Source organism: Ammospiza nelsoni, chromosome 5, assembly GCF_027579445.1.
Source record: "Ammospiza nelsoni isolate bAmmNel1 chromosome 5, bAmmNel1.pri, whole genome shotgun sequence".
NCBI classification, from domain to species: domain Eukaryota; kingdom Metazoa; phylum Chordata; class Aves; order Passeriformes; family Passerellidae; genus Ammospiza; species Ammospiza nelsoni.
The window spans coordinates 3756884-3901062 of record NC_080637.1 but is presented as its reverse complement, the minus strand read 5'-3'; the positions used below and the strand labels follow the sequence as shown (position 1 = coordinate 3901062).

General features: G+C 45.6%; 2 protein-coding genes across 6 annotated transcripts; both read right to left on the bottom strand.

Annotated features, from left to right (window-relative positions):
- Positions 1–61830: 61830 nt before the first annotated feature.
- Positions 61831–109376, bottom strand: PFKFB3 (6-phosphofructo-2-kinase/fructose-2,6-biphosphatase 3). Of its 5 annotated transcripts, none has more exons than XM_059471800.1 (16): positions 83740–84272; positions 79315–79440; positions 78923–79019; positions 78607–78673; positions 78399–78473; positions 78033–78089; positions 76243–76367; positions 74387–74594; positions 73139–73285; positions 72926–73030; positions 71803–71932; positions 71128–71190; positions 70905–70969; positions 69280–69450; positions 68236–68258; positions 61831–64688 (listed from the first exon to the last, which is right to left on the bottom strand). In XM_059471800.1, the coding sequence occupies exons 1-16, from the start codon at positions 83816–83818 to the stop codon at positions 64682–64684; spliced, it is 1545 nt and encodes a 514-aa protein (XP_059327783.1). In that variant the 5' UTR covers positions 83819–84272; the 3' UTR covers positions 61831–64681. The 5 variants fall into 5 exon arrangements, with proteins under 5 accessions (XP_059327783.1, XP_059327784.1, XP_059327782.1 ...); XM_059471803.1 differs by lacking the exon at positions 61831–64688 and adding an exon at positions 66450–66504 and having other exon boundaries at positions 83740–84172; XM_059471801.1 differs by lacking the exons at positions 68236–68258; positions 83740–84272 and adding an exon at positions 109231–109376.
- A 14718-nt stretch (positions 109377–124094) lies between these two features.
- On the bottom strand, positions 124095–135036 carry RBM17 (RNA binding motif protein 17). The gene is made up of 12 exons (XM_059472058.1): positions 134976–135036; positions 133682–133822; positions 132456–132572; positions 131443–131609; positions 129526–129623; positions 128964–129020; positions 127135–127276; positions 126046–126197; positions 125349–125422; positions 124914–125012; positions 124521–124593; positions 124095–124375 (listed from the first exon to the last, which is right to left on the bottom strand). The coding sequence occupies exons 2-12, from the start codon at positions 133802–133804 to the stop codon at positions 124272–124274; spliced, it is 1206 nt and encodes a 401-aa protein (XP_059328041.1). The 5' UTR covers positions 133805–133822; positions 134976–135036; the 3' UTR covers positions 124095–124271.
- Positions 135037–144179: the final 9143 nt, after the last annotated feature.

Here is a 144179-nt window from a genome sequence, read left to right as displayed (position 1 = left end):
GTACTGCATTGTTTATTTTATCCATTTATTTTCTTCCCTAATAACTGTTATTCCTGCTGCATATTTTTTGCCGGAGAGCCCCTTAATTTAAAATTTATAAAATTCAGAGGGAGGGGGTTTACAGTTTCCATTTTAGGAAGGCTCCTGCCTTCCTTAGCAGACACCTGTCTTTCCAAACATCTCAGCAGGGAAAAGTGAATATCAACTCAAAGAGCATCAGCTCAGGGATCCAGTACACACCTAGAGCTGCAAGGATGTACACACAGCTCAGGTTCTACCTGTTGGAGTGGAGACAGACAGCAACAGGGATTGTCCAGGAGGAGACAGCTGTCAACATGGATTGTTCAGGAATTCAGGTCCTTACAGCTTCTCATTCATTCTGTTTATCACCAGAGGCTGAGCAGGAATACATTGTCCAGACCACATCAGTGGTCAGACAAATGAGATAAGATATCTTTCTCCAAAGGCCAAGCACTTCTGTGCTTCCTGTCAGCAGGTACCACACACCTGGGATCACTGCCAGCAGCAAAATGTTGCACCTCAAGAGTCTCCTCCATCCCTAAAGGAAGGCACAGAAGGCTGGCCTTGCAATGATATGGACATTTTCTGTTCAGGACCATGCCAAGGACTGTCAAACTCATTCATCAGCTGCCTCTGTACAAAGGGCAGCAGCATTCACTGGCCAGAAGCTTGGCAGGGCTTCAGAGCACTGACCTAGAAGTTAAAGGCTCTTTGTTTATCACTAATCCCTGGAGCTATACAGTCCCAAAGCCATTCCCTTTCTGTGCAACACAAGACCAGCTTTCAGAGCCCCCAGCCTGAGCCCAGTGAAGCCAATAGAAAGGCTGCCATTGTCTCTGGTGACCAGTGCACTGTCCCTGGATTCTGCAAAACGAGACTGGCTCCTGCTTTTGTTGAAATCAATGCAAGTATTACCAGTGGCCACAGCTGAATCCAGACGGGGCTGTGGCACGTGTCCCTCAGGAGCCTGAAATCCATGGGTGCCTTTTTCTGAATATTTCAGAGAATGCAGGATAAAGGCTTAGATTTTCAGCAGGTTTTTAATATTTTAGGTGCCTTTTATTCCCAGAAGGACTTCTTACATCATGTACTCCTTCGTCCTACTCCCACATAACCCTTTTTGAAAGCTTTACATCTCCTAGAAGCTCTTCTGCAGTGATGTGAAATCACAGTCTGGGTATAGCAACGCCTTTTCTAGTGCAAAAACTGAGCTGGGAAATGGCAGATCCAGAAAATAAACATCAGCTAATTGTTTGAAACCATCCAAGAATCTGTTTTCATCTTAAAAGCAAAACCCCTGGGTTATATCCTTGAGCAAGTCTCCTCCTGGACTACTGGGATCTCCTCTGCTCCCACTGTCTTTGTGTCATTAACAAAATCACTGCTATGAATTGGTCCTTGATAAAGGTCAGAATGATTCTCAGATTTGGGGAAAAATTAATAAAAATTAAAAAATAAAGCCATGAAATCCTGTGCCAGGCATTCAAGAGAAGGATGAGTTGGCCTCTGGAATTATCCTCTTCTCCATATTGCCCACAAGGAGAACCACTCCCGTATTTTACACTAAGTCCTTGCACTTTCACTGACAGAACCCAGAGGAAAACTGACCGACAGAAAGCAAACCCATCCCACTGACCATGGCAAGCACAAGGTTAAGCCACAGTGTTTCAGGCACAAATTTTCAGAGCTTTCTTCAATTTTGAATAATTATTGCAGATAAAATGCCTTTTCTGGGTCTACGCACCAAAAAACTCTGCATATTATTATTTTCAATATTAAAAGAATTGTTTTCGTTGGAATTTTGAATGTTGAGAAATGAAAATTTGCCTCCTATTGATTTAGGTTATTTTTATTAGAAAAAAAAAAGGCTGAGTGGGACATTTTTGTGCTGAGTTCACTTTGTTTAATGCACTCATAGAAGGGCCCAAGACAGATGCTGGTGAAGGACTGGCATTTCCCTTTATGGCAGTAGATGGAGCTACATCCTCAATAATGTTCTTTTCCACCCAGGAGAGCCCAGAAAAGGAGTTGTGCTCATCACTTCTCCCAAAACTTCCTCCAGAAGGGGACTGGGTGGACAGAGGAGATGAATAAGCAAGGGTGGAAAGAATGAAGACATTTCCAGGAGTGGGATCATTACCCACTTCTCCAAGGGCTTTATTTACCAAACATTTACAGTGGGAGCTGTGAACTCCCTTCACTCCATCCACTGTAACCTGTGCTAGAAGAAAATCCCCTGAGTTACATCCTTGACCAAGACTTCTCCTGGACAGCTGGAAACTCCTTTGCTCCCAGTGTCTGTGTCATTAATAACATCCCGGATATTTATTAGTTTTTGATAAAATTGGAATGATTCTCAAATTGGGGAGAGAGGGGGGATAATAATAATAATAATAATAATAATAATAATAATAATAATAATAATAATAATAATAATAATAATAATAATAATAATAAAGAAAAATAAACAAAAAAACAATGCCAAAGAACTTGTTTGCTGCACATCCAAGTGTTTGCATTTCTCCACAGCGTGGCTGTAGTCAGCCTTCAGGCTCTTCTCCCAGAGTTCTTTTACTCCCTCCTGTTGAATGGAAGAGTTGGGGTTCTTCATTAAATTCCAGGAATTCATCATTTAAGTGCCTTAAATGACTTCATTAGCCTGTGTCTTCAATGTCCAGAGCTGGAAGACCCTCCATCTCCTGCCAGGAGCTCTTGGCTTCTTCTCCTTTCCCATGAACAGTTTAAGCCCTGCAGATCTTTTTAATTTATATGGATTAAAACCTCCTCTGGCATAGGTTCATGCTTCATCTTCAGGACTCCATAAATTCCTTCAACATTCTCCTCCAGACCTGCTCCTCCCAAGTTTTCATGTATTCTCTCCAAAGGAAGAATAGAGACTCCTTTCTCTCCCCCACACTGACAGAAGCCATAATTTTGAATATTATTTCCTTGAAGTGGTCAAAAAGTGAATCATTGTGTAAGCACAACACCTTGTTTTTTATGAGCAGGCAAATCACAGAAAGACATTTTAATAATACCATGTTTATCATCACAAAAACTTCAGCAACGTTTCCACAGGACTGAGCAGCTTTAGCCCAGAGCCTTCAGGTTATTGTGAAAGGCATCCACGAAACTGTAAAATCATCTCAAGCTGGGTGGGGCAGGAGGGAAAGTTTATTTATTATTTCTAAATCCATTTTATTCTAACCAGGGCTAAACAAGCTGTTCCTGGATGGCAGAGCCTGCCTGGATTTGTTGTTTGGAAGCTCGTGGTTGGATTTTCAATGCCTGTGAGCTTCCAGTGGGGTTTTCCCTCTACCTCAGGTTTTAATTTGAATTCTTTGGTGCCTTGTAAGGAATGATTTCATGGCATAGAGCTTCCTTCAGTGGAGGAATTGATATATTCTCTGTCTTCCTTCGGGCTACCTATTTTCATTAAACTCCTTGGAATCAGTACCTTGCAGCCTTTTTCTCTCTGCCAGGTTCAGTTTAAACAATCTGTAGCATCCTAGAGCTAGTGTGATGAAAGGATTCACCTCAGCATCCTCACAGCTGGAAACTGGAGATGCAGCTGGAAAAATGGGGGATTTTGACATGCTTCGAAAACAAGGCAGTTCCCATGAATGTGTCAGTGTCACCAGCCTCACAAATTCCAGGGGAAAAAAATTAGATTTCCTGGGATAAGAGCTGCAACTGTTGCCTGAGTGTCTGCTTCAGCTTGCATAGCTGAGATGTTTCTGATTTGTGGACAGGGAGACGCTGGCAGAGCAAATTGCCATTTTCTGGTGTGTTCCTCCCTCTCTTCCCTTGCCCCTGCCAAGAAAGCAGGAGTGGAGTGACCACTCCCTGGTAATCAACCCACACTTCTGCATTAAAAAGGCAGCTTCTGCAGCTTTTAATCTGACCTGAAACATGTTGGGACCGGGCAGAGGGAGCTGAGCAGTGGGAGAAGCTGGCAGACGTGTGCTTTGCCCTTGTTGTCTCCAAGCATGGAGACAATTTTGAAGGAGCTGCAAGTCTGAAAAACACCCAGTCATTTCCAGCTGGGAGGCTTTCCAATGCTCTCCAGCAATGTTTTGGGTGCTGGTGGAGAGAGGAGCCAGGTAAGAGAAGGAAAGCCCTGGAGTTTTTCAATCGTTCCACCCACTGCAGAGCCAGGCAAGCGCCAGGAACACATTTCATAGCATCTGTGATGTTTTCCCCTCTGCAAGAAAGAGCTCTGAGCTGCGTCTCACACACTCAGATAAGATCACAGGGTGCAGGGGCAGAGGGGAGGCACTGACTGGAACTATTGTAACTCTCTCCAAAACTCCTCAGTCTCAGGTAGGATCCACGTGAGAGCAACACGTGCCATGGGAATCCAGGCAGGAGGGGCACTGGGGCTGGATCTTGTTTATTGTTCTTGCCTGAGCCCAGCCTGGAAGGCAAGGGGGAGCTCAGGAGGACATTATGTACCCTGCTCCCTTCCTGTGTCCACCCAAAGGCAATTTATTCTCAAGCTGAGCCATGGCCCCAAAGCAAAATAAATTCCAGTGTTTGGCTCCGAACACAGAGTACACTGCAGCTAGGGAAACCTTCAGTGTAAAATGCTTCCCATATGGGAAATGTTGATGGAAAACATTGGAGAAAGGCTTGTCCATCCATTATTGGCACTTCTGGCTGTTGCAGAGGGTTTCTTCTGCCCTTAGGAGGGATTTCAATAGGGTTCATGCTCTTATCTCACCTTCAACTCCCCCTTTTGGGTTTCCCCAACTTTTGTGCCCACAAAACTCCCTCTGTCCTGGAAGGATTCTGGATAGTTTAAGAAGGTGATGAGAAGGACTGGGAAGGATGCCTGGCTGTAGGGATGGGCTGTGTGCCCCATAGTCCTGGTTCCCCAGCTGCCCAGGCCAGGGCCTCATGCTCTTGGTGTCACACCGAGCCTCATGTCCCAACAGGAAACAAAGGTGTGTTGGCAGTGACCAGGGCTTCAAGCAAACCATGAATGGTCCTGAACAGCATCCTATGCCTACAGGACCTGGGTCTTACTCATATTGGGTCAGGTCAGTGGTTTAATATCTTCTGGAAATAATCATAAACCACAGGAATTCATAAAGCTAATTGAAAATGGAGCACTGGCAGAGAAGACTGCCCCACTCAAACTCACTTTGTCTCTTAAAAGTATTCCCTGTGGATGTTCAAAATCCCTTTTTTTTCTCTTTCCTCTTCTTTTTTTTTGGAAGAAGGGGTAACAGGAGATATCTCTCCCTAATTATCTAAGCAGCAGAATTAAGATGAATCTCTTGCTGTCATAATCAGAAGGGAGGAACAAGCATCTGTCTGTCCTGTACATTTGTCAAAGTAATGCAACAGAGGTTGTTTGCTCCTGTCACCTCCTTACTGTGATGAGCTCCTCAAACCAATGTCTCTCAGATGTCTTCTGCAAAAAATCCACGAGGGTTAGACTCCCTCCAGAGCCAGGGAACACTTCTAGCACACAATTTATCTGCTACACATCTGTGTTTGGAAAACTGAATCGAACATCACAGTCGATAATCTGGGCAGTGACATAACTCACTCTGTGTCAGGCACCTGCATGTGACTGGCTGGATCCCTGCCCAGGTTCTGTTGGTTATCTAAATCTCCTTTGGGCTCCTAAATCACAAGGAGATGCCTCTGAGTGCATGCACTGGATGCCTGTGTCAGTAAGGATCTGATTGTGTTGGCTTTGTTTGTGAGGTGGAAAGAGCAGCATGGAACACCCTTATGGTCTCTGATCCCCACTGAAAGGGAGGAAAAAAAAAGTAGATGGAAATTTCTCCTGCCTTGCCATTTGCAGGTCCCTCAGTGTTCCGTGGTCACTACAGGTGGGTTCATCAGCACTGCAAAAATAGAAGCTGTTTTAGACCAGATTAGATTACCTTTATGGTAGGTTGTGTCACACTATTCCAACATGACTGTGCAAGTAGCCATCTCCTTCCTGGAAATGGCAGCACAGAGCACAATACCTTGATATTCTCTTGATTGGAAATGGGTGGAGGTGAAGTCTGGAGAGGTGAAACTACACAGAATCACTGAATGTCCTAAGTTGGAAGGGACCCACAAGGATCATTGGGTCCAACTCCTGGCCCTGCACAGGACAGCCCCAACAATGACACCCTGTGCCTGAGAACAGAGCTACATTTTTCCCAAGGGATGTCCAGTTAGTTGGAAATGGTCATTTGGTTTCTAAACAGGCAATGAGAACCAGGCAGGTGCTCCAGGTATCCCAGATTGTGAATAACCACAGAAACTGCTGTCAGATCTGCTGCCACATCCCACCATAACTTGTATCTGAAGCAAAAGAACCCACACTTCATCCCTAGCTGCACACCCTGCCCTGAGCTGATCTCCTTCACCCAAAAAATATTTGTGGGCTGCTGGGTTTCGATACATTCAAATGGCACAGTTACAGGGCACCAGCCCTTGGGCACCAGCTATTGAAAAGCAGCCCTCCTGTTTATCTGATCCAGCTCTTACCAACCCCTCCTTCTCCACAGGATGGAATTTGCTGGCACCGCTGCCAGCCGATTCCATCTTTTCAATAATTGCCATGACTGTGCAGCATCCCAGGGTGTTGGCAGATGCTCTTCAGAGTAGGAGGGCATTGCTCTGCATGCCTTTGCTTTCATTAAAAAAATTCCCCAGAATTATTATATTAGCCCCTATTCCCAAAACATGTCTAGACAGAGTTATTTAGGGTGGGCTGTATTACAGAGTCCTGCCTCAAAGAAATAACCAATTGTTCATTTGTTTATTGAGAGTATCACAGTCAGAGATCCCTGTCTCCCTACATGCAGTCAACTAGAAAGAAAACACTTGAAGTACAGATATTCATCACCTAAAGCCTGAAAAAGATGAAATAAATAAAGAGAGAAAAGAGACCAGTGCATAAGAGTGCAAAATTATTTAGACTTTAAAGACCTTGGGTCTAGCACAGAGAAATTCAAGGGCAAAACTGATGGTTTTACCTGTTTTTTCTCAACCCAAAACTTTAGGAATTGGTTTTCAGGGCAGGTCTTTAGCAAGAGGGAGTGGAGAAAAGTATGAGGATTGTTTAGGTATTGTGAATCTTTTGAACTCTCAAATTTAGAACAAAGTGTAGTCGGATTTGAAACTGGGGGTATCACAAAACATTCCTCCATGCAATTTAAGACATTGTTTGTACAAGTAGATGCCCTGATTGATTTCTTTGACTTTGTAACTGAATGCAAGACTGTGTTATGCAAGCTTTAATTATTCTTATTTGGAAACAATTTTCTCTTTTACTTTCAGGGTTCTTTGGGGAATAGGAGGCAGCTCAAAACAGCAGAGTTTGCCAAAGCTAAGAAAATCTTCCACAAAGTTTCACTCTGTTCTGAGTCTGTGTTGTAGCAATTCTGATAAACTTTAATATTGGCAGAAGAATGTGTCTTCTCCTGATCTTCTTTTGGGTACCAAATATTATCCAATATATCCAAATATACTGTTTCAAAGTAAAACTCTCTGGAGTTTAGAACACATGAACACTTCAGGGTCTGACAGTTTCAAGAGAACAACACCAAGTTTACTGAGATTGGAGAATCAAACTTATTAACCTCAGGGTTTACACATTTTACAAGAAAAACAAAAGAGTAAAAAATGTCAGGCTGGCTGGAAATTCAACCAGAGTTGAATCCTAGTTTAAGCCACTGCACCAAGGACTTGCCTACACTGGAGTTCTAGTTGAAATGCCATTCTGCTGCAGCCATATTGATTTTGGTATATGAAGCAGTTCTGTATATGGTCAGTAACATTTATTCTAATTATCATGAAGATATGCTCCTGAGAAAGTAGAATCATGAGTATTTAGTCTTTCCACTTTGAACTGTGCCATTCAAATGGAACTGTGCCATCCTACAGCTGTGGGACAGGTTAACCTTCAAGATCAATAGATAGAGGGGTGGTATTTTTAATTTGAAAGTCTCACTCCAGATCCCACTTCAGACCCAAATGAGTATCATTACAGGCAATGTGGGAGTTTTTGTTCAGGATGAAAGTAAACTCATCTGAGCTTTCAGGTTGTTTCCATATTGGGGTTTTGGTTTGGTTTTTTTCTATACTTAAATTCATAGAATCACAGAGTTGCCTCAGTTGAAAGGGATCTTAAAAGGATTTCTATTCCATAGTCAGAAGTCTGTGCACAGCCTTGCAATCAGTCCCACCCCTGTTGTACTCTGCTCCTGATGGTATGGGGGCAATTTTCTGAGAAAAGCTATGGTAAATGGAGCACTGGGAATGTCCTGAAGGTTAATTAGGTTGACTTGTACCAACCTCCATCTTGTCTACCATGTCACTCTTGCACATCTGGGCAGTGGACCTGAAGGATCTGTCCCTACACCACTGCTGGGGGAGTGACACCTCCCAGTATATACTGGGACAGATATAACCTGCTATGGAATCCGATGTGTAATGCTGTCTCAATGTCTTGACAAGGTTTTACACTTGACTTCTTCCTTTCTTTCCCAGTTTCACAGCAAACAGCAAAAAAATCAACCCCTCCTTATCCAAATTTTGCATTTTTCCTACCACTACCTGCTGCATATGATTGGGCACACCCAGCCAAGGCAAGACAGGGAGCAACCTGGTCTAGAGGAAGGTGCTCCTGTCTATGGCAGGAGGTTGGAACTAGGTGATCTTTAGGATCCTTTTCAACCCAAAGCATTCTGTGATTCCATGATACTTTGATCCTAAGATTCTATGACCAGGGTCAGCTGCTCTGAAGCTCATTTCATCCAAGATGCTTCTTGCAGCCCCATCCCACACATCCACTCTGTGCTTTGCAAAGGACACTACATTCATCCCCTTCATGCCCCTACCCACCCACAGCTGCAGCACCAGGAAATTTTGGACCAGACCAAGGAGGGAGAGTCATCTCTATGCTGTCCTGTACCTGGCAGCCTCTCCCAAGGTTTTTCTGAGATCATGAGCCTTTCCATCCCAGGCATTGTTGTCTCATGCCTTGAGGATCTGGAGCAAAAGTCTTATGAGGAGCAGCTGGGAGCACTGGGGTTGTTTAGTCTGGAGAAAAGGAGGCTCAGGAGGGATCTTATCACTCTCTACAACTCCCAGAAAGGAGGTTGTGGAAGGTGGGGGTCAGGCTTTTTTCACAAGTAACAAATGATAGGTCAGGAGGAAACAGCTTCAAGTTGTGCCAGGCTGGGTTTATACTGGATATTAGGGAAAACTTTACCACATGGGTTTTCAAGCACTGGAACAGGTTTTCCAGGGAAGTGGAAATCCCTAGAGGGATTTAAAAGATGTGTAGATGTGGCTCTCAGGGATGTGCTTTAGTGTTGGGTTAACGTCACATTCACATTCTCTGAAAAATCCCTTCGCCCAGGATTTTTCTCCTGGGAAGCTGGGAAGCCTCAGAGAAAAAGGAAAACAATAATTATCTCATTTGCTTCTCCTCTGTTTTGCTCATGTGGAATGTGTTTGAAGATTGTTTACCCACAGGTGATTGTTTCATTGGATTTCTGGTGTGAGTTGTTTGGCCAATCAGTGCCAAGCTGTGTTGGGACTCTGGAGAGAGTCACAAGCTTTCATTATTATCTTTTTAGCCTTCTGTAAGTATCCTTTCTGTATTCTTTAGTACAGTTTAGTATAGTATTCTTTAATATAATATAGTATCATAAAAGAATAAATTAGCCTTCTGAGAGCATGGAGTCAGATTCATCATTCCTCCCTGCCATGGGGATCCCAGCAAACACAATAAGTTAATGGTTGGACTCAATGATGTAAGAGGTCTCCTCCAATCTTATTCTGCAATTCTATGAGTACATCCCCCCACAGAGCTGTCACCTTGGGAACAGCCCTAGCCCTCTACCCTTACCCCTCTGCCTCCCCTGTGAAATGACATCACTGCAGCCAATTTACAGCTAATCAATAGGATTTACCAGAGGCAGATACAGCCCTGACAGAAGCCGCTGATGCAGCTCTATCCCGCCAGCAGTGAACGCCTCCACGCCAGCAGAGCATGCTCTGCCTTTGTTGGCATTTTCTGCTTTGTCTCCCCCCAGCATTTGCATCTCCTCATTAAATAAGTATGGGCAACTGTATAAATATATATATAGCATTGCATTAAAGCCCTGGGATCTGTCTGACAGCCCAGCATGATGCAGCAGCATTAGCAATGTTTGCTGTACCGTTTCAAATTACCTCATTTGGAAGGGAATTGCAGCCAGCCTAACCCAGACAGTTGCAGGCACATGGGTTTTAGTAGAAATACATCCACTGAATTTCGTTTGGCTGTCCTTTTCTTTGTAAAGGCCATAAGTGCTCTTAGTGAAGTTAATCTGTGCCTGCACAACTGTGGATTACATTCTGATGTGTTCCATCAGATAAAGTGAGCTGTCAAGCTGTGATGGCAAACTGTTGGAAGCTGACAGATGATTGATGCTTGGGAAACTGCAATTTGGCGTCCTCACACACCAGGACTAGGTCTTCAGCTTCTTCTCCCCAAAATGTCTTTCTCCTCCAGGATGAGCAGATCTTCAAGGACGGGTTAGTGTTCCATTGGGGGAGGAAGAACTGGGATGAAGTAAAAGTGATAGGAGCAACTGCTTGCTTTGGAGGGTGGCCTTCCCCTGCTCACCTTTCCTTTGAGGAGGATGATCTAATCAGTTCCACAAAGTTTTGCGCATTACTTCCATATCACCTTTTTCTAAGCAAACACTGCAACTCCAGGCTCATTTACACACAGATCACTCTCGTGCAGGGCAGTGTCATGCGCAGCCCAGGCTGGAAATACTTTTCCACTGACATCAAGAGTTGAATTCGGTCCAGAGGTGACTTTACAATCTCAGGAGTCATCCCTCCTCTCCACCTAACATGGCCTCCATTGTTCACTGAACAGCATGCCCCGCGTCAGCTATTGCTCAGCAAAAAACAGAGAAGGGATGATTCAGATTTCTTGGCTTACCTATGAGCTGATTCTTAGAGCATCAGTGAGGGTGACAATTAACCCTACTCTCCCAGCTGCCAGTGTTTAAATAAGTTTCTTAGTCCTCCAAGCAGGAAGCAGGATGATAAATTAGATTATCTCATCATTATCTGGAGGAAGGAGGCCAGCTGGGTCAGTGCAATGCTGTTTAGCATGACAGCCGGTGTATAAATAGGAACAGGACTTACAGAAGGTGACCAAGGTTAAAAGAATAACTAGTGTATAAATATACTGGGATCATGCTTAAATCCTGCCTGTATTTCCTGTGCAGGGGCTGAGCACAATGAGCATTCACCTTGTTAGGAGCATCAGGGGATTTCTGAAGGCACCACGGGCAGACAGGAGAGGGCTGGGCACTGCCAGCTGGGCAGGGTGGGTCTGTGCCCCCCATCAGCTCCCCAGGCAATGATGGAAATTGGAAATCAGCTTTCCCCTCCCCGTGACCTGGGACAGACGCAGCACAGGACTGTCATGAGCACCAGTCAGTTAATAAGATGCCAATGTCCCCAGGCAGGCAGAAATGTGCACACATGGACAACCCAAGGATGCGCTGTCTGTGGAGGCTGGAGTGCTGGCATGGATCTGGAGGGTTTGCTCTGGCTTCATGCTTCAGTGAAAGCCAAAGTGTCTTCTGGAGTTCACAGCACCATTCACACAGCACAGGAACCTGCTTGAATGACTGACACAGCTGAGGAGATCAAGATGGGTGGAAGGGGAGGCTCAGGCTGCTCCCTGCCAAGGAGGAGACCTTGCTCCTCTACACACAGTTGGCAAAGGCAGGGAATAAGGGTCAAAACTCTCCCTGGTGGCTTCAGGAGGCTTTCAGGCAGGTGAACAGGGAGACAAAGAGCTCAGCCTAGCCCACAGTCTGCACAGGCACTGTGCCTTGAGAAGCCAAGGATCATGTTTTCTCTTCCAAAATCCATGGGCACTTGGTGCTTGTTGCCACAGAGGTCTTGAGTTTGTGCATCTCCTAGAAGCCTCTCTGCTTTAGCAGTGACCTGCAGCAGATGAGAACAGCCTTAGCTTTTGATGGTGATTTTCCATTCTTTAATTCCCTCCCCGCCAAAAAAAATTATATAACCCCATCCATTTTTAGAAATGTAGATCCAGGGCTCAGCAGATCTGGCTAATATTGATTCTTTCAGCCTTTGTGAATTCAGAAAGGCTCCACAGGGTAGGACAGGGCAGGGGAGTGATAACAGAGCACTTAGGGGGTATGGCAGCATTTTCTGTGTTGCAGCCATGAGCTCTGGTGGAACAGAGGATGTGTTATCCTGCTTGCACAGCATCTTCTGACCTGCTTTTGACCCAAGAAGTATTTGCATTCATAAATACTGGATCTGTACCCCTGGGAGGTGAGGGAATAAGAGGAAAGGAAAAGAGTAGGTTTATCAAACCAGCAATCTGGGATCGCTTCAGGGCCCGAAACGAAAACCTTCTTCCTCTCTCTTCCAACTGTAAACTACACTGCATCCAAGAGGGCTTGTTTATTAGCCCTTAGATTGGACAGTTTTCACCATGACAGTTCCCCAGTCAGACACCTTTGGTTGAGAGCACAGAAAAACAGATTCAGGAGATCATCCTGCTCCCCGCCATGCCTCCAGGAAGGTGTTGACTGAGCAACTCAGTTCTGGAAGACTTTACTCAGTGCTGCTGTTGTTTTGGGCTGAGAAGGGCTTGAGAAGGTTCTGTATAAGAAACTACTCACTTCTCTGCCATGTGACAACACAGAGAGACAGGGGAATAGTTTGAGGACAGCTCAAGGTGGGTGGTGAAAAAGGACATTGGAAGAATGGCAATGAAAGCCAGCATCTAACTGGAAAGATGAGAGTAGCACAGATATCCAGATCTGGAATATGAAACACAGTTCTTGTTCTCCAAAACAGACAAACAAAACTGGGAGAGATACAGAGAGAAGCAATAGGAGGGCTGAGATACAGATCTGACTTTGCATTTCAATAAATAAAGCATTTCATCTAGAAATGGTGTGTTCTGAGTGGAATAAAATGCTTAGAAGATCATGAGTGGCCTGAAAGACAAAAACTCAGAGGGAACACCAATCCCACCTCCAGATCCTGAGCCTTGGCTGTGCCCTTCTGACTGACAGAGCTGTCAGTCCCCAATCCATGTGTCCTGACAAGTGGTTTTTCTTCACAAGGGATTGCACTTGCTAAGTCAGGCAGGCATAGCTGAAAGATAATGGTTTTCTCCTGTTGAAAATTATTTTATGCCTGCAAGAGCAGCCAAGGCACGCTATGAAAAAGCAACTAGAGAGCCCTAAGGATGCATCTAAATGACTATTCACATATGTCTATTCACAAATTTAAAATCTATAGGAACTTGCTCTTGCTATAGAGGTTCTGTGGCTTTTGTTTAGGGTTTATTTAAGATAAGGCATCTCAGTGGTAAGCAGATATCTAAGTTCAATTCCCTACATTCTTTAGTGGTTATTTCCTCTGGGATCTTCATTACATCTCTCTGCGCACTCCAATTTTCCCAGAAATAACTCTAACTACCTGCCTGAAGAGTTGGGGGAGACACAATAAAGGCTGTAAAGAGCTGAGATAATGTTGTAACAGGAGCTGTAAAATTACCTACAGAAAATAGAGATCCCTTTTTATCACCACTGGAGCTGATATGTGATGCAGCTTGTGGAAAAGGCACATGGCTGCTGGAGTGTCTTGGGCTCACTGGGGGAATCCAGTTACATTGAGCACTAAAATCACATTGTGTTGTTTCTCAGCCTCTACTAGAGCAGCCAAATGTTTACACACAACTTCCACTTTCACTTCAGACACTGTCTGAAAGCTCATCCTGTGCCTGGGGAAGCAGGTCACACCTGAACACACAGTCCTTTGTTTTGTTGCTAGTAGTAATTTTAAGGGACTTTTGGGGGTTTATAAGAAAGAGGGAAAGAATCTTCTTATACAGGCAGTGATAAGATAGAGGGGAACATTTTTAAACTAAAATAGAAGAGATTTAGGTTAGAAATTATGAAGAAATTGTTCCCTGTGAGGGTGGTGAGGCCCTGGCACAGGGTATCCAGAGAAGCTGTGGCTGCCCCATCCCTGGAAATGTCCAAGGCCAGGCTGGATGGGGTTTGGAGCAATCTGGCTGTGGCAGGAGGGTTGGAACTGGATGGTCTTTAAGGTCTCTTACAGCCTCAACTATTCAATTATTTTGTTACTTTTTTCATTTAGGTCACCACATTACAAAGTGAATTTTGCTTACACAAAAGCAAGTCACACGCATGAGGACAAGGGATAACCTGATTTATCATCACTAAAATATTTTCTTCCCCTCTTTGAAGCTGTATATGAGACGATGGGCTCCATTCAAGAACACATTCCTCAATGCCAGATCGTGTGCTGGGAACATGGAAAGGAGTAAGAAACATAATCGTCTTTCACTTACAGGCGTTTCATTTTATCAGAATTCGATTTTTTGCCTCCCAAGGAATTTTGTGCACCAGTAATTTACCACTAGGCAATGTGCCATTAGCCTGGCTGTGAAAGGGCACAGTCCCAAGCCAGATAGAACCTCAAAAACATCAACAGCACAGTCACAGTGCTCCCCTCGGAGCTGCGTGTCACCTGAGGAAGAGGAGAGCACGGTGCAGCCTTGGGGACAGCCACTAGATGGGGGCACAAACACACAGGTCCTCAGGGCCCCAGCTGAACCCCAGAGCACGAGCACCAGGAGGTGACACCTCACCGACCTTCCCTACCCCTTGGCACCGAGCAGGATTCTCCACATTCGGCTATTGTCCTGGTTTAGGGCAAATCTGGGAGAAAACATCCAAAGGGGGCCCCCCCAGAAAGCAAACCCACACGGCCCCTCCCCTCAACCAGTTTGGGAAGGATTCTCAGAGAGAAGTGGAAAGAACCTGTTTATTTAACAGGCACAGCACCCCCAGCACACAAAATGAGCAATACTGGGTGACAACATTCTTTCACTGCTCTGAAAAGGATGACAAATTCAGAAAGTCTCTCTGGGGGTGGTCTCTCTGTTATCAGTCCCTCCTGTGCTGGGGATGGCTGCTGCCCAGAGTAGGCCCCAGTAGGCCACAAGATGCAAACTCTCAGTGTTCCCAGGCCCCAGTCCAGAGCAGGCTCGAGTAGGTCTAAAAAAGGGAAAGGAGAAACAGTCCAGAGAAAAATTCAGACTGCTTAGCTAAACTAACTAATAAGCAGAAGCAAAGAGCAAGAGCAAAGCAAAAAGCCCAGCAAAAAGCAAAAGCAGCACCATGTACTGCCCTGTCTCTGTGTCCCGCCAGCCGTGGGAGAGCGGCTGATAACAAAAACAAAACAAAACTTTCACTCTTCAGAGTCAGTCTTGAAGGCACAGAACACAATATCCAGCATTAACAGAACACTGGAATGGGGATACAAGAATCATAACGTCACCCTAGGACAGCTATCCACCAAATTCACCCCAGTGAGCCATGCATGCATCCACCCACAGCTGGGGTGATAGGAGCTGACTGTGTTGTGGCTTTGGGGAGCTCAGGCTGGGCCATGGACAGCAGCTTGATGCCCCATGTGGCTCCCACTCGAGATCTTTCTGGAGCCACAGAACTCTGGTCTTGCAATCTGCTCCAAAAGATTTCTTCGTTTGGTACTTCCAGACAGCCAATTCTCTCTCACACCACAAAAAGGTGCCTGCCCATTTCTCTGGAGACCTCAGCTCTTCCAGACCATCACTGGAAACAGCCTGTGGGTGCTGTCTGCTGCCTGCCTTTTGACAGGGTGTCCCTCAAATTGGCTCTGACTGAGCACAGCTCTGCTTTCACAGAGCCTGGAGCATGTGAAACCTCCTCCCAACCCCGACACATCCGACATGTTCTCTTGGTGAAGGAGCAACTGCAAGAGGCTGCCAAACACATCAGCCCTGGAGCCTGAGCAAATCTGTCATGAACTGCAGTTTATACACTCACAAATATATTCCCTCCTCCAAAAGTGGAGGGAGGGGGAGTTTTTACCCTTCTGGGAATGCTAAGCCCTGTTTGTGTGACCAGCTTTGCAGAAACATAAAGAGGCCTAAACAGTTGCCACTAATGATGTGTCATCAATTAAGCAGTTTTATGAGGGAAAAAGATTTGGCTAATGCACAATCCTCATGACATTTCCATGGAAAGGCTCCTTGAGCAGGCACCACTTCATACCCATCCTTCAGATGATGAACAAGCCAGTGAAACTGGGAGCTTTCTTGACTCAATGACGAGGCAAAGCAGTGGAGAGCAGCTTCCCTCCTTGTGTTCTCAAGGATGCTCATAGCAGGTTTTTCAGGAGCCCTTGGATGGGAGCCTACACAGCCAGCCTGTCTCTTGAAATGACTTTTCTCACCGCCAAAATAGAAAGGTCCCCACCATTTCTTGCATCCCTGCTGACTGACACTGGTCCAGCAAGTTTTCCCAGTGCTCTGAGGCAGAGAATCCCTGCCATTCACTTTGAAAACCTGTGGGAATTTAGTAGTATATGGCAAGATCATATATCACACAGAGGTTACAATAAATCACATCCCTTTTCATCCTCCAGCACCTCATGGCCACCACAGTTTAGAAGCACTTGATCTGAGATCTGGGAGTTGCAAATAATTCTGTCCAGACACTTCCCAACCAGCCTGACCCTTGATAGCCTCTGCCAGCCGAGGAAACAGAGAGTTTTTCAGATGATTATTGTTTTCTCCGTGTAACTGAGGCTCCTTGTTCAATGCAAGAAGAAAATAGCTCATTGTCAAGCCTGTCTTTGCCACCGACATGTGACCAAAATATCAGTTTCTCCTTTTTGCTAAGGCCCAGTTGCTCCTTTGCTGGTAAGAAGGGAAATCCCTGGAAACAGAGAGCAAAGTCAAAGACACGCAGGCTGTGCCCTGTGAGTCAGCATGGCAAAGTTCTCCTCACTCCCCCTCTGCCAGCCCAAAGCTGCTGGGAAGACGTTGTTGTTGTTGTTGCTGCTGTTCTTGGGTGGATTTGGGTTTTTTTAATCTCAGCATTTTCTGGAGCAGGGCACCTGACCCTGACTTCTTCAGTTCTGCTTGTGGTGTCTTCACGTGCAAGCACTGGGCAGTTCTGGGTCTACTTAGCATTTGAATTCCAAGAGAAAGCTGGTTCAACCCTACATGGCAAAGCACCAAGGAGTCTCAGTTCTGCAAGGTTACATTTTACTTCGGGGTGAACTTAGCAGCAACTTCTCCTCCAAGACCTTCTCTTGCCTTGAAACACCCTTTTCTCTTTCTCCTGTTTTGTTTTTTTTTTTTTTTTTTCCTTCTCTTTTGTATTGAGACAAAATCTTTACTGTGGCAATGACAGCTGAGGATGGCAGCTTCTATTGAAATTTTGGCTACGCTCCCTTTCTGGAGGGATTCAAAGGTCTTAGCTCTGCATGCTTGGAAAGCCTTCCACCAATAGCTGGGCACTCCATGAGGGCTGGCTGGGCTTTGTGCCCTGAGATGGACAAAGATTTTCCCCTTGATCCAAGACTTCCAGGAGAGTGGAATGGGCTTGTTTGGCCAAGGTCACCAGCCTCTTTATTTTCTTGTTTACAGGCTGGCAGAAGGAAAATGCTGATTCAGCAGGCATGGGAGAAAATGTCAATGGGGGAACATGCACAAGGGGTATCCCAGCTGCACTTCTGCCAGTTATTTCTCCATTTTTTCAGCCTGATTTCCTTGATTCCTGCACCCAACAGATATATTTGACAAAGTCAGGTTTTCAAAACCAATGACACTCCACTTTGTCCATTTTAAAGACTCCTATCCCAAACCCCAAAGGGAGTTGGTAACTGTGCCTGGAGTCAAACTCAAATAGAGCCAGTATTTCTCAGAAATTTGCGCAAAGTTGCAATACAACCAAACAGAGACAAAAATTGGTGACAGCAGCTTCTGTGAAAGTTTTCATGCTCTGAGGCTCTTTGGGAGTGAGTTTCTCTTGATCCTCCTAGGTAGGGCACAGACAGTAGTGGTTAAAAAGAGAGGCTGTATCCACACATCCTCCTGCAAGTCCTGAGCTGATTTTCATAAACCCATTTAGTGCTGCAGCTCTGGGTGTCCTAGTGACCCACTCCTGGCCCTGCCTCTTGCAGACTGCCCGTCTTGGCTTGTTGCTTGTATTCATTTCCAAAAACAACTCAGTGTGAGCTGTCACATGCTCAGGGCAATTGTCCATCTGAAAGACTTCATTAAGCATTTCTGGTAAAATGTGTGTGTCACTAAATGGCTTTAAGATGAGACTTTCAAATGAGTCTATGTCTTTCATCAGGTCTTTGCTCTTAAAGTAGGCATAAATTTTTTTTTCTCATATAAGCAAACTCAGATATTTAGGCTGGAAGTGACATTCAAGGAGTTCAGTCAGGCCAGGGGAATTTGGATAACCTCCTCTCTTCAGGTTTTGAAGAATTAGGTCCTTGCTAGAAGCAGCACAGGCAAAGCATCAGCTGTAGGAAATCTTCAGGGTGAACTTGAGAAAACTTTTTACCTCTCTATGCTTCTGTTTTACCCTCTGTAAAATGAAGATGTGGTTCTTCACCCCTTGCTTTGTAAAGATCTTTGAGCTCAGAGGCTGAAAATTCTGCATAAAACCTTGACAACATTATTATTTACCTACTCAAGGGAACTTGGTTCTGCAACGACATAATTTTGGTTTTAAGTCATTCCCTAGCTCTTCAGGAAAACAGTCTGTGAACAGGCACAGAATTAGTCACACAGGAAAACAAGCTGTTGGGCAAGTTTTGCTTTTTTTATCTCCACCTGTTACCCAAGTTTCAGGTGTTTCTCTTAGGGAAACATTGTCAACCACTATTGCTGCTGTTAGAGAATCATGGAATCCTTTGGGTTGGAAAATAACTCAGTGCATGAGACTGAGAGCTGCTTTTGCTTTTGTTTCAAAACATAATGAATTAGAGTTTCCAATTGTTTCAGGCCAAAGAGGAAAAGGGAAAACACTCCAGAAAATACTCAGAAATAACTGACATCCTTTTGGGTATTACTCAAGGCAGCAAAGGTGCCTTGTGTGTGCATGAAATGTTTATCTTTGCATTACTTTCTATTGCTTTATAACCACACATTTCCCTTGGCCTGCTCCTCTTGCCATGTCCTCGGCTGCCTGTGCTGGGCATGCACCTTCTGCATGGCTTCTGCCTGCACAACTGGGCAATTAAACTGAGATTGTCTTCTGTCACCCGTGGCATTTGGAACCACAGAAGCATGCTGCAGGATTTTGAGAAAGCAAAGGGCAAAGACACCAAGGCAGAACTTTATGGTCTCATTAGAAAATTGCCCGTTATTAATCCTGCTGAGAGTAAAACCAGCCTGGTGTAAAACAGCCCAGCAACAACCCTTCCAACCAATCATGGTGATTTATTCCAGTGTGTTGTCTGGGCCAAACTCAATCATGGTCAGCATTGCTGGACCCTTACATAACAGGTGCCAATCTGCCATGTGTGAAACATCATCAACTTGAAACCTGAGATTTAACTGAAGCAAGAAAAATCAGCCTGAAGCTGAAACCACTTGAATTACCAAATTTAATCTGAGGGGGAACAGGCAGCGAGGAAGATGACAGGGGATGCAATGCTCTGTGGCACTTCTTCAGAAGCTTTTTCACACCCATATGAATATTTGTCAAATCAGACCATAAATCAGACCCTGCTAAAAATTTTTATCTGCTTTTGGCTTCAGGAATCTGCTAGAAAGGACCCCTTGAGTCTGTGTTATGTACTTCTTGTGAAATTTGCAGTGGTTTTATTCAGAATCAGGCTACAATACACAATTCATCCTTTCTTTTTTTTGGTGGGTGTGTGTGTTATCAGCCTGCAAGAAAAGGAATAAATTAACAAAACACTGTGAGATCATTCATAGCACCCTCATTCACTAAAAAAATTTATCACTGCAGCCTGACCCGGCCAAGGAGCTCCAGCACAGCTGTGTGACAGCCACTCCAGGTCAGTGGCAGAGTGCAGAGCTGCAGGGCAAAGGCAGGAGGGGATTTCAGCCCGTGGAGCCCAGGGCAGGTACTGCAGAGCCACCAGCCCCGCCACGGAGTCGCTGCCGCCCCAGCACACTCGGGATTGTTGACTTTGCTGCAGACAGTCAGGCTGGGGCAGACTCAGACAGCAACAAACCCTTTATGAAAGCAGCTGGGAAAGAGAATCAAAGACTTCCAGTAACCAGCAGCCAGTTCCTGCTGGACGAATTTAACCCGTTCGGCATTCCCAGACAAGTGGTTTTCCTTATTGGCACCTGCTCGGTTCTTGCCTTGGCTCAATTAAACACCTAAATCCAATGTCTCCAGAAACATGAAGCCACAAAACATTCCCAGGGTCTATCCCATAATCCAATCCCCACCTTCAGTTTCTACAGCATCTTTTCAAAAGCTGGTGTGTGCCAGGAGCAATTTCCCCTCTCCCCTGGCTATCTGAGGAGCTGTCAGAGAGCTCCCTGTCCTGGTGAATAGGACATGTCCTTGGCCCTAAGGTCTTATGGATAAAAGAGCACCTGGGAGAACACTGGGACTAAGGTTCCATGTTGTTTGTTTTCTTCAAGCCATGATTGCTACAGAAACTGTGAGCCAGGGTGGCCCCAGCTGCAGGTGACATCAGAGAGTCAGAAGTAGGAAATTAAATCAGAGCAGAGCTGAGGGAAGAGGCAGAGCTGCCTTCAGCCTTGGAGACCATCTGCTTGGACCTTTAGCTTCTTCCACAGTGCTACGGATGTAAATATTGGCCCTCAGGAAGACAAAACACAACACAGCTTATTCTGAGCTGGGGTAACTCAGTGAGTGCAGAACCAGCATATGGGGGGACAGAAGGTGACATCCCAGACAAAGCCTGGCACTCCCACAGAGCTCCCCTGGGAGGGACATGGGGCTGCATTAGGGGAGACAACATGTTTGTGCCCATCTGCTGCAGATAGCACTGTCCCACTTCACAGCTTCATTTCACCAAGGGATGCTGGACTGGGGCAGCAACTTGCTAAGCCCTGCCAGGGTTTCTGTCCCAGGGGCAGGTGGTGACCTCTGAGCAGGCAGCAAACCAAGCAAAACCAAGGGGGAACTGTGGTAGGGTTGGCCAATGCAATCACAGTGAGATGCTGAGTACGACATATCCTTGGGGACAACAGTGCCTGTTTCACCCTCAGTCCTTGTGAGGGATCCCAAACCCAAGTTTGTACATTGATTTTTGACAAAAGCCTGGGAATGTTCTCCTTATCTATGTTGGTTATAGTTTATCTCTCCCATTTTATTATGTCTGTAGTAGCGCCTTGACCTTAGGGCCTCTAAGAGTGCACCAAGCCCTTCTGTACTCTCTGTCTACTCTCTGCTGAGGAAAGGTTGTCCATATTGCATCATCTGATGAAAGTTGTAGAACTGATGTTCCTCTTTGTCAGGTCCTCATTTTAAGCTTCAGTGCAGTGCTTCTTCTTCTTTAAAAAGGCATGAGATGAGATGAGATGAGATGAGATGAGATGAGATGAGATGAGATGAGATGAGATGAGATGAATGCTTCTTTCTGGGTCACACCAGACATCAGTCTAGTCTGCAGGAACCACTTATACAAACACAAGTTTTATTAGGAATCCAGTGCTTTGAACTCAATCCACTGCATCAGGAGCTTAAAATATTATTCTGACTTTATAGATTGATCAGAAATGAAATATATTACCAGATATTTAACCACAATCAGACGTATATTTATATATATATACACCCATGCAGATTGTACGTGTAAATATCTGTAAATATCTATATCTATCTATCTGATATAGATATATATATCTATATATCTATCTGTATATATGAGTGTGTCCATGGACATCTCACTGTTTTTCAGGAGATTTGACTTATTTATATCAAGAAGATTCCAACTGGGGTTTACCCTAACATTTTGTCTAGAAACCTTTAGGGGATTTCAACATTCATCTTCCCATTTCTGCACAACATGTAGATACAAAAAAAAAAAAAGGGGTTTAATACTTGTATCTCTACTTAGGAGATAACACATGCTGAAAAGCAATTTTCTGAAAAGCTCACACCATGTTCTCAAGTGTATTAACTGATAAATGCAATGATAAGAAGACTCAATGCTCTTAGTGATTCCAGGAGAGAACTCCTGGCTGTATCACATAAATCCAGGTGTGTCCTGGTCATTTTGGCACAAGAAAGGTCAGCATGGATGTGTCCCTCAAGGACAGCAAAGTCCCCCCTGCTTGTGGGACCAGAGGACTCCCAGAACAGCCACATTCACACACTTGGAGAGAACTTTTGATTGGAATTATTTACCCTTCCCACTTTCTTTCCTAAAACTGGGAGACTCCACTGGCTGTCTGACAGCCACAGGAGGGTTTTGTTTAAATGCACTGGAATTAATTTGTCTGATTGGTGTGAGCTGTGTTAATGGCCAGGGCAGGAGGCAGACAGTTATTTGGATATTTTTTGGCTCTGGGAGAGGTTAAGTGAGGACAGTGCTGAGAGCTGCATTGAGATTTGGCAGCCCCAAAGGGGAAGCCTGTCTCAGAGAGCAACTGACTGTTTTTCAGCTGAAAATATATTTCCTCAGCTGTCTCTGAAAGTAAAGGTTAAGTTTAATTTAAAGTAGAGCTTTAGCAGCCTGGAAAATTAAGGTAGCAAGAAAAAAAAATCTTGTTTCTCTTTTCTGCCGCTCTTAATGTCATTTCCTCGGTCATTGTTTTCTGTCATTGTAACCACTCCCCTTCTTGCCTTAAGAAAGACTTTTTTTTTTTAAGTCTCAGTAAACAAGTCATGCAACATTTCTTCCAGCTACCATGAAGGACTTCCAGATTTCCTCACTAAATCCAAGAAAATTCACCTGAGTACCCCTTGAGTTTTCCTATTGCTCCTGACACTGCCTTCTTATGCAGAGCAATAACCATCCCCATCTGACTGGGTTGTCGTGAAAAAAACAATGGAAAGGCAAAAAAATAAGCGGGAATTGAAGCTTGTAGTAACTGGAAACTTTTCAGCAGCGGTGATAAACAAGATTTGAGCTGGGATGATTTAAAATTTTGTGTTTTACTTGAGGAATGAAAGACAAGGCAAGAGGTCTGCTTGCACAGAGTCACACCTGTGCCAAAGCATCGAGCTGAACCCATCTGGAGTAGCCAGGAAAAGGGGAAAGAGAGGGAAAAGTGAGGAAAGGAGATGATAGGTTTTGGTTTGACCTGATGCTAGAGTCTGTAACATCAGGCACTGTCAGATCCAGGACATGATGCAAGAGGAAGATAAATCCAGCAGCCTTTGATGGGGCCTGCACCGATGGTGGTTATAGACACAATCAGTACCATCAAACACCCCACAGTGCATATAGGACAAGAAAAAGAGATTTTTTAAAAGGAATTTCCTAACTGATAGCAAGAATAAAATAACCACATATAAGCACACACATGAAAAAAGGTAAAAATAGAATTTGAGGTTTCCCCCTCTCCCTGTGTAAATATGTACAGTAAATATAACAGAGCAGGGACAGATGAGGAGGGATCTTGCCACTGCTGGTCTGATCACTCAGCTCTGCAATTATTGAGTGTAACTTGCACTCAGGGTGGATGAGATGCAGGACGACAACTGACCTTTGAGAGCCAAAGAAAGCAGCCCTGGATCTCATTAAAACCCCAAGTTTGCTACTCAGCAGTGATTACTCACAGACACAAAGGTTGGAGCCTGAAGGGGGTCGTTGTGACCATCTCATCAGCCTGGTAGTGACTCAGCTCTACTGTCCTGATAGAGCTGGACACTCTGTAGGAAAATATCCTGCTTGGTTTAAGGTGTAGGGATGAGACTCAACAGCTCAAACCCAGTCAAATCTATCAACATCTGAGCCAGTTGTTTCCAGTGTCAATAAAGAGAAACTGTCTGGACTGAAGGTTATTGAACCTCAGTAGGGCAAATGAATCACACTTCCTAGTGCCTGATGTCTCCCAGGGGTTCAGAAGGAAGCTGTCAGTGGTTAACTCGAGGTGACATCTGCACAGCAGACACTGAAAGTGCAATTTAACACTAAACACTGTTGTCTGGGGATAACAAGTCAAGTAAATGTTGTCTCCCTGCATTTTCACACATCATTTCCTGTGTGTGCGTAGTTTTCTGGGGGTACAGGAGAGTCAAGTGCTCACCACAAGTGAAGCCCTGGAAGGAAGCACAGGTGGGAGCTGGACAGCTGGGTTCCAGGCACTGTCCTGTTGGATTCCCACAGATCCACAGATTTTGGAAAGCAGTCTAAACTCGTCCTTGCCTGCAGCAAGCCCCCCACACCCCTTGGTTTCCCTCACCCAGGACAGCAGGTAAGGACACAGCCCTTCCCAGTGTGAGTAAAATCAACAGCTGTGGTCAGCACTGGCTTCTCAGTGGAGATCCCTCTTCTCGGGATGGGACAGGAACCAAATGGATGCAGTGGGATTGGGAGAGAAGGAAAAGAAAAAGAAAACCTCTGTCTCTTTACTTCAGCTTTTGTGGTCCCAAATTCCCTCTCACTTCCTGGGAAGGGGCATATACCAGGTTAGAGGTCAGGAGAAGCCTTCAAATCTCTTCTCTGGTCCTTCCATGCCTGGGGAGAGAGAACTTTCCTCTTCTAGGCCTGTCTTGGTTTGGAAAGCCAGGTGTCTGCTAAGGAAGGCAGGAGCCTCCCAGGAAATGGAAACTGTAAAACTCCCCCCCTCTGAATTGCTATAAATTTTAAAATAAGGGGGCTCTCAGGTAAAAATATGGGAGCAGGAATCACAGTTTTTTTATTAGGGAAGAAAATAAATGGATAAAATAAACAATGCAGTAAACTAAAACAACAATGACAGTCAGAACTCAACCTGACACCCTGTGGGTCAGCATATTAGTAGCAGTCCCGTTGGAATTGTGGCTGCAGCCCTCCTGGAGTGGCAGGGGGGTTCTGCTGGAGCAGGGATCCTGTAGAAAGATGTATTCTTCCTCTGAAGATCCAGTGGAAGAAGAAGCAGCTGCTGTTCCCCTGAGAAATCCAGTGGAGAAGCCGTTCATTATTCCAGAATCTCCAGATTATATCCAGGTAGGAATGCTTGGCTCCTCCCTCTGGGCTCACATCTCCCAATGGGATGTTGTAGTTCTTATCAGTCATGCAGTGACATTCAATAGTCCGTTATCAGCAGATATCTCCCCAGAAGGAGGAGTGGTTGTGGAAGAGATAAGGAAAACTGTCCACTGAACAGAAGACAGCTGCCCTCCAGATGGCAAATAGAACACATTTTGCTTGGCAATCCAGGACAAGGCCATAGGTTCAACTGCAATGCCAAGGAGTGCTGATCTAAGACCATGCTGCAGGACTGAAAACACAGGATGGGGTCACTTGTCTTCTGAGAGGTGTGAACACCAGACTAGATCATCATGGTACTCCTTTCTGGCTTACAAAATTGTGACTATTTAAAAACCAGTATTCCAAAAGGAATCAGAGAGCCCACACTGCCAGGTTGGTCTTTCAGTGCTGAAGTTCATGTCTGAACCTGTGCTGTTTCACCTGACATCCAGAATATCAGTTACAGCAACAAAAACTAAACCATTGCTTTCTCTTGATCTAAGGGAGGTGACTGTAATCACAGCATCGTGCCCAGAACCTGCCCAATGGTTTCAGGCACTGAAAATGCTTGGATTGAGAAGGGAGACAATAAATCCTGGAAGTCACAAGTGTGTTGGATGTGGCAAATAATCTGATAGAGAGCAAGTTTGGATTAGGTATTAGGAAGAAATTTTACAGTGTGAATTTAGAGTGGTGAGGCCCTGGCATGGGTGGTGAGGCCCTGGCATGGGTTTTCCAGAGAACCTGTGGTTGCCTCAACCCTGAAAGTGTCTAAAGCCAGGTTGGATGGGGCTTGGAGTACCCTGGGATAGTGAAAGATGCCCCTGCTCACAGCAGGAGGCTGGAACTAAATTATTTTTGAGGTCTCCCTTCCAACCAACTTCCAACCCAAACCATTCTGTGATTCCATTTGCCTCACAGCAAGGCCAAGGCACTCCAGTGCCACAACACCAGAGGAGGTTTATGTCTATGAGTCCTGGAAAGGGTCAATCCCCTCCCTCAAGCCCTGAGCAGGGTCTGTGTGATCATGCCATGCTGTCAGTGTGAGCTACACCAGCCACAGTGGGGAAAAAGGGATGAAAACCTCATTAGCATTGTCCATTCCTTATCATCTATCCAGTAAATCCTACCCAAAACAGTGCAGTGATTTGTCTTTGGGTCCATCCCCTCCCATTTCTTCTTTCAACCTCTTAGATCCTCCTCTCCCTCTTCCCTGCTGTCCTTGGCCCTTCACATTCCCCGTTATCTAGGAGGTTGTTGTTGATTTAATTTTATTTCTCCTAATTGCATTCCAGGTTGCAAGGGAGGCTGGCAATCTGCTCTTCTTCCTGGATAAAGAGGCTTTTTAATTTTTTGAATTTTCATTAATTTCTCTTGAATGGTCATGAAATCAAGCATGTCTGAGAAATCCTATCACTCCATCAGCCTGAAGATTTTCTACCCATTTTTCTGCATTAGGTTTATGGAAAATACATTCTCTGTATAGCTGGAGGTTCATATAATTTGCCAGCAAATTTGAATTCCCACATGTACACACAGTTTTACTCTTTTCCCTTGGGGAAAATGAAAACAAACCACTTCATTTCTGTTTAAAATCACTTGAACCCATTTGTTTTGTTTTGTTAAGCAGAAAAGAAGCATTTTGCTTGGGTCATGCTGACCTCATGTTCTGCCTATTTTCATTATACAGGGACGTCATAAAAGTGCTTTCCAGTGTCTTAGACCTTTTTATTCAGCTTGGAGGCAACATTCCAGGATGGACAACATTTTCCTTGGTACGCCCTAGACCTTGACTTGCACTGTGTCCATGTTCATCCAGTAAAAGAGGGGAATGCAGTGTTTGGCTGTGGGTAAAGGGGAGCCTGATATCATTAAACCCAAACACAGATGGTCTCTGACAGCTCAGAAAGATTCAGGTTAATTGTTATGGAAAAATACTCTGCCAAAAAATAACAACAACCCACAATAAAAAATAATAATTTTTTAAAAAATCAAAAAACAAACCAAACCCACACAAACAGAAATGTTATTAAATCCAGGAATTTCAAAATATTTCCTTTGGACTAGAAATACCAAAATAAGGTATTTACAGAGACATGTTTAAAGAGAGGGACAGCTGTTCTGGAAATGAGACTATTTCAGACTGGTTTTGACTTATTTGGGAAGAAAATAATGGCATTTTACTGGTCTCACACCTCTTGTTTTGACTGCCTGTAATGCAGCCCCACATCCAGCATCTCCAGACCTTCTGGGAACTGGGCAATCCACACCTTTCATGACAACACAGTTTGCCCAGGCTCTTTGGATGTTGGCTATTGTCCTGGTGGGTGCAAGAAGAAACAGAGCAAGTTTGAGGAAAGCACCACAAGAAAAATGGGGAAAGAGGATCTGTGGAGAGCTTGTAGAGCCAAAAGATGAAATAATGAGAGTGGACTTGTCTTTGTGTAAAGGGAGGAGGCTCAAGCTGAAATTAGAGAGCCCAGCTGAAGCCTGCACCAACGATTCCCTTTCCAGGATCATATGAGAGGCATGAGTCACACGCTGTCCCCATCCCTACCTTGGAGGGATGAAGTGCAGCATGGCAGTTTGCAGAGCACTCGGCTGGAAATAATCTCCTTAGGACAAAAAGGCGTTGTTGGAAGCGGCTGCCATTTCCAAATGCCAGCATTTGGGAGCGTGCAAAGAATGACAGTCACAGGAACTGGGATTTGAACAGGAAAAGCAGTGCCAAGTGCTATATTTGCGCATGGTTATTGCTGTGTTTGTTATTATTATTATTATTATTATCACCACTCGAATTATAGTTCTGTTTGGAGACCATGCTTGAGATCAGACCTCCTTTTAGCAAGGGCTGTCAACAAATATTGTGAGAAATGGTCCCTTCTCCTAGAGCAAAAATAAACAAAAATGTTTAAAAATATTCCTTTTCAGTAACAGCAAAGTTGCCCTGTGTGTACAAGGAGAGAGGACTTCAAGATATGCAAGTAAGTTCTGATAAGTGCAGCCCAGCTTGTCTGACAGATAGCTCGTCTTATCAAGGAGTTTTATCTCCTAGTAGATAAGAAAGAATGAAGCACTGCCATCTCCTTCTGAGACACAGGGAGATGAAGCAACTCACCCCAAAAACCCACCAGAAGATGTCCCTAAGATCAGCCTTCCTAGTTCAGAGGAGCAGAAACCTGGTTTCTTCTAAACTGGAGTTTGGTCACAGGTGGTTTTGTTTACAGATGGTTTTGATTACTGACATCACTGCCTGGACCAGGAATACCCATCTCAAAGTCAAGGAGGGCATCTCACCAAGGGCATCTGGTTGGGCTGGTCTCCTTAGGGATTCCATGCCAATCACAGCCCAGCTGGTGTTTTTAGAAACTACTTTAAAACAGGCATCTGTTTTCTAGGGCACCAGATCATTGGGGTGACCTGCAGTACCCAAGGTGACACAAGGACTCAACTGAGTTAATATAAGCATTGTATGTAATTCTTTCCATACCACACCTTCCCAGCAGCTCTCCAGCCACTCCTCCTAAAGGCATGGATCTCTCCCAGGCCTCTGTCATATCTGCCATTTCCAAGTGGGGGCATCTCAAGTGACAACAGACACCTGTGTTTAAGCAGCAGGTCCTTCTCTACATGCAGGTGTCTCCCAACCTCCTGCTGCCAAGGAGACAATTCCTGCTACCTGCCTCCACCAAGCACTTGGAGCTGCCAAGAGCCCGGTGAGGTGTTCTGGCTGTCCTGAAACATCTAAGCAGCACAAATACAAAAGACATAAGATCTTCAGGAAAATTATTCCCTTTTGGAGTAGCAGCTGGAAGGTGGGAGGTCCTCACATATGGCACAGGACACTTGTGTTGGGATGCTGAATCATGTCCACATCCTCTGAGAGAAATCCCTTTCATTCACTGCATCCTTCTCTGTTGGGTCTTAAAAATCTCTCATCATCTTTCTTATGAGCTCTTCTGTTTTTGTGACTGTTTTCCAGCAGCATCCCAAATGACTTTCCACAGGAGAAGGATCTGTTTCATGGGTGAAGGAAGTGTGGCACAGAGAGGGGAGCTGAGATGCCTGTGGTCATCCAGAAGGCAGAGCTGGGAATGAAGCCCAGTTCTCTTGACCATCAATCCAGCTCCTGTAACCACGAGGTGTAGCTCTGCATCCCAGGCCCTGATCCTCAGATCCAGCACACGAGTCAGTGCACTCCAGCTGCTGGGTGAAAGCTGCTTTTTTACATAACCAGAGGTTGAGAAGTAGTGAAGTTTCCAACATTAATTTTATCTAAACCCCCAAGCCTCACTCCTGAAGTGACTGGAGGACAGATGTCCATCCCATTTACATTTTGGGAAGGTTCGAAGCGCATGACTATATCCCAGTGCTTTGATGTACTCAGAATTCCTACTCCTATTTGCTGCTGGGCACTGAAAATTTGAAAATTCCCTCTGCCAGTTCCCCCTCCAGGCTGTGTGCATTGATATTCTCCACCACCCAGTGCACTGATGTGACTCTGTGCACTGAATTTCAATGAGTGGGCAGGGGGTACAGTCCTCATGCAGAAATCCATTAGAAGCTGCTTGCTATTGAAGGGCAGTGAGCAGATAAATGTGATTGTCTACGAGCCTGAAAACAAAGGGAATGTGCTGTGATTTCACTGCAAGGAAGGTACTGTCAGTGGAAATGGTTCAATATGAAAACTGCTCTCAGCTGCAGCGTTGAAAAGTCTGAGAAAATTGAGATGAATAAGGAAAGCAATTTAGCTAGGAGCAGGGGGAAAAAGGAGAAGAAAATGAGCTTTATTTTATTAAATTACAGCTGTAGCTTTATTTTTTTTAATTCATGGGATGGTTATAACAAAGGTCAGGAGCCTCATTTTTCAAAGCCAATGTTCAAGCCCTGTGTACATCAGTTCAGAGCAGAGATTGCCTTTTCACACTTTGTTCCTGATGTGCCAGACATCCCTGGGGCTTCCTGGGCAACTTCCTAAGAAATTTCTGACAGATTCTCTCAGCTTTAGCTGGAGCAGCTGCTTTTCCTGGGTGCAGGTGAGCCAAATAAAGCCTCCATAAAGACCTGTGGGTGGCTGAGTGCTAAAGGAGGCACCACACCTCATTATCCCTGTGGATCCAGCCCTTAGAATTCCTCTTTTACCACCCTTGTGGTGGGGAAGTCCCTTGAAGGGGACACCCAGTGTCAGACAACTCAACCTGGCTGCTGCCTTGTGGTCCTGTATGTCCTGGGTAATGTCCACCAGCTCCATGTGGATGTCTCATATCTGGGGCGAGTTTGAGCTCGTGAATCAAGGCTCTGAAGTGGGGTGAGATTATTGCCAACCCCATTCCTAAACAATTGGGCAATAGAGTGTCAAAGTAAGGCAAAAGCCTTGCCAGCAGCAATCCCCACAAGCTGTGCTGGCACTTTCACCTGCAGGTCCTCAAAAAGGTGTGGTATTAATTTAGTTTTAATTCTTCATCATGCATCTCAGTGATGGAAAAGCCCAGTTCCCAGCCAGGGCAAGAATAAGCTACAAACTGACTCAGAATCATCTCTGCTTCACCTTCCTGTGCCCTCCAAATGTGAGATTTCAACTTTTCTGCCCTGCAGGCTCCATTTCCCAGCCTTCAAACAACAGCTACAGCACAACATATCTGTCTATAAGTGTCACAGCTATAATTTACATTTTAGTGCCACCCCCCAGGGTTTTACACAACCATTAAATAGCAGGGATGACTCTTTAAAGTGGAGAAGGTGTCCATTGGTGATGTTTTCTGCACTCTGCCCTCCTCTGACTTTTTCACAGACTGGCAGGAAGGATGTTTGTCATTCCAACACAAACTTTAGGCCCAAAACACACAGTTTTCTGCATGGTCCATGTTGGTATCAGCAGCAGTGCTTGAAACAGGAAACAGGTGAAATGAGGAAGGAATCACAGAACAAGTGCAGAGAACCGCTTGAACTGCCAGAGCACTTCCCTCCTGCCCTTTATTTCTGCTCTCACCCATAGCTGTGTGAGAGCACAGCTGCCTTGAGCTCTCAGACACAAAAATCCCACTTGTGGTCCCTTCTGCCTTGTGGAGTTGGCTGGGACCAAATCCAGGGGCTTGATGCAGTTGGTTGTTCCAACAGCACAGAGGCACCCAGGGCCTTTTGAGGCACCCATGGGTGACAGAAACATCTGCAAAGGACTTGCAGAGGTGACACATTATCTCTGGGAGGTCAGGAGCAGATGAAGAAGGTGGGAAGTCCCACTTTGGAGCAAATATCTGTAAAAGTTCAGAATCCTACACTAAAATATACAAATACTTCTGTAGTAGAGACATAAGTCCAAGAATTAAAATAGTATAAATCCCTATTGCTCTTCCTGCCTGTTCCCCCAGATTTCTCCACCCAAAACACATCAGATGGTGTCCATTTTCCCTTGACTTTTAAGCTTCCATTCACCTTCTGCATAATGTTCTCATACCCCTTTCAATCAGGACAGGATTACACATCTGCTCTCATTTCTTACCCTTCCCCAGCCACACAGCTTCTTCTGCAGGAGTAAAGCAACTCTGTGCCTCCATCCACATCCCAATTCCTCCTTCAGGACACCCTGTTCCCTGCCTGGCAGGTCCTCACTCAAACACCTCCTTAAAACAGACACTGGAGTGTCAGTTTTGGGATGACACATCCCATGATGGAAACAAACAAGGGGAAAAAGTTCAACAGAAACTAAATTTGGATTGGTGCACATTGTGTCACCACTTAAGGACCTGAAGACCTGGTGGGGCTGAAGGAGAGCCCAACCTTCAGTGGGTTGGTTTTTTTTCCTCTGTTTTTGCAGAGACAACAATTTTATGGGTGCTGATTTTATTTCAAAAATCATGTGGTAAGAAATATGGGTGTCCTGCAGGCTAAATACAAGCACTGAGGAACCCCTTGTGTGTGGCTGATCCTTTCAGAAGGGCAGATGAGCAGCTGTGACCAGTCAGGTCCTGGTTTCACCTTCCCACCACATATCAATACAAGTTGTGTCACATTTTTAGGCTCTTTACTTGAGAAACAACAACCACAAATGCTGTTGCTGTCTCCCATGACTCTTTTTTTTTTTTTTTTTTTTTTTTTCACTGGGCTACAGCAATGAGAGATAAAATTGAAATTGCAGGGTGGCCAAAATATTGGAGCAACATGAAGTCATTAATGCACCAGAGAGCTTAATGCTAAACTTTTCATTTAATCATTAATAATCTTGTAAATAGCATTAATCTGAGTCTCGAAGGAATTACTCTCCAAAAGGCTTTGATCCCAGCCTTTTTGGGCAATAAAGCCCTTTGGGAGTGATTTTAAAATCACTTTCATTCTCTCAAATATGATGAATTGAAGAGAAGCAGCACCTCCAGTGTGCTTTAAAACAGGACAAAGATTTCTTCAGAGTTAGCCAGAAAAGGGGAAATTGCAAACATCTGAATTCTCCTGATTTAATTCAAAGTTTTTATTTCCAGACGTACTTACAAGAGATTATGCCAACCTTCAGTGCCTTATCCAGAGTCAGCTGTTCCAGCTTCCCAGAGCATATCACAAGTTGGCATGAGGCAGAGATAAGCCTCACGGGAGGTCAGAGAGAGTTCAAAAGAGCAGAACGAGGACAAAAGGCAAGAAGCAACCACGATAAAAAATGCAAATGCATGAGGCTGAGCAGAAAGGCACATGAAGTGCAGCTGTATCCTCTGCCTCTGAACCTTGTGGAAGGGCAGGTTGTCTAGACTGTGCAGCTGCAGTGAGCGATGGAGCCACATGTGATGGAGCAGCAGGAGAGCATGGTCTGGTAACAGCCCCTGCAATTCCCATCTGCCTCAACCCATTTACATCCAGAGAGTTCAGTTTAAAAGAGATGACAACGTAGACACAGCAGGAACTTTGGGATTTCTGAGAGGCTGGAGATTATAAAAATGTTATTATAAAAGAGCTTCTCTCAGTAACTTGGAGAAGCTGGAGAAAAGGTTCATGATTTCTGATGCAGGCCAATCCCATTGGGACATCCCTCTTAAATTTGTTCACACACCACTCCATCACCTCTGTACTGCACACACACATCCCTCAGAGGCAAGAGATGTTCTTTCTGGCTAAAGAGTTCTTATTTTAGACAAAAGAGCTGTTAGAAACATGGCAAAATTGGGCACAAAATGAGTCATGCTGTGGAAGGACTCATCTGGAAGTAAACTTAAACCAGCAGCTTCCTCCTCATCACAGGTTGCAGTGTGCTGTCACATACAAGAGGTGGAGAGAAAAGTGTGAATGTGGCCTTTCTGCTCCATGGCCAGGCACATCCAGTGTAGGAACCAAAGTCCTGGGCTCTCCCTGTGCTCACACTCCATTTCCTCCACCAGGGCTGCAGTTGCAGAAATGAAATCAGATTAAATTCTGCTGTGCTTCAGCACAAGGGAACGAAAGCTTTGTATCAAAAAATACACAGTGCTGCAAGTGACGGCAATCTGAGACCACAGGCAAAGTTCCCACAGTGAAGTGAAACTCAGATTTCTTCTCCAGGTCAAGCAGAAACACACCAGGTTTACCTTAAGTCATTAGACAAATTTTCTCTTTTCTGATACAGGAGATGACAAATCTTCTTTTCTTCCTTTGTCTTCTGCTTGTGCATACAAAGCCCCGTACCTCTGTAACTAAGATGACCTCATGAGGGAAAAGTGGAATTTAAAATAAGAGAAAAGTTTAAAAAAAAAAAAATAGCCTTGGGGTTTTGTTCGTGGTTTGGTTCTGTGGGTTTACTTCAACTTTTTTCAGAAGCCACAGTCTGCCTTTCAGACACTCCACCAAGCCACCTGGAACAGGGGCAGCCCAGTCTGAATTTATGCTCAGTGCAGACCATCAGGGTCTCATGGGTCCTTGGTTTCTCTTCTCACCCCAAGATTGATTGATTTCTTCTACTTATCTAGTGACAAAACACCTGCCACCAATACAGTGGGTAAAAATGAGAAAGAAAAATTAAAACTGTGTGGATTTGAGCAGGCAGTGACTATTAAAAACTGTGTGGATTTGAGCAGGCAGTGACTATTAAAAGATGCCTGCACCCCAGATTTTTAAAAATTATGTTTCCAAAATCTTCTTCACCTGTGATCATTTGCTGAATTCATGCAGAATCCACAACAAGCTTCTGCCCATCTGAAGCTCTGATTCATGCCAAGACCACCCTCTCAACCCAAGTCCTGAGCCTTTAAAATCACTGGGACACCAAAGCCCAGTCCTAACCCACACAGTGCAAGGCTGGGTCTGACAGGAAAATGAGCAGAGATGGAAATGGGTTCCCCATCCTCCCACAGAGGCTCTGATTGCTTTCTCAATTATCTGAAGTGGTGAAGGAAAAGGACAGTTTGCAATACAGGTCCTTGGGTCACATATGAGTGTGAAAAAAGTCAATCACTTGTTTTTAAAATTTTAAAAGTTTAATAGTAATAAAATGGTTATAAAAATAATAATACAATTAGAGTAATAATAAGTTGGACAATTTGAATTAGGACAATAGGAGACAATAGAGACAAAGAGTTACAGACAGTCCAGGTACCTTTTCTGGGCAGCACAAGCCTGAAAAAGGACCCAAGTTAACGGAGGATTAACCCTTTAAAACAATAAAGGATTAACCCTTTAAAACAATAACCTGTTGCATATTCATACACCTCATACATGATGCATAAATTCCATTCAAACACAGGATTCTGCCTTGCCAGTGTCAGCTTCTTCCTCTTAATCCTAACGGCATCATCCTGCCCAAGCAAGGCAGGAAGAAGTTTGCTTCTTCTCATAATGGAGCAATAAATTCTCTTTCTCTGAAAGATTCAGGTGTCCTGCGGCTGCTATCTCACTGCGAGTCCTTTCTTTAGAAAAAAATGTATCCTACATAGCATAGTTTCTATTTTAACATTTTGTTATAACCTAAAACTATATTTACCACACTACTTAAGAGAATTAATACAGCATAACTTTCTAACACAACACACATATTTGCGAAAAGCCAATCATAAAATACTCATTTTTCACATGAGCATGTTTCCTCCCTTTTCCTTTACATCCTTAGGGAATCATCACAGGCAAATATTCTGCCTTGATTTGCCAACCAAGCTGCATATTGACATTTCACCCAAGGCCACAGTTTGTTCTGAGCACTGTCCAGCTTCCCACAGCTTCCTACAGGAAGATGCTCAGCTTCTAACATCTTTCACTTTAATATTTACTCCTTTTCCTTCTGCTGACATTTCCTGGCTCTGCACCTTCCTCATGACTCAGAGATTTCCCGGACCCCAACTCGATGACATCAGCTCTGAGAGCCGCAGTTAATAAACACCACTCATTATTTCAAACTGCAATTACGGGGGAGGCAGGGGCAGAGGTTGTTTGGCTTTTTTTTTTCAAGTGAGGATGTTGAGTTTCCTCTAAAACCATATTTAGCCCTGAGCTGCAGCACGCCTGCTGTAAGGAGTCACTGTGATTTTAATGAGCAAAGGACAGAAAGGGGATCACAGGGCTTTGTTTTGGTCCTGGGTGTCTCAAGAGACAGAAGTATGTGTAAAGCAAACTGTGCTGCAGAACACCTGGTACAGACACAAGGCAAAAGTCCAGCAGATCTTCGAGGTGATTTCCGTGTCCTGAAGTCACCTCTGAGAGTGACTTCATCTCCAGGAGACTCAGTGACTTATAAAAAAAACCAAACCAAAGCAAAACAAAACAGTGCAGATATTTCAGACATGCCCAGCATCTGCCGGCTCAAGCAAACATCAGTAACTCTATAAATACATCTGCTTTCCCTGCCTGATGTTGTACATTCACTTTTTACTTTAAAAAGCAGCAAATATCTCATCCTACATGGGCAAGGTGAAGCAGTGCTGGGGCAACACGTGAATGTCAGAGAATCATAGAAAGGTCTGGGTTAGAAGGGAACCTAAAAATCACCCAGTTGCAGCCCCTTGCCATGGATGCCACCCACTAGATCAGCTTTCTCAGGGCCCTATCCCTCCTTGAACAATTCCATGGAAAATAATATTGATGCTGTTTATAGTGGGTTTCAGCACAGCAAATTTTAGGGTACACAAGTGCCCTAAAATCCTTCATCATTTTAGAGATTCTGAGTTTCCACTGAGATTTACTTGAAATCACAGCTTTTCTGTATTTTTTTTTTTAATTAAATATTATTTTTGGTGGGTTTTTTTAAATTTTTTTAATTATTTTTGCAGGGTTTTCACCTTCACTTCCTTGATATCTCAGTTCTTCAGCCGGAGTTCAAACAGAGCCGCTTGCAAGCACATCACCTTTCCTTTCCAGGACAAGGTGTCACACCTGCAAGCACTACCTGGGGCTGTGACTCAGCTCTGCCACAAATCACGAGCCCCAGGGACCTGCCAGGCCACAGGTAACACGTGTCCACACAGGGGCTGAGCTCTGGGCTGGCACCAGAACAAGGCGTGAACATGTTGGAAATTCGACCCAGGCATTCTCCTGTCAGCACAGGAACCAACGAGATTGCAGAGCTGGGGAGGTTCCTGCAGGACTTCCAGCCTGCAACAGGTGACTTTTAATCTGGTTTATCAGCAGGTCATATGAACTTCAGCAAAGTAATTGAATCTACCTCACCCCCTTTAAGAAAAAAACAAAATCAGGCTTCATAACATAAGCAAGATGTTATGAGAAACGCCCTGGAGTACTGGTAGAGATATTTGTTTTTTCAGCCTGGATTTTTTCTTCTTTTTTTTTTTTTTTTTTCCTTTTTGGGTGTGTTTTTTAATCTTTTAATAACTCTGTCTGGAATTATTTTTCTGTGAAAACTGCCACCCTGCTCATAAAAGGTAGAAATAATGCTCTAAGCAAATGCAAACAGGCACTTTTTCAATGTCTAAACTATTTGGGGAATTTGAGGTTGAGGGATCAGAGCAGACATGTCCAGGTAGGGAAATCTTGCCTAGCATTTCAAGGGGAGATTTTGGCATATATCAAACTTTCAGGGCAGAGGTTTTGGGCTGGCTTTTCCTCCAGGGCTGGTGGTTTATTGGCCAGGTATGGCAAAAATGGATCAGCAGCACCTCTGCTCCTGTATCATGGATTCGGGTTGAAGAATCTCCCCCAGATGCTTCCCACATTTCTGGTCCTGGGCTTGAAAGTGACCAAACAACTCTTCAGTGCTTGCAGAGGTGAACCTGTCCTCTGCCCTCTCAGCTCTCCCAATTTATCCTCTCCAGTGTCTCTTGTGGACACAACTGTGGCCACATTTCACGGAGAAAAGCAAGGCACAACTTCCCAAGAATATTTCTGAGAATCGCAGTGAAGAACCTCAAAGAAAGAAAAAACATTTCTTATCTCAATTGCTGCTCCTCTTGTTCACAAGTAAAATACATTGCAAAAGATTATTTACATAAAAGGAATTGGTAATTAGATTCTGGTGTGAGTGTTTTGCTTCATTAACCAATTGAATCCATGTCTGTGTGTCGGGCAACAGTCACAAGATTCTGCTCAGTTAAGTAGAGTTGGGTTCTTGTGCAGATTCAGTTTAGGTGCAGTGTAATATAGTTTAGAATAATATAATGTAAAAAAGTAATTAATTAGCCTTCTGATATCCATAGAGTCAGATGCATCATTCCTCCCCTTCATGGGAGTTGCCTTGATTTACTACACACAACCACCTCAACACCTGTTGCTCACAATCCCACAGGTCCCCATGAATTTCTGCACATTTTCCTTGCTGATATTTCAGGTCAAACCTTCACATTGAACACCTGAGACCCACTGTGGAAGAAGCAGGATTCAGAACAGCCAGCAGCTATGTCCAGAGCTGATGAACCTCACTTTCCAAGCTGCTCAGACCAAGACTTTCCCTCCAAGCTCAGCCTCTCCCATGAGTGTTCTGTGACTCACAGGTCACTGCAAGGCTGTCCCAGCAGAAGGCTCCCATATTCTACTCACTCATTGCTGGCAGTGCTTCATGTGGACCATCAGTGTGATCCTGTACAGCTGCTCTCATGTTCATCCTGTTTTTACACGTTTGTTTCCTTTAATTTGAGGGATGACACTGGCCTGATCCTCTCTCATCCCACTCTTGTGCTCATCCTGTGCACTGTGGGCTGGAATCAGAGTGCAAACACAAGTCTCGTACTTATTTGTAGAAAACAACATAAAAATGACTAGTGAAGTGCCATCCACCCCAGAATTTTGGTTCACAGCAGTGATTTAAGGGAAAATATGACAAGATAAACACATGGTCACATTTTTCCTGAATGCTGTCCCAGTGAATTTGTGCAAATAACTTTCAAAACCCTGAAAGCTGCAGGACTCTGTTCGTGGCATATTTGATGATGGAAAATATGTCCTTGGCAATGGAGAACATCTGTGGATACACAAAGCTGTGCTTTTCCATCCCCTGTGCTTTAAAAACACTGAGGTGAAGGTGCTGCAGCTCCAAGAGCAGCACCAGGAGAGGGGTGAAGGTTCCAGAAAAACAGGAGAGCAGCACACGGCCCAGAAAAGCCTCAGATGCTAACTCTGTTCATTTTCTATAGTCAGATTTATTTGGGGATGTCTAATGGGACCACTACTATCAAATAAATAGGATTTTGCCTGAGCTGTGTTACTGGAGTAACTCTGTGAAGGATAGTCCTGCTGCATGAGCACCAAAGGGTGAATCCAAATGTTTGATGTGCTGGATAAAAAACTCTCAATGTCCCCAAAATTGTCACACCAGAGTTGCACATCCTCATGGGCAGAATTTAGATTTTGCTGCTAGGTATGTTGGTTGTTTTAGTGTTTGCAAATATCCCAGAAGAGAGGCTGTGACTCCTGGAAACAGCAACAACAACAACAAAAAGTTGAGGCTTTAAAGGCAACTGAATCATTTTGGAATTTAAACGGTGTTGGAAAAAATCTTGAGGAAGTGTGAAAAAGAATCCGGAACAGGGGAGTGGTGGAGTCACCATCCCTGTCAGTGTTCAAAAAACTTTGTGGATGTGGCACTTCTCAATATGGCTTAGAGGGCATTTGCTTGATGATTTGCTTAATGATCTTGGAGGTCTTTTCTGACCTTAATGATACTATGATTCTATGACATTACAGGATCAATTAACTCTTCTTTAAAACTTAAAAACTACAGGAAAAATACTTTAAAAGACTGAAACTGTCAGTGCAATGTCAAGATTTGGTTCAGATCTGGTTGCAAGAACAGAACACTGCTAGCCTGTGGTGAATATCTGTTTCTCAGACAAGCTGCTGCTTGAACAGAGCCTGCTGAAGCAAAATAGGTCCCCTCACACCACTTCACTGGAATAATCCTGCAGATGAACTATTTTTTGCCTTCCTTTAAGCAGAGAAGCAAATTATTCCATGGATACATGAGAAGCATCACTTGGGAGACCTCAGTATGTTTAAAGTTTATTTTTTGCCACAATCATGGAAGCAAAACTCCCTTGACAACGTCTTGGTCCCTGGAGCTTCATCACTGACCCTGTGGGTGCTTCTTTCTGTCTGTACCCAGCAGCCTGGAAAGGTAAAGCTAATGACAGCAGGACTAATCTGACATAGAGGAAAGAGCCTTCAATGGCTCTGACCCATTAACCTTAATCTCTTAATTACCCCGCCATTGATCAGGAAGCGTGCGCTAATTAGCAGAGCGTTAGAGCAGAAATTCGCACCCAGGGCATGAGTCACGAGCCTAATTATCAACATCTCCTCCCAGGCCTCACAAACGCTGGGACTGCAGCAGGTGATGTTATCATGTCCCTCTCCTTTTGCGCAGAAATATCTCACAAGAACGTGAGAAAATGAATCTTGTAATTTGTCCTGCACCATCTTGTCCTTGTCAGCTGCTTTAGTAGCAACCTGGTCCCAAAGGAATTGATGTGACAGAAATGTCATTATAGAACAACAGAATGGTTTTGTTGGAAAGGGACCTTAAAGATCATCTCATTCCAACCCCCTGCCATGAGCAGGAGCACCTTCCACTGAACCAGGTTCCTCCAAGCCCTTCCAACCTGGCCTTGGACACTTCCAGAGATGGGGCAGCCACAGCTTCTGTGGGCAACCTGTACTCTCAGAGTGAAGAATTTATCCCGAATATTCAATTCAAACCTATTCTGTCTGTTTAAAGCCATCCCTCCTTCTCCTATCACTGCATGCCTTTGCAGAAAAAAGTCCCTCTCCAGCCTTCAGGGTCAGCCAAGCAAAATCCAGCTGTGTTTTTTTGGGTGACAAAAACAAAACCTGGGGGACTAATTCTCATTTATATTGTCTCATTTTCTCATCCAAAATAATCTGCAGCCCCTGCACAAAGTAAAGCAGCTGTGTAGCAATAACTTAAGACCACCAGGCTGCAGGATCCACGTTGGATCCATGTCTTGTTTTCTCCAGCTTTCCCCTTGTTCTGCAGGGCTGTAAGTCCTAGAGGCCCTCTGTAGTTGATCCTTGAAGAGATCTTCCCCTGAATTTCTCTAGGTGACAGATTTGCTCCTCCTCAGAAAGGATATGGGCTTCATCCAACCACATGTTCACCTGGAGGGGACCTTATTGGGGTTTTGGGGAGGGGGATTGAAAGATTTCAACATGGAAGGAGCAGCTCTATGCCCAGCATTTTTCTCACCAAGATAATGAGAGATTTTGGGAAGGAAAAACCTTCCTCCTGAGCTCTGCTGGTGATAATGAGAGATTTTGGGAAGGAAAAGCCTTCCTCCTGAGCTCTTCTGGGTGATAATGAGAGTTTTTGGGAAGGAAAAGCCTTCCTCCTGAGCTCTGCTAGGCCCAAGGGGATGGCAAGCCCAAGGGAAGATCACCCTGCTGTTCCTGTACAGTCACAGGGTTTTATTTCTCTTAGAAGACTTCTTTTGGCATGCACAAGGTCCAGGTAGAAGCATCACCCTTTCACGTGTTGGTTATCTCCAGGGGAGGAGCTGACTCTTCCCTCCATGCTGAACTTTAGGCCCGGGAGATCTCACAGAGCCTGGGGAGCTGGGCCTGCTCCAGAGCTCCAATGGGGAAAACACAGAGGAAGAAGGAGCTTTGGGCTTTGCAAACTTTTACTTCTCACTGCAGGCTGTCAGTGGTGGTGCCTGAGACCAAATAACCTTAATTTTTAAATTTTTTTTTGTAGGCTCTTGTGCAATGCTCAAGAGGAAGAGCCAGAAGCAAAAGCCATTCTGTTTGACATCATCATTCCTACTGAAGAGAAAGCATTTCTGGTCAATGAGTCCCAATAAGGCATTTTTTAAAAATCTTGTTTGTTAATTTTACAGCCAGAGGCAATTGCAATGTGGGATTGGAGCACTTTTCAGCCAAGGTCTCCAGGAGTCCTCAGGTCCAGGCAATGAGGTCCAAAATGCAGCCCACATGGAGCCCTTCCTTGCTCCATGATCATGGCTCAGGAATGGGTGCACATAGCTCCTCATTTGCTAAATGCAGTTTTACTTTTGGTTTTATTTCTTAAAATTTGCAATGTGGAAGGAAAAGAAAGCAAAAGCAACAAACAAAGGAAACTGCACATGAAATACATTATTTTGCCAATAATGCCTGAAAGGTGAGAATAAAATTTTCCAGTATTCCAGGAGCTAAGTCCAGGTCAGCTCCCACACCAAGAGATTAATTTGCTAAAAACAGTGTTATTCTGCCTTGTGTCTTTGAGGACATATCCGAATTAAATCTCAGGGGTTTTGTACTGGGCTGACAAATCATCTGCTTGCTTTAAAACTCCATTTTCAAGTCTTGCAAGCCGCTTGTGACTGGAAATGTTGTCTGAGGTGGTACAAAGTCCAAATAGCAGCTTACCCTGCATCAAGGATCAAGTTCCACTGCTGCACGTGGTGTGCAGCTCTCTTGTGCCCTGACCTTGGGATCTTGCTACTTCATATGCCTGGAAAGCAGAATTTAAATGGATAATAATGATAATAACTGGTAATAGTTGCCCTTATAATCTGTTTTCCTTCCAAGAATGTTCAGGTGCTTTAGAACTCCTGGGAAGCTCTGGTCCCTGAACTGTTTTTGTTCACTATTGTTTCAATCATCACCATGTTAGCAGGCTCTAAGCAAGAAGGAGTGGTGAGAATAATGGAAACTCTTTGTGTTGGAGAACTTTGTACCACATGTGTGAGTCATCTTTATTCCTTATTTATCTTTCATCTTTATTCCCTATTTTGGTGGGATTCCCCTCAGCACTGCAAATCACCACAATTTCATTCAATTCAATGTATAAAGTGGCACTGAAAAGGCAATTCTGCCCCAGGTCAGCCTTGAGGATGGGTGAAAGACATGGCAAACCATGTCCCTCAGGAGCTTTTGTTACTGTTACAAAATATTCTTTGTTTGTCTTCCACAGACAACTCAGAGTAGACAAGAACCTGAAAAAATAAAATGAAAAGGAGGTAAAGGAAAAAAATGTTAGAGCAGTACTGACAGCAAAGGATGAAGGGCAGGTGTAAGAGATGATTGATCCTGTGGTGGATGAGAGTAAACATGTACCTTTTATTTCACTGGGAAAAATTTTGCTGGTTTAAACTTTTTACATTGAAATGTTTGTTTCTGTAAATCTGGAAATAAACACATGTCTGAGAAGGTGGCCCAAAGTTGTCATCTGACTAATTTAATCTGAGTTGGAGTAAAAGAGAAGCAATTTCTCACTGGAGAAATTCTCTGTGGTCATCACCCATGGGTAGAGTCAACATGACAGGCAGCCTTGGCTCATTCCAGAGCCCACATCAGCAGAATTTGATTGCTGTGGCTACTCGTGAAAAGTCAGTTCTTCATCAAGTTAGAGCCTATTAATATACAAAGCTTTAAAAATCTCTGTTATTGGGTGTTTGGAATCGTAGAATGGTTTGGGTTGGAAGGGGTTTTAGAATGGTCACCTAGACCAACCCCCTGCCACAGGCAAGGACACCTTCCACTAGACCAGGTGGAAAGCCCCATCCAGCCTGGCCTTGAATAGGGCAGAGCAATCAAAGCTTTTACTTTTTCCCCCTGATTCTGGAGCACTTTCTACCAGAGATGTGGATCCCTTTGTTCCTGTTGGTTGTCATAACCCAAACCCAATCTTGCCATCACAGGCCACTCCAGAGCATGGAGTGGTTGCTGAGGTCCCAAACTGAAAATGATAAGGACCTTTGTATTCCCTGGCACTCAAGGCTTCTCCAGTCAAGCTGCAGACAGTGAGGAATTCATCCCTCCTGCAGAGTTCTCATTGTTCCTCCTGTTTAACACTCAGGAAATGTGAGCCACAGAGGTGTTTGAACATCCTGGCCAAGGTCTTGGAGGAGTCTCAGCCACAGATTCAGAAACAGAGCTCAGATGTCTCCTCTGCAAATCCTGCTGATGGAGCACTGTCAAAAGCTCCTTGTCCCATCACCTCAGGTAGATTCCTTTGTGCTGAATCACTGGTAGCAAAAGGAATATAATAATTAGAATAATTAACTCCTACATAAGCAAGGCATGATGCAGTTTGCAGAGATCTCCAAGAATTCTTTATCAGTAATTCACATCTACATAAATGGAAGCACTGGAAAATCAAATCACCCAACCCCAGGCCTGTCCTTTTCAGTCACAGGCATGGCTGGGATCAGAAAGGTTGCTGTGAACTCCTGAAACCCAGCTCTCCTCATGCCAAGGTGCCAAAGGGGGGTGGACACCCAAAGGGACACCAAAGGTGTGTGAGAACACCAGTTAATCTTATCACATGCCTACAAGCCATCCCAGAAAGGCTGCTTGCAACACCTCATCCTTGGAGCATTCAGCATGTGATCAAGGTCACATTTTGCATGTCAAATTTCCCAGCTGGAGACCTGGGCAATGCCCCTGAGGAATGTGGGTGTGTTTGCATAAGTGTACCTTTATCAGACATTCAGCATGCCAGGAGGAGAAGCACAAGCATGTCAGCTAGAAGAGATGTTACTCAGGATTTGGTAAAATGTTTTTTCCAGGAAGTTATGCATGATTGAGAGGAATCTGCATTTCTCATGTCTGTTTAGATCTGGTCTCCAGTACTGATCTTCAGAAAAGTGACAAAGTCAATGTTTCAGCTGGAGTTCCATTCCTGCAGAAACTACACTGAGATTATTTTTTGTTTGCTTTCCTTGGAAAAAGACTACAGGTTGCTATGCAAAGCATTCCTAATTTACCCAGCCATCTGCAGCAGAAGGCTGGTGGTGAATCAACACCAGCTGGAGCTCAGCAAAAGCTTTTAGGTTGCAATAATGCCGGGCTATGTTCTGAACCTTCATTAATGGGAGCCTTCCAACTGTTTCTAATATCTACTCATGTCCTGATTGATCAGATCCTCACTAGAAGACCAAGCAAGAGGTCCTGACATGGTATTTAACTCCTAGATGACTGTTGGTGTCATTAAGCAAACTGGTTTTAATAATCTCCAATTTTCAGTTCATCCTCCAAAACCTACCCTCCTTTTGGTTTACAAGTTCCTCAAAAGCTGCTTCCTTCAATTTTCCAGGACCCAGAGATTCAGACAGCATTTGAGACCTTGGGAAAAGCAAAGTGTTTGTTTTTTGGTGTGGGAGCATGCTGAGATCAGCTCCCAAATCTCTCAACCAATATGTTAGATGATGTCCAGGCCACCTGTAGGATTCCCTGCCCTGTTCATGGCTCACAGAAGAGGAATATAAAGTTGAATGTGTACATTTTGTCAAAACTCTGACTTGGTGTCATCCTACAGACCTTCCCATTTGGTCAAACTGATCCAAGTTCCTAATAGTGGTTTGGCTAACCAGAAGAATCAAGTTCAAACAAATGTACAGGGCTTTGAGCTACCTGGTCCAGTGGAAGGTGTCCTTGCCCATGGCAGAGGTTTGGAACTGCATGACCTTTATGGTCCCTTCTGACCCAAACCTTCCTAGAATTCTCTGATCTTGGCTATTGGCAAACACAAGAGTATAAAATCAGTCATTGATTGAGTCAATGAGTTGAAATCTGTCATTTTTACACCTGAAAGGCTTTGTACTCCATAAATAAGAGCAAGTTCAACTAAAAGTTATTGATGTTTTCTCCGGAGCCCCAAACATCTTTGCTCACACCAGAGGAGACCTGAGTGCTGCTCATTTCCATTATGTTGAAACCCTTTTAATGCTCTCTGGTGGTTTTTTAGATGATGTAAAACGCTCACACTTTATCATCCCCTTTGCCTTGAGTGTGGACTGCTGAGGACTGGGAGATGCCAAAGCTTCTGGCCTTTGGCTTCACCTACAGGAACAGGAGTTCTGAGCAGAATCAATTTTGGGTCTTTACTTCATAAAATGAATAACAACATTCTTGAGCAGGTAGAGAGGAACGTGTGTATTTTGAATCCCTGCTACACCTGAGAGTGAAGGGCAGGAACATTCCCACAAAATGCCTTAGAAAAACTCCAGCTCCTAAATGATGGAAGAGATGGATTTTGGGGCTGGCTGTCAAGGCTCTGCTCACAAGGATTAAATCCTGGCACACATCAGAAATTACTTGTTGCCTTATTTGATTAAATTTGCCATAAATTTGATCTTTCCTAGGCCTGGAACAGTTTTGAACCTCTAGGGTTTTTGTCCTGGGAAGAGCACAATCAAGTTCTGCTCTTAATACAGGAGCTGGAAATTCAATATATCTTCAGTGATTTCAACTGATTTGATTCAAGCTGGTTGAGATTGGAACATGACATAGAGACAGATCCATTGCTTCAGCTGCACCTGTCCTGTCACATGTCCCTCTAACATTTCTTCACTGTTTAATGTGAGGGATGCTTTGTATCTGCTTACAGAACCATATTTGAAAACCTCTCTGCAGAGAATCACAGAAGTGTTTGGGTTGGAAGACACTTTTAAGATCATCCAGGTCCAACCCTCTGCCATGGGCAGGGACACCTTTCACAATACCAGGTTACTCCAAGTCTTGTCCAATCTGGTCTTGGACACTTCCAGGGATCCAGGGGCAGCCACAGCTTCTCTGGGAAACAAATCTCTGTTTCCCTCTGACCTTCACTGAAGGATCTGCTCAATCTTTACAAGTTTATGCTGACAGTGGAGAACATCCTCTAGGCAGACACAGATCAGAAAGAGCAGCCCTGGAACTCCCAGACACTATCTTTTGCCTGGAGGTTGTTCATTCTTAGATAACAGAACTTAGGTATTTTCTTTTTCCTTTCCTACGAATTTTGAAGGGAAATGGCACCAGGCTTTTGTCTCCAGACACTGGCTTTTTTTCTTTCCTTTTTAAATTTGCAGTCAGCCCATAAAAGCAGGACCTAGCTACTAATTATTCAATCGGATGATCCTGGAAGTATTCTCCAAACCCACTCCTGGAGGTATCTCAAGGAGCCAAGACATGGCGTGGCAGTAGATGGCGCTGAAGGTCTTGAAGCCCATCAAGGAGCCCTAATCAACCCACTCCCACCTTGTAGGGCTTCCCAAAAAACCTTCCCTCACTCTGTTCCCCTCCTACAGCAGAGCACAGGGAGACCTTGCCATTGAAACCTCGGACATTTCATGTGGATGATGGTTAGAGGGTCTGGCTGGGAGGATGAAAATGACAATAAGCCAGGGACCACAGAAGATCCCTGGTTTTGGACAGAACCCTGTGTAGTGCCTTTTCCACTGCCAGCCTATTTGGAGCATTCCACATGGCCACAAAGCAGCTGATGGCTCCTTGCTCTGATCTCAGTGATCTCTGCAGAGGCAATTTACATTTATAGATTCAGAAGTGTGTCTCCAATTATAGAAGTGCTGCAAGGTGGCTCCAAGGCGCTGTCTGCCACTGTCACCGTGACACCCCTGGGGAGGAGCCATCCTACTTCCTCTCATCTGATAGAACACCCCGTATCTTAGCTGGAACTTGACACATGATTGAAAAAACACTGCTGTGACCTCCCAGTCTTCCCTGCCTGTTCCTCTGATGGTTTCAAGGAAAAAGAAAAGCAGAGGAAAGTATTCCTTTGGCCTGCTCTGTAGGTGATAGACGCATGGTGGTGTGGCTGGAGGAGGTTGTGCCTCATGGTGACTCAGACCTGGGATCACAAAAGTTTCTTAGCTGAAAAAAATTGCAAATTTGTGTCTGTTCCACTGGTGGGTGGAAGAAATGCACATTTCCAGGTGCCCACAGCAAGGAGCAGTGGAAGGATGACTTCAAGTGGAGCTTGTGTCATATTGAAGCACTTTCTGGCGTGACTAAGATGAGTTGTGCCTTTTGTGCCTCAGAGAGAGCAGAGGAGATGGCCAGGTCTGCCTGATCCTGGATCCCTGTCCAATCAATTCAGTCAAAGGCGTATTTTATTTATTTTTTTTGGTTTTTTAAGTCTAAACTGGACATCACACCTGCTGCTTGCTCTGGGAACTGAGCATCACCCCCATTTCCCTTGCAGTTAAATTGCAATATGGGCCCTGCTGGGCACCTCAGTTGAGTACTGTGTGTTCCTGGCAAATTGGTGTCATAAAGGCTATAAAAGTAGATAAGGATAAAATATGTCCTTAATTGCTTGTGAGGACAGGAGCAACCAGACTTGGGCCAGACATGAATTTCCACATTACCCTTAATGCTTCTTCCAGTTCGAACCAGATCCAGTTCAGGAGAAACACCTCGAGGATGACATCAGAATAAATCTCAGCTCCATAAAATACTCAAGATAGCTGAGAACTTCCCTCTTTTTCACCCCCTGGTAGACATTGGAGAAAACCTTCCCCTGGGGCCAGTTCCCTGACCTCCAGCAGCCCATGGTTACTCATCCCATGGCAGGTCATTGTTACCATTTTAGACAGGAAATTAAGGTTCTCACCAAACACCCCTTATCTAATCTCCGTGGTCAGTATTTCCACCTTGCTTGCACTGACATCCATAAAGCTGGGACAGATCACAGTTATCACCTGGTTGTGTGTGCTCACAGCAAGGGGAAGCTGCAACACCTCCACATTTTGCCTCATTAAATCAGACCTTGGGTGGAACTCCTCAATGGCCGTGTGATCAAACCCAGGAATTTACCCAGAATTTAGTCACACAAGGTCATTTCATTCTTCTCATGGCAGTTGCCTTGAGATGATCAGGACATTGATGCCTGCACTGGATCCATATTGATTCTACAAAGTACAACAGGTGCATGATTTTTTATTTTTTTTAATGAACAGAAACAAGGGCATGTGGTGACAGGTCAAGGGGGAATGGATTTTAATTGAGAGAGAGTAGGTTTAGATTGGATATTGTCACAGACATATTTTATGAAAAATGCTTTTGCCAGGATCTTTTCTCCTGAGAAGCTGGGAAACTTCAGCTTCTCCATGTTTTGCTGCTTTGGAATGTGATTTGGAGAATTGTTTACCCAGCATGTGAAATTATTTTTACTTGATGACCAATGACAGCCACCTGTGCCGAGGCTGTGAGCAGTCACAAGATTTTATCATTCCATTCCCTTCTATTCCTTTCAAGCCTTCTGATAAAATCCTTTCTTCTATTCTTTAGTGTCGTTTTAGTGTATCATTTTCTTTTAATATAATATATATCATAAAATAATAAATCAGCCTTCTGAAACATGGAGTCAAGATTCTCATCTCTTCCCTGCTCCTGAGGACTGTGTGAACACCACCATAGGATATTACAAAGAAATTCTTCCCTCTGAGGGTGTGGTGAGGCTCTGGCAGAGGGTGCCCAGAGAAGCTGTGGTTGCCTCATCCCTGGAAGTGTCCAAGGCCAGGTTGGATGGGGCTTGGAGCAACCTGGGATAGTGGAAGGTGTCCCTGCCCATGGAAATGGGGTTGGAATGAGATGGAATTTAAGTTCCTTTCCAACCCAGAGTATTCTGTAACTTTTAATTAATTGCTCCTGATGAGGTTTACTCTGGCTGGGATAACCAGAGCTGTGTGCTAACTTAATTCATCCCAGAAACATTCCCATAAAAGCCCATGCTGGTGTTAAGCACACCTAAATGTTCATAACTAGACAGATGGAGAAAAGATGCACATGTGTGCGTGTGCCAAGACTGAAATGGCATCATCTGTCATGCATTCACTCCTGCAAACATCTGATTTATGCATCATTAATGCCAAGACACCCAGATTATCATTTCCAGCACTGTGTACTCATACGTAGGTGAACGTGGGTGGATGGAGATTTATGTCTGTTAAATGCCTTAGCATACACACATGAATATGTGAGTATTCTGAGTGCAAGATTAGAAATGGATAGACAAATGTGTGGTGCAGAAGAGTTGTTCAGATATCAAAAAAAATAAAAAATCTTGTGCACCTAGATGTCAAATTGCTAGAAATCCCAACATATTTATAACAAATCTTGCCAGCTCCTTTCCTCCCCTGCCTCAGCAGATGAAAGTGTGCCCAGGTTTGCTGGGATCAAAGGAATCCATCATCCACGAATGAGTGTGTGCCCCTGTGACACAGAAACAAATATTTGGATGCTGACTGGCAATAAATAAATACCTGCCAATGTTTATTCCACACCCCAGGGTGGGGCTGGCACTCAGGCTGATCCAGTGAGTCCCTTTTGTGTTTGTTTTGTCGGTCTCCAGGGGGGCTTTTCCTGTCCTTTCCCAGCCCTCTGGTGGGGTTTGGCAGGCAGGGGCTGGCATTGCTGCTCTGTGTGACAAGAAAAGCTGCAGAGGTGGGCTGGAGATCGACTCATCAGGGAGCTTTAAAGAGTAGTGTGGGGAAAGGAGAAGCATCTTCCCTAAATACAGAGTGAGTCAAACTCACCTCTGGCAAACGGAGGAGAAGACCTGGAGCAGAGGAGGCGTTGGCAAGGCACCGTGTGTGCTCTCAGTCACATCCTCTGCTGTTTACTCCAGCTGCAGGGATGTGAGCAGAAGTAAAACCTGATTTAGGTCACATATGCCTTTCTCTTTGCTCAGTGCTGGAATCAAAACATCCTGTGGGCAAGAGGAGGAGGAGGAGATGAGGAGTGAGTGCATTGTCTGGGAGATGAGATAGGACTTGATGCACAGTCCTGGACTAGGAACCAGGCCATTTCTCCCAGCAGAGAGCTGGTTTTGCTTCTCTCTAAAACCTTTTCTATTGTTGTTGTTGTTGATTCATGACAGGTAAGTTTGACTTATCTGAGACTTTATTTTCATAATCAAGAAGCTTTGCATAACTAATGAACTCTGTTCCCAGGTTGTTCTGTAAAGCAAACTCTAGCTGGCAAGGAATTTGTTAGATTGATGCACCCAAACAATAGGTATGGTTTGCTTCCTCATTTCCTGCCCACCCACCCAGCCTTCCCAGAGCCTCTGAGCTCTGCATAAAACCACGTGCCCTTGGAGTCAGGGAGTCAGTTTGGGACCTCTGACATCCATCTGCTGAGCAAAGCCAGAAGGAGCCCCAAAAGCAGGTAACCCAAAGGCAGAGGAGCTGTGCCAGGAGCCCCACTCCAGGTCACCCAAAGCACCTGACCCTTTCTCATGAAATTTAGATGTGGGGCTGTGGTAGGGCCATCACTTCCAGGGATGGGGCAGCAACAGTTTCTCTGAGCAACCTGTGCCACCTTACCACCTTCTCAGCCAAGAATTTCTTTATTTTACCTAATCTAAATCTCCCCTCTTTTAGTTTAAAGCCCTTTCTCTTTGTCCTATTACTATCTTCTTATGTCAAAAATCACCCTCCTTTTTATAAACCTCCCTTCAGGTACCAGGAGATATTTTAAGGAGTCCCTGGAGCCTTTTCTTCCCCAGCTCTCCCTGGAGTCCTGTCTCCAGAGCAGGGGTTCTCCAGCCCTTGGAGCATCTCCATAACCTCCTCTGGACCATCTCCAGCAGCTCCACATCCCTCTGCTGTTGGCGCCCAGAGCTGGAGGCAGCTCTGCAGGTGAGAGGGCAGAGAGGGAGAATCCTCTCCCTCCACTGCTGCCCACACTTCTTGTGATACAGCCCAGCATGCCCTTCAGCCACAACTCCAGTGAGTAAACTGGAAGGAACCCTCTGCCCAGGAGGCCACACGTAGGGAAGGATCACAAGACCAGTGCTGCTGGTTATCTCTGCTCTCTCAACAGCAGAGAAGGAAAAGGAGACTTCAAGCCCTGTGACCAAGCAGTGGGAGAGCTCTCCACCATCTGCCTGCTGGTAAATTAAACATGAGCTTTGCCTAAGCACACGGCAATTACTGGAAAAGGCTGACTGTGACATGTGGTGACATCCTCCCCCTCGCTTCCTCTCTGCCCCCGTGTGAACGCAGCCGTGACTCCGGAGCAGCTGAGCCAGCCCAGGCAGAAACGCAAATCTCAGTCACTTCTTGCACTCACCCCTGTGAAAAATGCCAATCACTCGGTTTTAAAATTTTAAAAGTTTAATAGTTATAAAAATAGTAATATAACTAGAGTAATAATAATTTGGACAGTTTGAATTAGGACAATAGAAACAAAGAGTTATGGACATCTGAGTACCTTTTTCTGGGCAGCATAAGCCCGAAAAACGACCCACGTTAACCGAGGATTAACTCTTAAAAATAATAACCTGTTGCATATTCATACACCTCATACATGATGCATAAATTCCATTCAAACACAGGATTCTGTCTGGGCAGTGTCAACTTCTTCTTCTGAATCCTGATGGCATCATCCTGCCCAAGCAAGGTGGGAAGAAGTTAATTTCTCCTCATAATGGAGCAATAAATTCTCTTTCTCTGAAAGATTCAGGAGTCCTGTGGCTGCTCTCTCAGTGTGACTCCTTTCTTTAGAAAAAAATGTATCTTACATAGCATAGTTTCTATTTTAACATTTTGTTATAACCTAAAACTATATTTAACAGACTACTTAAAAGAATTAATACAGCATTACTTTCTAACACAACACATATAATATTCATTTTAATATTTGCGAAAAGCCAATCATAAAATATGCATTTTTCACACCACGTGTGATAGGGCTGCACTCACCAGAGAAATAACCTCTCACAGCCCCTGGCTGCCTGCAGGGAGCAGCTAAACCCACCTGCCTCCTGCTCTTTGTGGAAATGGATGCACAGAATGCACCTGAAGTCCAGCAGTTTTATGGCTCAGGCTGGCTGCTGTTAACCTTTTCCAACCTTTTCCAACCTTTTCCTCCAGGTGTATTCCTGGAGGAATACAACAATGAACACCTGACTGTCAACTGCAAAGGGAGCTGCAAATTTTGCCAGCACCTGCCAAGAAAGGCACAGGTTTTAAATCAAAGCATCAACACTAATAAATGTAATGGCAAGAAGCTAAAAGAAGTAAATATCCAGTTTGGACATCAGTTAGAGGTTCTCCTGTGCTTTATGACTCCTCTGGTCCATCAAAAAAAAGTGATAGGACGAGGAACAGTTTTAAACTAAAAGAGGAGAGATTTGGATTAGTTGTTATGAAGAAATTCTTTACTCAAAGAGTAGTAAGGCACTGGAGTAAGTTGCCTGGAGAAACTGGGACTGCCCCATCCCTGGAAGTGTCCACGGCCAGGTTGGATGGGGCTTGGAGCAACCTGGTCTCATGGAAGGTGTCCCCACCTATGACATGGGGTGGAAGAAGATGATCTTGGAGGTTCCTTCCAGCCCAAACCACCCTGTAACTCTGCCAGCATCTGCCCCATCCTTTCTGCTGCAATCCCCCAGCCCCAGCAGCTCCTGAGCTAGAGGGCAGTGACCAAAGTGAGGTGGGAGCACGAGGCTGATGTGCCCTGTGGGAACACTGCTTGCTTGGGATTGCCTAAAGCAGGTCCCAGGGCTGCAGAAAATCCATAACTGGGACCATGGGGGAGGATGCTGGCTCTGGAGGGCAGGGAGGATATGTTTCCACCTTGTCTCTCTTCTGGGAGATGCCCTGGCTATGTTCTGAAGCAGAATGGGCTCCACATCTGAGCCCTGGTTTTGATCTCTTCCCACACAGGTTCGCAACTGAAACCCCTGGAGATGCAGGTGGGTGTGGATTCTTCCTAGAGGCTCTAACAGGAATTTATCCCTCTAGGAATCACTGGAGTACCCCTGGGGATCACAGAGAGGGAGAAATGAGACCATTCACCACTTCTGTCAGACCCTTCCTGGACAAATAAACCAAACACAGGGTTTGAGCTCCAAGAGATCCACCCTGAATCCATTCCCTGGATCCCTCTCTGACCTCCTGGCTGCCAAGATGTGCAGAGGAGCTCATGCTAGTCCCAGACATAACAACTGTGATAGTAACAAAGACAACAATGATAAAAGTAATAAAAAACAACTTTTAAAAACACAACTTTTCTGTCTACCAAGGCCAGACCTGCCTTGGGGTGATTTGCACACACACAGACACCAGCACAAAGGGCAACTTCCAGTGGTTCAACAACAAGAGCTGGCAGCTGAAGGGGGAAATATTTTGTGCCTCTGCCCCAAAACTGTGCAAAACCAGGTGATTTCCCACAGCTGTCCCCTTCCATGTGCAAGTGGTGGGGATGGAGCTTCTCTGAGTGCTGGGACTTTCCTGGGGCTGTGCACGGTGTGGCCATGGAGTGCCTCACGCTCATGTGGCTGCAGCTGCTCCCAGTCCTGCCCAGTTCATCCATCATGGTTTTTGTGCCCCTGGCAGCAGAATGCTGCCCTCAGCTGTGCTCATAGACCCTGGAGTTACAATCCACACCACCCTGTGGTCCACAGGCTGCACCTGTGGTCAAGATCCTTCTCAGTGTGCCTCAAATAAGGAGCTGATTTGAGGCCTCTGATTTATTTTGGGAGAGGACCTTTGGAAAATAGACACCCCCAGCTGATGCATGTGCCCAAACTGGGTGCTGGGCACAAAGTGGCTGCATCCCTGAGCCCTGGCATCCACTGCACTGCTGTGGGACACAGCAGGGACACAGCAAAACTCCACTGATGACCCCTGCCCTGACCCTGTTGCTTTGCCAGCATAAACACAGCCTGGCACGTAGAGATGCAGAGAGCTTCAATTTTTGACAAACCCATATTTTCATCTCAGAAAAAAAGCTCACCCAGAAGAATCCTGCATGGCTCTGCCTGCATTCCCAGCCTCACTTAAACACAGCTGGCTTCTCCCAGCAGCCACAGCCCTGCCATGATCCCTGCCTGCTCAGATGAGCTTCTACAGACAGTGGCTATAAATAATCCCAGCTAGCACCAGGAATGACCTCCCTGACAGATTTAGTTACTGCAGGCATGACCAACACACAGTGATTTAATTTGCTCTTTGCACATAGCTGCTTGGGCCCTTTGGTTAATTACCTAGAAGAGGATGTTACTGGATTTGCACCCTGGAATATTTCAGTTTTTGATGTTTTCAGTGCTGTACCCTGTCTCAGCAGAGGGGGTGATAACCCAGAGAGGGTTGAGGCTAATGGGATCTGTCTGAATCATGTCCAGGTCACCCAAGGACACCAGGCCTGATCCTGATACAGCATTTAGGTCCATTTCCTTGGGTGGATTTGTTCCTAAGCCCTCCCAGGAAATGTTTCCTTATCCAGAGGTACCTTGATCTCTGGCCATGAGGGGATTGTGAGTGAGAGTGCATCTCCCACACAGCCTGGCCTTGGACTCCACCCTTCCAAACTGGACACAGACCTCTTCCAGACATGGATTCCACAGCTGTTTATCTCCAATCAGCTCTTCAAAACAATAGAGGAATTTGACAGCTGCTGAATATTTCCCTTTAGCTTTGCACAGGGGCAAACACATCCCCTTTTGGAGCGGGGACAGTTTGCTTGTGCTCATTTAGCACTTCAACACTGACTTTCTGGGCAGTTGGTGTTTATCAGTCGTTGCTTGTGTTTCTTTTGGCACTGATGTGTTTCTTTTGGCACTTCTGGCACTGATGGTTTAAGTTTTAGGTCATTCTGTGAGGAGCAAGGAGTTGGATGTAATGACCCATATGGTCCCTTCCAACCTGAGATGTTCTACACTTCTGTAACTTTGATCCATAGCCTGGAAAAGATGCACAGACATGAGAACTCCATCCACAGCCAGTGGATGGGCTGGACATTGGGGTTGTGTGGGCTCCTGCATGCTCTTGGCAATGGCTGTGCCAAAGACAAGCCATGAAACCAAATCCTCTCCCCTAGGCTAGCACAAAACCTCTCCAGAACACCCAGAAAGAGAAAAACTTTGCAATGCATCGCTGCCATTGAGGGCAGATGCTGAATTTGTGGGGAGAAAAAACAAAAAATAAAAAATAAAAAATTGAAGAGGCTCCTAAAGAAGCTGCAAAACTCAAATTACAGTCTCAGACACACTAGCAAACCATGGCAATGGCAGCCCCTCAGCCAAACCCAACACGTGCATGGCTCACCCTGTGGCATCCCTGTGATTGCCTGGCTTAGCTTAACCCTCCCAGCTCTGCTTAGTCGGCCTTTCTGCAGGAAAATCAGCTTCCCAGTGAGGCAAAAAGCCATCCTGGGCTGGCTGACACCTTCACAGCCCTAAATCACCCTCCAGCCCATCCTTCTGCACAGGGCAGCAGAGCTTTGCTAGGAGAGGCTTGGGGAGGAAGGTGCAGACAGGCTCAGATCAGCTTAGCAGATAGGAAGGTAATTAATAGCTGTGATAACACCACCAAGGGCAGACAGGTGGGCTTTGTGCTCCAGCCCAGACCTCCCAGGCTCTCTCCCTGTCTGGGGCACTGCTGACAGAGCTGCTGAGAGCATTTCCAGGGGTGACAGTGACACCAGAGACACCAGGCTGGGTCACATCTGCATTCCTGAGATTGCTCCTCTCAGGATGTGCCTGGGGGTGGTCCAGCCCTGTGCAAGATAAGGGCAGTGAAAACCTCATTTCATCTTTAATGTGTGATAAAAGGTCACTCCCATTCTCCCATCAGTGGTTCTTCTTTCCCCGGCGTTTCTCCAGGGGGAAGAAGGGAATACTTCAGGGTTTTCCAACAAGGGAATATTTTTCTTCAAAGAAGGCCAACACTTCTCTAAAAACATCTTCAGCAAAACAGGGAAAATGATATGTCAGTTCACGAGGTCAAAAAGAGCTTCAGAAATTTTGAAAAATATCAGTTTCCATTCCATTTGGACAGGAAGCTATTTTTATTTTTATTTACATTTTAAAAAGAAGACCTCTGGTGAACCAAGATCCTTGGTTTTTGAGCCAGCTGTTACCATGAGTCCTTCAAACCCTTTATTACAACTTTTCTGGCTTAATTCATTTCCTTCCCAGTCCCATCTCTCTCCAGGGTTTGCTGACTCCTGCAAGTGATTTTATTTAAGGGGTGCAGGTGGAATTCTTTCCCCTCTGCAACAGACCCCATCATGGGCAAAATTGTGCCAAAAAAGAGGCTTAAATCAGTCTCTGTGCAGTGGCCATGCCCAGAAATATTCACCATAAACCAATTAACAAGTCTGGAAAGGCATCTCAGTCATTATTACAAATTCATTATGATTAATATCATTTTTTTATTATTTTCTTATGCCTTGCTTATACAGCAGCCAGTCCTTGCTGGGTAATTTATAGCCAGATAATAACCACCCTGTGCCAAGTGACATCAAAAAGGTGGGCTCAAAAACTGCAATGAGCAGCTGCATCCACACCAGTGATGGTGTAAAAATGTCACTGAGAAAGTGCCCAAATGGATGATAGGAAAGACTGGGAGAAAATACCAAAGCAGTGCTGGAGGATGAGGCAGGCAGAGAGGATGAGGTGGGTGTGTGGCAGCAGAGACATCTGAAGCTGTCCCAGGTGAGGGGTGAGTGAGTCAGGGCACCGCTGTGGTGTCACTGGGGGGAGAGGGTGACATTAATAATGTCTGAAAGGGAGAAGAGCAGGGTAAATCTCAGTGCCTGCAGCAGTGGGAGAGGCAGGAGGGAGATCAGCCATGAGCACTGGTGCCATCACCCTGACATGCAGGTGACACCCAAGGGGACACCTGTTGGAGCTCAGTCCATCCCTCCGGGTGTCCAGAGTTGCTGAGGACCCCGTTGGGGGGCTCAGAGACCCTGGCACGCAGTCCAGAGCACCTGGGGATTTGATTGTGACCCTTGGAGCAAGTTACCAACTTTGTATGAGGACATGAATGTCACACAGCTTTGAACAGTGCAATAACAAAATTATCACAGGGTGAAAATGTAGATTTTAGGATTTTTGGTATGGGGGTTATGGGGACAAGATGGAGGAACTTGGGCATGTCCAACCTTTCTTCTTCTTCTTCTTCTTCTTCTCCATTTTCTGCAGTGGTGTTGGCACTTTGGGATTGGTCTGAAGTAGAAGTGCACTGTCTAACATAGGTGATAGGTATTGGGAATTAAGTGTAAATATGTTATACATAGTTTGTAGTATAAAAGGACAACACAGAGTGCCTGTGGCTGCCCTGCTGAGCAGATATCGGCTGGGCAGAAAGAAAATTTTATAGATAAGAATTAATAAACAACCTGAAGACCGAAAAGTGAAGAGTCCAGACTCGTTCTTCAGTTGTGTGGGCCAAAGCAGAGACATCCTGCACATCTGGGGGCAGCAATTATCAACAGCAACCCGAGAAACACCCAAGGACAGCGTGCCAGCAGCACTGAGTGCATGGGGTGACCTGTGTGAGAGCCACAGCCTCCTGTCCCCCCTCTGCCACTGATGGATCAGTGTCCTAGTGTAATGAGTGGGTGGAGATGGAGCAAGAACCAGAGAAATGCAAGGTGACCTCTGCATGGTGGGATTCCCAAGGGAGGACATTGATATTTTTAGGTGCCACCAACTGTGAAAAATGCCAATCACTTGTTTTTAAAACTTTAGAAGTTTAATAGTAATAAAATAGTTATAAAAATAGTAATATAATTAGAGTAATAATAATTTGGACAGTTTGGATTAGGACAACATGAGACAATAGAAACAAAGAGTTATGGACAGTCCGGGTACCTTTTCTGGGCAGCACAAGCCCGAAAAAGAACCAATGTTAACAGAGGATTAACCCTTAAAAGCAACAGCCTGTTGCATATTCATACACCTCATACATGATGCATAAATTCCATTCAAACACAGGATTCTGTCTGGTCAGTGTCAGCTTCTTCCTCTGAATCCTGATGGCATCATCCTGCCCAAGCAAGGTGGGAAGAAGTTCATTTCTCCTGATAATGGGGCAATAAATTCTCTTTCTCTGAAAGATTCAGGTGTCCTGTGGCTGCTATCTCAGTGTGAGTTCTCTCTTTAGAAAAAAGGATCCTACATAGCATAGTTTCTATTTTTACATTTTGTTATAACCTAAAACTATATTTACCACACTACTTAAGAGAATTAATACAGCATTACTTTCTAACACAACACATATAATATTCATTTTAATATTTGTGAAAAGCCAATCATAAAATATGCATTTTTCACACCAACATCTAAGCCTACACATCCCCTGCTAGCCAGAAAGCCTTCTCCTCTCTTCATCTCCAGCTCTGCCCACAGGTTGGCACCCAGCTGTGGTGGAGGCATCCAGCACGGCCTCTCCAGTCTGGTTTGGATGACATTTATCAAAATGTTGGGTTTTCCTTCTGCTGATGCTCAGGCACTTATTTGGGTGGATGGAGGCAGCAAAAGGCAAGACCCGGCTCTGGAAATACCTCCTCATAATGACCAAAATCACAGCTTAATTGTGGGGTTTGAGCTGCAGCTAGAAATGTCTGGATTTGGGGCTGTGCTCATTCTTGAGCTGTCCTCCCCCATGGTAATTATTCTTTAGGTCTTAATTACTGTTTCTCTTTGTAGCTCTAATTCAGCTGCATTTTTTGGTCACAACCTCTGCTGCCACCCACTTCTCTAACTTCTTCTGTGAGCCACCAACATCAAATCAGTACAAAGAGCACTCAGATACCTCTTAAAGATCAAATAATGTTTGCTGGTGTCTGGCCAGGAGTGGGTGCAGTATCAGAGTCTGCATCTTCTACTAGAGGGAGAAGCAATTCATAAAGCCTGGAGGATCCTGAATGTTGTCCCTTCAGACCATGTTAGATCTGAATCTTAGATCAGTAAGGAAAAAAATCCTCTCCTTGTGCAGGGAGCCTGGTGGACAGATGCATCAGCTGGGCTTTATCTGGCTTGCCCTTGAAGCTCACCAGACTCAGTAACAGTTGCCACAGTGTAAATTAGATTTTCCTTAGGATTGTGGGAGATAACATCCAGAGAAGACCTCTCAAGGCATTTATCCCACCATCAGCTGAGCTGGAGCTGCTGGGTACACCCATGTCCTCCCCAGAGCAGACCCAGCTCCTGGGATGGACCACAGAGCCAGGGGGAGTGTGAGAGATGAAGCCAACCTTGATGTAGGCCCTGCAAATTCATTTCCTAGAACAGAATCATAGGATGGTTTGGGTTGGAAGGGACGTTTAAAGGTTATCTTGTCCAACCCCCCTGCAATGAGCAGGAACATCTTCAGCTAGATCAGATTTATGGGATTATGTCAATGCTTTTGGTGTTGACTCTTACCACTACTCCTCCATCCACATCTTTCAGCATTGCTGACAAATAAATTCAATTTTGAAACACTTTTTCTATTTACCACACCACTCAGCCTCAAAGAGGACAGAGCTGGACACAAAGACAAGGGAAGTTAGGGAAAAATATTCACATCCACACAGCTTTCCATTAACTATGAATGCAGCAGGGGCTCCCCTGGGGATGGGGAAGGGAACCTGACATTTGGCAGAGTTTAGGAGCAGCAAGACTGATTTACACAGAGCTAGAACCCAGCCAGATCTCCGGCCACCTCCATGAGACCTGTGTGTCTACAAAATGCCTCTAAGCCCTTCAAACCCTTCCCAATACCTCCACTTCCATCTAAGAAAGAACAAAGGGGACATGATTTATGCCATATCTCAACATAAATATTCCTTCCTAGGACGTCTTGGTTGCAACAAAACTGCACAAGTGCACCTAGAAATATTGCAAATAATTCCTGCTAGAGCAAGTAATTCCTGAAAACAGCCGTTTCTTTTTATCTTTTTCCTCACAGATGGATAAAAAAGGAATTTTTTTATCCCCCTCCAATCCCATGAGTGAGGGCAGCCCCTCCCCAGCCCGAGGCAGGTGAGCGGTGCAGGCTGTGCTCCATCCAATGTGCTGCATTGTGAAGGTTTGCCCGTGGTTGAGTTAATCCCAGACACATTCCTGAGCCATCAATCAGAGCTGAGTCAGCCAGCGTGACTGCTCTGCCCTTTTTATTTTTTTTTTTTTTTTTAGCCATCACAAGTTCTCTCAGCCTTGCTTGCCAGCAGTGAGCTGGGGGGTTATTCTTTTTTTTTTTTTTTTTTTTTTTAATAAAACTGGGGCTTGAATGGGAGCCGGGAAATGTTCCTGCTGTCAGAGTATAACCTTTAAAGCTGCACCGCCTCAAGGAGCTTCTCCTCTCTGGGATGCTGCTACAAAATTCATCACATGGAAGGAAAATTAAGGATGCTGCTGCCTGGGATGGCCCTGGCTCCCCTCCCTCACTTGGGGGTGGTGTGACACAAGCCCCATCCTGCACATGGAAAACAGAACAGATTTTTGGAGGGGCGGGGGGATTTTCTTACAGAGCAACCTTGGAAATGCTGCCCAAAGCCATTCCCAGGGAGGCAAAACCTTCCCCCCTCACCGTGCTCTTCCCACAAGGACAAGGATTTATCAGGGCTTCCAAAGAGCCCCTGGGGAGGGCAGGGGAGCTGCACTGCTGTTGTGGCTTCGTGGGACCTCAGCCCACCCCGTGCTGGAGGTGTTATCAGAGCCCCTGCAGGGCTCCCTGTGAGGAGCGTGCAAGGCCACGTTCATTGCCCTAAAACAAGTGTTGTGTCTCTGCCTGGCTCAAGGAGACAGCCAGGTTGCTAGAGATAAAAGGAATGACTAAGAAAAATTAAAATCTGGTGGCTGCTGGATTTTCTGGGGTCCTCCCTTTCCTCAGGATGCACACAGGAATGAGCCTAGCCACAATCTCACACCTCAGCATGTCCACCTGGAAAATATTACTGCAGGTGCCTCAATCACATTTAAAATGAGAGAACACCCTCCTTGGTGAGAGGGCCTGGAGCACAGAGCAGCTGGGAGAAGGGAGATGATCCCTGTGCACCCCAAAAAGCTCTGGCCCAAAGCAAGGCCTGACAGGCCCTGCCAGCCCAGGGGAGAGCAGAGCAAGGGCTGCACATCACCAGCAGGAGCCAAACCATGGAGCTGAGCTGGGATGAACAGCACTCTGCACCTTTTAGCCCCTTCAGCTCCCCACAAGCTTTTGGACATACAACTCCCATAGTGGGACAAGCCTCTAATCACAGAAGAGGCATCCCCACCCAAGGTGTGCTCCCAAAAATCATGTCAAATTACACCTTGCTCTGCCTTCTCCTACTTTTCCTCTGGAACAATAAATTAATATTAAATATTAATGTATTTTATAATTCATATATTAATTTTTATTAACTAATAAAAAACCCACACACAGGTTTGAAGGGAACTTCAATTGCAGATGTTCTTTTTCTGCCTTCAGGGCAGACAGACCTTATCTCAAAGGACAGCTCTTGTCCAGCCCTTCACTCAGCACCCAGGTATTTAATTTCAAGAACTAGACTAGGTTTGAATAAAAGCCTAGTCCTGCCTAATTTGCACCCTAGATTTAGATCTAGGCAGGACAAGTCCCAATACATCACTTTTTCTACCCAAGAGCGATGGAGCACGTAGAGCTTGGGGGGCATTTGTTAGTTCTAAGTAGGTGTTAATACTTGTAGAATTCATAGAAATATTTGAAAAACATCTTCTACTAGACCAGGGTGCTCCAAGCCCCCTTTAACTTAGCCTTGAACACCTCCAGGCATGGAGCATCCACAACCTCTCTTTTGTGGTAATTATTATTTATGAGGCACAGGAACACGTGTATGAGAGAACACATGGTGACCCTTAGGGCCTGAGAGCATGAATTCTGACACAAGGAAGAAACAGATCACATCTGTATTTCAAGATATTTTATTGGTCCAGCAACTGCAAAATATACAAATTTCTGAAAGGCATACCCTGTTTTTAAGCTGGCACAGCTTTATATCAGGCAATTATTCCAGATGTATTTACAGAACAGTTAACATATCACAAATAAAAAAAAAAGTAATCCCAAGTAACTACACCCTTCTCTCCAAGCTTTGCAGTATACATTAAATAAATAAAAAGCGCTTTGCCATTAAAAAAAAAAATTAAAAAAATAAATTCAAGTATCACAAAGGAAAACAAACCAGAAAGCAAAAAAAGAAAGGTGGGAGAAGAAATCATTGGTGTGGTTTGACATGTCCTCTCTGCCAATCTGCCTTGGCTGTGGCATCAACTGCCCAGGCCTTGGTTCTGTTAACCAAAAAGCTGGACAGCAATTTTTTTTGGGGCAGTTGTGATGGCACAGGGTTGACACCATCCCAACCCCTCCAGCATAAGATAAACTCAGGAAAGCACTTTTCCCAAAGCTGGAAAAAATACCATGTTCAAATTCCAGATTTCTGTAGACCTACTGAGACATCTATTATTACTAAAGGATGAAAATTTAGGGCCGTCTTGGGTTTTTTCTGGATTTTAATATATATATATTTATATATATACACACACAAACACACACCAAAACATCTGCGCAATTACACGTGTACAGGATCGATCTCGGGGCAGCCACACGTCATGTTTGTATTTGCTGGCTTATCTTTTTGCAGCAGCAGCAGCAGCAGGAGAGAGATAAAACTCCCCACGAAGGAGGAAGTTGAAAAGAGCCCTGTGAGTGGCCTCCCCAAAACATTCATTTATCTGGAAGGCAGAGAAACCCAAAGCGCAGCTGCCACCCAGGGCACACGGAGGGGGAAGCCTGCTTTTAATGAGGCTGTTAAAACAGAAATAAAGCAGAGCAGGGTGGGGGGAGTGTTCTTTGCTTTATCTGTACAGGACTATGATACACATATGCACAAGCTGACACAGGCAGGGCAGTGCCAGGACTGTCACCCCATGGGACACGGGCTGAGCGTGGCCCCGGAGCCCTCCCGCCGTCGGTGCCGCTCCAGCGCGGAGCACGAGGCACTGTGGTTCACCTTTTCCCAAAGGAAAAAAACAGACCAAACCCACCCCCAGAACATGCACACACCCTCAAAGAGATCATTTCTCCACCAAACCTCTCTGATCCCATCTCTGGGGATGGTGTTCCCTACACAGGACGCTGGGGAATGCCATGGGAAGGAAGAATCCAAAGGGTTGCCCACCCGTGGTTCCCCAGCCTAGTGCTGCAGGAGGGGGGGCTGCCTTCACCTCCTGCCTCCAGCAAATAAAAAAAAGTGAGATGGGCATGGAGAAGATGTTGCATATAGATGGGGAAAAAAAAAACCCAACCCAAAACCCTAAAAAAAAAAAAAATCCAAAATCCACAGATTTCTGCACAAAGCAATAGTGGTTAATTGCCATTTTTAACTGCTGTCTCCCAGCCCAGGACAGGCTGCCTGCCAGGGATCTTATGGATCAAACCACTGGGAGTTGGCTGATGGAGTCAGTCAGGTCCTCATCCTGTTCCCCCCACTTTAAACACTGTAACTACTATTATTTTGTAGTCCCAGCTTTCCAGCATGCAAAATACAATTAAAAACAAACAGAAAAAGTTGCCTGTATTCAGGCTTCCCTTGTTAAGGGGCACAACTTGGAAAAAATAAAGTAGTTATGCTTCTGCCACAAATAAAGTGCAAAAACCAAGCAGTTTCTAAGTATACACATACACACACAGATGTGTGTGCATGTATACATAAAATTAAATACAGACAAAACTGTCCCTTCTTGTGGCTCTTTGCAGTCAGACAGGGACTCCTGCAAGCCAGCCAGACCTCTGGCCACCTCCATGAGACCTGTGTGGCTACAAAATGCATCTAAGCCTAGGGATTGAAATCCTTCCCAATACCTACACTTCCAGCTAAAAAAGAAGGGGGAGGTGAAGTACCAGCACAGCACCTCAAACAGTGCCCAGCCTCCCCAAAACTCAACCCATGCCTGAACTCAGACCATCCCTGGGTGCTCCCCAAGATGAAAGCATCACCCAAGCCCCTATTGGCATGGTTCCTCATGCACTGCAGGCATCTTTCAACTACTTTTAGCAGCAGATAAAACTGCAAACCCCTTTAAGGTATATTGATTTAAAAAAAAAAGTGAAAGAATGGGTTGGTTTTTTTTTATTAAACCCAGCAGTTCTTGCAGTGAAGGAGTTCACACAGCTGCTGTCCTGGTGCTCACAGATCTGCATGAGCCAGGCTGGCATGTGTGACCAGCTGTAGTGTGGGTGAGGGACTGCAGCACAGCATGTTAGGGGCTTATTCAAAAGTAATTAACAACATTAATAATAATTAAAAAAAAAAAAAATGCAAAACCCCTTTACCCACCCCCGTTTCCCCTATTTCTCTACTAACCCCGCACCATCCACATATATACACACCCCACCCAGAGACAGATGGGTACCAATCATCTATACAGAAGATCAAAAACCACTGAAAAGAGAAGAAAATGAAACTCCTGTGCACTACAGAAGCACGTTACAGCTCGCTACGACCTAACAGGATGCCGGAGAGGAGAGCAAACGCTGCAGCCTGAAGAGCTGGTGGTGACCCTGGGATGGAGCTGGGCTCCTCCTGGGCTCTCCTGCATCCCTCCCCGCTGAGCAGAGCAGGGTTTGGGGCAGGGGGAGCAGAGCCAGCCCCGCCTGGGTTGGAAGCAAGCTTCGGGAATGGCGATGGGATGGGAAGCTGGCGGCGCCGGCGGCCTCACAGCGGTGCCCACGGAGTCACGACGGCTTCTGGGAGGTGTTCATGTTCTGCAATGAGAGGGGAAGGAGGGGTTGGGGTCAGGCTCCAGCCCAGCAGCACCTTCTAGAACACATTAACATGGGAACAAAGCCACACACGGGTCACCACAAAGCACCCACCACAGAGGGGAGGACACTGCCCAGCCGAGGAGAGAGGCAGTGACTGACCCACTGCTCAGCTCCTTGTCACAGACATCTTTTCTGAAAAATCCTTTCCTTAGGACTTTTTCTCCTGAGAAACTGAGAGGCCTCAGGAACAAACTGTAAACAATGGTTATCTGCTGCTGTGGAATGCAACAGGTGCATCTGGGATTGGTCTCATGTGGTTGTTTCTAATTAATGGCCATTTAGAGTCCAGCTGGCTCAGACTGTGTCCAAGCCACAAACCCTTGTTATCATTCTTTCTTTTTCTATTCTTAGCTAGCCTTCTGATGAAATCCTTTGTTCTACTCTTTTAGTATAGTCTTAATATAATATATCATAAAATAATAAATCAGCCTTCTGAAACATGGAGTCAGATCCTCGTCTCTTCCCTCATCCTCAGACCCCTGTGAACACAGTCACAAACCCCTCCTCAAGCACTGCCTGGCTTTAATTACAGGGTTAGAATTTAGATATCTCCAAAAACTGAGCTGAACACCTCCTGATGCTGTTGAGTCAGGGATAGAGTGTAAGACTCCAGGGTTCAGAAGGTGGATCAGAAGGTAATTCAATGAAGATTGTGGGACTGGACATGGCACTTGGTGCTACAGTCTAGTTGAGGTGTGAGGGCATGGGGTTGGACTCGATTTTACAGGTCTCTTCCAACCTCATTATTCTGTGATTCTATGTGACTCACTAAGGTGAGACTTGGTCTCAAAGTAAAACCCCCTCACACTATTGGTGACTATGAATAGCACACTCTGGAGAACCATATCTATAAACAATGATTAAAGAAGGAGAAATCATAATTGTTTTAATTCTTTTCTCCATTGTTTTAATTCTTTTCTCAGCCTGGGAGAAATTCTCTGTTCTTTCTTCGACCGAGCTGAGAATATCCACACCCTCTCACCCCACCCTGTCTGTCCTTCTGAAGCTGCTCTTTGGTCAAGGCAAGGTGACAGAGGACCATGGTCTTCATTTAAGCCAAGTTAAACATCTCTCTCTTGCTCCCCTTGAGGGTGGGCAGTGTCCCCCCTGCCTGCCAAGGGCAAGGCCATTGTTTGTCCATCCTTGGCAATGCCAAGAACAGGCAGCTCCCGCTGGCCATGCCAAGGACCACCCACCACCAGAGGTAGAGCAGCAGCACAACTCCCTGATGACACTCCATGAGGTCTCATGGGCCTCAGACAAGCTTCAGACACAGCCCTGGTACAGGATGATGACAACAGGTACCCACCAGCACTCGGTGAGGACCACAAAACCAGAGACAGCCAGCTACACACAAGCAGGAGCAGCCCCCAGGAGAGATCTGCTCCAGGAAAAGCCCAGGGGACCACAAGGACATTGCCCAACTCACAGAACTACATGGAAACAAGGTAGGGGAAAAAAGGACTAGGAAACAGCTAGGAAGAATTCTTTTTTTGTTTTCTTTGTTTAGTTTGGTTTTTGGCAAGTTTTTTTTTTTGTTGGTTGGTTTGTTGAGTTTTTTTAATGCTTTTACTACCTAAGCTGCTCCTACAAGCACCAGCAACCCCAGCCAGGCTACAAGGCAGAGCAGGCTGAGCTGTTCTCTCTGTTGCCTAAGGAGACAGGAGGAGGGTGAGGAAAAGCCACATGCACCACAGCCATTTACCTTGGAAATATTAGCAAAGAGAAAACTTTGAGAAAGTGACAAACGGGTCTTCTTTTTAAGCATGAAAAGTGAAGGGAAGAAGAAGGGAAGGGGGGAATCAGGTGACTGTTCAAAAGTGCACTTTGGATCACAAAGCAAGCAAAAAGAAAAGAAACCATCACGCCAGGTAGTCCCACATCTACCAGCCACCCTAGGTGTCCCCTGGTCCTCCTGGATGGGGATCAAGACCCCAGCAGTGAGGGCTGATGCAGTGAAGCTCCCATACCAACCCAGGCTCATGATTCAAGCTGTGACAGAGGCACTTTCCACCTCCCCAGCCCCTTACAGGTGGTGACAGTGAGGGACAAAGCAGTGTGCAGGACAGCAGCCTCCCAGAGCTAGCAGCAGTGTGAGTATCACCAGGCCTTGGGGTTGGCATGTCCCCATGGGTGACACAAAGCCCACACTAGGAGAAGGACACAGGCTCCCAGCAGCTGGAGATTTAAACTTGCTGCTGCTAGCCTACAGTGGGTAAAACCATCACTGCCTGCTCCAGCAAAATCTGACACATCCATCTCCAAATTCAACACCTGAGGGTGTTTCCAGCCTCCCAGCCAGCACCAAGGCATGCAGTGCCTTTTGTTCCAATAAACATGTGAAAAGGGTGGAGGGAAGGATGGACAAAACCTAAAATGCTTCCAGAGCAACCCAAGAGGAGCAGGTCTCATCAGGGGCTTTCCTGGCCATGAGCAGCAAGGGGAGGATCACAGGCATGCAGGCCATGCTGAGCAACTCAACTTCTGCACTCAGTGATCTCACCTAACCCAGCCATCAGCAAAGCCAAGTGCAACAGTCCTAACTTCCCTTTTCTCAAAAATGTTTACTCTAAAAGGGGAAGAATTATGAGATTCAAAAGCTCCTACAGGCAAGCAGGGCTGAGCTCTGGCCTGGCCACAGTAGAGCAGATCCCTCCATCTTCAGCCCACCAAACAACCCAGGGATGCTCACAGGCTGATTTCAACTGCCCTCAGAGGGCAAAAAGACCCCCTGTACACTACCCAGTATCAGCTCTGCCCCAAAGTCTTCCCAGTCTTTGAGAAGGCCTCTGAGCACACAACTGCTGCTCTCAACTCAATGTAGCATTAACTCAGTCCAAAGGCTTCAAATTTACCCAGGAGCTGTTCCTCAGGGATATAACAGCCCTAAGCCAAACTGCCAGAGCCTTGATTATTCATCATTAATGCATGAAATGCTCATGGTGTTTTGCTTTCTTAACAGAGCCAGAGAAGGACAAATTCCATTCACTCTGCCCACAACACCTAGGCTGGCTGTTTCCAAAATCCAGGTTTGCAGATGGCTGGTCCCCCCCAGGATCATCCAGCTCCAGAAAACACATTGCTGAGAAGGTCAGAAGCTTCTCAGATACCTCTCTGGTGCTATCACTCACAACCCAGAGCCCTCAGGAAGGACAGAGCACCCAGGTCTCTCACCTACAGTACAACATGCTATCACAGAGGAGACAGCTCCAGGAAAACCCAACAGCATCACCAGCAGAGTGAAAAATCATAATTTGCCTAATTTCACAACAAAACTGGGACATTCCATCCAGCTAGGATATAAACCAGCACCCACACTCTCCTCTTTACCCTTCCTAAAACAAATCCCCCCCAAACCAGCAGAACATTAACTCCATGAAATCCACACCCCGTGCGGATATTGCAACAACAGAACAACCCAGCAGGATGGCAAGAGACATGGAATAAAAGGGTTGGAAAGGGGAATAAGAGGCAAGAAGGTACTTACAGGCATGCCTTCCCTAGTAAAGGCTGCAGAGAGACAGAGAGAACAGAGAGAGGTGTCAGTAACTCTGTGCCACACCGGGCAGAGGACAGTGGACAGCAGCGAGGGGCACTGGGCAGCCAGAGCTGGCAAAAGGTTTTTTTGTGAGGCTCAACCAGCCCAGGCAGAGCCCTGGGAGCTGACACAGACCCAGCTGTCCTGGGAGGCTCATGCAAAGCAGCAACCAAGCAGAGCAGTGGTGGAGCACGGAGCCATTCCTAACCTGGGCAAGGAGGGGACATCACACCAACACAGACAGCAGGGAGAGGGGCTGGGCAAGACAGCCACATCCAACAGGCAGCTGGTGGGGAGGGCAGCATGGCAAAGGCTCCTGTAGATCACACAGGACTCCTCAGTGAGCTTAGGAGAGGGGTTTGTGCCTGGGAAAGTGAGCAGCAAGCAAGGCCTCTCTTCCTATGTGCCTTCATGGGTGGGTGACAGAGGAGAGGACACATGAGCACCATGGCAGGGTTTCACCCAGGTTCACCACACCAAGAGCCTTCTACTTAATTTTGGTCCATTTTGCCTACAGCACCAGCATGAAGGAGACCCTTCCAGCCAAAGATGAGTCTTGGCAGCAGCTCCTCCTTCAGAGAAGCACAAGAGAATTTGATTTACTGCTATGGCCAGGCCTACAACAGAGCCAAGCACACCCAGAGGTAGGGAAGGCACGAGCCCTTTGCTCCTGCTCACTCCAAGGAGACCCCTCAGGAGGCTGATGGCATTAAGTTAAATTAAAGCAGCCTAGAGCTTGGTGGAAGTTGATGGCACTCTCAAAACCCAAGAGAGGATCAACAGTGACCCAAGGCAGGGAGGGGCAGCAGCCATGGGGAGGAAGATGCATCTCAGACAGCAGCACAGCTCACGACAAGTGCAAGCAGCTCGTCAGCTTCAGGAGTGACAGGAGGACAACAAACAATAAAACAACGAGAACAACAACAAAAAAAAAAAGAAAAAGAAAAAAAAAAGGAAATAAGGAAAAAAAAAAAAAAGAAGAGTTCAACTAACTTGTCCCGGCATCTGCGTGGGCACTTCCTGAGGAACACAGCCTGGCAGGGCAGGAGAAACAGCCACATGCTCCTCCAAGCTGTTGATGCGAGGTTTTTTGGTGGGCTCAGGGCTTGCTAGAGGGGTAACGCTATTACGTCTCATGAGCGGGTTAGGTCCCTTCTTTGCTTCCTAAATTAAAGTGAGACAAAGAAAATAAAAGTAAATATAAAAAAATAAAGCAAAATAAAGGGAAAAAGGAAGAAGGCGACAGTTATAAAGGAAAAAAAAAAAGAAGCAAGTTGCTTTGGTTTTCTTAGTTTTAAATCTTAGAGTGGTCTCTGCTTTTCCCCACAGTCACTGTCCATCAGCAAAGGATGCACTGAAAGTCTCTGGGCACAAAAAAAATCCCTGATGCCAAATGCTTAAGAGCACAGAAGGGGAGGGGAGGAAAAAATGGCTCTGCACTCAGATATAAGACAGATTTTCTCCTTATCTGAGTCTCAGCTGACAAAAAAACGTAACTACAGGTAGCTGAACACACCCAGCAGCCAACAAGCCATGACTCTGCAGGACACAGAGGTGCCCATTGGTCTCCTCCTCGAAGCTGGTCCCTCCACCCAGAGAGAGGAGTGAAAGCAAGCAGAGGGAAGATGAGCCAGCCCAGGCTGATCAGGAAGATCTGGGGCATGGGAGCAGAGCAGGCAGCGAGGGTCAGCACCACGCCAAGCTCCAACTCAAGCAAGGGGGATGGAGGCAAAGCTGAGCAGGGGCACCCAAGCACTTGGCACTTGTCTCACCCTGTCCTAGCCAAGGCCCTGCTGCCATCCCCAGAGAGGGTGGCAGAGCAGGATATCAGTGTCCCCATGCAGGGGGAAGGACTGGCTTCCCCCCACAGCTGTGGGGAGGGACAGGCAGCTCAGGTGCTGCCACCTGACAGGGGAAGCAAAGGAAAGGAGATGTGGGCCAAAAGCATCACTTTGGGCTCCACCACTAAGCACAAGTTGGAAAAGTCCCAGCATCTTGGGACATGGGTGCTGCCCACTCTGTGTGGCTGCCCAGCCCTGACATTGAGTTTTGCATCCTCCAGTTCTGCCCTCTGAGCTCCAGTGGAGCACTTGGCAGACAGACCCAACCCTACAGGAATTCTCCACAGGACCATCCCCAGCCCAGCACTGCCACCTCCCACCCTGCAGAAGGACACAGAGCACGGGCATACCAGGAAAGCACCCTCAGAGGCAGATGGAGGGCAAGCACTGAGCCCAGGCTCTGCCAGCCACCTGGGACACCTGGGAGAAGTCACCTTCTCCATCATCCACAGCTCCACTCCCTGCTTGGGCCAGTGGATGACCATGCATGTGGAAGTCAGAGACCAGGGAGGAGTTTTCCCTGGGCAAACACACTGGGAAGCAGGAACATGCAACAGTCCTGTTCCCTTGGAAAACCCTCAGCTGGCCACGACTTTGCAGAGCAGGAACACATCTGATGCTCCCAGTCTTCCAGCAGCACTTCCAAGCACTCAGCTTAGCAATCTCCCCATACCCACCACCACCACTGGCAGGATTTGGGCAGTTCCCACTGCCAGGTGACCACAGGGGACAGGAGGGGGACACCAAAGGACAGCTCCAGGGAAAAGCAGCACTCACCTCTGGCCGATCTCTGTGGGTGTTGACTGCTTCAATGTTCAGGGAGATGGATTCCACCCGGCAGCCTGCACAAAGGAGCACAAAGGGACAGATCAGCAGGGCCAGCAGGCACAGGATGCTCCCAAGGGCCCCAACCACAGATCCCTGCTCTTCCCCCAGACAGCCTGGAGTCAGGAGGAGGGACAAGTCACCCCCCTGGCATGTTTAGGAAGGTCTCACTCACCATAGGCTACTGGGGTCAGCTTCAACACTGTGTGCAGGGGACATTTCAGGTAGGGCATTTCATCTGCAGAGACAAAGCAGGAGGGTTACCTGAGCAGGAGGCTCAGACACCTTCATCCCACACCACAGAGATGCACACTGCTGTCACAGACACATTTTATGAAAAATCCTAAGGAAAGTATTTTTCCTCCTGAGAAGCTGAGAGGCCTCAGGAACAACATGTAAACAATGGTTATCTGCTGCTGTGGAATGCAACAGGTGCATCTGGGATTGGTCTCATGTGGTTGTTTCTAATTAATGGCCAATCACAGTCAGCTGGCTCAGACTCTGTCCAACACATAAGCCTTTGTTATCATTCCTTCTTTTTCTATTCTTAGCTAGCCTTCTGATGAAATCCTTTCTTCCATTCTTTTAGTGCAGTTTTAATATAATAAATATAAATAATATATTAATATATAATAATACAAATAACATTAATATATAATTAATAAAAATTATATAATAATATAATATATTATAATATAAAATAATAGCTCAAGCCTTCTGAAACATGGAGTCAGATCCTCATCTCCTCCCTCATCCTAAGACCCCTGTGAACACCATCACACACTGCAGGATGTGAACAACCCAGAGCTGTATCCATCATCCCTCATCTTCCCAGGGACAGGGAGCTCACCTGCACTCTTGTCCAGGAAATAGGCCAGGAGACAGCGCATGACAGCCTGGTGGCAGATGACAAGGACGTTCTCTTGCCTCTCCAGCTCCATGATCACTGGCTCCAGGCGCTGCACCAGGTCCTGGTAGGACTGGGGAAGAAAGGGAGGGAGGTGAGGAATCAATGCAGCGAGCAACCCAAAGAAACAACGGTCCTTCTCTTGGTACACCTCCTGATTCCGTGCCTCTGAGCAAACCAAACTGCTGAAGACAAATAAATCCTCATCCCCAGGCTGCTCTGGAACTTCTAATTCTTCTGCAAGAGAAGGAGGCATTCACATCTCACTGAATCACAGCTTAGGCCTGGAGAATTAATTAGGGGAAGCAACAAGGGCTTTGAAGATAGAGCCTCTCCATCATCTTGACATCTGATTTGCTACAGGATTTCAAAGTTCTGAGAAGTCTGGAGCAACCTGAGAAACCCCAGAGTTTTGAAACGCCTCATAAAAACCACAACAGGCAGCCAGAAGGAGTCCCAAACACCCAGAGTTGGTGTCTGAGATCCCCACATATTCTTCTGTCAGATACAGGGTCATGAGGATGTCTCCAAAAATTTTTCTGCAGTGTCTATGGGCATGACTTTCAGTTTGGGGATAATCAGATCAATTCACAGCCTAAAGTATCATCAACTGATGTCAATTCCCACCTCATTGTGTCACACCCTGAAAGCAGACTGCCAGGAACAGAGATATTACCATCAACCCTTAGGGAATGATACTGAGAACAAGGTGAAAATTGCTTTTTTTGGAAATGAAAGGAAAGAAAATTAGGCCAGCACAAAACTGCCAGCAGATATAACAACGGGAGGTTGGACTAGAAACCTCTAGAGACCTTTCCATGCTAATTTGCTATAAAGTTAGTGGGACTGTTTGTTAAGTGACATATTTCTTAGTGAGATCTTCATATAGCAAGATTTTGAAAGAGCTCAAGGTAGAGGTAAACATGAGCCCTGCTCTCTTTTAATTTTAGTTTCTTGGAGCACCCACTGCTCCTCTGCTCAAGAGTAGAAGACAGAATGAGGAAAAAAAAGCCACATTTAAAGTACAAGCCCTGCAGACTTTGCAGGGGTGTCCCTGCACACCTACCTCCCCAGAAGGATAACGGTAGTAATATTTATCCTGGTCACGCAGAGCAAATTCCTCTGGGTGCTGCTCCCTGATTTCTTCATAGGTCATTTCTTCACACACACCCTGCCAGGACAGGAAAGCAAGAGGTTACTGGACATGCTCTCAGCACAGCCTCCAGACAAAACCTCTCTTTCTCTTTTGTGCAGCTGTTGTGGCTGCACAGATACTCACAGCATCAATCTCATTGAGTGCCTTCCACTGCTCATAGGGCAGCTGGAGAGCTTCTGCTGTTTGGATTGTCCTCTTTAGCTGACTGGTCCAAATTTTGAGGTCTTTCAGGTTCTGCTCTTCCACAAATTTGTTCAGTGCCACTGCAAACTGTGGGATGTAGGGAAAAAAAAAAAAAAAAAAAAGAGGTTGATTGCTAGTCCACAGCTTCCTTTGTTCCCTATTCCCAGTAAGTGCTGCCTTCCACAGGCACAAATATCAGCCTAATGCTCTGAGGGGAAAGGCAGCCACACATTCATTGATCCCCAAGAGCTGCAGATGGATCCTCAGCAGCCCAGCTATCATCAAATATGCATTTTATAAATGAGTAATGCAATGATTGACTCTCACAATTAACAGACAAATATCATGTATATAGGTTAAGAAAAGTTTTATAGATTCATAATTATGTTTTACCCCCTCATGTGGTTATCAAGGGACATCTGGGAGGGTTGGCTTGTCACTGTGGTGACACCTGACCTCCAGTCAGAATTTGAGGAAGTGATCTCCACCACTGGACAGCGAAGGTGGAGTAAATATCTGGGGTGCTGCAAAGAGAATCCACCAGATTCTCAGATGTTCTCAAGAGTGGCTGCTTTCACAGTGGACAAATGGGATGTGTACATCCAGGAGCCAAAAGAAACAGATCTTCCACAACTGCAGTGTCCATGACAGAACAGCTGGGTCTGTGCCTGAGGAGCTGGAGAGTGCATTCCAGCCAAGCAGCAGGTTCTCCAGCACATGAACCTCAAACCCACACTGCTCAGGATGCTGGAATCATGGAAACCTTCTGGTGACTCAAAGCTGGAGAGAAGTGTTTGTGTCCCAGCTAAACCTGCAGTCCTGCTTGTGGCAGCTGAAGTTTAAGTGTATTGATACTACTAATCCAACCTGTGCAAGCTGGTTCACTGCACCACAATGCCAAAACCAGTGGGAATGCCACTTTTCTCTTGTTCTACTTCTGTTTCTGAAATAGGAAAGTAGCAAAGAAGGGGTTGATGGAGAGAACTTTGGAAGGGGTTGAAGGATTAAAAGGGAAAACCTCCATTGTTAAGTTTTCATTGTAACCTTGTTTTCTCTATTCAGTCTTCTGTTGTATTTTCAATAAGCTTTAATAAACCCTGCTAAACTATGAGTAACCATTCCTCACACATTTAACCCAAGGCACAGCACCTACTGCAGCCACGGGGGGACATTTTCCATCTCCCTCACCTTCTTGCCCCTGTTGGAGAGGCCAGAGTCGCCTCCAATCCTGCCCTTGAGGTTGAACTCGCTCTCCCCGTGCCGGCAGAGGTAGATGGTGCGGGGCTGGACGTGGATGTTCATCAGGTAATAAACAATCCTGCTCTGGATGTGGTCCTGCACCCTGTTCACCAGGAACCGCCGGCCCACGTCGATGACTTTGATGAGAGAAAGTTCCCTGGGGACAGACAGAGACTGTCTATTGTATGCATATTATATATATATATAATATTAATTATATATCTACATGCAAATATATATTCTACATTATATGGTTATTTTTATATACATAAATTATATTTTATAGTATCTATATATTTTTATATATCCTTTATATATTTATATATTTATATATTCATATATAAATATATTTAAATATAAATATATAATGTATATTTTATATATTATATATATTTAACAGATCTTTATATATTTATATATATTATATACATTAATATATATGTATTCAATACATAAGTCCAATATTTCTTAATTTCTCATCCTTTCTGTAATGATAAGGTCTGATTCCAACTTAGACCCCTCAAATCTGCAAAATAAGAACTTTCTGCTTTTCCTTCTTCTGTCTTTCCTCTTTTCCATAAAGTTATTTTTCTTGAAAGGGCAAAAAATCAATTTTATTTTTAAACAGAGATGAAAATCTTAATGAATAAAATGCACAGGTTAGGGATCTTGATTTCTTTTGCCCAATAGCTCCATATTGCTTCTGTGATGGGGAGCATAAGAAAAATTAAGTAATTTCAAAATGTCAATTTATTCCTCCCGTTTATTTAGTGTCATTTTTTAACATAATCACAATCCCACATCATTTGCATTGATTAGAACAAAACATTACAATATACTGGAATAATTAATATAGATATTAAAAGAGTGGCCATCATGAAAAAATATATTCTTTTCAATATTCTGCTTTGGAAGTTCAGGTTGTGTTCTGGCACAGGCATAACCTCTATAAATGTCACTTCAGTTAACACCAGCTGAAAACATCTGGGCTGTGATACCAGATGTGGCATCATGCAAGGTTTCAACCTGCCATGATTCTCTTGTAGCTGCTTCCTTCTGGTTTACAAGTTCTCCAGGGAGCACTTTTCCCTTTTCCTGCTTTCCTGTCATTCTCCAAAGCAGCAGCCCTGTGAGTTTTCTCTGCCCATGTAATCACCCAGCTCAAAGGATTTCCTGCAGGCTATTTTCAGCAGGGAGCCAACAGGTAGTGGGGATTCATGGAGAGCTGAATAGCAGCAGTGTAATCACCACCCCTCCCCTTGCAGCAGCAAAGAGGATTAAACAGGACTAACAGGGAACATGCTGCTCCCCAGGACAGGGACAATCCACACAGGGCACACAGGAGTGTTTGTGAGCTTGGCGAGGCTGGGAGGTGCCTGCAGAGTCAGGCAGGACAGCAAAGCTCTCCCAAGGCACACAGGCAGGAGCCACAGGGCTTGCTCAACCCTGTGCTCTGAACCAAGCTGTCCCTTCCCTTCACTGAGACAATGAAAAAAGCACCTCAACCCCTCCAACTCAAGTGCTTTCCCAAAGCCTTTGTATCTGGACCAGCAGAACAAAGTTGAAAACAGCTCATCTGAGCCCAGAAGAGCCTGGCAAGGCATCAGTACACATTTCCCTGGAACAGGGCCTGGGGAAAGCAGCATTTTCCTGTGAAAGGCCTGAACTCAAGCTGAGGCCTGGCCATAAATCATTCCAGCACAGTCAGATGTTTGAAAACAAAGTGAAATGCAGCTCCACCCTTCACTGCTGCTCTCCTGGCAGAGGGCAGGTGCTCAAGGCAGCTCAAAGTCAAGGTCTCTCACCTGTCATAGTCATCAGGGTCGAGGGGCTGGTAGCTGGCTTGGTAACAATTGATCCTCTTCATGAAATCCTCCATGGCATCAGTGGAATTACAGTCCCGGTAATCTGGGCTGGACAATTTTACTTCCTGGAACAGAAATAAAAAACAAAACATGCCACAGGGAGAGGTTAGGAAGCTTTCCAAGCCAGACAATGCTAATCTGGAATTTTAAAGTCATGCCAAGATCCAGTGATTAGCTGAAACTAAGTGATGAGTTCTTTATAGTCATCACTCATCACACGGCAGAAAAGAAGCAAATTAGACCCAAAACCAAGCATCAGGTGGGAGAATTTGCTATCAACCATTGCATGATTAGTACAGAAACCCACCAATCCACTCCCATTCTCCCAGAAGTTGGGCTAGCACTGCACCACCCAACAGCAGGAAAGCTGAGCTTCCCAATGGCTAAAAAACCCCATCAGGTTCAAATTCAAGCTGAAAAAGGGAAGTGCATGAACTTAAACAAGATCCTTATCCCAGCTCAGCAGCAGGACCGTGAGATGGCAACATTTAACCCCTTCTTGTGCATTATTTGCTGCAAGCTGTTGGGCTGAAAGACACTACAAACAGGCAGTGTGAATATCTACAACTCTCATGGACTAATTCCTGCCTGAACTAATCTAACAGGCTGCTTTTCCTGAAGATTTGAGTTTGAACAGCAGCATTACACACTGGTAGCTTCACAAGCAGTCCTGAAACCAACAGGATAACACCGTGGATCAACACATGTGGCAGCATCCCAGGCCTGGGGTGTATTTTCCACACTGATCCCAGCACTAAGAGCACCATTCATCTGCAGTTCCCTGTGGAGCAAAATCTCATGCTTGAAGGGTGAGAGAATCAGCTCCTAGCTGAGCATTAGTTTCCAAATAAAGGGATTAAAATCCTCAAAAAAAAAAAAAAAAATCCAGCTTGGGGAAAAAAAAAAAAGTAGCAAACAGAGCATTTTGTTGTAGAAAAGGCTGTATGCAAAAAGTTGGTCACTGGGATAAGAGCTCCCAGCAGGAGCAAAAGACACTCTTCAGCCCCTGGCTGGCAGCACAGTTTGCCTCCAGTGAAGCCTTGTTGGCTGCCTCCAACCACCTTTTTATCTTCCATGTGCCTCAGCAGAGTTTCCAGGATGATCTGCTTCACTTTCTTCCCAAACACTGATGTGAAACTGCACCTGTAGTCCCCCAGTTGTGTCAGGGCTTTGTTTTTCCCAACCCAATTCTTGTCTGAACAGCCAATCTCTGTATTCCTCCCAGGCTGCCTGTCCTTCCTTCCATCCTCTCTTTAGGCTTCCTTTTAGTGTTTGATTTTGAGTTTGCCCAGGAGCTCCTTGTCCATCCTGGCATTTTTGATGGCTGCATCACAGCTGAACTTGAAGATGACCCTTGAACATGAACCACTTTTCTTGGGCCCCTCTTCCCTCCTGGGCTTTTTATCCCACAGTACTCCAGGCCAAAACCTGCTTTCCTTTCATCTCACTTGACAGCTGCTGCAGCACAGGCTGCCCTGGAGCTCCACATTCCTCAGTAGCCCCTCCTTGCAAGGTGCAGCACAGAGCAAACAAGGACAGGTGCTGTCACCTGGAGAAGGAAGTCACCAACACATTCCAGGAACCTCCTGGACTGGCAGTGCCATGCTGGGCTGTCCCTCCAGGCTGGTTGAAGCCCACCATGAAGACCAGAGCTTGTGAGGGTGATGCCATTCCTATCTCTCTATGGAGGGAAAGCAAAAGCAGGACATTGCCACCAGTGCCACACTTACCATAACGTTGGTGGCAACCACGTTGGGATCATTGCAGACAGATTCAATGAAGAACACCTGTGAAGCAAAGCAGAGCTCAGCTGAAAGCCACCAAAATAAGGTTTATAACATTCAACCAACTCCTTGCTCAACCCAGCCTCCTCCCTGCTGGACCAGAGAGCTCCTCCTCTGCCCCACTGCCATCCTTTCCCTCCCCATGGCTCAGTGCAGGGAATGAAGGAAGATTTTCATGTTTTTAATCAAACCCAGCAGTGAAATCTCCCTCAGACAGGAGCAGCATGAGGATAACACATGAGTTAGACAAGATACACCAACTCTACACCACAGTGGGCCTCACAATGCAGGCACCAGACCCATGGCACCAACCTTGAACCCGTTCTCTTTGGCGAAGTTCAGGATCATCCCTCTCCTCTCCCTCGTGGTATTGGTGGCATCAAAAACCTTTAAAAGCAAAAGATCTCAATTAGCACCACAAGGGCCTGGTTTCCCAGCAAGCCCCTCCTCAGAGGAGGGACTGCAGAGGATGTTTGGGGTCAGCACAGCTGCCAAACCCCAGAGCACATCTGGAGCTCACCGCAATCTGCCCGGCCTCCTCCGTCAGGTACAGCTTCACATCCCTCAGGGCAGCCATGGCACATTGCCTGCAAAACAGGGACAAATGTGTGGCCCTGGGGTCCTCAGGGTGTGGAGGACACCCTGAAGTCACCAATCCCACACGGATTCAGTTTTGAGCCCTCAGAATCCTTGGAAGAAAATCAGAGCCCAACTCTGAATTTCAAATCCAGGGGAAATTCAGAGCCCAGCTTCTCTGTCCATCAGCCCCAAACTGGGTAACTCTGCTCCCAGCCACGGGCCTCAGCACCATGTGGGGTCAGGGAGCCCACCCTCACCTCCTGACTTTCATGGCCTCCTCGTTGTCAGGACGGAAGAAATCATAGGAGCTGTAATGCTTCACAGCCTCGCGGCGATACTCCCCAACGTTGAAAACTGGGTGGGAAAAGGAAAAAAAACAAAAAAACAAAACCATAAAAACGAGGGACATGACTCAGTTGTGTACCTTCTGCAGTTAAAGCAAGCTGGGGGCACGAAATTACATCCTAAGGGCATCCCTTGGTCTTCAAAGTGAAGGAGAGCCCAGGATATGAAAACACAGATATTTCTATTTGGCCTGTGGGATCTTGGAAACGTCCCCCACTACCTCCCATCTCCCAAAGCAGTGATCTAGAAGAACTCCTGAGGACCAGACCTCCTGCTTTCCCCTGGCAGCCAGTGCAGGCCTCACCTTTTGTGGGGACACCAATCCAGTTGAGGTAGCGCGTCAGCTTCTTGGAGATGTAGGTCTTGCCACGGGCTGGGAGGCCAACCATGACTATCACAGTGGGGGAGTTGGCAAGCTGAGGCCCACAGGCTGCAAGGAAAAAGAACAGGAGCTGTTAATTCTCTGCATTGACCCAACAAGGCACTTGTTTTCATCTGGACTCCTTCCAAGTGCTTCAGCAGCTGGAGGAAACATGAAAGCCACATCCTGATGGGTGCAAAGTGGGCAAGGAGCCAGCAGCTGGCCCAGGCTCTCTGGAGAGCCTCTGTGCCTCAATTTCCACATTTGCAACCAAAATAAAAAATAATTTATAAAATAAAATTCAAAATCAAGGCAAGCACAACTTCCCATTCCAATGGCTTGGCAATTCCATGAAAAGCTCAATGACAGCCAAGGATTTTGGACCTGTCCCTGCAGCAGTGTCTGTGCTGAAATACCAGATCTGGTCCAGATCTTCACCCACAGAAAGCATCCCCTAAAATGTTTGACTAAATTTCCAGCTGACACACAACCAGCTAACTGGACTTTCTGAAGACAGGCAAGGCAAGAGAACCACAGAACTAGCAGCATTTAAAAGCAGATATCCAAGTACATTTATCCCTTTTTTTCCTTGCAAACCTAAGCTCGGTTGCTTGGATTTTTTGGGTTTTTTTTTTTTTTTTGGTTGGTTGGTTGTTTTTTGGGGTTTTTTTTGTTTGTGTTTTTGGGGTTTTTGTTGTTGTGGTGAAGAGGGTCCATGTCAAACAGCTGGAAAGAAAACCAATTGGCAGCATTTGCAGGACAGGTGGGACCCTGCAGGGGATTTCTCACCCACCCTTCCTTCCATGCACCCGGTGAGCACAGAGAGCTCATAGGAAAGGAATGCAGGGAGTGAGTGGCTGGTGGCAGAGCCATAAAACCCCATTAATTACGGCCTGGGTGGAGAGCTCTGCCTGCCTAACACAGCTGCCCGAGGTGGGACAGGGGATGCCAGGGGCACCCGGGGATGGACACGGGGGCTGGGGGAGGTTTTTGTCAGGAAAAGGGCAAAAAAACTGAGAAGTACCCATAGAACATGCAAAGTACATCCCCTTTGAAGAAAATAAATAAATCCAGCAGCTGGAGAAACCAAATTAAGGCCACAAGGAAGATTTATGGTACTGGTACCCACATGGAAGAGCCACCCATCATCTTCCCAAGTTTCTCACCAAAGCAAACCAGCAGGCAAAACATTAAAAATTACCTAAAATATAGTTTACTTTTTTGTTTCATTCCCCAGGCTGGAGCTGCCCTCACTCCTTCCCTTTGTGCAACCTGCCCCATGCCCAGTGCTGCATTTCAAAACCCCAGGGCAGCTCCCAAAGATTTTGGCAGCAAGTGCCAATTTTCTGTGCTGGGGCACAAGGGAGCTGTGCAACACACCCAGAAAAACACTTTCCCTGCTCCCACAATCTCACATCCTCATCCAAGCTATGAGTGCAGGTCTGTTTTGCATAAACCCCACACAATTATTAGATAAAGGGAGGAGGAAGGGATAACACCTGAATAAGGAAACTCTTCCTTTCCCTACCTGCCTGAGCACAAAGGGTCTCAAAGAGCAGAGCTAAGAGGATTTAGGGCCATTAAATAGCACTGCAAGAGTAAAGGGACAATGCTGGGCACTGTTCGTGTCCCTGTGGCTCCAGGCAGCTGTGACAGCCCCAGGGCTGGCACTGCGTGGGCACACATGTGTCACCTCCAAACACCCAAAATTCAGAATTTTTTCTGCCCTTGCACCATGGAACAGCACCTCCCAAAACACCACAGCATCAGCGAGCAACTTTTCATCAGCAATCCGAGCCCAAAGCAAAAGTCTCCGGGAAACTTTGCATCAGGGATGAAACACAACCCAGTGTTTTGCTCCCGGTGCTTCACAAAGGCCTCATTCATCATTTCTTTTCACCACTGCTGGGAAGCTATCAGGGATTTCAATGCATATTCATTGCTCCTTATCAACATCTACAGCCAGGTAAGTCAAGGGCAGGGATGACTTTCAGGCTCAGTCGGGAGGGTATTTAACAGGAGCTTATCACTTTTGCTGTTTGCCAGAAAGTCAGTGGGTAAAAGAGAAAGAGGAAAAACAAAATATAAAGAACACCCAGCCCAAAAGGGAAGGAAATTTGCTTCTATAAAAAGCCGGATAGAACAGCCCCCTCCCCACTTGAGGCATTTTCACTGTCTCCTCCTAAGTATTCCCCAAACCTCCCCCAAGCCCGGACTGCCCGTTCTGTCGGTCCTATTTCATTTTCCCAGCTGCAATCCCAGCACCTTCCCTGACCCTGCCCACCGCTGTCACCGCCACCGAACGGGACCATCCCCGCCGTGTGTCCCCCGCCCGCCGAGCCCCAGGGACGGGGGAAAGCAGCCACAAGGACGGAGAGAGGCAGCGCAGCCCCTTCCCTGCCCGAGCATCCCCCTCCCCTCGCCCGCCTCTGCCCAGCCAGCGCCTTCGAGGGCTCCCCTTTCCCAGCCCCTACGTGAGAGACGTGCGGCGTGACAGCAATTTAATGGATCGCCGTCGAAAGGGCAGCTGGAGGAACCCCCGCAGCCTGCCCCGGACCAGCCAGCACACCATCGGAGTGGTTCTTTCACACCCGGGATGCGCCATTCCCAGAGGATGCTCACACCCGGCATGCGGCCGCTCCCTCCAGGCATCACGCTGGAAGCGGTCCCCGTTATCCCTCCCTTCCCTCCCACCCTCGCTCTTTGTTGCTGCTGAGGAATTAATAGCACGTTTAAAATACCTCGAGTTAAAAAAAAAAAAGAGTTAGCTAAAAAAAGCCTAAAAACCCTCTTCTCACATTGCACAGCGTGGCTCGCTCCCACCCCGAGAAAATACAATTACAAGCCACATTGTGTTATTAATAATCCCCTCGGTGCCTTAATATATCAAATACGTTAGTTTTTTCCGCTACCAAAAGAGAGCTCTCGCTGAGAAACCCGGCGAACGAAGTGGCAAAAAACCACTGCGTGCACAAGGGATTTCTCTCAGAGGTGCCAGTCCTGGAGAGAAACCCAGCCACAGAGACACACGTGCGAAGCATTAAGCCGGGAGACGCTTTACCCCACTCTAAGCACAGCCCCCGGGCTGCCCAGATGTGCAGCCTGTTGCTGAAATCCCATTTCCTCGGCAGCTCCCGCTGCAGGGCTGCGCATCCCAACATCTGCTCCAGGGTGCCTGACCCACAGCCACGGGCGGCACCAGCTGGCAAGTTCACTCCGTGCCTATTTTTTTAAAAAAAATATTATTTAGAAGGGGAAACTTTCCAGCCAAGGTAAATAAACATCGGAAGCGACTTTAAACGCCTGATGAAGGCAAGCAGCGGAAAGACTGATTCACGCAAAGCCACTTCCATCCCTCCTCGCCAGGCTGCGAGTGCCACCCCGTGCATCCCGGCTCCGCGCATTCCTGCGAGGCTCCTTTAGAGCCGGGAGTCGCACAACCGGCAGCTTGTCAGTGTGGCTGCTAAAGAGCTGCTTCCTGAGCTTTCGGATTAGATCACGATTCAAGATTTGCTTTATGGTAACACCGGGATGACCCAAACATTTTTATATTGCGAGCTTCAGAGACAAGGGGACACCAATGCAGGAGTTTCAGCGCTCATTTGTGCGTTCCCCTCCAGCTGCCTCCCCGTCCCCTCGGGGTTAAACAGTAAACTGCAAACGGCTGTGTCTGGTTGGAGTTTTAAATACATTGCCCTAATCCTCCCTGCATCTCCCCCCAAAAAATTTTTAACACGCTAATTGGACAGGATTTGGAGCAACCCGGTCTAGTGGAAGGTGTCCTGTCACATGGCAGGAGGGTTGTGGAACGAGATTATCATTACGGTCCCTTCCAGCCCACACCATTCATGCTTCCACCATTAACAAATCCCCGGGCGAGCCGCTTGACAGGGCGCAAATCCCGGCTGCGAGGTGAACAACCGAGGTGAACAACCTCCTCCCTTCCCTTTTAATCCCAGCACTGGCAGCGCAGAGTGGAAATGGGGCCACGCGTGTGGCGGCGGCACCTCCCGCATCCTGCGGGGCCATGTGACAGCGGAATGCACCTTCCTGCCCTGCCTGAGTCACGGGATGGCAGCGCCGGGATGCCGGGGATGGGGCTGGGATGCTGGGGCTGGGATGCCGGGGATGGGATGCTGGATATGGGGCTGGGAAGCGGGCACCGGGGGGATGCTGGGGCTGGGATGCTGGGGATAGGATGCGGGCACCCCCGGGATGCTGAGGCTGGGATGCGGGCACACCGAGGAGAAAGGATGCTGCAAAGAGCCCCGCCACGATGCGCAGAGAAAGGGGAAGAGTTCCACTCCCCATCCATCCATCCCATCCCTCCATGCCATCCCACCGGGATGCTGCCGTGCCCGTACTCACAGCGGCGGGGCAGCGCCGGCCGGTTGTCATTGGGCAGCCAAATCTTCTGGATGCGGCTTTGCGTCAGCTCCATGGGCATTTTTAAAACAAAGGTCTTTTTGCGCTCCGCGTCCACCTTGATGCGTTTGAGGGAGGGAGGAGGAGAAATAAAAAAAGGGAGGGGGGAGGAGGTGGGGGAAATATATGATAAAAAATAGAATAAAAATGGGGTTTTGTTGCAGTCGGTGGTTTGGGCGAGCGGCTGCGGCGCTTTCGGATGCTGCTGCGAGCCTCGTGAAGGTTTTACGGCAGAAGGGGGAGGAGGAGGAGGAAGAGGAGGGCCGGGTCTGCAGGGCACAAAGCCGGGCAGGAATGGCCCCAGCGCAGCCGCTGCGCGCTGAGAGGGAGCGAGGGCGAGCCCCGATGGAAAGCGGCGTGGAAAAAAATATAGATATAGATATTAAAAAAAAAAAAAAAAAAGGAAAAAATAAAATATCTTTCCTTTTAAATCGGAAAAAAAAAAAATAGCAAGAGAAGAAAGGCAGCAGAATCTCCACGCGAGGCAGGCGGGGAAGGAGCGGTGCCACAATCGCAGCTGCTGCTCGGGCCGGCTCCGCTCACGATGTGCCGGCAGCCGCCGCGCCGCCTTTTTCTATCCCGGCAGGCCGGGACCGCCTCCGGGGCGGGGCGGGACGGGCCGGGCCGGGCCGGGCGGGCGCTGCGGCGCCGCCGAGGAGGAGGAGAGGGAGGAGGAGGAGGAGGAGAGGGAGGAGGAGGAGGAGGAGAGGGAGGAGGAGGAGGAGGAGAGGGAGGAGGATGGGAAGGAGAGGGAGGAGGATGGGGAGGAGGATGAAGGCGCGGATGCCGGCGCGGCCCCTGGCGCCCCCTGGCGGCCGCGGCCCGCGCTGCAGCGCGGACAAAGGACGCGCTTTGTTCCGCGGGGGGAGCGCGACACCGACCCCGCCCCCACCGCGGGGATCGGGGGCGCGCAGGGGACCCCCAGACCAAAATATTCACGGTCAAATAAATGCCCTATTTCATTTCTCGCGTCTTTTCAACCAACGAGGGAATACTATGTAAAATGATGCAAAATGATGTAAAATTATGGAAATTGAATTTAATTTTTTAATGGAAAATGGAAACTCGGCAATAAAAAACTTTTTAAAAAATGCTTTAAAAATAAAAAAAAAAAGGAGTAAAAGATGTAAAGAGAAAAATATTAATTAAACATTAATTAGGAAAATAAAATAGGGACTAGAGATGAAAATAAGAAGGGGGAAAGGAAATTTTTAAAAAGTTGGGAATAAAGTTGAACAAAATAAAAAAATAAAATTAAAAAAAATTAACTATAGGCAAATAAAATAAAAACAAATTTTAAAAATAAACTAGAGGGAGGGGGAAAGAGAAAGGAACCCTAAGTACAGCGGTGGGATGCGGGGGGGCTCCGCCGGCGCGCCCCTTGCGCCGCTCACTCCGCGGCCAGCGGGTTCGGCCCGGGGGTCCCGGGGGATGCCGGGGGTCCCGGGGGGTCCCGGGGGGCCGGGGGATGCCGGCCCTGCGCTCCCGCACGTCGCTCACGTCGCACATGCGGTGCCGCTTGCGCCGCCTCCCCCGCAGGGGATGCCCGGGATGCGGCGGCTCCGCCTCCGCCCGCGGCCACCGCGGCTGCTCCGCCCCGCTCCGCGTCCCTCCGCCAGCAGCCGCGCTGGGGATGCTCCGCGGGAGCCTCTGCTCGCAAACGGGCGCAAAATGCTAATTTTTGTTCGATGTTTTACAAATTTATTATTATTTTAATTTAATAATCTCGTTTCATTATTTATTTAATGTTTTAATAAAATACTTTATTATTTTTATAATCTTATCATTTTACTATTTTACTATTTTTTCTTTTTTTTATTTTTTCATTTTTTCATTTTATTTTTTCATTGTTATTTTTTCATTTTGTTCTTCTTTTTTTATTTAATGTTTTAATAAAAATACTTTATTATTTTTATAATTTTATCATTTTACTATTTTTTTCTTTTTTTCATTATTTCATTATCTCATTGTTATTTTTTCATTATAATTTACTTTTTCGTTTCACTATCATTTATTATTTAACGTTTTCATAAAATTATGTTATTGTTATTATTTTTTCATTCTGCTATTAATTTCATTGTTCTTAATTATGTCACGTTAATATACAATAAATAATAAAAATATAATAATAAAAATATAACAATAAAAATGTAGTAATAATAATAACAAAATATAATAATAATAATAATAATAATAATAATAATAATAATAATAATAATAATAATAATAATAATAATAATAATAATAATAATAATAATAATATAGTTTATTAAATGTCTTAATCCACTCGCCAGGTTCCTGCAAGTTATATTTCCACTCTAAATTAAACTCTGGGTGCAAACTGCACCCCAGCAATGCTGACACCCCCCCACAGGCTCTGTTTGCAGCACAGAGGGGTTGGGACTACCTGAAAATTCCTGTGATGGTGCCCAAACCCCCTTGTCCCCCAGCACTGATGGGGATGGTCCCACCCGGCATGGAGGGGTTTCTTTGGGAGGATTTTGGGAATTTGCCACAGCAGGGAAATGTGGGATTGTGTCAGGGTGGGAAGAGCTCTAGAGGTGGGAGCATCTGCTTTGATGGTGTTTAATACAGCAAATTTTGCTTCAGAATTTAAAGCCTGATAAGGAGCATCTCAGATACCTAAAATGTTCAATAATCTTTTTTTACTTAGGGCATCTTCCTTCTCTGGAAGCAAAGGCTTGTATTTTTATAACGCATTTAGAAGGAAGATATTTCTGGCTAATTCCTTACATGGAGCCAAGATGAAGTAAAAAGTGCACAATCTTTCCCTCTCCTACACAAAGGGGAAAAAATATTCACAGGCGAAAAGAAAAAAGAATTTTAAAAAAGCTACTATGAGGGAGCTGGAAAAGAACCAGAGATTTGGGGTGTGGGAAGGAAGATGGGAGAGAGCTGTGAGTGCTCCAGTTGGCAAGGATGGGATGGGAGTGAGGCACAACAGCCCTCCCTGCACCGCTCTGCACAAAATCCCCAAATCCTTTTCACATGTAGGGCAGCAGAAAGCCTGTTCCCAGCTAGAGCATGAGTCAGAAGGAGGACAAAAATTCACATGATTTTACAGGACGAGGAATTCAGGCATCATCATCATCATCATCATCATCCCCCTTCCCCCAGCAGCTCTCTCCCCTCTCCACAGCTCTTTCCCACCTCACAAATCACCACCCCCACGACATGAAAAGGAGCCCGAAAGCGAAACCCTGCCTGAATTAAAATCACAGTCGCTTCAAATTAGATCCACCTAGTGACTCTTGGCTTAGAAACTCCCAAATAACTGGAGCGGAAAGCTTCGACTCCTAAATAAGTGGCCTGGATTTCAAAGGCACCAGCGCCCAGCTGCTGCCAGGCAGGTCAGCTGCAAGAAGCATTTCTATTTTTAAGGCACTTGCACCCTGGGGAGAGGGCAGGGATGGCACTAGGTGCACTCAGAGGATTATTTTTTTCTTCCCCCTCCCAAATCGTGCTATGCAAAATCCCAGCTTCCTAAAAATAGCACCTGGAGTGGTAAATAAAACGCTGCTGGCAGCTGCTGTGATAAGAAGCCCAAAGGGGTGCTTAGCTCAGCGATTTTTCAGGAAATCAAGTCACTGGTGCAGCCTGGATGCTGTCAGGAGGATGTGTCAGCTCCTGGAGAGCCACCACAGGCACAGGGTGACACGGGACAGACAGACAGGGATGGTGTCCCACACTGAGGGACAGAGGGTGGAGCAAGGAATCAACCAGCCAGCGTGTGTGCCACACACACCCCAGTCAGGAACTGGCAGATATTTAAAAAATGAGAAGGGACAGGGGTATAAATGCAAAGCCAGGGTTTGAAATGTGAAAACCACGGGGGTAAATGGGAAAGAAATTGACCTTAAGAGTCCAAGGGATTAATGCAGCAGGTCCAGAGAGGTGGGAGAGGGAGGTACAAAAAGGGAAAGTCTGGAAGAGAAAGGGAAAAACTCAATTTTTGTGAGAATAGAATACCCAGCTCTTATGGGGTTTACATTCTTCAAACTTCTCTGAAACACCAAAACTAAAACCTCTCAATTCCCTCTTTTGTTCCACGGCTGCTCCAACGTCAAACTCACCTAGCAACCCATCCTGACACAGTGGCTCTGGATGCATCCCAAAATAACAGCTCCAAACTTCATTCTCCATCCCCTTTGGAAGAACCCACTGGTCACCAGCCAGCCTTCCCTGTCATCAGAATGCCAGCACCAACTCTGACTAAGCCGTGATTCACCCTCCTCTTCTCAAGTCTTTTTTTTTTTTTTTTTTTTCAATTTATTTATTTGATTCCCTCTAAAGGAAACTTGGAAGGGAAGGACCAGTCACGTTCCTGCCTACATTCAGTGCAGCACACATCCTCTCCTTTGGATGTGCAGGGGGGAGGAGATGCCTGGTGGGATCCCAGTCACACATCCAGGAATTCTTTGCATGGTTTGGGTGCCTGGGAGCTGTGTGTACATCTCTGTGTAGGTGCAGCCACACACTGTGCTCCCTTCATGTCAGAGCAGCTTTATCTGCAGCACTTTCCAGCGTGGCCTTGGTTTATGGGCCTGGAATGTGGGCACAGAGCTCAGAACCACGGCAGGGTTTGGGTTTAAAGGGATTTTCAAGATCATCCAATCCCACCCCCTGCTATAAGAAACAACTTCCACTATCCCAGGCTGCTCCAAGCCCTGTCCAACCTGGCTTTGAACATTTCCAGGGATGAGGCAGCCACAGATTCTCTGGGCACCCTGTGCCAGGGCCTCACCGCACCCACAGGAAGGAATTTCTCCCTAATATCCCATCTAAATCTACTCTCATCCAGTTTAAAGCTGTTCCAAAGCGCTCCCTACCCCGGGAGAGTGGTTGCAAAAGTCAGGCAGCAGCTGCCCAGACTCTTATTAGTGCGTTAATGACATTTTCTTGCGACTGAAAAAATTATTCCTCTGGGCTGACCAAGGGGAATTTATATAGTTTTCAGGAAAAAAAAAAAAAAAACCATAAAAAAAAAAAACAAAACAAACAAACAAAAAAACAAACAAACAAAAAAAAAAAACAAAAAACAAAAACAGCACCAAAAAAACCCACAAAAAAACAAAAAAAAAAAAAAAAACAAAAAAAACCCCAAAAACAAAACAAACACCCAAAAACCAACCAAACAAAAAAAAAACCCAAAAACAAAAACAACAACAACAAAAAGAACACCCAACAACAACAGCAAAAGCAACAGAGAAAAAAAAAAAAAAGAAGTGCTAAAATTTTGCAATCACAAAAAATAACTTTAAATAGTGGGATACTGAAGAAGCCAAGAAAATTGTCTGCAATATTTTTCGGGGAATTAGATGCTTTCAAAAAGGTCAGGAAGGAAATCAAGTGGTTGATGTACCCCTCCCCTTGCCAGCTGGATGCTGAGTAGTTTTCACTGCTGATGGCGCTTTCTTTGGAAGGACTTGAGAAAAAGCTGCTGCGGGTCAGCCTGGTGGCGGGGAGGGTGCTAAAAGCCTGATTTTATCAGGCTGATAAAAATGTTTGGATTTGGAGAGGCAGCTGGAGTTCACGGTCCTTTGCGCCTGCAGTTTTCAATTGCCTCCCTGCCCCTCGCAGGTATTTCTGTTCCAGCAATAAATAAACAGGGAACGAAGTGTGAACTGTACCTGCATCACCAGCCTCCCTCTCCCTCATCCCACCCAGCTCCTGATGCCCGGGAGGGAACACCAAGATCTCCTGCATCTGTCCCTGCAATGAATTGGGGTGAAATTGAGAAAGAGTTTTTTATTTCCCCTCCTCTAAACAAGTTTTGTTTTCTTCCTCATTTCTTGCCTGTCACCTTCCTGTTTTTGCAGTCTCACGCTGCTTTTCTTCCTCCTGCCGCAAAGGGGAACAGAAACCAAGCCAAAACATCTCCTCACGATATTATTTGCAGACAGCAGCATTAGGGAATCACAGAATGGTTTGGCTCCCATTAGGGAATCACAGAACGGTTTGGGTTGGAAGGGACATAAAAGATTACCCAGATCCAACCCCCTGCCATGGGCAGGGACAGTTCCCACTGTCCCAGGCTGCTCCAAGCCCTGTCCAGCCTGGCCTTGGACACTTCCAGGGATCCAGGGGCAGCCACAGCTGCTCTGGGCACCCTGTGCCAGCACAAACTCTGTGCCACAAATAGGACACCTCTCAAAACAAACAGATCACTCCAGACAGGGTTTCCTGCAGGGATTAGGGGCTCCTCAGCAGGGATTTACCCTGAAATCAGGGGAGCTCCTGGTGCCTCTGCAGCAGGGAGGGCTGAGCCCTGCCCGGGGTGCAGGATGCAGGGCAGGAACGTCGTGTGCCCCAGGGCTCTCCCTCCTTTCCCCCACCAGTGCAGACACGAGTGCTCCTTCCTGGCTGTGCACAAGCCATGCAGTTTTCAGCCTGCTGCACCCTCTAATTGCACCTGGTGTGCTCATGAAACTCCTTCCTCGGCTGGTTGTAAGGAATTCCAGTCATTGCTGACAGCCCTGGGCACTGGGACACCACGGGGCTGCCACAGCCTGCCTGTGGCTGCAGCTCTGCCTAAAAATAACCACAAGCAGAGAAAGGGGGGAAATTCAGCTTGTGGTACCGAGAAAGCAGGGCTGAGCCCCAGAGAGGGAAATCCCCACCAGGGCACAGGGCATTGCTCACCCCGCTATCGGATCAGCCCCTGTCAAACACTGCACCCAGGGCTGGCCTTGCTTTCCTGGCAGCCAAGGACAGGAAAAGCCAGGAAAGGGGTGCAGAAATGCAGAATTCAGGCTCATTCAGATGATATAGCGGGTTGGGGACCTGATGGTTTTGCTCAGCCCTCTGCTCTGAGCTCCCTGTGTGGTGTCACTGCCACACTCTGAACCATGCAGGAACTCCTTCAAGTGAACTCCTTGAAGCCAACACTCTGCAAAGGTGTTTGTTTGCTTAATTTCTTTTAGTTTATAACTCTTCAGGCAGGAGGACAAGGGTTCAAACCTTATTTTCTTTTCAGTGGTTGGATTTGTGCCCTAACTTTAAGGTGTTTGGTTATACCTGGCTGAGTTAAAGGGTAGCGGGAAGGGAAATGGGAGTTGTAAATGCAATGCCTGGCTCTGATGAATATGGGGAAGAAGGAAGGAGGAGAGCCTGGATTCAATCTCAATTTATCAAATTAAAAGTAAAATCAATCAAGGTTTCCTCCACTGTCCTCAGAGAGGTGGAAATGCACATCCAAATGTGTCTTGGATGACCCAGTAAATGTTAAGACCAAAAATGGAGAGGTGTACAATGGGTGTCCATTAGCCAGGACTGATGACCCCAAAGGAGCCTCCCAGATGGAGGTTCATATTTAAGAAAGGAGCTTTATTTGTAATTTTAAAAAAATATTACATTCCATAGTTCTCAAAAAATATAATTTGGAGATAACACTCCGAAGCTGCAAATATCCATTAAAGCAGGGACATTTCACAAAGCTGGCAGGTCTGCTCAGAAACTGGTCCAGGAGGATTGAGCAACGTCCTGTGAAAGTTCCTGACTGTACAAGACTAGTGCAAAACAAAACTCACCCCATAAATGGGCTAAACCATAAAGATAATTGACTCCATAGGTGGTAGAGAGGGTAGATTTAGGGTAGATATTATAAATAAATTATTTACTGTGAGGATGGTGAGGCCCTGGCACTCAGAAGTTGTGGCTGCCCCATCCCTGGAAGTGTCCAAGGTTGGACAGGGCTCAAAGAGATGTATTTTTGTGGAAGGTGTCCCTGCCATGGCAGGGGTTGGAGCTGGATGAGTTTAAAGGTCACTTCCATCCCAGGCCATTCTGTGATTCTATGAAACACGGGTTTCTAAAAGTAGTTATGGGGTAATTAAATGGCAAGAGGTTGGGATATTCCAGTCTCAGGAATTTAATACTGGTTCTTCTTGAAATGAAACCTGGCTGCAGAAGTTCAGGCTCCGTCTTAATAACAAGGGTTAAAGAGTGCAGATCAGTCAGAAAGCCACAGTTCAGGTTTTGGCATTGTCAGAGCTTCTGAAAAGACAATATTCACATTATCTTGGCACTGGGTTGAGCCTTCTACTCCCAGGTACTTTTAGTTACATGAAAGGAACACTTCCCTGTTTGCACTGTTATTTTAAGCTGTGAAATTCCCCACTGAAAATCCTGGGATTGCTTTAGGGTGTAAATCCACAGGCTGCTGAACTTGACCGCAGGTTACCTCATCCCTAATCAAGAGGCCACAGCCACCTGCGACAAGGCACTGGTCCAGCAGAAAAATCCTGCTGCTCTGAGAGAAAAGTGTGTTTACAGGGCTGCTCTGTCGCCGCTGCCAGATCAGATGTTCCCCGTCCTGCTGCTGCCAGCAGAACTTGGCATGTGTTACCACAGTGCCTTCTCCGGGAAAACCAGCAGAATTACAGCCATGTGCTCATGTCGCAGACAACTTTCACGAAAAATCCTTTCCTTAGGATTTTTTCCTCCTGAGAAGCTGAGAGGCCTCAGGAACAAAATGTAAACAATGGTTATCTGCTGCTGTGGAATGCAACAGGTGCATCTGGGATTGGCCCATGTTGGTTGTTTCTAATTAATGGCCAATCACAGCACAGCTGGCTCGGACAGAGAATCTGAGCCACAAACCTTTGTTATCATTCCTTCTTATTCTATTCTTAGCCAGCCTTCTGATAAGAACCTTTTCTTCTATTTTTTAGTATAGTTTCAATGTAATATATATAATAAAATAATAAATCAGCCTTCTGAAACATGGAGTCAGATCCTCGTCTCTTCCCTCAACATAAGATCTCTGTGAACACAGTCACATGCTCACACCTGAACCAGACCTAATTTAGGATTTTAATGGTTTAACCCCAGCTGGGAACTCAGCCCCACTCACTCTGTCCCCCCCAGTAGGATAGGGGAGAGAACTGGAAGGTAAAAGTGAGAAAACTCATGGGTTGAGGTACAAACAGTTCAATGGGTAAAGCAAAGGCCACGTGCACAAGCAAAGCAAAACAAGGAATTCACTCCCCACTTCCCACAGGTTTCCAGTGATCCCCAGGAAAGCAGAGTTCCATCACATGCAGTGGTGACTTGGGATGGCAAACACCATCACCCCTTTCCTAAACACGACAAAATGTAATATTTTATGGAATATTTTTGGTCAGTTTGGGGTCAGCTGTCCTTGCTCTGTCCCCTCCCAACTCCTTGTGCCCCCCCAGCCTCCTTGCTGGTGGGGTGAGGAGCAGAAAAGCCTTGACTCTGTGTAAGCCCTGCTCAGCAAAAAACAAAAACATCTCTGTATTATCAACACTGTTTTGGCCACCAGTCAGAATCACAGAGCAGCTCCTCTGGAGAAAATCAACCTGTCCCAGCCCAAACCAGCACAGTGCTGCAAAGCAACGCAGCATTTTGGAGCTCTGATGGGAAGAACTAAGAATTCCAGCCCTCCTGTATGAGTAGATTGTTAGAGGATTTATTTTCATGGAGGTGCCCAGTGGCTGAAGCTAATTGTGCTTATGAAAACTTAATTCCCAGGTGGGATGCAGCTCTCCAGGTCTGCTGCCTGCAGGGCTCGGTGCTGGATGTGAAACCCCCCATGGATGATGAATCTGTTCAGCCCATGATCCCCCTCCGGAAATCTCAGCCTGTCATTATCCCCTGGACTTTGCTATTGAACGGTTTCCCAACTTCTCATTACCACCCACCTTTCATTAAGAGCCCGGATCGTTATCTCGTCATTGCAGGTTATTAAATCCAACAACAGCAAAGGCTGTGGCCTTTCTGCCGCTGACTCACCTCATTATGTAACAAGCCCGGGCCAGTGACAACCTCAGCATCGTCATGGTGACAGGGAAGCCTCTAAAAAACTTGTAGGCAATGATGTGGTGAAGTCAGATACACCAGAGATGCTGGGGAATCTCTTCAAAGTAATGCAAAAAAACCCTAAAACACAAAGCTCTGGGGGAGAGCTGGGTTTGTGTTTCTGAGCATCAAGGGGGATGTGCTTGTAGGCAGCAGTGGGCACCAGATTAACCACAGCCCAGGAAAAAAAGGGTATTTTTTAATCTCAGGTCTCAACCCCCGCTGCTAATCAGTTTGGCTCCTGATGCAGGGCCTTTTGGAGCAGCATCCCAGAAGGATGTGCACTGCCTGGGAGGCTCAGATGGAAAGGCTCCCCTGAGGGATGCTGAGCAGGGAGGAGGCGTTGATGCTCTCAGCTCCTGATGCTCTGCCTCCATCCACTGCAAAGCTGTGGATAGAGTTTGGGGAAGGATTTATGTAATTTTGAGGTGTCTACAAGGAATTGGTCACTTTTCACCACTTCTACCACCTGTGGAGGGAAATGGGCACTCATTTGCACAGGGAACAATCCAGCTGCCCTGCTGTGGGGACTGACCGCAAACCAGGGTAAGGTGTGTCCTGGAGGAGTTTGTGTCCTCTGAGCACGGAGGGGAACTCAGAGCTGTGCCCAAAACCATTCCACACACATCTCAGAGCTCGAGGTGACCCAAACCACAGGTCCTTGTCCAACCCAGAGCCCCATGCAGGGAGGCAGAGCAGAGCTTTGCATGTTGAAATTGTGTACGTGCCGAGAACCTTCCCACCCACACCTCACCTCTGCGAGCACGCCTGCCCCATGGACAGCCTGCTCACCCCTGCTTCCTCACAGGGCTGGCGTGACCCAGACAATGCTTGCCCAACAGGGGCCCACACGCCCCGGCTCTGGCCAGGGAGAGCCACTTTGGGACCAGCAGCACCCCCGGGGCTGAGCTGTGCCCTGGATCTGCCTCCCCAAGGGCTCCTCTCTCCATTCAGCTGCTGGAAACCACAAGGTGAGCTCTAAGTGTCCCACTTCTCCAGAGTGCTGCCATGTGCTTTTAAACTCCAGGCCTGCAGGCACTGCTTGTAGGAGCTCTGTGAAAGACAGGTGAGAGGGAAAGTGTGGGGTCAACAAGCTGAAATTTAGAATAGTAAGGGCCAGTTTTGTTCCCATATCTTTTGCTGGAGCTCCTTACAGTCACAGTCTCTCTCAGAGAACCTCCAATTTCCTAACATCTCTCCTAACCAAGTTTTGGACCCAAATCACTGGAGTCAGATCACACAGATTGCTGGAATGCAGAAATTAAATAACCAAATTTCCTTATCATGATTTTCTTAAAATTCTTCCACTTACAGAGCAATGATTTTAGTGCATTTAAGTCCAAGCATATGATTTTAATTTGTGTGTTTCATTTACTTTTTTTCTATGCCAAGGAGACCTGGCTGGGGGAGAAAAAAATTTCTAAAATTATTAAAAAACATCTACAGAATTTGTTTCTTCTTTCTCTGATATTTTCCAATCAGACATGAAAAATATTAATGGAAAATGTCTCTGGAATTTTGGGGCAAGCTGAAACAATATGGGGAGCTTGCTGCCAACATATTTTCTCAAATACATTTATATTTTCCAACCCGCAATGACAAGCTGTTAACAGCTCCTTGTGGGGGGGAAAAAAAAGGAAAACTGAGCTGAATGTTTAGATTTCTGCCCTGGAGTTTAACAGGGAGCAGCAAAGCAGCATCTGGGTGCCTGGCAGGGGTCACAAGGAAAGATGCTGTGCTTCAGAGCATTGTGAGGGCTTCAGTTTTCTCCTAAATAATTGCTGTTACTTGAGCTGAGAGCCAGAGCCAGGAGGGCGTGGCACAGGTGGAAACACATCTTGGCCATTGATTATGACTCATCCTCACTGAATAAAACTGGAGATGGGGGAAAACCACTTTTGTTGTGTCTGCTTTAGCATTTCCAGCAACACCACCCGTTAGGGAATCACAGAATGGTTTGGGTTGGAAGGGACATAAAAGATTACCCAGTTTCACCCCTTTCATTATCCCAGGTTCTCCAAGACCCACCCAACGTGGCCTTGGGCACTTCCAGGGATCCAGGGGCAGCCACAGCTGCTCTGGGCACCCTGTGCCAGCACAAACTCTGTGCCACAAATAGGACACCTCTCAAAACAAACAGATGACCCCAGGACAGGGGCTCACCTCACATTTCCATCCCCCTGTGCCCCCCTGCACAGCTCTGGTGGGTTCCTGCTCCCTGCACGTCCCTGGGCTGACACCTGTGGTGACAGCACGGCCACAGCCAGGGTTTCACATTTCCCAGCCCAGCTGTTTACCCAGAGCTCAGCCCGAAGGAAAACAACTGCTAGACAGTCAACAAGAGATCTGAGGGACACCCGACTCCTGGGCAGGCTTTCCTGCCAGCTTCCCTGTAAAGGAGAGCCAGGCTCAGGCTCAAGGCATGACCTCCCTTCAGTTCATGTTGTTGTTAACCAGGCTGGGACAGCGCCAGCCTCCTGATTGACGGGCACCTTTCACCCACTGCCGGCTGCAATGCTTGTGGTGCCTCAGGGGATCCAGGATGGTCACTGGGGCACTGGGAGATACAGTTTGTACCCATGGAGCAGAGCCCAGAGCAATTCCCAAACCTGCCAGCCACGCAAAAACAGCTGTGGCTAAGGGGGCTCCCACCAGGATGGGTTGGTGTGACCGTGTTCACAGGGGTCCCAGGATGAGGGAAGAGATGAGGATCTGACTCCATGTTTCAGAAGGCTTGATTTATTATTTTATTATATATATTATATTAAAACTGTGCTAAAATAATAGAAGAAATTATTTAATCAGCTAGCTGAGAATAGAAAAAGAATGAAAACAAAAGCTTGTGGCTATGCCCTAACACCTCAACCAGACTGCAGCACCAAGTGCCATGTCCAGTCCCACAATCTTCAGATGATCAGAATTACCTTCTGATCCACCTTCTGAAGACTGGAGTCTTTCATTCTATCCCTGACTCAACAGCATCAGGAGGTGTTCAGCTCAGTTTTTGGGGATATCTAAATTCTAAGCCTGTAATTAAAGCCAGGCAGTGCTTGAGGAGGGGCTTGCGACCGTGTTCACAGGGGTCTGAGAATGAGGGGAGAGACGAGGATCTGACTCCATGTTTCAGAAGGTTTGATTTATTATTTTATGATATATATTACATTAAAACTATACTAAAAGAATAGAAGAAAGGATTTAATCAGAAGGTTAGATAAGAATAGAAAAAGAAAGAATGAATAACAAAGGTTTGTGTATTGGACAGATAGTTCGAGCCAGCTGACTGTGATTGGCCATTAATTAGAAACAACCACATGAGACCAATCCCAGATGCACCTGTTGCATTCCACAGCAGCAGATAACCATTGTTTACATTTTGTTTCTGAGGCCTCTCAGCTTCTCAGGAGAAAAAATTCTAAGGAAATGATTTTTCATAAAAGATGTCTGTGACAGATTTGGGATGAAGGTGGGGCAGCCAGAGGGCCACAGGAGCTGTAGCACCTGCAGGACATGCTTAGAGCATGGATGTGCTGTGCCCCTAAACACTGGCGCTCATTCCAGACCCAACCAGCTGAATATCCCTGAAAACCCATTTCAAACACACCTCAAACCCATTCCAACCCCATTCCAAACCCACCTGAGCCCAGAGCAGAGCAAGCACAGCTCCCTTGCACACGTGCAGGAGCGCATGCAGCCGCCCCAGCCCTGGCAGCCTCCAGTGCCTCGGGATGGCACTCACAAATCTGGTCCTCTTGCATTCAGGCAGAGCCAGTCATCGATGACAGGGGTGACTAAAGCTCAGCACTGGCACATGCCAGCCCCATCCCACGCTGCTGCCTTGTCCCATCTTGCCTGCAGCTGGGCCACCCAGCCCCGTGTGACAGCACAGCCAAGCCAGGCTGGAAAAGGTAACCTCAGGTCGTCCAGAATTTGGGCTAGGAAAGTCACATCCATAAAAATGAATGCTTCCCACCCTCGTGCCTTCCACCTAATTGCAGCTGTTGCAACAGCCCTACATGATCTAATGGTTTATTGCATTGTTCTTTTATTTATGGTGTAAATGTTTTGGACGTGATCGGTTTCTCAGCAGCTCAGCTGCACTCAAAAATTGTTAAGAGAAGAAAAAAAAAAGGGAAAGGAGAAACACGGCAGCAACCAGAGGTGGTTTAATGTTTAAGGGGAACAAAGGCTTTGCTGACTGTGCTCCCCTGTGCACATGATCTTCACAGCTGGCAGGAGGTGGAAATCCATTCCCTGCCTTTGGCAAAGCCACCTTGGAGAAAAAAATAAACACAAAAATCACTGCTGGCAGGTGCCTCTTCTGCCTCAACTCATCTGAGCCTGCTCAGCTTGGCTCAGCAACATGGAGATTTTGGTGGTGAAGCTACTTCTGAGTCCTTCTTGCCCACCCCAAAACCTTGTCCTCAGCTGGGATCCAGCTGGAAATGGACCCAGGCTGGAAAAAAAAATCCAAACCCTACCATTTATTTTTCTTTATTATGATTCTGTATACTGTTTATTCAATAAATTTATTTTTCTTTATTTTGCTGTGAATGGGAATGTTGTTTTGTGAGCATGGATCCATCCCTGGAGCACTTGGTGTTGGCATAAAGCCATCCCACACTCCTTTTGTGGAAGGGCTTTATCAGGAGCGTGCCTAAGTCCAAATCACAGCCTCAGCTATGTCCTGCTGCTCCTGTGAGAAATCCCTTGCTAATAAGGAGGATTTCTAAGGAAGTCAGTATGAAGGAGAAAATAAAAAACAAATAAAATTCTCAAATTTCTGCTCCAGCTATGTTAGAGCCTCCTACTGGCATTAAGGTGAGTGCTTGCCTGGGTCATACCTGGCATGAAGTAATGAGTTTCCTCCAAATAAATTCATATTGGTGACTGAGGAGCCTTTATTCTGCACTTGTACCAGTGACCTGGCAGTGCCCACTTGCATTTTTGGGGTGGAAAAGTTTGGTCTCCTGAGCACAGAACTCAGCAGTTGTTCAGTCCTCACCTTCAAGCCCACGAGCAGGAGCCAGAGCAACCCTGCTTATCCCCCAGTAAAGGCAGCTGAAACATCCTGGCTGAACAGAAACTGAAACTGGGAAGCCACATCCCTCCTTGGGGCTCATGGATTTGGGAGCAGGAGACAAAATACCCAATTTTCCTCCCAGTACTGATGTGGTTTTGGGCTCACCTAGGAACAGAGGCCAGACAAAGTTAAAATAATAAAAATGGGTATATTTAATGAAGGGCCTTCAGGTACATTAAGGGCAGACAAAGTGTCCCCAAGGGGCTACACCCAAAAATGAAAAACCCAACAAGTTTTTTAGTCATATATGAGTTTGGTCTGTTTGCATATCAGGGGTTAATGAAGTCATATACCCCCATTTTGCTTCCCCCAATTCACTTTTGTTTAGACTTTTGGGGGCTTAAGGCTGTAGGGAATCCTTGGATCTGAGGTCCAGAGGGATTGTTCTGTCCCACCAAAATGTAAAAGACATTTTGTGAAGCTAACTAACACTTTATATGGAGTAGACAAAACCTCCCCAATAGGCTACACCCAAAAATGAATGACAGTAACAAGTTTTTCAGATGTAAATGAGTTTGGTCCACTTGCCCATCATGGGTTAATGAAGTCACATACCCCCAGTTTGCTTCCCCCCCTGCAAATTCACTTGGAGAATCCCCCAAATTCACTTTTGTTTAGACTTTTGGGGATCTGAGGCTGCAGGGTGTGCTTGAAACTCAGGCCCAGAGAGATTGCTTCATCTGACCAAATTTTGAAGACATTTTGTGAAGTTTGTTAAGCTAACTAACACTTTATATGGAGTAGACAAAGCCTCCCCAAGGGGCTACACCCAACAAGATTTTCAGACATGTATGAGTTTGGCCCATTTGCCTACCAGGGGTTAATGAAGTCACATACCCCCAGTTTGCTCCTCATCTCAATTTTATTTAGACTTTTCAGGATCTGAGGCTGCAGGGTGTGCTTGGATCTCAGGCCCAGAGGGATTGCTTCGTCTGACCAAATTTTGAAGACATTTTGTGAAGTTTGTCAAGTTAACTAACACTTTATAGGGAGTAGACAAAAGTACACCCAAAATAAATGACAGTCACAAGTTTTTCAGACATATATGAGTTTGGTCCGTTTGCATATCAGGACTTAATGAAGTTTAGACTTTTGGGGATCTGAGGCAGTAGGGTGTGCTTGGATCTCAGGCCCAGAGAGATTGCTTCATCTGACCAAATTTTGAAGACATTTTGTGAAGTTTGTGAAGCCAACTAACACTGTACATGGAGTTCGGGGTTCTGTGCTAACGCAGGACAGGATATGAAAAACACAAGGGCCCGAGTCACCAGCACCGCGGGGAGGGACTGACAGATTATCCGCGTTGTTTACCAGCCTCAGCTGCTCTCGGGGCTTCCTGGAAAGCGCAGCAAAGGGCACCCACCCACACCCACACCCACACCCACACCCACACACACACACACACACACACACACACACACAGAGCAGGGTTCCTGCACGCTCCCTTCACGTGTTTGCCGAGCCCGGAGCGCTCCCGGAGGGATCGGGGCCTGCGGGGCCCGTGGGGCGGCCCTGCCAGCACAGCCGCTGAAATGATAAATGCAGCTGGTAAACAAGCCTGCCCCGGTGCCCTGGGAAAGGCTCTGCTGGCGTCCCATGGGGTAAACAGGCTCCAGCGGCGGCTGGAGGGGACAGGAATAAATAAATAACTCGGGCTGGGTGAAGGGATGCAGCTGTTCCACACCAGCCCAGAGTGGGGCTGGGGCTGCACAAGGACATGGCAATGCCCCCTTTTCTCCATGAATTACCACCTCCTTTCCTTCCACCTCCTTCCCCATCACTCCTTCCCCATCATCCCTTCCCCATCACCTCCTTCCCCATCACCCCTTCCCCATCACCCCTTCCCCACCACCCCTTCCCCATCACCTCCTTCCCCATCACCTCCTTCCCCATCACCTCCTTCCCCATCATCCCTTCCCCATCTCCTCCTTCCCCATCATCCCTTCCCCATCACCCCTTCCCCATCACCCCTTCCCCATCACCTCCTTCCCCATCACCTCCTTCCCCATCACCCCTTCCCCATCACCTCCTTCCCCATCATCCCTTCCCCATCTCCTCCTTCCCCATCATCCCTTCCCCATCACCCCTTCCCCATCACCCCTTCCCCATCACCTCCTTCCCCATCACCCCTTCCCCATCACCTCCTTCCCCATCATCCCTTCCCCATCACCCCTTCCCCATCACCTCCTTCCCCATCACCCTTTCCCCTTCACCCCTTCCCCATCATCCCTTCCCCATCACCCCTTCCCCAGCAGCATCATTTCTCACCAAACCATCTCACAAGGAGATATTTGTCTGTCTCAGCTCACCCCCTCTGTCCTCAGATATTCTTTTTCAGGGCTGAGCAAAGCTGTCCTTGATTTCCAACCCCAATGAACATCTCTCCAGTGGGGTTTTAACACCCTGCTCCTGCCCATCAAACCCACAGGGGTTGATTTGGAAGCTCTGCACTGCACTACCATGAAGTTTGCACAAGTAATATCCTCAAAATGCACCTGCACAGGGCACACACACCTCAGGATGCTGTGGCACGGCCAGGATTGGTGCAGACAGAGCTGGATCCGTGGGTATGAGCAGCTAAAGGCACCATCAGCACAGCCTCCAGCCCATCTCAGCCCTCCTGTGCCTCAGTTTCCCCTGCCTCAATTGATGAAGCTGGAAAACGCCCAACAAGGAGGAAAGGACTGGGGAGGGGGGGAATAAAAAGGTCTCAGCAGTCAATTCTGAACAAACAGCATGAAGTCCCAGAAGTTGTTGTTGTTATACTATTATTATTATCATTATCATTATCATTATTATTATTATTATTACTATTATTATTAACAATAATAATAATGATTAAGAGAAACCAAAAGGAAAGCCCAATTCCATGATGTTTTAGCAAGAGGGTGGCATACAAAATTTTTCTGGGTTTTCTGGTCTGGATGGTGCTGCTTCCTCAGCACCAAGGAAGGGCACATCTCACTCCAGGCCCTGTAGTTTTGGAAGAGGTTTAATCTCCAAACCTCTTGGGTTTGGAGGGGTTTAATCTCCAAACCTCATGGGACAGGGTTGGCAATAGCAAGGAGATATTTTCAGAATTGGGTATGTGGAAAAGGACAAAATGAGAGGGATTTTGCTCTCCAGGAAGGAGAAAACTGGGGAATAGCTTTTGGCCTGGGAAAGGATGCCATGGAGAGGATAACAGCTGTTCTTTATAGCAAGGAATATTTAAGGTTTATACAAGATATGCTGCCCCAGTGGAATCCTAATTAGTGGCATCCTTGCCAGGACAAGGAATTCTCCAGGGGAAAACACAAAGGAAACCTAAATCTGCTTGTGTGGGCTTCATCTTGACTCCCTGTCACTATAGGACACGAGAGAACACAAGCTCACACCGCTGCTCTCAAGGTGAAGGATAAAGGAAGTTTATTTTCTGACTCCAACATTTATAGTTTTCCAAGAGTGACAGTGGATTGGAGGGTGACAGTGCCACCTCTCCAATGACACTGGACAAACCCTCACCCCATCAAATTTCTCCTCCTCCATAAAGGAATGCAAAACAATGAGTTATTTACAGAAAGTGTGTGAGAAAGTTTGCTACAAGAATTTCAACATCAGAAGGCTTAGAAAATCTTAAAACACCAGGGTGACAATTCCCAACTGGGGACTGTGCCCCATCCTTTTTATTTTTTACCCAACTTAGAATGGAGTTATGATGGGGATCAGAATCAGGTGCCCTGCAGAGATGTGAGTGCCTGCACGCACGCACCAGGAAAACAGGGATCACACCTTGCTGGCTGCTGGTTTTGAAATCCTCCCACGTCCCTCCATGAAGAAAAAAAACCCTGTGGTCATCTGATTTAAAGCCTTTGGAGCTGTTTTGTGCCGAGATCAATTTCTCCATCACAGAGGGTGTGTTGGGGAAAGGTTCAGCAGGGCAGCAGCTCTGCTGGCGAGGCTCCCAGTGGCACAGGGATGGTGGGGTGACAGGTGGAGAAGGGGTCTGGGGGGTTTGTGGTGGGATTTCAGCACTGGGGTGAAGCCCAAGCCCAATCTGAGCTGCTCTCCTGTGTGATATAACCACTGAGCTTGGTTTCAGCTGGTGGCTGGAGATGCAGCAGAGGAGAATCCTTCCCCATCCCTGCCAGGAGGGAGGCAGGATGGCAAAAGGAGGGGTTTTCCAGCATCCTGAGCTGCTTGGTGAGGTGCTGGCCCTGGCAGGGAGGTTACAGGTGTGCCTGCCTGCTCCCAGGTTGGGCCATGAGCATGTACCTTCAATATTGTTATGTGGTTTAACTCCCAGACTCAGGGAGTCTGAGAGGTGCTCACAACCCATATCTGTCCTGTCCCCACCAGCTGGTTTCTGTGGAGTCATCAGAATGCAGAGCAGGTCCCAGAAATCTCACTGCAGCCTTTAGAACCCTCCTGCAAGAGTTTCTAGTGGAAGGGTGGTCCCACCTGCACCTGGTGGCAGCCAGGGCTGTCCCACCTGGCCACCACAGCCTGGGATGTGCTCCTCTGCACCAGCACCTTGAGATGTGGTGGCCTCTGCTGCTTGGTTTGGCATGACCCAGTGAGTGATAATGCGAACAAAACCATGCATGGTGACCCTGAAATCCATTAAAATCTCCCCATGAGTGGCCATAAATGCTAAAGAAAGTGCAAAGGCCAAGGGGCAATGGAAAGGTCGTGGTCAGCCAGGGCTTTCTTGGAGGTGCAGGGAGGGGTGAGATGGGGGACAGACACCTGCTCCTTTGGGTGAGGTGAAAGGGGATAAAGCTAAACCAAGAGCCAGAGTGAAAATACCACAGTGAGAAACACAGGCCAGGGGACACAGCAGGATGGGAGGGGACTTCCAGCCTTCCAGGGAAGGTGTTCAGTGAAAACAAGGTGCTGGTTTGGCTCAGGCACGGGCCTGTGAGTCAGGGGAGCCAGGGCCAGTTCTGCCACACGTTCCCTCCCTGCTCCTTGAGCAGACACCCACGGTGTCACTGTCACCAGGGAGCTGCAGCTGGCAGGACCCCCCCAGGCAGCTCCTGACTCCTCACATGGCTTCTTCTCTGCATCCATCAGTGCTTAAAAATCCTGCCCAGTGCCTCTGACAGGAAATCCTGGATAAAACCTTTTCCAGGGCTGCCAGGAAGCCACGGCGTCAAGGAGTGATGGGTGACAAAGGCAGCAGCATGTGGGACTGCAATCCAGAAACCCTCCCAAAGTGATGAGATACAGACTGAGAGAGATGAGATGTTCAGCCTCGAGAAGGCTTTGGGCAGATCTCAGAGCCCTTTCCAGTGCCTGAAGGGAACCAATTTTTAAAAGGGACAAATTTTTAGCAGGGTGTGTTGCAATAGGACAAGGGCTGATGGTTTCAAAGTGAAAGAGGGTTGGTTTATATAAGGAAGAAATTTATATATAAAAATTATATATATATATAAATTATATATAGATATAAATTATATATTATTTTATATATTATTTATATATAATATATATTATATAAAATTTATTACTATATTAAATTTATATATAATTCAAATATATTATATATAAATATATAAATTTTATATTATATATATTATTTGTATATAATTTATATTATATATATAAATTTTTATATATATAAAATTTATATATAGAGAAATTTATATAAGGATGAAATTTTAATATATAAATTATATAGAATATATATTATTTATATATACTATTATTTTTATATATACTATTATATATATATAAATGTATATAAATGTGTATATATATATATATATATATAAATGTATTTATATAAGGAAGAAATTGTTTATGATGAGGGTGGTGAGACCCAGGCACAGGTTGCTCAGAGAGGTGGTGGATGCCCCATCCCTGGAAGTGTTCAAGGTGAGGCTGGAGTGGACTTTGAGTAACCTGATTGTGCACAAGATATTCTGGCCCTGTCAGAGGCTTTGGAACTGTGTGATCTTTTACATCCTTCCCAACCCAGACTGTTCCATGCTTCTATCATCCTGTGTTCATTCCCTGCTCACTGCCTTTCACTCTTATCTCCAGCTCCTTCCCAGCCAGCAGCACAGGGGTTTCATTTGTCCTTTGACAGATGACAAATGTCCTGCTGGCTGGCAGTGCCCTGCCAGCTTATCACCTGCACTCTCCCAGGCTCCCTCGCGTCAGCTGCAGTAATTAAATCACATTTTTCAGGAAGGGCACTTTGGGTGAAAACTCCCAGCACCTCCAGATAGCAGAGCTGCAGCCACAGTGCCAGGGTGGTGGCACTGCCTGGGGATCAGGGCTCTCTCCGTGCTCCCAGATGATGCAGCAATGCTGGGAGAAATTAATTTCTGTCCTAAGCTCGTTCCTCCTGGCTGTGCTTGAGCGCCCTGCTAGAAATACCTTTCTTTAATATCTGAAACTGCCAAATGCCTTGAGGTTGTTCCTCCTGGCTGTGCTTGAGCACCCCTCCTAGAAATACCTTTCTTTAAACTCTGAAACTGCCAAATGCCTTGAAGTCAGCTAAATGGCAGCTGTGACACAGCCAGGGAGTGCAGATCCTGTGGCAATGCCATTGGCTAAGATGCCCGAGGAGAAAGGAGGCAGAACAGAGCCAAGGCAACCAGGATTTCACAGGAAAGGTCTCCAAAGCTGCAAGCAGTGAGAAACCAGCCAGAACAGGGGTGGAGTTTGCATTTTCCACTACAGGATGCTCCATTTCCACACACAGGGGGTGCAAAGACAGCTGAGAGCCTCCAAAATGCTCATCCCAAAGTGTCCCTGTGCCTTAAGAGGGTCTGCAGAGCAGCAGCCTTGGGCAGAGCCTCCTCTTTGCTGCCTGGATCAGCTCTGAGGTGAGATGCTGTGTGACAGTGCTCACAGGGGTCTCAGGATGAGGGAAGAGACAGAGGTCTGACTCTATGTTTCAGAAGGCTTGATTTATTATTTTCTTATATATATTACATTAAAACTGTACTAAAAGAATAGAAGAAAAGGTTTCATCTCAGAAGGCTGGCTAAGCTAAAAATAGAAAGGAAAAAATGAATAACAAAGGTTTGTGGCTCGGACTCTCTGTCCAAGCCAGCTGAATGTGATTGGCCATTAATTACAAACATCCAACATGGGCCAATCACAAATCCACCTGTTCCATTCCACAGCAGCAGATAATCATTGTTTACATTTTGTTCCTGAGGCCTCTCAGCTTCTCAGGAGGAAAAAATCCTAAGGAAAGGATTTTAAATGAAAAGATGTCTGCGACAATGCTGTTCCCAAAAGGCTCCTGGAGTAAAGGCCCAGCCTCCTTGCCAAGCTGCCTGGGGTCCCCAGGAACATGGCCAGATCCCAGCCCAGCTGAAGCCACCACCTTGAAAAAGGATTTTTATGCACCAAACTGAACTAGAAGGAAAATATCTTCACACCCACCTGCACACTCAGCACGTGCACAGCTTGCTGTGGGCAGCTTTTGAAGAGCAGCCACAAGGCCAAGCTCTCCACAGCCCTCCTGCCTTGGTGGCTTGTGGATGTGTCCCTGGGAGCCCAGCAGCAGCCACTGAGCAGTGCTCCAGGCAGGGCTGGTGCTGTGGGGATGCTCTGAGCTGAGGTTGAAGGCTGCAGCCAGGTCACAGCACTGCCAAGCCACCACTAAACCATGTCCCCAAGCGCCACATCTGCATGTCTTAAATCCCTCCAGGATGGTGACTCCACCAGTCCCCCAGGCACTGCTTTTCCAGTGCTTGACTGTGGCATCCACATTTCCTGAAAAATCCCTTCACCCAGGATTTCCCTCCTGGGAAGCTGAGAAGCCTCAGAAAAAAAGGAAACAATTATCTCATTTGCTTCTCCTGTGTTTTGCTCACAGGTGGAATGTGGTTGGAGATTGTTTACCCACAGGTGATTGTTCATTGTTTTCATGTGAATTATTTTGACTCATTGGCCAAGCTGTGTCAGATCTCTGGAAAGAGTCACGAGTTTTCATTATTATCTTTTTAGCCTTCTGTAAGTATCCTTTTTGTATTCTTTAGTATAGTATCCTTTAATATGATATAGTAGATAAAATAATAAATTAGCTTTCGGAGAACGTGGAGTCAGATTCATCATTCCTCCCCTCGTCTGGGGACTCCTCAAATACAATACTTGACAACTCTTGTGGTGACAAAATTATTCCTAAACACACCAGCAATGGATAAAACTTATCCACACGGCCTCTCTGCCCCCTTGGAGCTGCAGGCTGATGCACGGAGCTGCCGAGAGCCGCTCTGGCATTTCAAGGTTGACCTCTAGGGGAAGTTTGGAGGCAGACACGGCTGCCACGGTGCCACAAGGGCTGCAGAACCGAGGTCAGCTGTGCCAGCAAATCCGGCAGCGATGGCAACCACAGCACGGTGTCCCAAAACACCCGATCCAGGTGGAAAAGCATCAATTGCTGCAAATGCACCCTATGTCCCCAAACGCTGGAGCTCTGCCCTTCATTCCACCCCAGCAGGGCCACGGAGCTGCCCAAAACGCAGGACAAATACCCCCAGTCCCTCCCTGCTCCCCAGCCCCGCTCTTTTAGAGCCTCACACGCTCCTTCCTCCCCAGCATCTCTCCCTCTGCTCCCAATTAATCCACTCATCACCTAGAATTAAGCAGAGCCCTGCAATCGAGCTGCGAGGGTGTGAAGCACATCACGCTGTGCTCACCTTCCAAAGGCAGCACAAACCTTGCCGGCTCTGGGAGCATCACTGCGGGCACCCCCGAACATCCTCCAAATCACAAACCCAGCCTCTCCCCGCCGGTTCCGTCCCCTCCCCGCTGCTTTGCGATGTGCCAGCGCCAGTGTGTGACACCTCTGTCCCTGCCCCGCCGGCCGGAGCACCTGGGTGCGATGCTGGGCAGGACATTCCGCCCGTGTCCTTGCACATCCCGAGTTAACCCTGCCTCCTGGAAAAGACTTTTCCCTTCCATTTCTCCGAAAGAAACCACCACAAGCACCCCACTCTGTGTCCCACCGATTCTCTCTGCAAAGCGGAGGAGGTGACATTTCAGAGTCTCTGCCTCACAGCAGCACGGAGAGGATGGAAACTCCTCCACAGCAGCGCAGGAGCACCTGCAGGGCTTTAGATCCCATATCTGAGCACCCAGCAGGGCTTTAGGTCCCATATCTGAGCACCCAGCAGGGCTTTAGGTCCCATATCTGAGCACCCAGCAGGGCTTTAGGTCCCATATCTGAGCACCCAGCAGGGCTTTAGGTCCCATATTTGAGTACCCAGTAGGGCTTTAGGTCCCATATTTGATGCTTCTTGCCCACACTGCCAAGCCAGGGGGTGGCAAGTGGGGATTTCTGCGGAAAAGGGATGGTATTGGGGTGCAGATCTGAGGTGTTAAGCCTGCCTCCCCTGGCTTGTCTGTCTCTTGGAGAAGACTTTTCCCCTTCCATTTCTCCAAAAGAAACCACTCCAAGCATCCCTACTCTGTGTCCCACCGATTCTCTCTGCAAAGCGGAGGAGGTGACATTTCAGAGTCTCTGCCTCACAGCAGCCCGGAGAGGATGGAAACTCCTCCACAGCAGCACAGGAGCACCTGCAGGGCTTTAGGTCCCATATTTGATGCTTCTTTCCCACACTGCCAAGCCAAGGGGGTGGTGAGTGGGGATTTCTGTGGAAAAGGGATGGTTTGGGGTGCAGATCTGAGGCACGGAAGGTGAGGGCTGTTTACCTGCCCTGTCTCTCCTTCCAGCCCCTCCCAAGGACACAAATGCCCGCAGGCTGCCGGCTCTCGGCTGCATCGTCCCCAGCAGCATCCCCTGGCCAGAAACACCCGCTGCCCTCCGTCCCCAGCCCCTGAGGGAGGACACAGACGGAAAACCCCACGGGAAAGGCGGAGAGGGCAGAGCCGCCCTTTTCAGGCTGCACAGAGCACACCCACACAGCCTCAGGGGTGTCCCCATCCATCCTGCCCCAAAGCCGGGCACAGACAGGGGCTCCCATCGCCCACCCTGCAGGAGCCACCCCTGCATGCCCAGGTAATCCCTGAGTGCCCAGGCCGTCCCTGGATGCCCAGGCAATCCCTGCATGCCCAGGTAATCCCTGAGTGCCCAGGCAATCCCTGGATGCCCAGGCAATCCCTGAGTGCCCAGGTGGTCCCTGGATGCCCAGGCAATCCCTGAGTGCCCAGGCCGTCCCTGCATGCTCAGGCAATCCCTGAGTGCCCAGGTAATCCCTGGATGCCCAGGTAATCCCTGAGTGCCCAGGTAATCCCTGAGTGCCCAGGCAATCCCTGCATGCCCAGGTAATCCCTGGATGCCCAGGTAATCCCTGAGTGCCCAGGTAATCCCTGAGTGCCCAGGCAATCCCTGCATGCCCAGGTAATCCCTGGATGCCCAGGCAATCCTTGGATGCCCAGGTAATCCCTGAGTGCCCAGGCAATCCCTGGATGCCCAGGCAATCCCTGGATGCCCAGGTAATCCCTGAGTGCCCAGGCCGTCCCTGCATGCCCAGGCGGTCCCTGGATGCCCGGGTGGTCCCTGTGCGAGCATGCCGGGATGCTGCCCACCCCTCCATCCCTACCTTTGCGGAACGGCATGGAGCGGGAGGAGGCAGGGCTGGCTCGGACGCCTGGGTTCCTCGGATGCGGACGCCTTCTCTTAGATAAAGACACACACACAAAAATAATATATATTTCTTCTGTATCTCGATTTCTTTCCTTCCTCCTCCGTCTTTCAGGAGGAAACGGACATATTTGGGCAAAGCCCGGCAGAAACCAGCGTCATTCCGAGGGTGGCACTGCAGAAGGGAGGAAGTTCTTGCAGTTTCAGAGCTTTTAACCCTTCGCTTCCCGGACACAGCAGAGATGGGAGGGAGGTGACAGGGAGCTGATTGCCTTAGAAAGGGGTGGAAGACACTGGGAAAGGGGTTTTGAGTTGATTTATGGTGGGGTTTTTTGATAGGAGCAGTACAGAACTGGGTGTAATGGATGTGGGTGTGATCGTGGAATTTTGGCCTCCTGCATCACTTATGCAAATTTCTGAGCTCATCAGAGCACCAATCCCATCTTCTCTGTGGGACAAACAGGGAAAGCCCAGCTGCTTCAGAAACAAGGGGGTCACAAACTCAGATCCCCCTGTTCGCATCTCTGCCCTTGCACAGGGCACTGGGAGTCCAGACCCTGCAGGGCTGGATCCTGAGGATGAGCAAACACCCTCGGGGGCATCCCTGGGCTGGGCTGAGCCAGGAGCTTTGGAACAGCACCAGGGCAGTGTGTCCTCGTCTCTGGAGCTCAGCTTGCAGCAGGAGGTGAAGGTGGTGCATTTTAACCTGGGAGGAGTGTTTATTTGTACTGTGGTTCCTTTATGCCCTCCCTGGGGGTAGAAAGAGGCATCGGCTTGGAGGGAGCTCAAGAGAAACTCTTTGAACTGTGCAGGATGGGACCCCATCTATTGTATTTGGGTCAGATTCATGGAGTCAGATTCATCATTCCTTCCCTGCCTCCAGACAAAGGCAGGAATGATGAATCTGACTCCATGTTCTCAGAGGGCTAATTTATTATTTTATGATACTATATTATATTAAACAATACTAAATTAAACTATACTAAAGAATACAGAAAGGATACTTACAGAAGGCTAAAAAGATAATAGTTAGAACTCGTGACACTTTCCAGAGTCCTGACACAGCTTGGCACTGATTGGCCAAAGAATGGAAACCCACAGCAGAATCCAATAAAACAATCACCTGTGGGTAAACAATCTCCAAACACATTCCACATGAGCACAACACAGGAGAAGAAAATGAGATAAGAATTGTTTTCATTTTTTCTGAGGCTTCTCATCTTCCCAGGAGAAAATCCTGGGCGAAGGGATTTTTCAGAAAATTTGAATGTCACACCCATCCTTTCGTCCTGGTGCTTGACATTGATACCATGAGCTCCATGCAAAACTGCTTCTCCCCCCTGGAGTTGTCAAGATTTTCCTCAAACCATCTCTGGGGTGCTCCAGAGCCTCCCCATCCATCTCCTGCAGGCTCCAGCCCCATCCAGACCCCCTCAATGCTGCAGGTGAGTTTTCTTCATCCTCCCCAGGGCAAAGTCTGCCTGGTTTGGCTTAACTCTCACTGGACAAACCTGTTTGGGCCAGTGGGTGAGGAGCACTCAAAAAAACCACCCCCCAGGCTGTTTGTGAGAGCTGTGACACCCACAGGAGTGACAGGGACATCAGTGTCCTACGTGGCTTTGCTGCCTCTGTCCTGCTCAGGGAGTGCTGGCTGCTGCAGGTGCAGCAAAAAGGTGAAGAAAATTGTTCAAGATTTGGTGCCATGGGCTGCTGGGGTGAACAAAATTGCTCAAGGTTTGGTGCCATGGGCTGCTGGGGTGAACAAAATTGCTCAAGGTTTGGTGCCATGGGCTGCTGGGCTGCTTCCAGTGTCTGGAACCAGTGACAGGACCTGGTTTGTGCCCTGCCCTGGAAACCACAGCAGGGCAGGCTGGGGTTGTGCCCAAGCACACTGAGCAGGCAACCATTGCCTTGGGGAGAAATCATCCAAAAATGGAATTTCCCAGGATGTTTAGTAACCTCAAAGGGCTGGGATAATTTAAGGCAGGTGGGTTGGACGTCCAGACATCCCAGAAGGTAAAGAGGAATCCTCCTTCACTCCCCATGGAAGGGAAGGACAGCCCAGCCATGCCCAAGGCATGCAGCCTGATTTCCCTATGAAAATTGGGAGTTCTGGTGCTTTTCCCAAATTTCCAGATTAATTTTCTGACAGGAAAATATGGGGTTGGGGATGGGGGAGGGAAGGGGAAAAAAGGGTGAGAAATTGGAAAAAAGGGGGGAAATTGGAAAAAGGGGGGAAATGGGAAAAAATTGGGAAAATGGGAAAAAATTGGGGAAAGTGGGGGGAAATTGGGAAAAATGCGGGAAAAGGGGGGGAAAAGGAAAAAAATTGGGAAAGAAAGAGGAGATAAAGGAAAAATTAGGGAAAAAATAGGGGGAAAAGGGGGGGAAATGGAAAAAAAGGGGGGAAAATTAGGAAAAAAAGGGGGGAAAACCGGGAAAAAAGGGAGCAGAAATGGGGAAAAGGTGAAAAAAAGTGGGAAAATAGGGGAAAAACGTAGGGAAGAAAAGGTGGGGGAAAGGGTAAATTTGCAAAAGGTGCGGGGAAGAAAAAAAATGGAAAAATTGGGAAACAATAGGGAAAAATAGGGGGAGGAAAGGAGTGAGGGGAAAGGGAGAAAAAGGGGAAAATGGGGGAGAAGGAAAAAAATTAGGGAAAAAAGGAAAAAAAAGGAAAAAAAAAAAAAAAGCAAGACCCAGGAGTTCTCCTCATCCACCTCAACTCCAGCCCAGTCCTCTGCTCTGGCTAACGAGTGAAATTCCTTGGAGCGATGAGCTTTCAAATCTCTACAAAACCAGATTTTTACACTTTTATTTCCCAGGATAAGTGTGGATTAGCAGTTCATCTCCAGAAGGATATTTCCAGCACGTGATTCCAGGGCTTAGAAAAAGAAAAACTTAATGAAATATATTCAGGGTTAGACCCAAAATGGCTCATCCATGAAAATCCATGTTTGGATGCTCATGTCCAAGTTTGCTGTCCATAACATCCTGCTCAGTGCCTGCCCATCTTGGAAGGGGCTCAACTCCTCAGATATTATATATATAACTCCTCACTTTTATTCCAGCACTGTTCTTGCTTGGACAATGCCAGCTCAGCTCCAAAACCTTCCCAGCAGGAGCATCCCAGAGATTTGTAGCTGTGACCAGGACCTGTAGTAGAGGATGATGGTTCAGGTCCCCATTAAGATTCTTCTGTCATCTGGTCCTTGCCCTGGGATTTGCTCCAGTTATTCTGTGTATTGACCTACAAAGATCCCAGACGGGACCATCCTTGGTGCCCACACCAATGAATCTGCTTTCCATTTCCCAGAAAATTCCAGAAACCAGCTTCCAAGCTCCAGCCAAGGCCATCACAGCAGTCAGAGCATCATTCCCTAGATCAGATATTATTGGGTTTCACCCACAGAAAGCACCCCAGGCAATCTCAGTGGTGCCAGGCAGTTTTAATAAGCAGAAAATACATCAGACATAGTCTGGGGATTTCTGGTGTACAAGGATCTTCGCCCTTTGCTCACAGCTCTAGAGCATTTCTGTCTGGCATCTAGAAAAAACAACTTAAAAGTAAAAAGTAATAATAATTGTAAAAAGTTAATGGCGAATCAAGCTGGTCCCAAAACAAGACTTAGATTAAACTAATCAAACTTTGGTCTAGGATGGTGAAAACAGAGCATCTCTCCTGACAGAGAACAAATGCCAGAGAGGGTGGCAGTGGCTCAGCATCACTTGAGGTTTTCAGAACATGTTGAGCAAACATGGTGGGAAGGGTTTCAGCCAGCACTGATTGTGCCCCAGGGCCGAGGGATGGTCCAGAAACTTCCTGAGATCTTCCCAAGCCCTGGTTTCTGTGGGAGAGGCACTTGGATCCTCCGTGGTTGCTGCCAGCTTTGCCAGCTGTGCCCTGCAGGAAGGTGTCTCCAGAGGAAACAGAAAACATAATTTAATGACTAATATATTAGAGGTGTTGTTTAGTTGGAGGATCCTTTTACCTGTCTCACAGGTTTAAACCCCATATTTCATAGAAACATGGAAAAGTTTGGGTTGGAAAGGATCTTAAAGACAATCTAGTTCCAAATCCCCTGCCATGGGCAGAGACACTTTCCACTCTCCCAGGTTGCTCCAAGCCCCATCCAACCTGGCCTTGGACACTTCCAGGGATCCAGGAGCAGCCACAGCTTCTCTGGATAACCTGTGCTAGGGCCTCACCACCTTCACAGCAAAGAATTGTCCCCTCAACTTCATCCTTAAGCCCAGAAAAACCTCTTTATCCAGGATGGAGATTTAATTTGCCTTCCCCACATTGCACTGAATCCATGTGTGCGCACAACCAGGCTTTGCACCAAGGGCCAGGGGGATGCCATGAGCTGCCCTGCACATCCCCAGCCAGGAAATGAGCACTGAGCTGTTCTCCCTTTGCAGCAGTGAGCTCGTGGGTGGGAGCAGTGGGAGGCAGCAATGTCAGTGCTCCCAGCATGAGGAGCAGTCACAGGGATCTCCTTCCCTGCAAGGCTTGTGCTCTACAAGCAAATAAGAATGCAAACAGCTCCTTTGAAATATTTATAACGTTTGGGATGACTTGCATGGCACAAGCCCAAGGAAGAGGAGGGTGCTGGGAATTGCTGGTGCTGGGCACACCAGGGGATTTCCTTATGTGATTGATCCAGCTTGCAAAGTTCTGTTTTGTCCTTTTAGAAGATGTCTGAGTGCTCAGGCAGGATCTCCTCCTTCTTCCCTGGGTTACATAGGCCCTGCTTTCCCTGTCAGCATCAGACCCTTATCCCACAGCTCAGCTGCTCCTGGCTGAGCTGCTGTGGTCACACCTGAGCCAATCTTCAAGGCGACACCTCAGTGACCATGCACTGACCATTACACCTCTGCTTTCAGCTCCAGGTCTTTGCTGACCCCCCACACTCCAGCAGCCAGATACTGGTACCCAGCTGTCACTGTGATATTTTCTGGAAAAATCCCTTCACCAGGATTTCTCTTCTGGGAAGCTGAGAAGCCTCAGAGAAAAAGGAAAACAATATTATCTCATTTGCTTCTCCTGTGTTTTGCTGCTTTGGAATGAGGTTGGAGATTGTTTATCCAACAGGTGGTTGTTTGATTGATTTCATGTGAATTGTTTTAACTTAGTGACCAATCAGGGTCAAGTTGATTTGTTCCTTTTCCTCCTTGACTTTGTTATCCCAATAATCCTTATCTCTGCAGAGTGTGAATCTCCAGGAAAGCTGGAAGTGCTGAGACTTGAATCTCTCATGCAGAGAAGCAGAGAAATGATCCTTTAGTGTAGGACTCAAGGGAATACAAGTTTTTTCCTGTGTTATTTGTATTCTTGGATGCAATTGTTTTATAAATCCATCATTTACTTGCGCTCTTCCTGAACTGCTCGTCCCCCTCTGAGTGGTGTTGAAGAAATAATTTTCTGCTACATGAAAGATGTCTGATAGGAGGTAGAAATTGGTATCTTGATCCTGGCTGTGCTTCCAGGTATTTATCAGAGATAATTTCTTCAATATTCTCTTGATTTGGGAAAAAAATAACCCTGTCTCTTCAGAAGTGAGGAGAATGAATGTTATCGTACCATGAGATGAATGTAGATTTAAAATTGACTCAATAGCAGCTGTGGGACTCTGGAGAGAGTCAGGAGTTTTCATTATTCTCTTTTAGCCTTCTGTAAATATCCTTTCTCTATTCTTTAGTATAGTTTTAGTATAGTGTTCTTTAATATAATAATATCATAAAATAATAAATTAGCCTTCTGAGAACATGGAGTCAGATTCATCATTTCCTTCCTGCCATGAGGACCCCAGAAAATCCCACACCCAGCTCCCTTTTTCACAGCAGGCTCTCCTCATTCACATCTCCACACCTTTACAAAGCACCTAATCTCTGTGATATGAAGATGCCAGCACTAATATCAGAGGTTAACAAAAGTAATCTCTCTAGGTCACCCTAGGTAATCTCTCTAGGTCTAGAAACTAATAAAAATTAGTCTTCTATAAACATCCTTTCTCTATTCTTTAGTATAGTTTTAATGTAGCATTCCTTACTATAATATAGTATCATAAAATAAAAAATTAGCCTTCTGAGAACATGGAGTCAGATTCATCATTTCCTTCCTGCCACAAGGACCCCAGAAAATCCCACTCACAGCAAACTCTCCTCACTCACATCTCCACTCTGTCATCTCCACACCTTTATAGAGCACCCAATCTCTGTGATATGAAGATACCAGCACTAATACCAGAGGTTAACAAAAGTAATCTCTCTAGGTCTAGAAACTAATAAAAAATTAGCCTTCTGTAAATATCCTTTCTCTATTCTTTAGTATAGTTTACTATAACATTCTTTAATATAATAATACCATAAAATAATAAATTAGCTTTCTAAGAACATGGAGTCAGATTCATCATTTCCTTCCTGCCACAAGGACCCCAGAAAATACCAAACCCAGCTCCCTTTCTCACAGCAGGCTCTCATTCCTGTGCTCATCACCAGCCTGATGCTTCAGCCTGGCAAATTTAGCAGGGGAAAGTTGCAGAGGAGCTCCTGGCCTGGTCCTGCTGGGAGGACAGACAGCACAACCAGGTCTTCAGGGCTTAGGATGCAGAAGGGACTGGGAACAATCAGCTTTTGGAAAGTTTACAGCCAATCTCCCCCTTGCAGCCTGACCTAGAGAGATTACTTTTGTTAACCTCTGGTATTAGTGCTGGCATCTTCATATCACAGAGATTAGGTGCTCTATAAAGGTGTGGAGATGAGACTGGATTAGAGAGGTGCAGGTCAAAGACTTAGGACAAGGAGGAACGGCTTTAAACTGACAGAGGGCAGGGTTAGATTAGAGATTAGAAACAAATTCTTCTCTGAGAGGGTGGTGAGGCCCTGGCACAGGGTGCCCAGAGAATCTGTCTGCCCCTGGAAGTGTTCAAGGTCAGGTTGGATGGGGCTTGGAGCAGCCTGGGATAGTGGAAGGTGCTGCAATGAGATGATCTTTAGGCGCCCTTCTAACCCAAATAATTTTGTAACCAGGTACTCTCGGTCCCTTGCAGATGCCAGTCTCCTGTTTTGCACAATTTTCAGCTTTTGGGTTTTGGAGAGAAAGAACTGGACAGAGTTTCCCAGGAGTAATCTGCAGGCAGCAATTACTGCAGCTGTCAGGTAGAAACCTTCCCAGCTCCTCTGCTGCTGCCAGCTCCAGCAGGTTTCTAAATTTGATTTTGCTCTTTCCATGCAGAAAATTCACTTTCCCTTCTCCTTTGATTTCTGTGGCTTTGAACTGCTACCACACACCCACATTGCACTGAAGAGGAAATGTCACATTTGGAGAAACATCTGCATCCTTCTTCTGATGCATCAAGAGTGACAGATAATCAATTCTATTTCACACAGCCCAGGCTTGCTGAGGCAAATTCTTGCCATGCAGTTGACTCCTCCTGGTTTTAAAACAGGAGGGGAAAAAAGGATGTATTGATTTTATGATGCCAGCACCATTATTTTTTAGCATAAATGCTGATAGTAGCCTCAAGTTTCCGGGCTTTTGTGCTCCCCAACACTGCAGGAAAAATAAAAACCACCAGGCTTTGCCCATGAATAAATCAGTCTGCTGGATAGAAATAAAACAAAGCAAAACACTTTTTAATGACCAGATAGAAATCCAAGTGAAGAAAAGGGAAGAAACTATGACTAGTATGTGATAGCTGAAGATATTTTCAAAACTTAATTTCCTTATTATCCCTAAATTCCTGACTTACTCAGAAGAGCTGGGTCCTTGCAGGTGAATGTGATCCTTCTGGGACAGAAACTTTGGGTGCAATGGTGGTGCGTCAAGGGATGATGGGCAGGGCTGTAATGGTGCAGGGAGATGGAGCTTCCTCTGAAATTTGTGCTTGAAGCAAATCTCTGATCCCCAGTTTGAGTACACTTCATTGCCACAGGATTATTTCCCTTGAAAAGTCTTTAAATTTTGCTGTTCAAGTGCAACATCCCTTCCTGCAAAGAGGGAAAATACCCTGGGAATTGCCCCAGCTCACATCCTGTCCCAGTGGTAACTGCATCCCTTCAGCTTCACAAAACCAAAACCACAAACCCCACCAGTTTTCACTCTCCATCCTCCCAAGAGGAGCTCAGTGTGTTTTGCCAGAATATCATTTGAGTTCTGTTTCACAGTTGCCATACAAGTTTTACAAGTTGAAAGCAGAGAAGTCCAAAAGTGCTCCCCAGCTTTGTGCCTGCGGCAGAAGGTGGAGAAAGCCAGGAGGAGTGGAAGAACCTTTGTCTTAGCAGCACCATGTGGATTCCTGAGCTGTTGACTTGCTGCAAGCTCTCAAATGGAGGCCAGGGATCAACCCCTTAAGAGACTGGGAGAGGAAAAACAGCTCAAGGGCTGTGAAGTGGCAAGATGCTTAAAAGCTGTTTTAAAAAGAAACCCATGCTCCTCCCACAGGAGGACTGAGAAGAAGCAGGAGAGAAGAAAGAAAAGGGTTAGGCATCTTGCTGGGAAAGATCTTGTTTTTCCATAGAGCTGAGGGTGTTTTGGGCTTTAAACATGTGCTGCAGCTGCTGGGGCTGCCAAGGCAGGGCAGGGGATGTCCTGCATGGGAGACAGGGCCTGCTGGGTGCGGGATATTTGTGCCCTGTCCCCTGATTCCCACAGCTACAGGGCTGAAAGCTTGGGGTGGGTGAGGTTGTTTGGACACCAGGTATTTGTTTGGACACAAGACATAAGGCTGTGTTTTTGCATTTCTGTACTAACAACCCTGTGCTCTGGGATTTCCCAATTTCCTGATGCTAAAAAGAGAAAAAACCATAAAGCCACAACCATGACCTCAGCAGGAATCAGGGTGTGAGAGGAAGGAGCACACACAAACTACCGCTTCTTCAACTTACAAAATGCTTCCTTTGGCTTTCCTAGCTGTTCTTCCATTGCACCTTTTCCTCTTCAATATCCATTTTCCTCCCGTTCAAACAGGACTTTGCTTACTGACATGGAAAGCTGTGTTTGCACCTGTGTACAAAAAGCCACCAGCAAGATCCAGCCCCACCTGACACAAAAAAGCAGCAAGATCCCTAAAGGAGCACAGCTGACAACAGGATCAATTTTGTATTTGTGGTCAGATCTGGTTAAAGTATCAAACACAGGCAGACAGGATTTTTTCATTCATTCTCTCTCTTTAGAAACAGAAGTGAAAGACTTTAGGGTTGCCCATGTTTTTGTGCAGCAGTTAAAAGTCCTGCAGACTTTACAGAATTTTTTTTTCTCCTTGCCACCACTGAGCTGCACCTTGAGTGGCACAAAATATTTTTTGCAGTCCATAGGAGGTAAAATTACACTGGACACTCAAAGCAAGCAGCACTTGTAACCCACTGACCTGCAGGAAGAGAAGGGCAATCTTACCAATCCAAGCACTCATTTAGAAAAAGTTTCAGAGTCAATAAATCCTTCAATGAGGAGGAAAAAGGAGCAGCTACTCCTTTACTGCTCCTGACATAAGGCATGAGTATCTATGGGCTGCCCAGGGGTTAAGGTCTGTCAGCTCTGGCTGATGTTATGAGCAACTCATATAATTACCAGTTTTGCATCCTTAAAAAGTCCTGTCTTCCTCTGTGAAGTAGGAAATGTCACTAAAGTCTTTTGAGGAGAAGGTTAATTTTTGAGCAACCTGGCCTAGTGGAAAGTGTCTCTGCCCATGGCAGGGGTTTGGAACCAGATGGTCTTTGAGATCCCTTACAATCCAAACCATACTATGATTTTGTGATTCAAAACAAGGTAAAGCAGATGAATTCATCCTCTAAATTACACCACAGGTAAGAAACAGCTGTGTTCACATATTAGACACAAAATCAAGTGCCACATGGCCTGCCAGGAGCTGCCTGATCATCTCCAGCTGGCTTTCAGAAGTACCTTCTACAGCCACAACCAGAAGCCAGTGGTGATGTGTGAGGATAAACCAAACTGATGGATGAGAAAGGCACTGGGATTGCTCTTTAACTGCTCTGCAGCTTGAATAAAATCACAGCAGCACAGGGCAAGAGGGAAGTCTTCTATCCAAAGTCCTGTCTATAGGACACACCAAAAAAATTATCAAGCCCAGGTCCAAACCCATCTATGAAGAACCAACATCTGCCCAGAGCAGCACAGCAGGAATCCAGATCTCCCAGCTGAGTCCTCTCATTGCTCAGTGACAGCAAAAGAACAGAGCACACACTGCTAGACACAATCAATCCCCGTTTGTCTTTAAGGATAACTCATCACCTAAAGGCAGGAATTCCCTAAAGAACTCCATCATTACAGTACTGTGACAGAAAGTGCTTGTAAGTGACACCAAGTCCTCCATGACCACAAGCAGCTCCTGCTTTTTCGGGAACAGGAATAGGGTTAGCCTTGCACCCAGCTAGGAGCACATTACCAGTGCCAGATGCATCCATACATGGACCTCTGCTGTGTGGATGTTCTTGCTCTCTTCCAATTTTTAGAGAATTTTAAATAATTTCCACAATTCTGGGAGCAGCTGATCTAACAGTCTTCTTATGAAGGACAAGAAAATCAGCAACAGTCAGCTTGGATTCACTGAGGGGAAGTCATGCTTGCATTAACTTTCCCCAATGAAGGTCTGGCCTGGCAGGGGAGAGCTGTGGGTATTGTCTACCTGGACTTCTGTAAGCCTTCCAAACATTGTCATCTGTGAGATTCTCCTCAAAAAGATGCTCTTGAAGCTGCAGGAGCAGCCACCAAAAGCTGCCTGAATGATAAGTGGCTCAGGGTCTGGCTGGAGGCCAGGAGCTGTGGGTGAACTCCAGCGGTCAATGCTGGGTCCAGCCCTCTTAAACACCTTCATTAAAGCAAATTTGCAGATCACATGGACTGGGAGGAGTGGCAGCTACCTCAGGTCATGCTGCCACCCAGAGGGACCTGGGCAGGCTGGGAAGAGGCTGGCAGGAACATCATGGAGCTCCATGAGAAGTGCCAAGTCCTGTTCCTAAGGAGGAACAATACCAGGCAGGAACATGGGATTAATTCAATGTAACACAAGGTGAAAATTACTGCTCAAGGCCTCTTGCACCAATTGCTGTGACGACTGAAAGTTCTCACTCCCCCATTAGACTTCTGCTTGTGGAGCAAGACAGATCTGAGAGTTTAAGATCCTCTTTGAAACCTCCCATATTTGTCTATCTTTAAGAGAACTCTATGATGTTACAACACATCTTTTCTCTTGCACAGAGGGGTAGAATACCCTGACACACTCAAATCTCCCACAGGAGCCTGGTTTCAGATAAGCCTCTCCTAAGGCAACCACTTGCACAGACTGCAGCACATGAATTACATCTCCTTCTGAACTTGCTTCAGAATCCAAAGCTCAAGGCTAAGAAATCCTATTTTCTGTTGCCACAATAAAAAGCAACCAAATGCAATGTGGGTTTTGGTTGCAGAGGTGCAAGTACAGGAGAATAGGGTGTAATCCCAACTCTCCAAACTACCTTCTGCATGTCCTTGGGCAAGATATTTCTTGTTCCTGCCTCTCTCCCTCCATGGCTATTCAGACAGAAAGTTCTTTGGGGCAACAATTCTCACCTTTCATGTAAAAGTGGCAAAGCAAACTTAATAATTTGACAAGAGTAATGCTAAAAATGTTCCCTGCAAGCTCCATCTCACATTAGATTTTAGTGACTTTACTGAGCAGGCAAAGTGATAAAATAACAGGTGAAATTCAACATAGGTTAAGTGCAGAACAGTGCAGGTGAGAAAATAAATCATAACCCATGTGCTGAACGATGTGCTCTGAAATAGCTGCTACAGCTCAAAAACACCTTGGGGTTTGAACAATTAGGAAGGTAATCAAGTCACTAAATCCCCACTATTAATATAGCAGCCAGTGTTCTGAATTAAGAAGAGAACAAGGCAGTGATGCCATTGTGCAAATCCCTGCTCTTAAGACCTCAGGGTTGTTAATGCACCAGGCACCTCATTCAGCTCTGGGCTGACACGTCCTACACGTCCCTCTCAGCCTCCTGCTGGCTTCAGGACACTCAGATCTCTCTAATTCTAATCTGAATTCCCAGAAGCAATGAACAGTTCATACTTAGCCCAAGAGGAGATGCAGTTGTTCAATGTATTAGAGAATGACAGTATTTACACAGGTGCTTAAGCCAAGGAATTAAAGGTTAAGTTTAGGAAATCATACCTGAAAAACACCCAGTGATTCACTTGAAGCACTAAACCAGTAAGGTAAGTGTTCCTAACAGCTCATCATCCTCTTCACTTTCTGTGAAATCAGAACCTTTTAGGGCACCACACAAAAAGAGAAACAAAAATATTATTAATGCTTCAGACCAGTCATCACAAAGGTACATGACAGAATGAGGTGGCTGCACAATATCCAGGGTGTAAATACAAACCATCAAATAAAACTTGGTAGCTGCAAAGAGCTCCAAATTAAGTGCTGCTGAGCCTTTGGAAAGGGCACTCACTGATGAAACAGAGGAGAAAACTGGATGTGTAAGCAGGAAGAGCTGGAGGTGTTAGATAAAAAGTTACTTGAGAAGCTACTAGAAATAGAAGTCAGTGGCAGGATTCCAGAAGAGGCAAATTCTCCAGCAGAGAAGTAAATTCAGAACCAAATATTTCAAGCTATGCAAGGTACAAACACGCCTGAGGAAGTCTGAGCCAACACAGTGTTGAAAAACAGGGAGAAGGTGCATTTGCCAAAAAAGGCTTCCTGCTAAGGAGACAAAGTCTGCCCCCAGAGCTCAGTGAGTGCCTGAACCTCTGCAGGTTTCCAGAGCTGTGCAGGTTTGCTTGCATCACCTGCTCACACACCTGGCTCCACTGTCACGTGTTTGTGCAGCCTCCACCACACAGGTGGAACTCAGGGGAGGTAAATCTGCTCCAGGTTTGCCTGCTTCAGTGTCCCCCATGGTACAGAAAAACACCTCATTTATAGCAGGAATCTCCTACACAAAATACTAATTGAACAAACCCTCTCCCCTACATTTTCATGGATAAACTTTACTCCTGTCTTCAATCACAATAAGGATTTTCAGAATGAAATGGTTTAAAAATTGCCAATAAAGCCATTCTCAGCAAATGGAAAACCTTCAAGTTATCAGACTGGAAGCTGAGAAGCTGGTGCTGAAAAGCAGAACAGCTGGTTCAAGGCACACAAAACAGCCTGTGTACCTCAGGAAATACAGCCTAGTCACTCAAGAGGCATTTGCTGAACAAGAGCCATAAATATATCACATTGCTTAAAGCCAAGTCATATTTCAAGCTAAGTTCAGATCACATTCTACCTGCTACCAGTGGTTAAACTTTCTACAGCAGCCACTCAAATTATTTGAGTACTACAAGCAAACCTATGCTAATTCATAGCAGGCTAATCTGTTTTACTACACAGCAGCAAAGGCCTTAAAGTGTTGCTCAAAAACAAGGAGAAAACAAACAGCAGAGGCAGGAACAGATCTAGATTCTGGTTTTGCCCCAAGTTTTGTGGCTTTGATGTCAGGGCTGTTCCTCTCCTCTGCTGCAGTGAGGGTGGAGCAGAGTAAGTGCCCAACTCTGAGGAACTGCCCTGCCCAACACAAGAGCACAGTAAGGAAACCAACACACAGCAGGTAAAATACCAGGTTTTTTAAAAAAGGATTCTGTTTTACAAGCAAATGTTTGTACAGAGGTTGGTGGAACACAAGCAGACAAAATAAGCAAAACACAAGAGCCAAGGGTTTGTCATAGAAATCTGCAGCCAAAACTCAACAAAAGGGCAAGAACTGGAGATATTCACAGCATTGAACTACAGGTCTGTCCCCCCTCCCCCCAGTCCATGTGTGTAACAGGAAAAAGACATCCAGCATCAGCTTTCAAACAGCTAAAACACTCTCAGGGCTCACAGCCACTTCAGTATCTCCACAACTCTGGGTGCAATGGGGCACAGAGACAACTGCCACCACTGCAGAGTCCCCTCTTGGCAACTCTTTGTCACACACTGTTCCCAAACAAAAGGCAAACAGAAAACCAGGAGCAGAGAGAGCTGTGTACTATTTTACATCTAGTTAAAACTAAGAATAGTAGTTTTAGTAGTTTGGTTTGTCAACTCTTCAGATTTTCATGAGAACTTCCCTCCATGGCCTCCTCCTTTGAAAACTTCCACAAGCACTCCTTCCCAAAAGAAAGCCTAACTCTGATGGTATTGGACCTCAAAAATAGAAATATAAACAGAAAGAACAAATGGTTAAACAAAGTTAGTTGCCAGTGTGTGAATCAGAGAATGAGATTCTGACAGCTGGCCAGATACAGGAAGGAGTTTCCCTTCTCCCTTCTAATGACCTGCAATCAGTTATCCCTGGATATTCCAGCACAGAGCTCCTGCTAAGAGTCTTAATAATTCCCTCCTTTCTCCATTTCCCTGGATTAGAGATAAATTTTCTTTTGCTCTGTGAAGCCAGACTCAATCCTTGTTATTTCAGTCTCCATTCTGGCACAGGAGCTTTGTCCTGGAGTCAGAACAAACCAGCTGCAACTGTGCAATGACCCAAATCACTGGTGTGCAGAGATGAGGACTCAGGAGAGCAAGGCTCTAACTCTAGCAGAGACCATCAGGGAAGAGAAGATCACAGCACACAGTCCTTGTCCAAAGCTTCACACTTATTGTGGATCCAGCACAGGGACTCCATGATGAAGCACCAGAACAAAGAAAGCAGGAATAGAGACAAAGCATCTCCTCAGCAGTGGGTTTTCAACAGAGCAAAGTCACCTGAAAGCTCAAAAAAAAAACCAGGATCCCCAGAGCAGAAAGCAGGAATGTGCAATTCAAAACCACACAGATGTGAATCTTACTTTCAAAGGGCTTTATATTACAAAAAAACATAAGTCACAACGAATGTGTAAAATCCATTCAATGAGGCTTGTTTCCAGTCTGCCAGGAAAGCTGCTTTTCTCTTCTTTATTCCCAGCCTACTGCTGAAAACCTGATTGCCAAAACAATGACACCTCGAGCTAGATTTTTAAAATCAAACTTGTTCTGCCAGATCCAGCACTCTGAACTTGTCCAGGTTGTAGAAACAAGCCTTCACCACTCTGCCTCCAAAGTATCTTCCATTTAGATCCACAACAGCTGGAATTGAAACAAAGAGCAGATCAGCAAGCTGCAATTCAATAAAATAAACATCCCTTTAACTAAACAGCCTGACCAGCGAGACTGTTTAATCTCTCTACAGAAGTTAGCTCTGAGCTGCACAGGACACAATTTAGGATCCTACCTTTGATGGCAGATTCAACCCGTTCAAACTCTAAAAATATTCTTACAGCTTCATCATCAGGGGCACCAGGGATCTGAAAAAAACAAAAACCCCAAGCCATAAGTAATTAAAACAGTAGTGAGAACATTGTTTTCAATTGCTTTTCTTCACAAAGGCAGTGAAAGAACGAAATAAAAAGGTTCCAGAAACAAAATACTCAAGTGGTTTTTACACAGTTGCTATTGTTAGAAGCTTGTATCTTACAGATACAGAAAATCCAGAATTCCAACACAGTAAAGGACCCTGAGAGAGTTTCTATGTATGCCTCTCTTAGGCAGTAACACTCCAGGTGTGAGGGATGAGTGCCCAGTTTGCTTTCAGAGCAGCCAAAAATAGAGACAGATTATCTCTTACCTCAAAGATGACACATTTCCCAACCTTGCCATATTTCTCACATTCCTCCTTAGTTTCAACTTCAAGGTCTTCATCCACCTCCCCAGCACCAACCATGTTCTGAAAGTCAAAAACAAACCCAACTCAGCGCATGGAGTCTGTGCAGGTGATTGTGTAGACAAATCACAGATGCTCTGTGAACTGTGACCACAAACACTTTAAAAGCTTAACAGCTACAGGAGGAGACAGTTCCCTGTCCAAAGGCAAGGGAACTGCACAAATTAAAGCAGTGTTGATTTAAAGTCACAGCCTGTACCCCAGAAGTCACATAATTCCTCCAGAACACAGAACACTGTGGGTGCAGGCCAGAACCATTTGAACTGTGCAGAGTTTTGTATCAGGAACAGAAATTTAAACATTTCAGCACCAAGACACATTCCCTTACTCCCAACTCACCCTCAGTAAGACCACTTTAGTTGGGCATTTCAGGATCTCAGTTAAGGGGTTGGAATCTGCCTTCTTGCCTGTTTCTGTTTGAAGACAAAACAGTGAATAATGGTATAATTTAAGATTAAAGCTCAATTAGGGACTTTTATCAGAATCTTATTGATCAAATGGAATAAAAGCTACAAAATGTACTTTCATATTGGTGAGGAATAGTTATTCACAACTTGTAGCTACCTGGAATGACAGTAAGCAGGAAAATAACTTCCAAAGGTGTGAGTTCAGCAGTAACACTAACAATGTACTACTTCTGAGAGGGAAATAATTCCTAAGCTCAGAATTGTATCACAAGAACTACAAGTATTCTGACTTCTACCACTTGTGCTCAGAAGCCTGGATGTTGTCTCAAGATCAGACAAGAGCAGGAAAATGAGAGCAATATCAACAGGATGTGACAGGGAAAAAGCTACAGGGGCAGAGCAGGATCAGCCCTGGAAGTGAAGATGCTTCCCCAACACTAAAAGAGGAAGGGAAGGATGAGCTAAAAAAATGCATACAGAATCACTCTACACGAAGATAAAAAAATAATAAATTTCCACAAGAACAAATATGACTCATTTTCCCAACTCCAATGTTTTCAACAAGGACAGATTGTAAACAGAAACCCAGGAGCTTCATTTCTCACACTCTTGGTGCAGGACACAATTACCTTTTTCTGTAGATTCACCAACAATGATCTTGCCACCCCTCTTGCTTGTTTTCTCTACTGACAGTGCTGTGCTGAGCCCCTGTTCATGTTTGCCCAGTCCCTGGCCCTCTCTGAAACCATATTTCTGCATGATTTTGTGAGCTACTGTCCCCCTGCAATGAGAAAAAGAAAAAAAATTCATAAAGGTTCTTCCACAAAACATTAACACTGCATTTCTCCTGAGTGCTCAAATATCCTACCTCCTAAAACTGCCTTACACAGGGGCAGAAAGTACAGGAGCTTCTACAACTTACATGATTTTTTTTCTAAGCAAAAGGCTAAAAAGGCTAAAAAGTCTGGCTATGTAATGCTGAAAGATTAAAGCACTAAGTCACAGAAGAAATAGCCAATTGTGTGGTCAAAGTAAGGCAGGTCAGGTCAGATTTTTAGCCCTTCCTTCAATGAAGTCAGGGTTCCATGGTAATACTAATTAGAGGTGGTGGCAATACACAAGCTGGTCCAACTGTACCAAGTTTGGTTATCTTTTTCTGGACAATTTAAAAAAACCCCATCAAACCCAAAAATGAGGTCTCTAAGCTGTTTTTAGCTATAGATTCACCTTCATTTGTTGCCAGAGTAGTTGACACAACATCACATACAAGGCAGGAAAGTAAATGGGCAGATTTGCAGCCACAGCTGCTACATTCATGCAAAATACACTCTGAATTTTACAACAAAGCAGAGCTGAAATGATTTGAAATATCAATTTGCTGGTATGTAGCAAATTTAAGAGAAAGCTGGAAAAGTAACCTAAAGAACTAACATGCCACCTGTGTTTTCAAGTACACTTCAGTGGCATAAACACTTTATGGTGGAGTGTGGCTTAAAAGCACAGCCTTGAATGCAACCACCTCAGATGTGTTTTTCCAAATCCTGTCAATCCACATTTTTTCCTCTATCCTGCCAGTTTGGACTCTCTGAACTCAGACTAACCCCACACATGCAATGGGTTGTGCTCTTCTCTCCTGACAAACTATTTCAGGCTTTTGGTTTCCACCACCTTCCAATGCCTTTTTCCACAAAATGTGCAGGAGTCACTGGTTGATTTACCCCATGTTGGCAAGGAAGGAGTTGCTGGGTCCTGTGGGGGAACGAGGTCTCTCTGGCTCATCATACACTGGGGGAGGAATTGCTGCTTTGGAAGAAGGTGCCCGAGGTCTTGACTCCTCCTCATATGGGAATGATGCTACAGCTGGAAAAAACAGACACATTTGGGTTTTTTTCAATAAAATCCTAACAAACTATGAAAAGGTTTTACACATAAATCCAAATCAGAAGAATGTTTCCTTTGCACATTCTGTTTTGACATCCCCTCACTTCTCTCTCTGAAACAACATCTGAGTTATTCTGGGTTTTCCTTATTGGATATAGATTGGATTTGAATCCAATCCAATATAGAATCTATATCCTCATTAGATATAGATTTCCACACCTCTAGAATGCATTCATTAACCTCTTATTAAATGGAGAAAAAGAACATTAAGAGACCACCTGCACTACAAAGAGATTATGCAGAGGACAAACTCTCATTCACCAGGAAGAGAATTAAGACAAAAATGGATCAATGCACACAACTCAAGGCCCAAGGACTGTAATAAAAATACACTGCACATTTGCAGAGAAATCAGTCTATTAAAAAGAATGAATGCAACTCATCTCACTGGAAATTTCTGAACTGCAGCTATTCCTGGAGATGGATCTGGATATCTCAATCATACTGGTTAGATTATTAAATCACCTTCCACTGACCAGTCAAATAGCAAAATGAAAATTAAAAAAGCCTACTAGAAAAAAAATCCCTTTTGAATGGACTTTTATCAGACTGACCTGATTTCAGAATATTTTCTTGTACACTAGCTCTTGTATCTTATCAAATAAAAGGTCAGACATGAAGTTTGAGGATATAATATGAGGAAAAATAATTCCTATTTAAACAGAAGATGGACCGGACTATGGGACTTTTGCTATACCAATATTTTCTTGTTTTCTTCCAGCCTGGATTTGAGCACCAAGTAAGAGGCAGTACAAAGATTTCCTTGTCACATTTTAAAAACTCTCCCCTTAAGGATATTTCTATTTCCAGCCTATATTTACTTTTCCTTGACACTGATCAATTGCTCTTAATTATTTACCCAAAAAATGTCTTTCTCTTTTGACTGTTTATACATATCAAATGCTTTCACTGTATCATTCACTTAAGTTCTGAGGTACTTTCTACATTTTAATCTTGTCATAAATACAATGAGGACTCTTAAAAAAAATTTTGTGTGCATAAGATTTTTTTCTTATTATTAAGCAGAAACATACTGGTAATTGCTTTAAATTTCAAAATTTACAGCAGTTAGACATGGAAAAAAATAAAGGAATGGTTTTGTTCCTCTAGCAGGATGATGCCATCTCGTGGACAACTGAGATCCTCACACCACCACTGCACACAAATCTCTTCAGCTAAACTGCATCCTGGAAAAACTTATAAAATTCTGTCTCTAGTGCAAAAGTCCTTTAGAAAAGATACTCACTAAGTACCTCCTCAAGGAAAGAGCAATGGAAAAATTCCTTCTCCAGACTGTGGAGGTTTCTAATCTACCCAGAGAAACCTGCCTATGATATTTCTTTCATATCAGAAGTGGCACATGGTTGTAAGAGCCCAGTTTGCCAAGCCACCTGTCCAGCAGTACAGAAAGATTTCTTCAGCACAGAGATGTGAAGCAGGGCAGCATCACAGGTCCCCCACAGCCTCCCCCCAAGAACAAAGAACTTGTTCATGTCCTGCTGCTACAAAGAATCCAACGGGAAAAGCAGGAGGAATTAACTAAATAGAAAGTTGAGCAGGAAATGAACACTGCTGGGTTCAGAGGAGAGGATTTTGGAGTACTCACGTTCTTTGTCCTTCTCCACAAGAGAAGTGGGTGGTGCAATGGCAGCTCCTCCCATACCTGTGAGCAAGAACACAACACATTTGGAGGATATCACAACAGACTTGAATTATTTACTGTAACTTTGTTGCTGAAAGACAATAAAGACTAATTTTGTTTATGCAAAGACTTATTTCTGACTCACATCATTTGACAAGCTCTAAGGGCACTGATGTAACAAATGCAGGAATGAAAAGCTGCAATAGTGAAAACTCAGATTCCCACAGACTGATTTATGTCATACCTCATCCCTTCCCTGGAACCTACACCATGCAGAAACTTACAACAGGTATACAAAGTAAGGTTAAACAGAGGTATTTCCACAAGTAATTTGGCTGCCACCTGGCTCCATGGAAAAATACCAGTATTCTACATTCTGTTATGTTGTAATAAAATGCCTTTATTCCAAAGGCTCAGAATTAACAGTGTACTCAAGTGAGGACAGAGAAATCCATGAAACAGGACTGTGAATTCCCCTCCCTCTTTTTCTCCTCCTTCCACTCCAGAACCATAAGCAGTTCCTTACTTCTTTTCCGTCTCTCCCTCTCATAATCTTCATCTTCATCAGAATCTGGGTCTGGTCGTCGTGAAAAGCCACTGGCTTCATGTCTGTCCTTACGCCTTCTAGGAGACACAGCAAGTCAGGATGAGAAACCATGGGAGTTAACTCTTGCTTTTAATTTGTGATCCCACCTCTGCAGGGTGAATTATTCTGCTCCATCCAACTGGCATTAACACAATTCCCATGAAAGTGCAAGTTAACACCTTCACCATTTGTTTCTTTGCTTTTACCATCACGGGGCATTTTTGGTCAAACAGAAGATGGATCTAAGTCAAGATTATTTTGTACTTGCAAGTGAGCCAAGAAGAATGCATGGAAAGGAGGAAGAATCTGAATAAATCTTGTCCAAACAGAACAGTGACTGAATGGAATAGGCCTTGCATGGAAGAGAGAGCAAGGTAACACATTAATTAATCAATCACCCTGCTTTGGACAGAACCCCTTTTACATTTCCCATCACAGACTACACAGACCAGTATCATTTACTGAATAAAAAAATATCCTCATGCTTAAACATCAGATTGTTGAGACACTTGCTTAGCAATTAAAATAAGATTCAGGAATAATTTCTAATAAGAAGGAATGCTTCAAGATTTGTTTGCACTTCAGCTGTTCTCTGATGTGATCAGGAAATTGCTCATTTTAAAACAACAAAAAGGAAAAGCACTTTTCCTTAAAAGTTAAGTGCACACCTAGTGCACAAATGAAATCTTGTTCCTAGCACAGCCACCAAAACTGTGCTAAAGGATGACAAAAACAGATTTACTGTGGAACCACACAGAATTTCTGAATCTCTACCCTATGAAATCAAAACAAATGCCCAGCCTGAACTTCCAAAGCCCACATCTGATGAAGGTTTGGCTGAGATTGTTTCCCTGCTTGAAATCAGAATTTATTATGTATTTTTCACCTCTTTTCTCTAATGTTTATATGTATAAAAATGTAACTAAAGAGCAGTCAAAGCTGAAGCTCTGGGAATGACATCCCAGATTCCTGAGGTCTTGCATGCCAGAAGGGCAGAGCCTCAGGCATTCCTTCTTCATCAAAACAACAAAGTTAAAACCATGAGAAGACAGAGAAGACCCAATGACTAGAGATATTAATCTCCACAATCTAAACAGGGCAGCAGAACTGTAATTCCAGATGATTCATACTGTGATGAGGATGGTTTATTCACTTCACTTGAAATGAGCCAATGTGATCTTCTGCATGGCTGGCAGACATTTTACCACTTATAACAATCAGATACTGAATCTGCATTCAACTTCCTTAATATGATTACAGAGATTTCTTATTTCAGGGAAAGGGCATTAAAAATAAAGCAGTATTTTCTTTTGTTCAGAGACAACAGATTAATAAACATATAATTAACTTACTTAATAATTAAATTAGTGATTACAGAGTATTAAAAAAGGAAATGCAATTATGCCTCTCAAAGGCTGTACTAGCTACATTTAAAACTGAATGCATCCATGGATCAGTTTGTAGTTTTTAGAAGCAGAAAGGCTGGCTCCATCACTGAGTGCTGAAGACGTTTTTCTGTAGTCAGGTGACAATGACATCAAATACTCTAAAACACCTGCAAGGTCAAAGTCTGCTAACAATGCATGAAATACTCAAATATTGCTGCTATTATTGAAACAAAGTAAATTTAGAATAATTTTGACAAGGGACTTGCAAAGCTGATAATTCTTATTGTTTTTGCACTATTTAGTGATTTTTACCCAGAGCATTAAAACATATTAATGAAAAGACTGCTCTTGTTTCTACAAGCATGCAGTATTCACACTCTAAGAACTTCCAAGAATGTAGAGAGATAAAATTAAATAAATTGACATGGTTATTTAGACACTATGTCAAGCCTCTAAACAAAAGCCTTACTTTTCTCTCTCCTCAATCTCCTTCTGCCTCTCCAGCTCCCGCTGCCGCTGCCGCTCCTCCCTCTGACGTTTCACCACCTTCTCGTAGTCATTTGGGAACATGGGATCATACTCATCTGCCAGGGGAATCAGCACATCTCCTGCAGAAAAACCACTGGGGACAGGATCCTGGAAAAAAGAGAAATTCTTTTTTGAGCTGAGATCTGAAAACAACACACAGCTGGAAAGGAAAAATTTAACACTTCTGATTCCTTCTGTAACGTCAGGTAATATCCTAATCCCACTGGTGCTGGAAGAAATCTTGGTTTTATTTAAACCTAACATTTCATCCAGTCTCTCATTACATAAAATTTTTCCCATGAAGAAAGAACCACCTTCTCCCCTTGCAAAATGCAAAGCAGCAGCAAATCTGCAGGGACAGGAATTTTTCAAACCCCATTAATGCATTATTAGAAGTTTTATGACATCTTTTTGCTGCAACCATCTGCAGGGTCCTCCCACACAATCTCATCAGGATTTTTATCAGCTGCTATTAATGCAATACCAACAAAGGCACAACAGACTGTTCTCTAATCTGAAAGAACCATTTCATAACTTCTCCCTTGAAAAAGCTGCAGGGAAAGTTTCTCTTGATTCCTTACCACGAGAAATTAATTTAAAAGGTTAGGTGGCTTTAGTTCTTTTATTTATCAGTTGATTGTTATACAGGTCCAGTTCCAACACTGGTGCAAACACAATTATAGTTATTATTTACCTACCCAAATTGCTGTCATGCCAAGTAATTTGAAGGATTCTAGGATTCTAAGATGTCCAGGATTCTAAGAACACTTTTTTATAACTGCACATTAACCATGGTAATTCCATGCTGCACCACACGTAAGTCTGAATGAAGTTGAAATGTTAATTAAAAACTCTCAGCAGAGGAAGATATTCTCAGAAAATAATCAGTTTTTTGACCACTAGGAAACACTCAACTTCCAAAGCATCTGGAACTTTCAGCTGCCCTGGGCTTACCTTCAGCCCAGCTGCCACGTGAGGGGGAGTGTCCACAATCTGTCTCTCATCAGAGGAGCTGCCTCGTTTCAGGTCAATCACTGGAGCAAGGACTGTGGTTTGTTTTGTTCTCTGACTCTGCAAAAACCACCCAAACACACAATGTCTAAAAAAGATAAAGCAGTTTTCTAAAAATCAGCTTGCTTGATATACTTTGCTGTAGGTGAATAGTCCTAGGTTTTGACTGAGAGCAGAAACACACAATAAAAATTCATCCAATCACTTCAGGTGAGTTTGAACTGGGTTAGTTTCTAAGAAACTCAGATTTATTCCAAAGAGCTACTGTTCTTCCAATTTATCATCAGAGAAAATATTCTAAACTCTTCTGAACTCTTGAGTTTTCTAATCCTGTCCTGTTCTTCTGTTGGGCTGTGGATACACTGCACATCAGTTACATGGACAAAGAGTATAACAAATACAGCAGTCAGTAAATTTCATCCATGCAGTTTGCTCCAATTATCAACCAAATCCTGCCCCCAATTTCAGCAGCATAAATCAGGAGTAATTCCTGTGAAAAAATGCTGTGGCTACTTAGGTATCTGCCATCAGAGTTACTGCTTTCTTTTAATTAAGTAATTTCACAACAGAACCTACAGAGCCCAAAGAGCATTTGTGTCCTGCCTGAACCAAAATATCAACACTGCTCAAAGAAAAAGGGTGAAATATAAAGAAGCAGCAATAAAAAGAGAAAATGGCTCCGTCACAGTCTAATAAGAATCAGCTGGCACTCCTCCTTTTCATCTACTGTGGAAATATTTGCTGTAAAATTTCTAATACATAATGATTTGCAGGTTAGCACCAACAGCCTTTAAATAACAACCATAAATAATGTAAACATGTAAATAATCAGTTATAAAGCGACCCCTACTTACATTAAAAAAATAATTTTATAAAGCTGAATCTCATTATCTTTAAAGCTAAACTTGAAGATCAGCTTTTGGCTCTGCTGGCTAAAAGCTCAGGGGTTTGCAACACATACATCAGTGCTTCCTTCAGTTTTAATTTTGAAACACTTCCTCTAAGAAAAACGAATTTTCCCTTTTTCCCCTTCAGCTTTGCCAAGCTCTTTGCTACAAACTCACAGACAAATGCCAGCAAAATTACCTGATTATCAAATCAGTATTCTGAGGTCACAAACACAATGCACTGAACATGAAAGAAGTCTGAAAAACAGGAAGGGACTGTACCTTTGCTTGTGTGAGAGCTGCTTTCTTCACCTGCAGCTGAGACTGCAGCAGTTTGAAATTCTTGGACCAGCCTTCTGTTTTGGAATCGCTGGTCTCAACCCCCAAGTCATCGTAGAGTGACATTTTCTCTTCAATTTAGAACTGAAAGACAAAAGGAAAAAGAAAACTTCAAATGACACCATAAATCTATTTCCAGGTTATTTGCTAATACTTTGAGTACCCCACCTTTTATTTCACTTTTCCTAAAGCCAGAGAAAAGTGACCTTTTTCTGGCTAGTGGTCAATATACAAAACTAGAGCAAAGCTGTATAAAAGTAACAGCTTTTGAAAGGTGATGAGAACTGCTCAAGAATTAATTAAATCCTGCAGAGGTTTATGAACAATTAGGGCTTAATAGCAAGAAGTTTACTGCAAAAAGAAAAGGTTTTTGAGGATTATCTGGCTTTGGGATGAGTACAGAGCGGGTTACAAAGGCACAGATGCACAGGATGAGGACAGGGTGTTGCAGGAATTCCCACCTGCCACAGAGCAGTGGGATTTTGGCAGCAGGACCGATGCTATCCAGGGGGAGACAGCACGCACTGGGGAAACACAGAATCAATCAAGGTAGGAAAGATCTCTGCGATCAAGTCCAAATCTTGTCTGAGGATCAGCTTGTCACCCAGACCAGAGCACTCAGTGCCACATCCATTTTTAAGATGGACATCTCCAGGGATGGAAACTTCACCACCTCCCTGGGCAGTCTGCTCCAAACCTTAACCACCCTTTCTGATAAGAAATTCTTCCTCATGTCCAACCTGAACCTCCCCTGGCACAGCTTGATGCCATCTCCTCTTGTCCTGTCGCTTGTTACCTGTGAGCTAAGCCCGACCCCCTCTGACTGTCCCCTCCTGTCAGGGACTTGTGGAGAGCGAGAAATTCCCCCTGAGCCTCCTCTGCTCCAGGCTGAGCCCCCCCAGCAACTCCTCCTCACACCGGTGCTCCAGACCCTTCTGGATGGATGGATGGATGGATGGATGGATGGATGGATGGAGCTGTCACCGCGGGAAGGGACAAGGCAGCGAGGCACAGGAGCTGTCCCCACGATAAAAGGAAGGGCAGGCTGCGACCTCCGTCACTCTGGGAACAGAGGGGGCAAAGCAGGCCCTGACGCCCCCCCACCTTCCACACAAGCCCGGAGCCGTCCCAGGAGCCGCTGAGCGTGGCACACCCGCCCAGCCCTGCCCTCCCACACCCCTCAGGGCCCGGAGCCGCCTCCCCACACGGCCGGGCCGGGCCCGAAGCCGCCGCTCACCCGTCCCGGCGCCGCCGCCGCCATGAGCCGGCGCTGAGCCCGCCGGGAAGGGCCGCGCCTGCGCACTGCGCCCCGCGCCGCCGCCGCCACAGCGCCCCCCGGCGGCGGGAGGAGGGAGCGGCAGCGCCGCCATTGCCGCCCCTCACGGCCGTTCTGAGGGGACTGGGAGGGCGGCACGGCACATCCCGGGAATGGGAGAGGCGGCACGGCAAATAATACAGCAGTCAGGCTGGGAGGGCGGCAGGGAGTGCAGGAGGCGGGTAGAATGCTGTCCCCGCCCCAGCTGCCCTCGCGGAAGATAAACCCGGGTTCCTTCGGGTTCTCACGGTGCGCGCCAAGTGTGATGTGCGCTCTCGGAGGTTTTATTTGCTCATAGAATGCCTGAACCACGTCCGAAGGAGGCCACGGGGATGGGGAAGGGTTTGGAGGGGAAGCCCTGAGGGCGCTTGGGTTGTTTAGGAGCACTGGACACCCTCACTGGAATCTTCAGCGTCCCCCGAGAGCGGGGGGCAGGCGCTGCTCTCTGTGGCGACAGTGACAGGAGCCGAGGGCAGGGCTGGACTTATACCAGCACTGTTTGCTCTGGATGTTCTGTGTGAAAAATGCGTGTATTTTATGATTGGCTTTTCGCAAATATTAAAATGAATATCATATGTGTTGTGTTAGAAAGTAATGCTGTATTAATTCTCTTAATTAGTGTGGTAAATATAGTTTTGGGTTATTAAAAAATGTTAAAATAGAAACTAAGCTATGTAGGATACTTTTTTAAAAGAAGGGACTCACAGCGAGATAGCAGCCACAGGACACCTGAATCTTTCAGAGAAAAAGAATTTATTGCTCCATTATCAGAAGAAATGAACTTCCCGCCTTGAAGGCGCTGTTAGGATTCAGAGGAAGAAGTTGACACTGACCAGACAGAATCCCGTGTTTGAATGGAATTTATTCATCATATATGAGATGTATGAATATGCAACAGGTTTTTGTTTTTAAGGGTTAATCCTTTGTTAATTGGGTCCTTTTTTGAGCTCGTGCTGCCCAGAAAAAGGTACCCAGACTGTCTGTAACTCTTTGTCTCTATTGTCTCATATTGTCCTAATTCAAATTATCCAAATTATTATTACTCTAATTGTATTACTATTTTTATAACCATTTTCTTACTATTAACCTTTTAAAATTTTAAAAACAAGTGATTGGCGTTTTTCACATCCTGTTATAATTTTCCATAATTTTCCAGTGTTTCTAACTCCTGAAGTAAGCTGTGTGTGGAGGTACCAGTCATTGGTTTCTCTGGGTCTGGATTGAAGGCACTTGAGATGGCAGTTCATGTTCAGACTCAAATGTTTATTATTTCTTATCAGTAAAACAGTCTCACTACTGTGAGTTCTGCAGCTTTTTATTAGAAGGCACAAAATGGCCAACAATCTCTTGTTCCAAGGGCTTTTAAGACTGAACTATCCAATTAAGAACTGACACCTAGATTATTTCCCTTTTAACCTAATAATTGATCCCAAAGAGCTGTAATGTAGACTTTCCTGCCCAATTACAAAATGCCACCCAAACCCATGGAGAAGGAGGAAGAAGAAGCATGAAGAAGAAACCCAGGATGACACCCTGTGCCCTTCCATCCTCACCACACTAAAAATCCCAAACCCTCAATTTCTCACCAAGTGATACACCCACTCTCTATAATCTATTTCACACTTTTGTGGATTTCAGTCTATCTTGAAGTCTGGGAAACTTTCTCACTTTCTCCATGGATGAGGGTCACAGTCAGTGCTCCCCTGGGGGTCAGGGCACCCCAGAGCAGACAGAGGAATATTCCCTGTGCCCTGGATTTCCACATCTGGGGTGGTTTATTCAGTGAATAACCTGTCTCCACGGCCATTCAGTATTTCCAGTTATTTACCAAAGGCACCTGAGATTTTGGTGGGGGGAAACAGAGACAGTGATATGAGACTCTTCTGAGTCTGGCAACAGAGCCACACTGAGAAAGTTACAAAAACAGAAAACTTATTCCTCATCAAGTGTATTTCAAACAACTCTCTCTGTTATTCCAGCATGTTTGCTGCCACTTTAGTGTGCCATCAGTGCTATTGAGGTTACTGGGTAATTGTTATTGCAAAATATTTGGCTATTAGCAGGTCTTTCTGCATGATGTCATTTGGGCCTGAAGTGGACTTGTTCGGTCTGCAGAAAAAACTTTTGTTTTCTAAAGCAAACCTTAAAATTCTGCATCTGTCTGAGCCTGGAATTTACCCAACCATACCAATTCTCCAGCCCAATATCTTGCACTAATTATTTAATATCTTCTTTTTGACAGAGGTAAAAATGGATTTTATTTTTTACTTTCACTGGGCTGGTGTATCTCCAGCTCATACCAAGCACGTGAAATAGATGAGCTGAGTTTTCTAAGAATTATGGCCACTTGCACCACATGATGATGCAAATGAACATGCAAGACTGTCTGCAAAGCCAAACACAACCTCCAGCCCTGAAGCAGATAGATCTGGCACCTCAACCTCAAAATTTTACAAGCACTATCTCTGTATTAATCAGAAAGTCTTTATCTCCAGCACTGCTTCTGACTGTGCTACTGTGCAGTTTATTTCCCTGTGGTTAGCTGACAAAATAAATAAAATAAAGCTACAACTTCCTCTCCTACTTCTGCTGCTTTCTATTAACCCAGTCTTTCTAAACACATTTACAGATATGTCTATTTTCATAATGACAGTGAAAGCTCCTGAAATATAAGAAGAAATTATCTTCAGTTTATTTTTAGAGGATCTCCCAAGCATCTTCCTATTTTTTTTGCTTTAGCAATGCCTGCATTTTTTAAAGGAAGGATTGATATAATTCACACATCTGCTACCTCATGGAAGAAAAAAAAAAAATCAGCAAGACTCTCCTTTTACAGCATAAGAATCCCACTGAGAAAAGAACTATGTATCCTATGTTAAGGGAAGGAATCAAATAATTAATTGCATCACAAAGCAGGGAGAGAAATCCCTGTGGGTTGAAATGTCACAGAGCAATATCACAGCATGACAGGCATTCCAAGGAGAAACTCAAAGGAGTTTAGAATCTGCAAAGGTGGAAAACACGAGAGCAACAGGAGATTTCAGTTCCTCCTCAGAGCAAGTCATAACAGGGAGGGTAAAGGTTGAATTACCAGACCTGTAAATAACTTCCTATTAAAGGCAGGAATCAGGTAACTCACAAGGAGAGGAGCAGCTCGTGGTTAAGCCTGGAAAGTTCAGTAGGCACAGATCAAAACTCATCCATCGCTGTAATAACAGCCACAGTGTATTTGTACACACCCACTCAGGAGCAAAGGAGCCAAGAAAATCCTTCTCATTAAATCCAGGGAGGCTGCAGGCAGGTAAAGAAACCTCACCCTGCTGCAAAGGTCACAGACAGACTGGAAATGGAGGAGAAATATGTGAGCTCATCTCCAGCACTGCACATCTTGAAGGTGGGTTAACTGTGGCTGAAATCTCCTTTTCCTCTGCAAAGGTGGGGGAGCACTGGCCAGCTCTGTGCCTCCTACAGACCCTCACAGGTGTTGAAGTCTGATTTTCCAGCTATTTTTATTTTTTCCCATTCATATTCCAAACCTTTCCATGGTGGTGCTTTTCCTCTTGAATCCCACTCATGATTTCTGTGTCACCAGTTCTACATCTGTGCCTGCCTTTCTAATCTCACATGGCTCTGTCTTTATGTTTTCTTGCAGCTCTTTTCTCCCAGTTTCACAATTTTCTCATCATTTTGAGGTGAGTTTGATGCAGCTGGGGGAGAGGAGAGGAGAGGAGAGGAGAGGAGAGGAGAGGAGAGGAGAGGAGAGGAGAGGAGAGGAGAGGAGAGGAGAGGAGAGGAGAGGAGAGGAGAGGAGAGGAGAAGAGATTAGTTACAGGGAGGTCCAAAAAGCCGTGAATAAACCCATTTTCCCGCTATGAGAAGAGCCACCAGCCTTGCATGGAACCCCTCATTGTACCAACAGGCCACCTGGAAAAGGTGAACAGCCAAGGTGGTGAAATGTGCTGCAAATCCCAGTTTTTTCAGAGTAATCAGCCAAAAGCTGGAAGCAAGAAGTTGCAGAAGGATGGTGTGGCACTGGCTGGGTGATGAGATGGCAGATGGGACCCATTGTGAATGAATGCAAAGCAATGCCCACAAGACAAAATAGCACTAACAAAACACACACAGCAGCAGCTCTAAATCAGCTGCTTCCATTAAGGAAAGAGATGCTGCATTCATTGGGGATAATTTTCCTGAAATGCCTACTTAGTGAAGGAAGGAAGCAGGAAAGCAAACAGGCTGCTGGGAAGCATTAAGATCTTAAAAAAGGAGAAAGTATCCTCATAAATCCAATGTGCACATGCATGTTTGAGTGGCCACCTGCACTCCTGGGTATCTCATCCTCTCCAAGAAGCAGCAGTGCAATAAAAAACCTAAAGAAATCAGATGTGTGGAGTGAAAAGAGGCAGCTGAAGGGGACCCTGGAAGCATCAAGCACCCAAAATGGTCCAGAAAAGGTAAATAGTTCTTATTTTTCTCCCTGATGGTGATCTTTAGGAATGTGTAAAATAAAGCAGTGCTGAGGGGGGAAAAAAGCAGCCATTAAATGTCTCATTTATGTCTCATTTCCCTAAAGCATTGATAGCAGTTTTTGGTGGATGTGGATGATTTGTTGTATGTTACAGATCTCCTCTGAGGGTGAGGGCTGCTAATGTGCCAAAATGGCATTAGAGGGCAGTGCATGGCAACCTAACTGCAGATTTTGGGGTGGCTGTGAGAAACCACCCTTAAGAACCGCTGAGGATCAGGACAACAGAGCAGCTCCCACTCACACAGGTGGGAAATGGTGGGGATCAGCACGTGGCACAAAAGCAAAACATGAGGGCTGATCAGAGCAGTGTCAGCCTGCTCAAAAAGTAATTAAATCCCATTAAATGGTGGTTTCCAGCCAATGGTGGAGATCCCAAACAGAGAACCAACCCTGCTACACACCACACTTTTTGTGGTGACCCTGCCAGAACCTCCAAACCTTTCTGGATTTGATTATTTGATTTTCCTTTTTTTTTTTTCTTTTTCCCAGAAAATGCTAGCTGTTGTCCTCCCAATGATCTTCAGCTTTGTTCACAGGGCAAAATGAAATATGAAGAGGAAAGTCCCAGAGGGAAGATCAGCTTAGGTTTGGTACCTTAAAAAAACCCCAAACTTCAGGGAGTAGCAACCTGAAGGAATTTAAAATGATTAGAAAGACATTTAAAATATTCTTTCTTCTGCTAAGGGAACAGCTGAAAATGTGACTGTGAAAGCAGTGAAGGAAACAGTGCCTTTTGCCATATATAGAATAACCCAAACCCCCAGAAAATTGTGGGGGTTTTTCCCCTATTTTTTACTTGCTTCACAGTTTCACCTAGTTTCATACTTTGGCTGAGTTCCATAACTAAAATGAGTAAGAAATGTCTCAGAACAGAAACATTTTATCACAGATGAAGTTTCCAACACACATACTTCAATATTTTTGATGACAACTGAAAAAAACTCCATTGCTTTTGACACTGCGCAGGGAGTGTTTTTGTTTGGCCAGCCATGGGAAAAAAAACATACTTTAAATGAGGAAATGACCATTTTGTCCTACCAGCACGGTCTCAAGCTTGTTTGAAGAAGTGAGAAAACGTCAAAAACACAGAAGTGAAAATATTACACATGACTAGACTCAGTACAGATGGGATTTCTGCCATCTCTGAGGAAAAAAAGGGTTGTGCTGCTCTGCTAGAGGAAGGATTTGGATAAGAAATTATTCAGAACTCCCCCGTGTTAGCCACAGTGGGTTTCTGTGCCAAAAATGCAGGTTTCTTACATGCTGAAAATCCCACTGCCTGAGAAACTGGAGGGATTTCAGGAGGTTTGTCTTTTTGGAATTCTAGAGGATCCTGAGTTGAAATGAACCTACAAAGATCTGGATTGAGAACCTTTGCTGGGAGTTGGACTCAGTCACCCCTGCGTGTCACTTCCAGCTTATAATGTTCTATGATTCTGTGATTTTATGAAAATGAAGGGGATGGGGAATTAAACCTCTGTTGCATTGGTCACCAGTTTTAAAACTAATAACTGAGAATGACACTGTAAGCCAAGGCAAACAGTGAAGGAGGGTTTGGAAGTGGAGAAGAAAATCAGCTTTACAAACATCTGAATGAAAGCTCTATCCAAATTTACAGGTAATCTTTTTGGACTGAAATAAAATTCTGGATATGAGATTAAATTCTAAGAACTGTGGGTTGTTATCGAGCAGAGCGACGTCGCTCTGGAAATGCCTCTGCTCTGATCATTCACAGATAGGTGAGGTTACCCTTCCTCTTGCTCAAGATTTATATCAAGTTCTTATGAACCTCTGTTTTCAGCCCAAAACAGCTGAGTCCAAGAACTTGAAGTTCAAAGAGAATTCTCTGACGTCCTGTCGTGGTGGCTGTCATGACATTCCTGGTATAAACAGAATTATTTGGTGTGAGAAGCACATTAATGGGCTCTGAGATGCTCATGGACAGTGACAGATTGCCCAGAGAGGTTGTGCAGTCTCCATCCTTGGAGGTTTGCAAGGCCAAAGTGAATAAATCCAGCTGGGATCTCATTACCAGCCTTGTTTCCAATCTGAGCTGTTTGATGAATCTGGGATTATTTCTGTGGCTTTGTTACTTGCTGTACTTCTCCAGAGAGATGAAGGGAGAAGATGTAGCATCCAGACTTGCTCTGGATTTACTTTCCAAGGGCTCTGACCACTGGGAAAATGTCAAAAGGAGTTCTCCTCCATTAGGGATCCCCAGCTTTTAAAGAGAAATTCAGCTTCTTTCCATGCAGAATTTTGTGCTGGGACATGGTCTTGTCTTTTTGTGTGGATTTCTTCCCATGTGGGTCAGGTGCAGCATCGTGGGCCCTGAAGTGTGTCCAGTGGCATTGATATTCCAGGTAAATTTTTGAAGCTAAGACATGTTCAGAATCTGTTAAATGAAGAAACGCTGGTTTAGTTGTAGAGGACTTACATTCCAACCCTTCCAAATGATTTTTTCCCACAGAGGTGTGTGATGCCAACAGAGAAGGAACACTGAAACACCCTCATCCCTGAGCAGTCTGGTCTAAGAGATATGACTCTGGTTTAGGATTTGGAACTTCCTCAAACCCCAAGCAGCATTTTCCTGCTGTTTAGAAGTTACACTTTCCATCTCACAAGAGGACCATATATATGGATATGTATATAGGGATGTTGTCTTATACAATTAGAATATAATTAATCTCATAAATGTTTATCTTTCTAAAATTGAGATGCCTAATATGTTTTCAAGCACAGGCTGTGGCCAGGTAGTCAATCATCCCTAGAACACAATCCTTGGAACAGCACTTTCCTAATTTACTGGGACACTTTCCATATTCCACTTTATATCCTAGGACTTATTTTTGGTCATAGTTTTTTTTAATTTTATGAAAATACATAATTGTTTGCCATGCAGTTTTGGATAACTCTACAATTCACAAGACACCACTTGAGTGAGAAACAAAGACTTGTGTGTTTATTCTGAGTGTGTATCTTGTGCAACACAGAAAAACTTTTCTATGTTACAAAACAACCTAATGACTGGAAGTTGAAACAAGATAAGGAACAAAAGTTGATTATTCTGCATTTTTCTGGGCAGGATTTTTTGCCTCTTCCTTCAAAAATATTATCCTGGTTTCTGAAAAAGACCTGATACTGAACTACCCTGATGGGTAATGTAGCCCAGCCTGTCAACTCTTACATTTCTTAAAAAAACAAAAGCAGTGTAGCCAGAGATAGAGGACTCTAAAGTCCTTGATGATCTGATCCCATCATGGATCTGATCAGTGTACCATGGAAGGCAAATGATGGAAATTGAACACTGAGCTTTCACTTTTTTCAACCTGACAGAGTTCACCATGTGCCTTGTTTTTCCTCCTACACTCATTCCAATGCCTTAACCATAAACGAGCAATGGCCAGGTGTGAGCATGGTCCTCCCTTCTGTTCCTGAAAAACAAAGAAGACATAAAAAAAAAACCACCCCAAACCTACTCTTCAGGTAAACAGCATTATCTCCACCATCAGACCAGACCACATGCACGTAAAAGGATGTGTTATCAAAAATATCTATAATGGTGACCTTAAAAAAGTACAAGCAGTGCTAATGAATTTCTTGTTATTTTAGAAAGGGACTTTCTTCTCCGTTTGTGCAGAGAGCTTCCTGAAGCAAAAACAAAAGAAGATTTTCTCTCTTTCTTTTTAAATGTAAGATAGAAACATTTTGACTAAATTTCTGCTCTGTTGTTTTCTAGTTATTCAGAATTAGGAGGAGATGTTTTCAGTGATCCTTCAGCCCAGAAAAGAGAAGGGTCTGGGGAGAGCTTCAGGCACCTTCCAGTACCTAAGCAGTCTCCAAGAGAGCTGGAAAGGGACTTTGTGTGAGGGCATGGAGTGACAGGACAAGGGGGGATGGCTTTAACCTGACAGAGGACAGCATTAGATTGGATATCAGGAAGAAATTCTTTACTGTGTGTGTAGTGAGCTCTGACACAGGGTGCCCGGAGAAGCTGTGGCTGCCCCATCCCTGGAAATGTTCAATGCCAGGTTGGACAGGGCTTGGAGCAACCTGGGATAGTGGAAGGTGCCCCTGCCATGGTAGGGGGGTGGAACAAAGTGATCTCTGAGGTCCCTTCTGACCCAAATGATTCTGTGATGCTAAGAAAGAGTCCTGTCTCAGTTCAAATACTGCACATGGCATCAAGCAGGAGAACACAGAGACATCTCTGCACTTAACGAGAATGTTTTTATCAAGAAATTATTGCAGAGTTTGCAGGTGCTGGGCAAGGGGAAAGGCAAGGAAGTGAATTGCCCAATCCACATTTGGAGTTAGCGGAGGAGCCAAAATTAGGACGAGGTGCTCTTAGCTGTCTCCTCAGATGGTAAGAGTTATTGATTAGTGCAAGATTTAAGAGCAATTAACAAAATTACAGAGAACATACACCCAGTGGTAACCAATCCCTATACTCTTTTGACCACACTGATGGATGGATTAGGGTGGTTTACTGTTGTAGACCTGAAGGATGCCTTTTTCTGCATTCCTGTGCACAAAACCAGCCAAGATATAAACCAACATATAAAGTGTTAGCAAGTCCTCCTCTCAGTTTGGTTAGA

Coding starts and splice junctions, on each gene's coding strand:
- PFKFB3 (XM_059471803.1), bottom strand. CDS start 83,818: ATGCCCATGGAGCTGACGCAAAGCCGCATCCAGAAGATTTGGCTGCCC. Junction 79,020..79,314: donor GATTGGTGTCCCCACAAAAG/GTGAGGCCTGCA, acceptor TTTCCCACCCAG/TTTTCAACGTTGGGGAGTAT. Junction 68,259..69,279: donor CCACGCAGATGCCGGGACAA/GTTAGTTGAACT, acceptor GTCTCTCTGCAG/CCTTTACTAGGGAAGGCATG.
- RBM17 (XM_059472058.1), bottom strand. CDS start 133,804: ATGTCACTCTACGATGACTTGGGGGTTGAGACCAGCGATTCCAAAACA. Junction 131,610..132,455: donor ACGTGGCAGCTGGGCTGAAG/GTAAGCCCAGGG, acceptor TCTTTTTTCCAG/GATCCTGTCCCCAGTGGTTT. Junction 124,594..124,913: donor GGAAATGTGTCATCTTTGAG/GTAAGAGATAAT, acceptor TGTTTTTTTCAG/ATCCCTGGTGCCCCTGATGA.